Genomic DNA, 144179 nt, shown 5'->3' with positions numbered 1-144179 from the left:
GGACAGCCAGGGCTATAGAGAGAAACCCTGTCTCAAAAAAAAAAACAAGAAAAAAAAGATTTTGCAAAATAATTCTGCCAGACACTCATGTAACAAAATAAGAGCTTATGTACGCTCTGCATTAGGGCTACAGAAACTTAACAATTCAAGACTTAAGAGTTTTACAAGTGATGATGGATGGATGGATGGATGGATGGATGGATGGACGGACGGATACATACATACATACATACATACATAACTTCACATACAAAGAAAGGAAAACAGAAACTTACCCTGCAGAGATGAACACTCAGTAGTGCCGGCAAACCTCACTAAGGATGTACCACCATTTCCCTAACTAGATTTTCAGGCTGCAATGATTCTCAGTTAGGCAGCCACAGAAATGCGTGTGTTACCAGAGGAGCCTGCTATAACGCCAGTGAATTATGGTAAACCTACCACCTGGCAACCCAAAGGAAGCACAAATCAACTGTTTTGTGTAAAGAATTAATAAGCAAGTATCTATTAACCAGCATGAAGGACGCATCTGTTTGGATTCATGGCATTTGTTTATAACAATGAGTACATCTTTTAACCAAGACCAATACTTTCTCAACTTTCCTGTCAATTAGGACACAAGCAGTGACCCGTGTAGCAGGCTTTCTTTGGGCCCATCAACCAGCTCACAAATCATGACATGGAGATTTCTTACTAGTTATGAATGCTCGGCCTTAGCTTATGCTTATCCCACTAGCTCTTATAACTTATTTTAACCTGTTTCCCTTCATCTACGTTTTGCCTCAGGGCTTTTCACCTTTCTTGCACTCTGTATGTCCTACTCGGTATCTGGTTGGCTGGCGCCTGTCCAAGTCATCTCCCTCTCCTTCTCCCTCCTTCTCTTCCTCTCCTCTCTTCTCTCCTCCTATTTATTCTCTCTGCCCGCCAGCCCCACCTAACTATTGGCGGTTCAGCTTTTTATTAGACAAATCAGGTGCCTTAGGCAGGCAAAGCAACACATCTTTACAAAGTTAAACAAACGCAGCATAAACAAGTGTAACACATCTTGGCCTAGTTAAAGTAATATTCCATAACAGGCCTGAGCATAGCTGATCTAACAAAGTGAACAGATCGCCAACAATAATTATTTTCCCAGCCAGCAGCAGCAGGGTCTCTTGTCTGCGGTGCTAGTGAAATGTGCAGCAGAATCCATTTACTACGGAGCCAAAGAAGCAGCCCTGCCCAGACTCTGGCCCAACCACTGCTGTGCAGCTGACTTGGTACCTGCCAATCTGCAGGTCTCTTCCAGCCTTCAAGCAGTGCTGAGAACTCCCCAACAGCATTTCAAGAAACTCCTTTTTGTCACTGAATCACCAGGGTTCTCGAAAGAAAAACGGTCAAAGTAATGATGTAATATGGTAAACCAAGAGGCACGGCTGCCCATAAAAGGCTCATGCACGCCGGGCGGTGGTGGCGCATGCCTTTAATCCCAGCACTCGGGAGGCAGAGCCAGGCGGATCTCTGTGAGTTCGAGGCCAGCCTGGACTATCAAATGAGTTCCAGAAAAGGCGCAAAGCTACACAGAGAAACCCTGTCTCAAAAAAATAAATAAATAAATAAATAAAAAATAAAAAAATAAATAAAAAATAAAAGGCTCATGCACTTCCTTCTGGAAAATGGGCAGTCCCTTGTCGCTTACGACTCAAGACCAGCTCTGAGAACAATGATATGTGTTGTACAAAAATGTCAGAATGGAATCCAATATTTCGTACAATAGGAAAAGTCAATAAACTTAAAATTTTAAAAAAGAACAACTCTTGGGCTGGAGAGATCTCAGAGGCTAAGAGCACTGGCCACTCTTCCAGAGGACCCAGGTTCAATTCCCAGCACCCACGTGGCAGCTGACCTCTGTCTGTAACTCCAGTTCCAGGGGGTCCAACACCCTCACATAGACAAATATGCAAGCAAAACACAAATTCACATAGAATTTTTAAAAATTAAAAAAAAAAATCTCAGGTTGAAGAGATGGCTCAGTGGTTAAGAGCACCGACTGCTCTTCCAGAGGACCCAGGGTCAATTCCCAGCACCCACTTGCAGCTCACAACTGTCTGTAACTCCAGTTCCAGGAGATATGACACCTGCACACAGACATACATGCATGCAAAACAGTAATGCACATAAAATAAAAACAATAAGCCATTGAAAATTTTAAAAAGACCATCTCTGATGATATGATGATGATGATGATGATAATAATAATAATAATGGACCAACTCCATTATTAATTTGTCATTGTTTCTGATCAAAATGTTCTGTTCCACCCACTGGAGAACACAGCAGTCAGTGTCCACGAGGAGGCCTACACTGTCCTCACGACTTGATGGTACAGGACTTAGGCGGTAAGCCCTCTGCTATGGAGTGCGGTACACCCACACTCTGAACTCACTCCAAAGTGCAGCATAATGAAGGGTCTGTGAGAAGAGGTGTGTGACGTTTGAGTCCAAGGAATGAATTGCTTTGACTACACTAACTTCAAGCTGCTCTCTCCTCAACAAATCAAAGTGTGTGTGTTTGTGTGTGTGTGTGTGTGTGTGTGTGTGTGTGTGTGTGTGGTGTGTGTATGAATGTCATTGCTATCATTACCAGAAAACAACAAATAAGATTATTATCTGCTAACTTTAAAACTCAAACCAAAGTCTTCAACTGTAAACCAAACAAGAACATTGTGGAAGTCGGATAGTGATGGCCATTGCCTTTGGGAAGTCGAGACAGATAGCCAGGCTGGTCCGCAGAGCGAGTACAAGGGCAGCCAGGACTACACAGAGAGACCATGGGGGGGGGGGGGGGGGGAATGTGGAATGAATGGAGAAGCTAGATTACTCCCCCATCTCTACCCACCCCAACCACAGACTGATGGGTCTGGAGTCAAGTACAAAATCAACCTACCTATCTCAGAGTCCTTACCCCCAGTGCATGGTGGGAATCCGGTTTGTGTTGACGGAATACAAATCCTATGAATACGCATGTATGTTATACAATTCTATACATAGTAAATCACCTTACATTGATACTGTGCTTCCAGACTTCCAAAACACTCACATAAACTGTTGCATCTACACATAAGTCGTGAATTACATTTATCCGCGCAACCACTACATGGAGAAGCACACCGTGAATCCTCCTCCGTATCTTACGCTGCTAAGAGTACATTGTTTGCATCTGTATTCTGCTCTCTTGTTACACTGTAATTCTCATTTGATCGGCTCTTTAAGGATGTCTTTCTTACTCATCTTCCTATGCCTAAGCCACACAAAACCCGGACCATCGAAGTGCACCAAAAACAGCAGGGCTTCTCCCTCCTTCCGCAAGACTGGTCAGGTGGGGCCTCAGTTCTGAACCTGACGTACACACCCCTGCTCCTTCCGACACCCACCCACCCACCCTTGCCACTTCTGATTTCCACAACCGATGAAGCTCGTTGCACAAGGTATGGATGTTTTGTTCCCTAGCAAAATTATCTACTGCCCGATGCTTCTCCTTCATCTCCACCACTGGCTCCCCCAAATCCTGCTGCAGCCCGGGGTGCTGCAGGCACCCCACAGAGCCGACCCCAAGAGGTCCATAGCCACCCGCAGAGCCACGCACCCCAGGTTCGGGCTCGGTACGTACCCCAGGAGACAGCGATCGCAGACTACGCCACGACTCCCCTTGCACACAGTGTACGCCAAAGGGTCAGAGCGGAAGAGCAGCTCCCCGGGGCGTAGGGAGACCACAGCACGCAGCCCATTTCCCCGGTCGGCGGTCTTGAACTTTTCCACCTTCAGTGGCTCCATCGTTCCACAGATCTGCACCTCAGACCCGCACAGCGTCCCTCAGCTCGAGTCTCGTGTTTTCTGACTGCGCGCCTGCGTCCTGCGCTTGCGTACACCAGGGGGCGGGGACGAACGCCTGCAGGTCCTGTGAGCATGCGCAGAAGGGCCTAATACAACCTGAGTTGGAGAGCTGTCTTCTCGTATTTTATAGTGCGATTTCTTTTTTCTTTTCTTTCTTTTTTCTTTTGAGACAGAGTCTCAATGTGTGTAGCATATGCTGTTCTGGAACTCCCCATATTGACCAAGGACCCTCTCTCTTTAGAACTCACAGGGCTCTGCCTGCCTCAGCCTCCTCAGTTCTGGAATTCAAGATGCACTCCACCACGCCCTACTTATTATGCTAATTTTAATGCATAGAGAAAAGTTGATAGGATCATGGTCGTGACCTGCATATTACCACCTAGATGAAAATTTCTTAGCATTTGATGTTTCAAATCACACCATCTGTATGTGTGTGTGCCCATATTATTGATGAATCATTTCAAAGAAATGTTTGTCAAACCGTTTGAAAGTATGTTGCAGTCAGGTCTTGAACTCAGGAGGGCTTTATTCTCCACCTCTTGAGTACCGGGATTATGGGTGTAAAATCTCCCAGCAATAGAGCAAGCACCGGGCCTGCCTGAAAGAGTCAGCGTTTTCGAGGAGGTCTGATGCATGAACAGCTATTACCTACACCACACCATAGAATTTTTTTTAAGACAGGGTCTCTCTTTTATGTAGCTCTGACTGTCCTGGAACTCTGTGTAGACCAGGCAGGCCCTGAACTCACAGAGATCCACCTGCCACTGCCTTGAGGATTGAGATTAACAGTGTGCCCTGTCACACCTGCCCACCAAAGGATCCTTTACACACTTCTCCAGGCCTCCTGGCAAGCCTGGAGCCCCACAAGTTGAAGACTAGCCTCAGTAACAGAGAAATCCTGTTCAAACTACTTTTTTCTATTAGTGATTTCTTACTTTAATTCGAAAACTCTGTTGATTTGTTTATGGCCACATCTCCCGATGTCGCCCTGGCTGACCTGCAACTGTGTGTAAAGCAGGCCAGCTTGGGATTCACAGAGATCTGCCTCCTGCCTCTGCCCTGCCCCTGCCTGATCAAAGGCATGGGCCACCATTCCCAGCAATACTCACTTTTTTAGGAAGTAAATTTTAACTTTATTATTGAGTTAGTGTGTGTCTGTGACATGTGTCCATCAGTGTGAGTGAATGCATGCCTAGGTGTGTGTGTGTGTAGAAGTTGGAAGACAATGCTGTGGAGAGGGTCTCTCCTTCCACTGTTACCCCCCCCCCCTCCGAGCCATATCACCAGCCCGTCACTTTTTCATTTACCTATGTATCCACTGTTTTGTGATCTGGCTTGTGATTTGGATTGCTTCATCGCATTGGGCTTGGTGCTGGGAATAGAACCCAGGACTTTGTATGTCCTGAGTTTGATTTGTGATAAGTAGTTCACTACAAATTCTTTAATGTTACTGTGTGACTTTTCTTAATACAATGTTGGGGGGAGGGGTCATCTCACCTTTAAAATCTCTACATGTCTGCCTCTTAGAAATGGCAGGGAAGCCCCCCATAATTCCTCAGTAATAGGTAAATAAGACCTGACCACATACAACAGACATGATAACATGGTTTATCCTACACACTTTTTAATGTTTGATGTGATTTCTATTCTTAATCCAAACATTCACTTTTATACTTGAACTTGTATTGTTCTGTGGCCTTTTTATGCCGAGGATTGAACTCAGGGCTTTGTACATGCCAGGCACAATTGCTCTATGGGTTAGAGGAATGCCACCTCCAACCCATGTACCATTTTACTGAGCCACAGTCTCGTTATACCAAATAAATGAAAGCAAAGACTCAGATGGTTACATTTCCATCAGTGTCCACAGCACAGCAGTACTATTCACAGTAGCAAAAGTAGAGCAAACCAAATGTCCATCGGCAGAGGTATGGAGAGAGAAAATGTGGTACATGAACATGCAAGAATATTATGCTGTCTTTAAAAGGGATGAAATTCTGAGCCGGCTAGATAACTCAGCAGGTAAAGTGCTTACAGCCAATTCTGACTGCCTACGTGCTGTCCCTGAGACCCACAGAGTAGAGAGAACCAACTTGCCATAAGAGGGTTCTGTGGCCCCCATACACAAAAATAAATGTAATGAAATTGTAAGTGATGAAATCCCAACATATGTGGCATGAAAGAGAAGCCTTGAAAACATGATGTGAGGTAAAATACATCGGATGCAAAGGACAAGTGTGACAAAGCAGGCCAGACAAATGCAGAGACCTAGTACAATGGCACTTGGGGTGGGAGCTGGGACGGAGGGAGGAGGGTCACGAAAGCAGCAAATGGGGGTGGAGTTTCTGTTCAAAACAATGAAAGAGTTAGGGAAATGCACAGTGGGACTGGACAGACAATGAAGTGTGTGTACTTAATTGTTGGGGACACAAAGGTCCTTGTGCCCACAGATCAGTAGGGAAACCAGGAATGTTAAACAAAGAGGGGGCTTCTTCTCAGTAGAGGAGATAAAATACCTGTTTTCCCACCCAGAAGGCTGGGAGTGGATTATTGTTTGGTTTTTTTGTTTGTTTGTGTGTTTGTTTTTTGTTTTTTTTTTGTTTTTTTTTTTGGAGACAGGGTTTCTCTGTGTAGCCTTGACTATCCTGGAACTCGCTCTGTAGACCAGGCTGCCCTCGAACTCACAGAGATCCACCTGCCTCTGCCTCCCTAGTGCTGGGATTAAAGGCGTGCACCACCTTTATGTTATGGGTCTGCTGGCATCTTGTTGCTCCTTCGGCAGTGGTGGCTGGCGTCTCTCCCAATTCTGCCTTTCTTCTCTCTGTATCTCTGCTTGGATTTCCCACCTGGCTGTAAGCTTTCTTGCCATTGGCCAAAACAGCTTTATCTATTACCCAATGGGAGCCACACATATTCACAGCAAGACATTCCACAGCACCCCATAAACCCTAATTGTAAGTTTAATTCACTATTTTATTAGCAAGAGGTAAATTAAATAGTAGCTATAAATGTTTAATATAGAATCAGCCAGCAATGTGAGTAATAAACTGAGTGAACAGTTAACCAAGAATTGCTGAATTGTTTTAAAACTTTTTGATATACCTTCTCAGGAAGCTAAAATATTTTCTTTAAATTTTACAATGATGTATCGTTTATTAACTTCACATGAAACACCAGATTCTTCATTTTCTAATAATCTTAAGGTTCAGTTTTGTAGTTTAAAAGTCATCAGTAATGCTAATTTTAGTAATTATTATCTTTTTTACTCTCTTTTTAAAACTTTTTGAACATTTAATTTACTATATATATATATATGTGCATGTGTGTGTGTGTGTGTGTGTGTGTGTGTGTGTGTGTGTGTGCCATGTGTGTGGCAGCGTCTTCTGAGGTAGGAAGAGGGCACTGGATCCTGTGGGACTGGAGTTACAGAGCTGCCATGTGGGTGCCGGGAACTGAACCTGGCTTCTCTGAAAGAGCAGCCTGGGCTCTTCATCGAGCCGTTTCTCTAGTCCCAATTACTCTCTTCTTACAGTGATTTAAAATGTAAACCTGGGGCTGGAGAGATGGCTCAGCGGCCAAGAGCACTGGCTGCTCTTCCAGAGGTCCTGAGTTCAATTCCCAGCAACCACGTGGTGGCTCACAACCATCTGTAGTGAGATCTGGTGCCCTCTTCTGGCCTGCAAGCATGCATGTACATGCAGAACACTGTATACATAATAAATAAATAAATCTTTTAAAAAAATGTAAACCTGTGCTAGGCTCATATGTTTGCAGGCTTGGGCCCCAGTTAGTGGAACTGTTTGGGAAGGATTGGGAAGAGTGGCCTTGTTGTAGTGGATGTGGTCGTGTTGGAGGAGGTGTGTCACTGGGGGTGGGCTCTGAGGTTTCAAAAGCCTATGCCGTGCTCAGTCTCTCTCTCTCTCTCTCTCTCTCTCTCTCTCTCTCTCTCTCTCTCTCTCTCTCTCTTTCTCTCTCTCTCTCTCTTTACTTTTCTGTATCAGCTTCCCCTATGTTAACTTTCATTCTCCAGCTTTTCCTTAGACAGAGAGCCAAGGAAAAACTTTCTTGTCTGGAAGCTTTAGAATTTCACAAATAAACTGGGCATGACATCACACACTTGTAATCCCTGCACTTAGGAGGCAAAGTCCTCACTTCATAGCAGCCAGGTGAAAGAGAACAAGAGAATGGACCAGAATCCCAACATCCACTTTGAGGGCACACTTCCAATGACTTAACTTCCTTCTATGAGGACCCACCTTCCAAAGGCTGCCAACACTAACAGACAGCTAGGAGAAAGTCAGAGCAACCTGTTGCTTTGTTTGGAGAGGTGTGCATGTGCACAGCAATGTAAGTAGGTCTCTCTAGCTGCTAAGAGCATTTTTGGGAAAAGTGCATGTGTGTAGCTCTAGCCAAGCAGGAACCCAGGTTGCCAAACTATTCCTAGGCTTACCTACTATGCTGGCTAGTTTTATGTCAACTTGGCACAAGCTAGAGTCATCTGAAAGGAGGGAGCCTCAATGAAGAAAAATGCCCCCATAAAATCTGTCTGGCTGGGCAGTGGTGGCACACACCTTTAATCCCAGCACTCAGGAGGCAGAGGCAGGCAGATCTTTGTGAGTTCGAGGCCAGCCTGGGCTACAGAGTGAGTTCCAGGAAAGGCACAAAGCTACACAGAGAAACCCTGTCTCAAAAAAAAAATCTGTCTGTAAGGCATTTTTCTTAATTAGTGATTTATGGGGGAGGGCACACGCTATTGTGGATGGTGCCATCCCTGGACTGGTGGTCCTGGGTTCTATAAGAAAGCAGGCTAAGCAAACCATGAGGAACAAGCCAGTAAGCAGCACCCCTCCATGGCCTCTGCATCAGCTCCTGTCTCCAGGTTCCTGCCCTGCTTGAGTTCCTGTCCTAACTTACTTCAATGATGGACTATGATGTGGAAATGTAAGCCAAATGAACCCTTTCTTCCCCAACTTGCTTTTGGTTATGGTGTTTCATTGCAGCAATATTAACCCTAACTAAAGCACCTACCTTGTTGAGAGATTACAGACATGAGCCACCACTCCTGGCTGCATCGTTTATTTTATGAGTGCACAATTATGGGTCTTTCCCAAGCAAACCAAAGTATCATTAAATACAACTGAAGGAGTCTCCTCCTGGAATGATGCGAGCCTTTAGTTCTCTTAACGACTTTCAGCACCTTGATCCTATCTAAGAAAAAAAAATGTGTGAACAGCTATTTCATTTTCCTAGGTTGCTGTGGGATGTCTTTCTGTATGCTGTGAATGTGTTGCTCTGATTGGTTGATAAATAAAGCTGCATTAGCCTATGGAAAGGCAGGATGGAACAAGGAAGGAAAATCAAAGGGAGATAGTGAAAGGAAAAAGGAGAGGCAGGAGAGATGTCATCCTGCCATCCAGGGAACAGCATGTATGTCACACAGGTAAAGCCATGGAACATGTGGCGACATATAGGTCAATAGAAATGGGCTGAGTTTAGTTATAAGAGCTGGCTAGCAAGAAGCTTGAGCCATAGGCCATGGCCATGCAATTTGTAGTAATATAAGCCTCTGTGTGTTTACTTGGGTCTGAGCAGCTGAGGGACCAAGCTGAACACAGAAAAACTTCCAACTACACTAGGAAGAACATTTTTCTTTTGAGCTGGGCAGTGGTGGCACACACCTTTACTCTCAGAGCCAGTTCCAGGGCAATCACAAAGAGAAACCTTGTTTCAGGAGAGAGAGAGAGAGAGAGAGAGAGAGAGATAAAAAAACAAAACAAATATTTTTTTCCTTTCAATCTCTGTGTGTGTGCATGCATGCCTGCATGGTTGATGCATGCTTACTCAGGGATATGTACCAGAAAGGCATGTATGTGGAGGTCAGAAGACAATCTGGGATGTCAGTCCTGTGCCTTCCACCTTGTTTGAGACAGAGTCTCCTGTGAAGCGCTGCGGATGCCAGGCTAGCCACCCTGTGAGTTCCTAGGGATTAACTCACTGATCTATCTCTCCAGCATGGAAAAACATGAGATACCAGCCAGCTTCTCCACTTGACCTCAGAAAAAAGGTCAAGAAGTGACACCTTAGATACTTATTTGAACGATATACTAATTTCATCAGATCTGAGGGAGCCAAATGAACAGGCTAGTCAGACATTATCATCTTGAAAAAATTTTTCAGCCAGGTGGTGGTGACACATGCCTTTAACCCCAGCATTCGGGAGGCAGAGGCAGGCAGGTCTCTGTGTTGGAGGCCAGCCTGATCTATAGAGTGAGTTCCAGCACAGCCAAGGCTGTTACACAGAGAAACCCTGTCCCCAAAAAACCAAATAGAAAAAAAATTCAGCATCCCAGCACTGGGAAGAGAGAGGCATGCAGATCTCTGTGAGAGAGATCCAGGACAGCCAGGGCTACACAGAGAAATCCTGTCTCAAGACACAAAAAATTAATTTCTGAGAGTGTCTCAACATAGCCCAAGTTGGCATTAACTTGTTCTGCTTCTCTGTCTTCCAACACTGGAATTACCATGAGGTTATGACCACAGCTTGTTCCTTCGGGAAAGTTCTCCCCACTTCCAGATTTATTTATGTGTATGAGTGTTTTTCCTACACGATATGTATATTTATGCTATATATATGATATACATGCCTGGTGCCTACAGAGGTCAGAAGTGGACATCTGACCCCCTAGAATTGGAACTAAAGTAGTTATTAGGCACCGTGTGAGTGCTGGGAACCAAACCCAAGACCCCTGTAAGAGCAATAATGACCTTAACCACTGAGCAATCTCTCCAGCCCCAATTCTATGGTTTTTGATGATTTCTTCTAGTTCTGTTCCTAGAACACAGAGACTCTGCGTGCTGGGCAAGTGCTCTGCAACTGAGCTACATCCCCAGAGCCGGCGAATTATATTGCAAGTTTTAAATACTCAGTTACAGCTGATGCGGCTCAGCCCAGTGCACAGACCTAGAGATGTCCCCTTTGTCACCTTCCTGTTGATGTTCTCCTCTGTTTCCCACACTGCTCACACCTGCTGTGCAAAGCCTCACTGCAGTACAGTCATTCACAGCTTTGGTCTCATGATTCCAAGCCGGGACCTCTGCTCTCCTCCATCCTCTCTCTCCTGCGGTTGTTCACAATAGTTACTACAGATATTGTCCTCAGGTCCTTCCTGCCACTCTACCTGAACTGATACTGAGGTTTCTTAGTGAATACAGCCCCTGCAAGGCATGAATTCGTCATCCTTTGCCTATGTTTACAACAGCACTCAGACTCCACTTTCTTTATCTAAGCAAAGAACAAAATGGGTTCCCCTCCCTTCACCATGCTTGGCCGCACGTGCCTTCGCCTGCTAAGCTGTCCTGCCAGCCTTTTGTTCCCTTTTCTTAAAGCTTTGCTTACATTTTTAAAATTTATTCTTGTGTAAGTGTATGGTGTGTGTGTGTGTGTGTGTGTGTGTGTGTGTGTGTGTGTGTAGAACTGGGATTACAGACATGTGCCACCATGCATGACTATTGCGTGAGTCCTGGGGCTGTAAATTCAGGTTGTAGGGTTTCTGCAGCAAGTACTTTATCCCACTGAACCATCTGCCCAATCCTTAAAAGTCTGCTTAGCTGACTCCATCCTGATAACCAATAGTGTAGGGTTTTTGGCTTGGGGGGTTTTGTTTTGTTTTGTTATTGTTTTTCAAGACAGGGTCCTACACTAGCCTAGATGGGCTGGAACTCACCATGAAGCCCAAGTTTGTCTCAAATCCATAGCAATCCTCCTGTGCCAGCCTTTCAAGTAAGAAGTTATAAGTGTGTGTCACCATGCTCAGCCTTTTTTGGGGGGACAAGTCTCACTACACTGTACATTGCCCAGACAGTTCTCAGACTCCAGGGCACATGTGAATTCTAGCTTCCTGAACTATAAGCCTGTGCCATCAATGAATGTTTGTTTGTTTGTTGTTTTGTTTTGCTTTGAGACAGAGTTTCTCTGTGTAGCCCTGGCTGTCCTGGAACTTGCTCTGTAGTAGACCAGGCTGGCCTTGAACTCAGAGATTCACCTGCCTCTGCCTCCAGAGTGCTGGGATTAAAGGCATGTACCAACACCACCCAGCTGATATTTGCCAGCCTGGTCTAAGTAGCAAGTCCCAAGCCAGCCAGAGCTACACAGTGAGACTCTGCCTCAAAAAACAAACAAATAAACAAAAACCCACAGAAACAAAACAAAAAGTATTGGTGAAGGGATAGTGATGGCACAGTGGTTCAATTCTTGCTGCTCTTCTAGAGGACCTGAGTTCAGTCCCCAACACCAATGCTAGGCAACTCCAGACCTCTAGGGAATCTGCACACACACAAACTTACACAGACATATACACAGAGATAAAAATAAAATTTTTTTTGAGACAGTTTCTTTGTGTAGCTTTGGAGCCTGTTCTGGAACTCACTCTGTAGACCAGGCTGGCCCCTAACTCACAGAGATCCACCTGTCCCTACCTCCCAAGTGCTGGGATTAAAGGTGTGCACCACCATTGTCCAGCCAAAAAATAAAATTTTAAAGAATTTATGATATGTGGTGGTTTGAATAAGAATGGCCTCCATAGACTCATATGATTGAATACTTAGTTATCAGGGAATGGCATTACTTGAGAAGGATTAGGAGGTGTGGCTGTATTGGAAGAAGTGTGTCACTGGAGGCAGGCTTTGAGGTTTCAAAAGTGCAAGCCAGATCCAGTGTCACTCTCTTTCTGCTGCCTGTGGATCTGGATGTAAAACTCTCAGCTACTTCTCCAGCACCATGTCTGCCTACATGCTGCCATGATTCCTACTATGATGAGAATGAACTAAACCTCTAAAACTGTGAGCAGGCCCCACTGAAATGCTTTCTTTTATAAGAGTTGCCATGGTCATGGTGTCTCTTCACAGCAATAGGACACTGATTAAAACAGGGTAGAATATGGTTCCCAAAGCTTAGCAAGGGTGTTGATCAAGAATTGATGGTTGCTGGGTGGTGATGGCGCACACCTTTAATCCCAGCACTGGAGAGGCAGAGCCAGGTGGATCTCTGTGAATTAGAGGCCAGCCTGGTCTACAGAGTGAGATCCAGGACAGGCACCAAAACTACACAGAGAACCCCTGTCTTGAAAAACCAAAAAAAAAAAAAAAAAAAAAAAAAAAAAAAAAATTGATGGTTGCTATATAGACTGTATATAGATCAGGTTGGCCTAGAACTCATAGAGATCCTCCTGCCTCTGCCTTATGGTGCTGAATTAAAGGAGTGTGCCACCTTGCATTTTAAGGTCTTCATCAGCAATTCTTGATCAACACCAGTGCTAAGGTTTGGGAGACCATAATTTTCCTTATTAGTTAGTGATGTCATAAGTTATTATCACAAGGTGTAACAGTTAAGCAATCTCAGGCAAGCCTGGTGTTGATAAAGAATTGATTAAAAAAAAAAGAATTTGTAGAAGAAACAAATTAAAGAAAGAGATACTAGAAAGATCAATATGAAAATGATAAAATAGTGTAAATTATATAGGTAAACTGTGGAATTCTGGGCTGGGCTTGATGGTACATCCTTTTAATCCCAGCATTTGAAAGCATGAGGCAGGTGGGTCTCTAAGTTTTAGGACAAGTTGGTTTTAGGCCAGCCAGGACTGCCATAGTAAGATCGGACTCAAAAACAGAAAACATAAGTGAAAGTGGTTGGGAATAAAGACCCCAGGATGTCGGGGTCATATCATGTTCTCAAGACTCCCTGTCCTGGGTCAGGCTGGGCCCCTGGCTCTGTTACAAGTATAAAGAAGAAGAGCAAGCAGCCAAGGGTATTAAAACATTGCACTCTTGGGAACAGCTAGAGGACAAAGAATTTCCAAAAGAGGTAATTGTTGTTTATCATGATCTAAAAATGCCAGCACTGGGCAGCAGACACCAGAAAGCTTATCTGTGTAGAAAACCCTCTGCCTGGAAATCTCTCAACCATGAAAACTCTAACTATGACTATCCCAGCATGGCATCCCTGATCATTTATGATGGATATTGTAAGTGCCTGATCTGATTCTGTTACTTTTGCTTGCTCTTCTGATCAGGATACTCTGATGTGAAGATGTTTTACTAACCGCTATTTGATATTTGTTCTTTTTTTTTTTTCCAGACAGGATTTCTCTGTGTAGCCCTGGCTATTCTGGAGCTTGCTCTGTAGTAGACCAGGCTGGCCTCAAACTCAGAGATCCACCTGCCTCTGCCTCCCCAGTGCTGGGATTAAAGGCATACACTGCCACTGCCTGGTTGCTGGGGTTTTTTTTGTTTTGTTTTGTTTTGTTTTTTGCTTACTATATATTCAATCAACTCAGTCACTCAAAATCAAGTGTACAGCTATTGTAGATCATTCCCTGTACAAAATGGATGGATAAAAACAGAGTTAAGATGTTTGAAAAGAAATCCAGGTTTAAGGCATGTGGCTGGGGAGAAGACTATGACATGAAGAATGGACAGACTATGTAATAGAGGTGAATTGTATGCGGACAGAGAGCACTTAGCATTTCCAACGACATTCGACTGTAAAACAATGGCAGAAGGAAATCCAGGGGAGAGTGGTTTCACCAAATGCTGATAAAGCTTATGTATAGATTATTTAGGTACCATAAATGTATGGTTCTACCATTAAAGACTAGGGAGTCAAGATGCTTGGGTGAAAACCTGCTAGCTCAGAGAGATGCAGGAACAAGCAGCTAAACTTTCTCCTTATCTAGCATCTCAGAAAAAGAGCTTCCCTTCCGCTGTCCCAAACCAAAAAGGCCACTCCAGACTAAAGTCCCTCCTTGCTATTTCCTGTGTGTCTCTCTATCCATCTTCCTGACTTCCTCCCACTCTCCATGGCTTTTTTCTGTCAACTGGTTGCTGGCTCCACATCTTAACCTAAGATTGATTTTATTTAATTATCACAATCTCAGGGTTCACAGTGTGATCAAATATCCCACAACATTTCCCCTTTTTTGTCCAAATAAAAAGGAAAGGTTTGAACTCTAACACAGTAAAACTATATACAATAAGAACAATTATAAAGTAAAAATTACATTCATAATGTCTAGTCCGTTTGTATTTGGTCACTTTGGAGAAAGTACTCTATTATCTATCCTATCTTGGTGAGTCTATCTATACCTTAAGGAAAGTTTAAAGAGTCAAAAACCAAAGGAATATGAGATTAATAGCAATAGAACAGTTCTTTAATTTTGGTTTCTCCTCTGTGCCATACCAGGTGGCTCTTCTGACATGAGGAAGAGATTTTGGATTTTCTTTTAACAAGCATGCTTGAGTTTAGAGAAGGAGAGAGCTATGATCCAACTCAAATAAGCATTAATTTTCAGTTAAACTGGGACCACAAAAAGACCATTTGCCTTATATGTCTGTGAGAATAGCAGAAACAAACATTTGGAAAGATATATGAAATTTTATCTGTTGGAAATATGTTGTATTATTAGGCCAATTTACTCCTTTTCTTGGGACATTTTCTCTGGATGATTCATCCTTTTTCTCCAGATGTCTTATTTGGTTGAAAGATTCTGAAGTCTGAAAGATTCCTCAGTTGGATGCTTTCATTCTCCTGGAAAGACAAAAGCAAAACCCTGCCCCAATCCTAACTTTAGGGAGTTTCCCTCTTTAACAAGTTGTATGTGATCAGATGAAAGGCATTTATTAACCTTATATGTTAGTTTAGATTGAACAGCCATGCTACTTGACGAACTAATACCTCGTCTAAGCAAGAGGTCTCTTCTGTTTGAATATAATCTTTATCAATTTTTATAATATAGCTTTTCTTCTCCTGTGGAAGCAAAAGCAAAACCTCTTCCCTTACATAACACAGATTCTGGTTTCTGTTCTGAAGTCAACACATCTCTAAAGCATACAGGTTGATTTAATTCAGCAGTTTTTTTCTGTTACCCAATGTCTCTCTGAGGCTGTCGTTCCTTTCTCATTAGCATTTAAAAAATTACAGTTAATAAAGCATTATGCAATCTATCTCTGGGGGTCTTTATTATCCCTTTCTGTTTATTAAACATATCTTTTTAAGTGTGATTAGATCTTCCTATAACTGCTTGCCCTGTAGGTTTGTGTGGCATACCTATAATATGCTTTATGCTGTAATATGCAAAAAATTGTTTGATTTTATTGGAGACATATGCTGGAGTCTTAGTTTGTACTGGTATCCCCATAATGGCCATAAATTCTAATAAATGTGTAATTATAGAATCAGCATTTTCAAAACTTAAAGAAGTTGCCCATTAGAATCCCGAATATGAGCCAGGTGGCAGTGGCTCACACTTTTAATCCCAGCACTCGAGAGGCAAAGAGAGGTGGATCTCTGTCAGTTCGAGGCCAGTCTGGTCTACAGAGTGAGATCCAGGACAAGCACCAAAACTACACAGACAAACCTTGCCTTGGAAAAAGAAAGAAAGAAAAAGAAAGAATCCTGAATATGTATCTGTGATATGGTATACATATTTTACTTTTCCAAACTCTGCAAAATGAAATACATCCATTTGCCAAATTTCATTTCTTTGGGTAGTACTTTTTGGGTTACTTCTTGTAGGTAGTGGAGTTTGGTATACAAAGAACAAGTAGGATATTTCTTTATAATTTCCTTGGCTTGTTGCCAAGTGGTAGAAAAATCTTTCTTCAAATCCTTGCTATTAACATGGTGTTCCTTAAGAAATTCTGAGGCTTCTAGCACATTTCCTACCAATACATGATTAATTTCATCATTACCTTCTGCTAGAGGTCCTGGTGATCTGATATGTGTTATATATATATATATATAAAATGATTTCAATTTCTGGTTATTTCTTGTAATTGAATAAACAACTAAGTCATTTCAGAATCAACTGTTCATCAGTTTCAATATGTAAAAGAACTCTTTCTGCATATTGAGAGTCAGTAGCTATATTAAGAGGTTCTGGAAAATCTAATAATACCATGAGAACAGTATACAGTTCTGACTTTTTAACAGAATCACAAGGGCTTTGAGCCACTTTAGTTAAATTTCCTGACTTATAACCTGCCTTTCCTGACTTATTTGCATCAGTATAGCATATAAGGGTTCGAGAAATTGGTGTTCCATGTACAATGTGAGGAAGGATCCAATTAGTTCTCTTTATAAACTGAAGTCTCTTTCTTTTTGGATATTTGTTGCTAATCTCTCCCGAAAATTACTGCAAGCTCTTTGCCAATGTTCATTTTCTGCCAATTCAGAGGAAATTTCAGCATTAGTAAAAGGTATCACAATTTCTGCTGGGTCTATTCCTGCTAAATGATGAAGTCTCAATTTTCCTTTCAGAATCAATTCAGAAATCTTTTCTGCATAATTCTTTAATTTGTTACTTTGTTTGTGTGATAAAAATATCCATTCTAAGATATATTCTCTCCACATAAGAATTTCTGTAGGAGAAATGGATAGAATGTAAAATAACCAGAATATGATCAAGCTCTGGATCCAAATGATCCACATGTGTATCCTATAATTTCTTTTCTACCAAAGCCAATTCTCTCTCAGCCTCAACTGATAATTTTCTTGGACTATTAATGTCTTTATCACCTTGTAAGGTTTGAAATAAATTACTTAGTTCTTGAATTGTCAATCCAGTTCTGGACCATAGCCAGTTAATATCTCCCAGCAATTTTTGAAAACCATTAAGAGTTCATAATTGATCTCTCCTGATTTGTATTTTCTGTGTTGAATTTTTTGTAAACCTATCTTATATCATAGGCAATTAATAGAATCTCCTCTTTGTATTTTTTCAGGAGCAATTTGTAATCCCCAACAAGGCAACAATTTTTCTTTACTTCTTCAAACATTTTCTCTAAGGTATTCCATTTGAATCAGCTAGTAAGATATCATCCATACTGTCTTATTACTTGGACCTGGGCAAGGTTTCCTTTACCTTTGACTTCACTTGCTTTGTTTAAAATTAAGGACTTAGGCAAAGTCAAGGTAATAATCTATCCTCTTGACTACCCTGGCTTGAATATGTCAATAGTATTGTTCAGCATTATTAGATAAATGCTTGTATTGGCTATTTTAAAAGAAAAAAATATCATCTGTATAATAGCACCTTAAAGACTGAGGAAAGTGTTTATGAATTATTTCCAATAGTGTTTTAGAAAATATTGACACAAGGTAGGGCTATTTAACATCCCTTGTGGAAGAATTTTCCATTGCTATCTTTTAACAGTCTGGGAATTATTATAAGTAGGCTCTCTGAAGGCAATTTTTTCTTTATATTGTTCTTGTAAAGGTATAGTAAAAAAGCAGACTTTCTAAATCAATTACTATAATAGACCATCCTTTAGGTAATAAAGAAGGCAAGGGAATTCCAGGCTGTAAAGAGCCCATTGACTGAATCACCTTAGATCTGTTACCTTCTCCGTTTTCCAGATTTCTTTTTAATGACAAATTAGGAGAATTTCAAGGACTGGTTGATTCTTCAATATATTGAGCATTTAGCTGCTCCTATACCAGCTGTTCTAAGGCCTGTAATTTTTCTGATGTCAAAGGCCATTGTTCCACCCACACAGGTTTGTCAGTCACTCATTTTAAAGGTCGGGCTGTTGGTACAATTGAAATATCTGTGCCCTGCTTTTGTACAACCTGAACAGTTGTTGATTGTACTTGATAATACCTTTTAACATTTTTCCCAGAAACATATGTTACTTCATGGTTTATTTCTGAGATGGGAAGAATGTTAATCTGGGTTTTCCATTGCTGTAACAAATCCTGTTACAAATTCATTGCCATATTAGACACATGTGGCTTTAATATTCCTATTTGTCTTTCTGGCCCTATACACTCAATCCAACTTGCACTTTGTTTTACCTAAAATAAAGTTCCAATCCCTTAAAGCTGAACATTTACCCCCTGAAGAGATCAATTTGGATGCCAAGATTTTGATGTAATTATTGTTACATCTGCCCTTGTGTCCACCAACCCCTCAATTTTAATGCCATTTATTTGTGTTTTTAATTTTGGTCTTTGATCATTTATAGAAGTTGCCTGTGGTTGGGGATTTAGCTCAGTGGTAGAGTGCTTGCCTAGCAAGCGCAAGGCCCTGGGTTCGGTCCTCAGCTCTGAAAAAAAAAAAAAAGAAGTTTGCCAAAATATTTGTTTTATGGTCTCTCCTGAAAATTTTGTTTTATCAAATGAAGCTGCTATGTCATCCAGAGCAGTATGGTTTTCCACAATAGGCAGGGCGTCTAGAGAAGCCTGAAACCCATGGGGGAGGGAACTAGCTGACCAAAAGCAGACATGGGGACATTCAGAAGAAGTGTGCATTGTGGGAAGTGAGGGCACAGGGCCACCTAAAGGACAGAGCTTGCCAGCATTGGGCCTCTAACTCCAGTGGTGTTTGGAGCCTGGCCGCCTGTAGATTTTGGTGTCTATGCAGTTTGGGGCTAGGAATGGGCAGCAGCTGGAAGCTAGAGGCTATAACAGGAAAACTCCAGACTCATTTAGAGGGCCTGGGGGGAGGGAGGAAAAACCAGCTGTGGTGGTGATTCCAGCAGCTGCAAAGCCAGGGGTAAGTGGCTCCCTCGTGATCTCATGCCCCAAGTTGGACATCAGGTGAAGCATTTATCTCATAATTCTTTATCAATAATAACTTGGGAGTCCGATATGAGGGTAAGAACCAGAATCAGAGAAGTGGTGGAGAAGTGACCAGTGACCTCTCTCTTGTTCTTCAATCCAAAAAAGGGCCAAGAACCTCTCTAAGCCCCTCCCTACTACTTCCTGTGTCTCTCTATCTGTCTTCAGTCCTCCAAAACCTCTATGGTTAATTTTGCTCAACTAGTAGCTAGCTCTTCCCTCTGATTCAAAGCAAACTTTATTGGCAGTCTTGGGAATGTCTGAATGTGATCAAAATATCATACAACAGACAGGAGAGCAAGATCTCATCTTGGCAACAACAAAAACTCCTGTAGGCTAGGGAGGTGGCTCAATAGAGATCACTGCACAATCATGAGGACCTGAGTTTGAATTCCCAGTACACATATGAAGCTGTGCACAGTGGTAGGAGTACAAAAGTATGAAACATGGAGAGAAACTCCCTAGCCAGACAATCTAACCAAGTTAGGAGCTCTAGGTTCAGTGGAGAAGGTTCTAAAGATCTTATATCTGAAAATAAGCAATAGCTGGGCAGTGGTGATAGACACCTTTAATCCCAGCACTCATGAGGCCAGCCTAGTCTACAAATCAAGTGTCAGGACAGCCAGAGCTGTTACATGGAGAAACCCTGTCTTGACAAAACAAAACAAAACAAAATAAAAAAACCAAACCAAACCAAACAAAACAAAAAACCGTAATAAAGGTCGTTTGCCCACCACACACATGCTTAGGCACATATACCACACACACACACACACACACACACACACACACACACACACACACACAAATACACACACAAAAGGATTTCTGGAATGGGGATACATCTCAATGATAGAGTGTTTGCCTATCATGTGTGAAGCCCTAGGATCAATCCACAATACTCAGAAAAAGGGGGGGCACACCTTGCATTTTTGTCTCGTGAATAAAGTTCATCCAAGTCTAGGAGGGGTGGTAGAGCATTTTGCCTGGATTTGATCTTCAGCACACTAAAAAATAAAAGTTCAGGCTGGGAGATGGTGGTCCAGACATTTAATCTCAATAGTTGCCAGGGGGATTGAGTTTGAGAACAGCCTAGTCTTCAGAGGGAGTTCCAGAACAGTCAGGGCTACACAGAGAAATCCTGTCTCTAAAAAAAGCAATAAATAAATAAATAAACAGATAGATAGATAGATAGATAGATAGATAGATAGATAGATAGATAGATAAAGTGCAGATTGGAGATGTGTTTCAGTTTTAAAATAATTGCCTCAAATATGTGAGGCCCTAGAGGAAAAAAAATCAAAAAACAAAAAACAAAAAAAAGAAACAAAAACTGAAATGAGATGGTCCATGACCTAAACGTGTGGGATTTAAAGACACTTTCTTAGAGGCAGTCCCTGAGCATCCCAGCTGCTGTGTGCCTTTTGTGCCTCACCTGCCCCGCACATCAAGCTTCAGTTCCTGGATTTACCTTTGTCTATGGGCTATATGGCGCTTAGCTTCAATTGTCGACTTGATACATTGCAGAATCATCTGGGAAGAGAGGCTCAATGAAGGACTGTCTACATCTGGTCGGCCCGTGGGTGGGCATGCCTATGGGGGACTGGCAGACCCAAGGCACTGTGGGCAGCACCATTCCCTGGGGAAGAGGTCCTGAGCTGTGGAACAGTGGAGGACTCAGACACGAGTGAGCATGTGTGATGTAAGTGGTGTTTGAGGTCCCTGCCTGGATTTCTCCACAATGATGGGCTGGAGCCTGATATTTTAAACGGAAATAACCCCTTCTACTCTAACTTGCGTTTTGTTGGTGGATTTTATCACAGTGACAGAAATGAAATTAGCGCGTCTGTTTTTTCTGGTTTAGAACTAGGGCATAACAAACAAATTTAAAGAAATTTGAGGACGTTTAAAAAAAAAGACTCAGAGGAGAGATGGATGGTTCAATGGCTATAAGCACTGGCTGCTCTTCCAGAGGTTCTGAGTTCAATTCCCAGCAACCACATGGTGACACACAGCCATCTGTGGTGGGATCTGGTGCCCTCTTCTGGCATGCAGGTATACATGCAGAGCACTCACACACAAAATATAAATTTAAAAAAAAATTAGAAATCAAAATTCCCCCTAGTTCCCAAAGCCCACTCCAGGACCCCAAAGCCTTAATTGTTCCCCCTAGTTTCAGCAGTTTCCTTTAGGAGAGCCTGCATGCAGCCTCAGAGCCAGAATGTGTTAAGAACTACCCTCTGTCCCCAGCACCCCCTCCCCATGCCTTGCAACTTTGGGGGGATTTTCATACTTGAGCTATGGTGTTAGATCAGGAGAGGCAGCCTGAGGTAGACAGTTGCTCTCCTGTTCTGTGGAGTTCTACCTTTTGTCAGAAGAAATGAGTTTTATTTCATCAGAGTAGAGTAATGCTGACTTCACAGTTTTAACAATTATAATAGATGTTTGATAGACATTTGTTACCACAGTGTGTTTCAAAGTAATTAAAGAAACAGTAAGAAAGATGTTAGGTCATTATATTAGGCACAACTGCCTTACTGGCATGAAAGGAAAAATGGGTTTTCTTAAACCACAGTGTCTTAATTCCATGTTAGACTGTTAGACTGTAGATTGCCATGTGACTCACGCCATCTTGGACATCAGCTTTTGAGTTCTCTTCTTAAATAAAAAGGATATTTTTGTTGTTTGGTATTAAAAACTCAGTTAAGAAATTTAAAATGTTTTAAGTAAATTCAAAGGGTTACTACAGTTCAAGCTTGTTTTCTAAATATCTAAGAGGATGATTTGGAGTCGAGATAAAATATTTGAGCAGGGCAATGATAGCCCATGCCTTAAATACCAGCAGAAACAGATGGATCTCCGTAAGTTAGTTGTTTTCTAAATTCTAGAGTTACAGTAAATACGGTGGTGGTGGTGCACACCTTTGATGCCTCAACCCGGAGACAAAATTCATACACGACTCCTAATTTGTATGTTTGCATACTAGAAAAATGACATACCATATTTACAGATTATTATAAAACCCTTCTACAGGGACACTAGAAGGTCAGGCTAAAATCAAAAATAAACATCCTTTGTGATCTAAAAATAAGTACTCTTTAACCTTAATTTATTTCTAAAGAGAAAGGGGAATATAGGTATATTTATCCACACATACCAAAGTATATTTAGTTTCAAATTTTCAAATTTTTTAAAATTAAAAGATAATACTTTGTCTGTTGCCAAAAAAACGTTTTGCCTTAACAAAGATATAACCTGCCAAAAAAGGAACTCCCCAAAGTCAAGGCTGGGGAAGGGTATTGTTTTTGTCTTTCCAGGAGAATAAAAGCATCCAACTAAGGAATCTGGAGACCACTGGACAAATGAAACATCTGAAGAAGAAGGAAGAATCATGAAGAGAAAATGTCCCAAGAAAAAGAGTAAATTGGCCTAATGGTATAGCCCACCTCCAATAGGGTAGAATTTCACAAATCTTCCCAAATGCTTGTTTTTTCTGCTGCTGTCTACAGACACAAAATGTAAATGGTCTTCTTGTGGTCCCAATTCAATTAAAAATTAAAGTTGCCTTTGGAGCTGGGGTGTGGCTTTCCTCTAAACCCACACATACTTATTAAAGGAAAATCCAAAATCTTTGTCTCATATCAGAAGAGTCATCTGGTTTGGGACAGAAGAAACCTAAAATAAGGAAGTAGTCTATTGACACTCATCTCCTAATCCTTTGGTTTTCATTTGATTCTTTAAATTTTTTCTTTTTTAAAAAATTTATTTAGGCCCGGTGGTGGTGGCTTTAATCCCAGCACTCGGGAGGCAGAGGCAGGCGGATCTCTGTGAGTTCAAGGCCAGCCTGGTCTCCAAAGCGAGTTCTAGGAAAGGCGCAAAGCTACACAGAAAAACCCTGTCTCGAAAAAACAACAACAACAAAAAATTTATTTTTACTTTATGGGAATTGGTGTTTGCCATGGATGTCAGGTCCTCTGGAATTACAGACAGTTATGAGCTGCCTCATGGGTCCTATGGAAGAGCAGTCAGTGCTCTTAACCACTGAGCCATCTCTTCAGTCCCCAAATTTTTCTTAAGGTATAATTATCTCAAAATAAAATTATGTATATATAAACTTTCTGTCATATTAGTGATCATATGGAGTACTAACTAAATCTAGAAATAAGCTTCATATAGCTTTCTGTATGTGTTTTCAGGTTTGAGTCTGAAGCATTTAACTAGGAACTAAGTTTGTACCCCGGATATATTTGATGGATTATGGTCCTCTTAACTTTTTGGAGATCTGCTTGTAAACGGAGATGGAGCCTTTTGTTCTAACTGCCAGGTCCCAAATAAACACATAAAAGCTTATATTAATTACAGAATGCTTGACCTATAGCTCAGGCTTGTTACTAACTCGCTATTACATTCAAATTAACCCATTTCTATTAATCTATATCTTGCCACGTAATCTGTGGCTTTACCAGTCCTCTGGCATCTTGCTTCTTGGGCAGCTGGCTCCTGTCTCCCTTGACTCCGCCCTTCTTCATTCCAGTCCTCAGATCAATTGTCCCACCTAACTTCCTGCCTGGCTACTGGCCAATTAGCATTTCATTAGGAAATGAGAGTAATACATATTTATAATATATAAAAGGATCATCCCACAGCATCTGCTGAATATGGCATTTAAAATGTTTGTCTTCTGCAGTGAACCATGACCATTCCTGGCAGTGAGTGACCTTTGAGGTCTTCAAGAAGACGATGGGGCCCTACAATGACAAATCCACCTGGGTTGTGGTAACACCACTAAGCTGACAAACATCACCCAAAGATCAGCTTCACACTAGACTGCTCAGGACAATTTCTAGCTGGCTAGCTGAGGCGGTCCAGCCTGGGACTTCAGTTAAGCCCAGCACTTTCCCATCACACAGACTGGACAACAAATGACACATTTAGCTTTCCCAGGACTCGGCCATTATCCCAATTTTGTCAGGGGCCCCTAAAGATGCTGTCACCCCCCCAGAAAATAGGAAGTAATTTTCATTCTGGAGGGGTGGCGTGGGTGGATTTTGGTTGTTCTGTGAGTATGGATGTTTGTCATTGTTCAGGGGCTGGTTGCAAGTTGTTATTGGTCATGGTCAGGGAGGACACTAATCAAAGGTTAGATTAAGAGATTTCTTTCTTTTCCTTTCCTCTATCCTTCTTTCCTTCCTATCTAGTGTTGAAAAAGGGGGGGGGGGTTTAGGAGATTAAAAAGAAAAAAAAGGGGGGATATAGGAATAATAAGATAAAAGGGTAGATTATTGAATCTACTTTTAAACTGGAAAGTAACCACTAGTCTCAAATATTTTACATTGATATGGATTTTTGTATATTGATACAAATTTTAGGTAATTTTTGTTAAAATATATTGTATATATGTTTCTACTCCTGTTTAAGGTACTGTACCTGTGCAGTTCATTTAAAAATGTAATGCTGCTGGGCGGCAGTGGCGCACACCTTTAATCCCAGCACTTGGGAGGCAGAGGCAGATGGATCTCTGTGAGTTTGAGGCCAGCCTGGTCTATAAAGAGAGTTCCAGGACAGGCACCAAAGCTACAGAAAGAAACCCTGTCTCAAAACAAACACACACACACACACACACACACACACACACACACAACCCCCAAACTTTGGGTTGGGGATTTAGCTCAGTGGTAGAGCACTTGCCTAGCAAGCATAAGGCCCTGGGTTCAATCCTCAGCTCCAAAAACAACAAAAAATGTAATGTAAAATTCTAGACCTTGAAAGCTATATTACAAACTGTTTAGGGTAATTAAGAAATGTAGATTAGTAGTTAGTCACCTATTAACAATCAAACTTGTGATCATGTTAGGTATGTTTTCAAAGTTAAACACAGATATATTTTAGATAGACAGTCTTCAAACACTTCTGAGATCTACAGAATATGGCATTTAAGATGTTTTAACAATGTAAGGCTTTTCATGACAATGAGACGCGTCTGTTCCTGGAAGTGCCAATCTACTTCAGAGAAGATGATGGGCATTGAAGAACCTCCATATGGAGTTTGCTTTAAATGTGACAAAGCTAGCCACTGGGCAAGAAACTGCCCTTGCCTCGAGTGCTGACAGTATGCTGTCCAAATTGAACAAGCAGGACACAAAGGAACTCGACTGCCAAACTTTGCCAAGACAAGGCAGGCCAGTCCTTTAAAATTCCTGCTTCACAGAGAAGTTTGTCAATTCTGGGCCTGTAGGCTGAAGATGGATGCCCCAACATTATAGAGGAACCTTGGGTGACTGTCCAGGCAGTCAGCTGTTTCTGTCATTTCTATAGTTTTGGAAGTTGTATGCTCTGCACTTTCTGTTTAATCAGGTAATTTTATATCCTTCTTGGGTCTTTGATGAAGTTGAAGATTAGATAGTTACAGTTACAGTTTTCCTTGTTAACAAATTCAGAAAAGAAACTCACAAAAGAGATGTAAAGTATATAAGGTTGAGAGACATAAAAGCTCAAATTGTTGATCTAAGAAAATGTTTTGAGGTATAAAAAAAATAGTTTTGGGTTGGTAATACAAATTAGGATTGAAAATGGATTAGGTACCAAACTTTCAACTCACCAAGACAGAATAGATAATGGAGTATTTTCTCTGAATTTGCCAAATGCAAATGAACTGGACAGTGTGAATGTAATTCTTACCTGATAATTGTTTTTATTGTATATAGTTTTTTCTGTATCAGAGTTAAAAACCTTCCCTTTTTATTTAGACAAAAAGAGGGAAATGTTGTGATATTTTGATTGCTTTCTGACGTTCCTGAGAGTGGCAATAAAGTTTGCTTTGACTCAGAGGGTGTAGCTAGCTATTAGCTGATCAAAATTAACCATAGAGGTTTTGGAGTACTGAAGACAGACAAAGAGACAAAGGAAGTAGTAGGGCAGGGCTTAGAGAAGATCTTGGTCCTTTTCAGATTGAGGAATGAGAAAAAAAGGTCATTGGCCACTTCTCTGATCATTCAGGTTCTTACCGTGATATCTGACCCGTGTTTTTATTGATAAAGATTAGATATAAATGCTTCACCCGTCCCTGACCCCATCACCACTCAGGCTAGTCTCCAACTCTTGTCGGCTCAACCCTCCCACCTCAGTCACCGCTGCACTTTGCTCCTCAAATTTCAGTTACAGACAGAACTACTCCCTGAAAGCACTGACTACATATGATAGAACTAAGGTAAATAAGGTACATAATATTTCATTTATGTATTTAAAAGCAAAAAATCATAAAATATTATGTAAAAATTTTATTTCTTAAAATGTTTAAAACCATACTAAAATTTAAACATTTACATTGTATAGTACCTGATAATCCATTTCAACATACTGAAAGATAAACTAATCCCTTTCTGAAATAAGTTTAATTGTTTTGTTTGACAAAGGCTCTTACTAGCCCAAACTGGCCTCATACTCACTATAGTTTTTTTTTTTTGTTTTTGTTTTTTTGGGTTTTTTTGGTTTTTCGAGACAGGGTTTCTCTGTGTAGCTTTGCACCTTTCCTGGGACTTACTTGGTAGCCCAGGCTGGCCTCGAACTCACAGAGATCCGCCTGTCTCTGCCTCTCGAGTGCTGGGATTAAAGGCGTGCGCCACCACCGCCCAGCTTCACTATACGGTTTAATTGGCATTGAACTGATGGGCTCTCTACTTTCCAGGTCCCAGGACTTGTACCACCCTGCCTGGGAAATCTGTTTTCTCAGGTTAACAGTGCAGAGACTGGAGGAAGATGGAAGCAGGTGGCAATGGAGAAAGCTGTGGGATTTACAGGTGTTTGGCCAAATGGCTTTTAAGAAAGTAAACAAAACTACAACTGAGAATACTCAATACCTACGGATCTTTACAGTAAATACAGTTTGTTTTTTTTTTAATTTCCTGTGCTGGGGAGCACATACTAGGTATGTGTTCTAACACTGATCTACAGCAGACAGTAATTTAAAACAAAACAAATTTGATCTGATCAAACCAACAACTTTCCATTTTATTCAATTTTGAATAAAAAAGTGTATCAAAGGCATCAACTTCAGAAGAAATTATTTGCCTCATTTGTGCCAAACAAGGACAGTTTCTTGTCTGTTGAAAGTGCATGAACTTCTTGAAATTCAGTTTTCATTTGTCTCCTAATTTCCAAATAAATAGATAAACAGCTCCAGTTCATGGCTTGTAGATTGTTTTCCTAGACCAGAACATCCTCCAAGCTGTCATCATAGACCCATTTGAAGACAGACTCTTCAGAACTCTCTATAGTTTCAAAAAGTCTTTTGAAGTCTTGAGGATACAGTTTAAGTATTGTCCATCCAGGTCTTATTCTCACCTGCCTCAGTATTTCAATGGGCTCAACCGTACTCAGTGAACTGCAAAGGAAAAGCAAGTAAACATGTTTAACTCCCTTCCACAACAACTGTCAGTTAAATCTAAGAGAGCTGTCTCCTAAATTCAATTAAAATGTAAACTCTCTATACAGAGATGACTTTGAACTTCTACGTTACCCACCAAGTACTGGGATTATAGGTATGTACTACCATACTGGGTATGGATAAGAAATATTTACATAAAATAAATGTTAAGCCTATAATCTCAGCAATCAGGAGACTGGGAAGTCATTCCTAAAATTTTAGAGCTAACCACCAATAAGTGGTTTAAAGCGGTGCAATCAATTCTCACAAACATTCTAGGTTTTTTTTTTTTTTTTAATCTTTTTAAATTCTTGATAGCGTCTCACCACATAGCCCTGACTGGTCTGGAACTCACGATGTAGACCAGACTAGCCTCAAATTCAGAGTTCCACCTGCCTCTGTCTCCCAAGTACTGGGATTAAAGGCATGTACCACCATGTGTGTGAGGTTTTTTTAAAAGATAGTTTCACTCTGTATCTCAGTCTGGTCTGGAACTTACAATAAAGGCCTTGAGCTCATGTGACTGATTCTCCTGTCCCAAGGTCCTGTGAGTTGAGATTATGGGCTTACCGTTTACATGTAAATAGTGTGGCAGTGCTATAATCCTGTTACTTGGAAAGTAAAGGCCAGAGGGTCAAAAGTTCAGTCAACCTGACTATACAGAAAGTTAAGCTAGCCTGGGCTACATAAAACCAATCTCTAAACAAATAAATTAACTAAAAATAAGTATTTCTAGTCAACAGTCCCATTAAGGTTCTATGGCAAATGCCGATTCATTAAAATGACTATTTTAACACTTTTTCCATCTTCTGACAATACTCAGGGCTGCCAGTTACAACGCTGAATGGAGAACAGGTCACACTGGCTGTGGTAAGAGCTCTTGCTGCTCTGCTTGGGGCCTTGAGCTCAGTTCTCAGAGCCCATGTCAAGCAGTTCTATACCTCCAGCTCCAGGGGATGATGTAAATATTGTCTGGCCTCCACAGGAACCCAAGAACAACACACATAAAAACAAAATAAATACAAACTGAACAGAGCTAAAACAGCCTTCGAGTAGCCTAGGTGCACAGCAGGGGTGTTGGGGCCCCCGGGACCGGAATGACAGGCATTTGTGAACTGCTTCTCAACCCTCTCTCCAGGCAAGAAGGAGGTATTTTTAACAGGTAAAGTATTTTTAACATGGGCACACCTTACTTTAAATCAAGATGTGAAACACCACCTTGTCACACAGGAGACAGTCACATTAAATCACTCCTTTTATCATTTGACCTCACTGAATTTCTACTTACCGTAAATGTTGTATTATTGGGGCACTGCGCTTCCCAAAGCAGTGCTTCACCATGTGGAAAAAAATATCGTAATTCAAGGGACTTAAGTTTTCTGTAAATAAACTTCTACGAGGAGTCATTTGAATAAAATATAGGTTTTGTTTCATTGAGTTCAGTGAGTCCTAGACAGAAGAGAAAGTAATTTTTGTCAGTCATACCCATTACCAGGGAGAAGAACTGACCTCGACCCTGACTCCTTCAAGCCACTTGCTGCACACCCCCACACGTCCCTGGTTTTCTTACTGAAGGCTCCACACTGTACCGTGGGCCACGTCAGAGTTCTGACAGAAAGTAACCTAGAAGGAGGAGGTTTTCATTCTGTATGAGAGAGAGCAATGTTGCTGACGTTTGCCACGAAAGAGGCGATGGGAGGGTCCTGGGAGGGTCCTAGTCCATTCCTCAGCTGGGGGGAAACCCAATGTGTGCCTGAAAACCACTTACCACCACTGGGCTGGAAGCTCAGACAGTCCTTTATCTAACCCAGAAAGCTAGTGTATTGATGGCCTCGTGACTACAGTGAAATCAGAGCTCAGACACATCAACGTGAAACAAGTTCCTGCTGTGTTCAAGGACACCACAAGCAGACCCAAGAACACAAAAGGATTACTGACTAGCCTTTTCCTTATCTTTTTCTTTTTTTGGTTTTTCGAGACAGGGTTTCCCCGTGTAGTTTTGGTGCCTGTCCTGGATCTCGCTCTGTAGACCAGGCTGGCCTCGAACTCACAGAGATCCACCTGCCTCTGTCTCTGGAGTGCTGGAATTAAAGGCGTGCACCACTGCTGCCTGGCTTCCTTATTTTTTTTTTCTAAATATGCATTTATTTACTGTGTGTGCACACATACATATGTATAATTTTATTACTGAAAAGGTTAATTCAGAAAAGATAATCTTTTTTTTTTCTTCCATCTCTACAGCCTCTTAAAGAAAATAAATGTGATGAACGGGAATGGCAGCATCATTTGTTCTTACCGGAAGCTTTGACTTCTCTGAGTGCCCATTTTCAGTATGCACACTAAATGAGGACCAAGGTTCCTGGAGGAGGAAAAACAGACAAGACAGTTCTTTCTTTCTGAAGTTCTATGTGGGACATGTGCACACGGACGTGTGTGAAGGTTGGAGGCTGTTTTCAGATGTTTCACTCTATCATTCTTACTGAACCTGGATCTTATGGACTCTAGCTGGCAAGCAAGTCCCAAAGATCCTCCTGTCTCTGCCTCCCCAAGCCCTGGGATTAGAGGCGTGGGCTCTTTTTCACATGGCTGCTGGGAACTGAACTCAGGCCCTTGTGCTAACACTGTAAGCACTTTACCAACTGAGACATCTCTTCAACCCCAGGACATTCTTTAGTTTACATATATCTCAAGTGAGGCCTAAGGCTCCTCAATTCTGTTAGTTCTCTTTAATCAAAATGCTTCAATTTATTATTACCATAAAACAAACAAACGAAAACCTACCTATGCGAATCTCAGTGTGGTAGTGTACAATTATAATCCTAGTACTTGGGAGGTAGAGGTAGCCTGGGCTATATGAGACCCAGTCTACCCCCACCCAGCAAACAAAACCAAACCAAAGACCAAACCATACCCAGGGGCTAGGGCTATAGCTCTTTATCTGAGCACTGTTTCTGTGTTCAAATCCAAAAAACCACACACAAATAAAAGGATAAACACTTCAAATCATATCTAGCATTGCTAACTAAGTGTTAACAATGACTAAGTATTTGAACTACAGTATTCAAATGGTATATTTTGTGTAACAGGTAAGAGGATGTGTCAAGCTACATATGGTGGTACACATATATAATCCTAGCACTCAAGGTGGCTGAGACAGGAGGATAAAGTGAGCCTGGGTTACATAATGAAATCCTGTCTCACAAAACAAAGCAATGTAATATTCACTATATTTAAAAAAGCAAAGCATAGGAAAACAGAAAACAGAAGCGTATCATCTCTGCCACTGGTGATGTCTGGGCTATAGAACTACAGCACTGTTTCATAAAATTTCCCTTTTGGAGAGCATGTCTCAAATAAACCACATTTCCTAGTTTTTTGTTGGTTTGTTTGTTTTTCAGGACAGGGCTTCTTCGTGTAGGCTTGGCTATCCCAGAATTAGCTCGGTAAATCAGGCTGGTCTTGAACTCACAGAGATCCACCTGCCTCCGCTTCCCCAGTGCTGGAATTAAAGTCATGCACCACCACCACTCAGCAAGTTTCCTAGTTTTATCACGAGCTCTTTGAGCACTGTCTCAAATATTACTTTTGTGACTAGAGAAAAAGGTGCTGCAGAGACTCACAGAGGTTTCCTAGTGAGAACTTACTTACTCAGGGTCTGAGAATCTGGGCTTGCTTTATCTAGCAGAGCTACATAAGGGAATGATTTGACCACCGGCGTGGTTACTAGGTATTTGGCAGGGTCTACATTTGGCGGTGCAGTGTGCTTTGATCTAGCAAGGGGGAGGTCTTTTGGCCTGCCCCTTGGCATTGTTATAAAAAGCCCTTTTGAATAAATGGAAGAGGCTGTTGGGTATTGATCCAGGCCCTCCTGAAGCTATCCCGTGTTTCTGTCTTTTTTCTCATCAACTAGATCTCTCGATCTAATATCTTCTTACCCATCTCTCATAAAAACCCTTCAAAAGGTGGGAGCTGGCCTCCCACAAGGCGCCAAACAAGTGTCAACATTAATCTCCCTCCAAGAACTGGCAACAGCAAACGCCTTTAATCCCAGAACTCAGGATGCAGAGGTAGGAGGATCTCTGCGATTCAAGGCCATCCTGATCTACATAAGGAGTTCCAGACCAGGCAGGGCTACATAGTGACACCCTATGTCAAATAAAACAAAAGCAAACAAGGTGAAAAATAATGAAATTAAATCTTTTAATAAATTAATCTTTTAAATTAACCTTTAGTGCATGGTCTGTGCTTACAAGCCTCTGAGACTTTACTCACCATTTGAATAAACTTAATATCACAAGCCACTTGCCAAAGCACACTCAACACATGATACAAGTCTGGCCTTTTAGGAGTTGCTATTAGTCTCTAGTGAAAAAAAGAAACAGAGAAAATTATGTTACATAGATTCATAATCAATATCATATATTGGATCTTAACTTTAACATCTTAATAGCATCTAGAAATTTAAATTAAAAATGAGAATTGGCCAGGTGTGGTGGCACATGCCTTTAAACTCAGTTCTCAGTAGGCAGAGGCAGGTGGATCTCTGTGAGTTCCATGACAGACAGGACTACATAACAGAGTCCCCATCTCCAGCTACAAACTACAAAGATGAAAACTAAGTACAAAACATTAGCCATAAGTATTTCCACATAGAGTTTTCCTTTTTGAAAACATATAATATCAACATATAAAACTGATTGTATGGGCTGGGGTGGTTAAGAACACTTGCTGCTCTTCCTGACTGGAATTTGGTTCCTAGCACAGACAAAAGGAGGCTCAGAGCGCACAACTGTGAAGTATTTAAATTATGCATCAGGAATTGTTAAGCCTGTAACTCTAGCTCCAACACCTTCTAGCCTCTGTCAAGTACATGCACACACATGGCATGCACACACATGGCATAAATATATACATCTAATTAAAAATATGAATGAAACAAAACCGCAGGCCAGAAAGATGGCTCAGCAGTTAAGAGCACTGGATGCTCCTCCAGATGACCCAGGTTCAGTTCTCAGCAACCTCGTGACATGTCACAACCACTGTCTATAACTCCAGACCCAGAGGATCCGATGCCCTTGTTTGACCTCCTCAGGCACTACATGCACATGGTACACAGACCTATCACTTTTAATAAGGTGGCATTTCAGGGGGAAATCTTACTTAAGAAAAACTAAAATAAAAAATGTATAATGACCAGACATGGTAGCAAACACCTTGTAACCTCAGCACTAGGGAGACTAAGACAGGATTCCTCTGAGTTCAAGGCTGGCCTGGGCTACACAGTGAGTTCCACACCCAGCCCAGGTTACAGAGCAAGACTGTTTCAAAAACTAAAACCAAACACAAATAGGAAAAACTCATCATTTGGCCACAGGCACAATTAAGACAGAAACAATTCCTACACTATGCATCCAACAACAACAGAACAGCATGGACTATGGAAAAAGAGACCTATGCTAGAATTCCGTTATTAGGTGAGCTACGAAGTTGTGTATCAAGAGTTGTTATGGCTGAGGATGATAAGATGGTGCTGGTCACCAAGCCGACGACCTGAGTCCAATCCCTGGGACCAACATAGTGGAAGGAGGAAACAACACCTCCAAGTTGTTCCCTGTCTCCCACATGGCTAACAACGGTGTGTGAGCATGAGTGAATGCAAGTGCACACACACACACACACACACACACACACACACACACACACACACTCTCTCTAAATGTTTTTTTTAATAAAAAAAATAATTGTTAATCTTTTTTATTTTTTTGAGACAGAGTGTCTCTGTGTGGCCCTGGCTGTCCTCGAACTCAGAGATCTGCCTGCCTCTGCCTCCACAGTGCTGGTAAAGGGGTGCTCCACCACTGCCCAGCAAGGCAGACTCTTGCTGGACATTAAGGATGATACCATCAGTGAATGGAAGTTATCACTGAGAAAGGATCTCATGGAAAAGTCCATGTTAAAGAAGCTGTAAGCAAGACAAAATTTTTGTTCTCATGTAGCCCAGGCTGGTCTGCAACTATATATTGGAGGATGACCTTGAATTCTGATCCTTCTTCCTCTACCCACTAAGTGCCTCCCAAAGAGTTGGATCACAGGTTTGGCCACTGTGGCCAACTTACAACCTGATGAGCATTCTTCCGTACCTTGTTCTCATCTCTTGTTTATTTATAGTAAATATGTATGTAGGTATATGGATCGGGATTCTCTACTCTCATTCTACATGGCTAGCCAATATTTACTATCTGGGAGAGGACACATTCCCTCATTTCCTGCACCATTATTCCTACCTAGGGTTCCTTTATGTATAAATGGGCACTGCTAATACTGGAGCAAAGCTCACGCACAGGAAGCGCTGTGGTCCGTAGCCGATTCTAACAGCACTGTTCATGGCTGCAGGGTGCCTTCTCACTAAAAAGGAAAAAAGCAGAGGCTGCTGTCCCTGCACCAGACTCCCAAAGAGCAGACTAAAAGTCCAACTGGAGCCACTCAGACTTGAGTTCCAAGCCACTAAGGTGAACCAATGTTGTTTATTTGCTTTTCCCAGAAATCAGGAACAGCCAAGGTTCCCAAACAAGCCAGGCACAACTTGCCAAGATAATGACAGTCCATCTGCACTAATCCTTATACAACAAAGGTCATCTGAAGGAAGCTGGGGGTTTTTCTATTGTTCAGTATCCCTGCTTCTTCTTTAGGAATGATTGTGAAATGATCAAGCAGCTATTGAGTTTGGGTTAGCTTTCTTCAGTGTCCACTGTCTAGAAAACGAACCTCCTTTGCTGTTTCTGTCGGGACATGTATTCCATTGTCAATGGAAAGAAGCATTGATGTGCCCTTCTATCATAGAGAAAGTAGTCAGCGTGGTGAGAAACCACAAAGGACACAAGATTTTGATGGACTGATGATACACCAATGACTGGTAAGAAAACAAAGACGTTCAGCATAACTAGCCATTAGGAAAACACTAACACACTGAAACACTACTTCATCCAACTATGAGATGGTATCAAAAACACAAAGAAAGGGGCCGTGAGGTGATGCAGCTGGCCAAGCTTGCTGACTTGGGTCCGATCCCTGGAACACACCTTTGACCTCCACACATACACTAACTAGAAACACAAATTAGCTGGATGTGGTGGCACACGCCTTTAATCCCATCACCTGAGAAGCAGAAGCAGGCAGATTTCTGTGAGTTGGAGCAAAGCGAGTCCAGGGCAGTCAGGGCTGTTACACAGAAAACCCTGTCTCGAAAAATAAGCAAGCAAACAAACAACAACAAATCAAAACAAACAAAAAGAACCTCACAAAATAAAATAAAAAGAAACACAAGTATGATGGGGAAAAACTCTGAATTCTTGTGCACTATTGTTGGGAAAGTAAATAGTGTGTCTAGCAAGAAAAGCAGTATGGCACTTCCTTAAAGCATTAACTAGAATCACTACACGATCTAGCAACGCTAATTCTACTTATATGAACCCAAACCACGGAAAGCAGGGGCTGGGGAGGCAGCTCAGTGTAAAGTGCTCGCCACAAAAACAGGAGGAACTGAGCAAGGTCCTCAGCACCCATGGAAAGGCCAGCACAGCAGCTCAGGCCTGTAACTCACGGAGAGAGGCGGAGACAGGCGGATCCCTGGGGCTTACTGGCCAACTAGTCTAGACAAACAGCAAACTACAAGTCCTAGTGAGGGACCCTTCTCAAAAAAGTAGATCAATGAAGAAGTAAAATAGAGGTAAAGAAAGAAAAAAAGTTAAAAAAAAAAAATCAAAGAAGTAGCTGGCTCCCATGCAATGACATCAGGGGCTGACTACAAATCCATTACAAATCCACCTGCACACCGCCCCTGCCACAACCTGAGAGCGAGAACTTGTGTATGTGGCAGCTTTATTCATAATATTTGAGAAGTGGAAGCAGCTAAGTGTTTTCACAGATGAACAGATAAATTTTAGTGAGTACATATAGCAGAATAATATTCAGTTAAAAAAGAAAAAAAACGAAGGAAATTTCAACACACGGTAACACAGAGAAACTTGAAGATACTATGCTAAGTTCAGTAAGCCAGCCACAAAAGGACAAAGGTCATTCCAGCCCCCAAAGGACAAAGGTCGAATGACTCAAAGCCAAGCTCAGAGAGGGTGCAGGACAATGGTCAGTAAAGCCTGAGGAAATGGGAGCACGGGGGTTAAGTGCTCAGTGGAATATCTAAAAAATGTTGGAGCTAGACCACAAGTACTGGACGTAGAATATAAACATATTTAATACCACTGAACTGTACATTGTAAAATAATTAAAACTCTCAAATGTCAGGGGCCCCAAATTAAAAATTCAGCTGAAGTTCCTCAGAAGACTACAGCATTCTCTCCAGCACTCTCTCTCAGTAGCAACACCAGTCACTGTTGACAACCCACCTGGAAGTGTTTTTCAGTAACAAACAGATTCAGCTCTACTCGTCCGTATCTGTATATAGACTCACAGGAATACAGATCGAACAGAATTTTCCAAAGCAGTCGTCTTTCGTCTTTATTTGGTAGGATTCCAAATATTTTTACAGGAACACCTGTTAGGGATACAAGCATAAACTTGCATAAGGTTCTTAAAACTTTTTCCTATGATCACATTTTATTGATGCAAAGTAAGTTAACAATGGTAACTCTTTCAATTAAGGATCCAAGATGGTGGGTGACATGCAGGTATGGTGTGCTAGAATCACCAAGGAAGTAACTAAGGACAGCTGGGTGACATTATCAGAAGAGGTGGGTAAATACCCATAAAGTGTCCAGTCTAGTAATGAAGTAAATGAGAAACTGTTGGGAGCTAGGGAGAGGGCTCACTCAGAGAAGAGTTTACTGTGCAGGCGTCAGAACCTGATTCCAGACCCCCAGGCTTTACTGTCCAGTCTACCTAACTAGGTTCCAGGTTCAGCGACAGACATGGGGTGATTGAGGAGGACACTCAACATCAAACTTTGGCCTCCACAGGCATACACGTGTACATGCGCACACACGAATGTGTACACATAAAGAGGAAAAAAAGGAAGAACACAAAAGTTGCTGTGCTGGCTAGTTTTAAGTTAACTTGACACAAGCTAGAGTCATCCGAGAGGAGGGAGCCTCAACTGAGAAAATGCCTCCATAAGATCAGGCTGTAGGCAAGCCTGTAGGGAATTTTCTTAATTACTGATTTACGGAGGAGGGCCCAGCTCATTGTGGGTGGTGCTATGTGGTGATATATTGTGTACCCTAATAAAATTTGCCTGATGATCAGAGAACAGAACAAGCCACTAGATTAAACATAGAGGCCAGGCAGTGGTGGCACACCTTTAATCCAATCGGGATTAATTGGGAGGCAGAGATCTGTCTGGGTCTCTGTGAGTTCAAAGCCACCCTGGACTACATGAGATTGATTCAGTCTAGGAGAGAAACAGCCAGACAGTGGTGGCACACACCTTTAATCCCAGCACTTGAGATCTCATACCAGTATCTGGGAAGCACACACACCATTAATCCCAGCAGTAGGACGGAAGTGAAATGGCTGGGTGGGAAAGGCGTATAAGGTGTGAGGAGACAGGAACTAGAGCCTTTCAGCTGAGGACACCGAGGCATTCACTCAGAGGATTCGTGGAGACAGGATCTCGCCTTCCATTCGGCCTGAGGATTCGGTAGTGGTGAGAAGTTTCTCTAGTGGCTTGTTCCTTTGTCTCTCTGATCTTTCAGCATTGACCCCAATATCTGGTACTGGGTTTTTTATTAAAAGACCATTAGAAATTCAAGCAACAGTGCCACCCCTGGGCTGGTAGTCCTGGGTTCTATAAGAAAGCAGGCTGAGCAAGTCAAGAGGAGCAAGCCACTAAGCAGAACTTCTCCGTGGCCTCTGCATCAGCTCCTGCCTCCAGGTTCCTGCCCTAATTTCCTTCTATAATGAACAGGGATGTGTAAATGTAAGCAAAATAAACCCTGTCCTCCCCAAGTTGCTTTGATCGTAGCGTTCATCACAGCAATAGTAACACTAACTAAGACAGGTGCCTATGGCAATGGCAGGGGGAGGGAGACACTAGGGGAAACACCCTTTCCTCTTGGCACTCATGACAGCAGCTGCAGAACACCATTTTAAAAAGATTCTTGGAGCTGGAGAGATGGCTCAGCAGTTAAGAGCACTTGGTGCTTTTCCAGAGGACTCAAATTTGGTTGCCAGCACCCACCTTGGGTGGATCACAATGACCTGTAATTCCAGCTCCAGGAGATCTGATGCCTTCTTCTGGCTTTTGAGGGTACCAGTATGTACATGTATATACTTACATACAAGCACATGAAAAGAGCGAACAACAAAACCCTCTGCTGAGTCAGCAGCTTAGTCCTGGCCCCCATTTCCTCCCCAAAAGTGTCATGGGACTAGATTGGAAAAAATCTGAATTAGATAGAGCCATGCAATATTCAGTGAGACGGACACCTGGTTGAGGGAGCCTATAGGAGAACACACACTTGTGTGGGGTGGCACACCCTAGACATCCGGAAGTGCAGCCGAGGAGCAGGATAAGCATTCGAAACCACACTTCTGAAGGCCTACTGCAGGTGCGACTCTTATGTATGAGCAGACCCGTGAAGGATGCCCCCGACAGACTGGGCATCTGTGACCTGACGGACAGGCATCCAGGTGCAAGGCTGCAGCCAGCAATCAGGCGAGACTGCATGCAGTTTCTCTATCCCCAACCAGCTCTTTCCCCTCATGCTCACCTCTGTTCAATACTCAAGTCAGCAGACTAACTTTGTCCTCTATCCTGCTCTCCCCTCTTCTTTAGTTCCACAGGCTTGTCCAAAGCACATGGGCTATACCGACAGGCTTGTGGGGTCTCTGGTCTCAGCCTCCTAACAGCTGGGACTCGTTTAATCTTTTAGGTTGTTTGATAATGTGTCTTTCTATTTTTAAGATTGATTTTCATGATTTTAAAATTATGCACAGATGTGTGTTTCTGCATGTAGGCACACATGTTGAGTGCAGGTGCACAAGGATGCCAGAGGCATCGAATCTCCTAGAGCCGTTGGTACACACGGCTGTGAGCTGCCCGCATGAATGCTGGGCTATCCTTAGCTAAAACTGCTTCACAGACATCCTGTAGTTCCTACTGTTACCCTTTTGTTATTCTTTCCTCCTCTCCTGTTCTCCCCAACTCAATACTCCCCACTAACCTTACTCTACCTTTCTCCTTTCCATGCAGACACAGTGACTAAGAGCCTAAGACACATCACACTACCAGTGTTCCTGTACTGACTACAAAGATTGGCACTTAAAGGGAATTGCGTAGTTGACTGCTATTTTATGTTCATAGTGGGCCTACCCTTCGATAGTGATTGTTCCTGCAGACACTCTTCTACTTTTAGGGCTGTACTAGGGATTGTAAGTATATCCAAAAAAATCAAAGAGGATACCAATAAATTCCTGAACAAATTCCAAGAGAACACAAACAGCTTAATGAAATAAGGTTAAGTACAGATATAAATTGAAATTCAAGAAGTAGATAGAAATACTTGAAAAATACTTGAAATATTAAACTCAGGAAGTCAAGTAAAAATCTCTGTGGAAAGCATCACTGGTAAAACAGATCAAAGCGAAGGTGCACTATCTGGGCTTAAGACAAAGACGAGAAACTGGAAGATTCAGAAAATGATAATAAACTAATGAAAAGGTATCAACAGAACATTTGAGATCTGTGGGATACCATAAGAAAAGACCAAATCTACAAATCATGAACATAAAAGAATGATTCATGCTAAAGGCATAGAAAATATTCTAATTAAAATCATAGGAGAAAGTTCTGAATCTAGGTAAAGACATGCCCATTCAAGTCATAATGCATTTAGAGCACCAAACAGACGCAAGCAGACAAGAACCTTCCCACTTCGTTGATGGTCGAAACACTCAGCGGGGTGCTGGTGGCACACGCCTTTAATCAGGAAGCAAAGGCAGGCTGAGTTTGAGGCCAGCCTGGTCTACATAGTGAGAGTTCTAGGACAGCCAAGGACACACAGAGAATCCCTGTCTTGAAAAATCAAAATCAAAACCAAACCTAACAAACAAAAATGCACTCAATATACAGAACAAAGACAGCTTTTGAAAGCTGGGAGGGAGAAGTGGCAAGCTGCATGTAAACGAAGGCCAGCAGAGTAACAGCAGATGTCTCAACAGAAACTAAGACAGGAGGGCTTGGGACGATGCATTCCAGGCTCTGAAAGATGACAACTGTGAACCCAGAATATTGCAACCAACAAAGCTTTGTCACAATCAAAGAGAAGGAAAAACATTCCATGATAAGGGCACACTAAAGAATTCATAACCATTCAACCAGTCAGCCCCACAGAGGATGCTTGAAAGAATTCTTCAAACTGAAGAGAAAGATAAAAACATCCAGGAGGCTAGAGGAAAGAAGAAATACACTAGTAACAGTAGTTAAGCAAAGGAGAGAAAAACACCAAATACTACAAGATCAATAAAATAGCAGGAATTAATAGATACTTTTCAATAATAATGCTAAATGTTAGTAGCCTAAATTCCCCAATCAAAAGGTACAAATGAGCAAACTGAATTTAAAAACTGGACCTAAGTCAGGTGTGGGGGGCACCAAGGCAAAGGCAAATGGAGCTCTATGAGTTTGAAGCTAGGCTGCAACACAGTAAGTTCCAGGCCAGTCAAGCTACACAGTGAGACCTTTCCAAACAAACAAACTAAAACACCACTCTCCCCACCACAACCCCCCCAAAAAACAAAAGCAACAACAAAAACAGGATCTCATTATTTGTTACTTCCAAGAACCAGACCTCAGGTCAAAGACAGGAGCGACCCTAGGGTGAAAGAATGAAAAAAGGTGTTCCAAGCAAACGGGGCTGGGAGATAAGCAGGTGTCCCCATTCTAATAGACAAAACAGACTCCAAACACAAACAAGTTGGAAGACATAAAGGTCACTTTGTACTTATTAATGGAACAACCCATCAAGATGGCATTATAGTTTATTATTAATGCATTCAAACTGACCACAATACACAATGCCATTTTTTTCAGTTGTAAAAAGCAAAGTTATGTCATTTGCAGGGAAGAAACTGGAGATTATCATATTAAGCAAATTAAGCCAGCCTCAGAAGACAAATATCTTGTTTTCTTCATATGTAGTTATTAGATTTTCCACAGATACATAAAGTCATGTGTAGAAGCAAAGCTGTAAGAGAACAGAGGAGGGTAGCAGACCAGGTGAAAGGCAGAGTATGGAGGGGCTGCAGAGACGCCTCAGTGGTTAAGAGTACTAGCTGCTCTTGTAGGACACTGGTCAGTTCCTTGCACCCACATGGTGGCTGACAACCATCTAAAATTCCAGTTCAGGGATCAAAGCCCTCTTCTGGCTTCCATAGGCACTGCAACAACATGGTGTATAGACAAACACATAGGCAGAACATGCACACGCACAAAATAAATAAGTCTTTAAAAAGAATTATAAATAAATTCCTGTTTCTTTTGAATCTACATGCAGAATCTCCAAAATCATGTCTGCCTGCACACCGCCATATATCCAGCTACCATAGTTTCTGCCCTGATGATAATGGACTAAATCTCTGAAACTGTTAGCCATCACCTCAATTAAATATTTTCTTTTATAAAAGCTGCCATGGTCATGGTGTCTCTTCACAGCAAAAGAAACCCTAAGACAAGGTGATATGAAAGGAAATTCATATGAACAACACATATTTAAACATACATTTATATGAAAATTCTTATGTAATACAGTCCCATGTACAATGAATATATACAATTAAAATTCAATAACTAAGCCCCCGCACTTAAAATATAACTTGTCCTGTATGAAAATAAAATGGTTATTTATATGCAGGAAAAAGGAATGGCATGTTTAGTATAAGAGCAGTTGCTTATTAACTGAACAATCTAAATCTCTCTCTATATTGCATATACGTCTAGTAAACAAATGAGTCATACTGGTAAAGAAAATGCTGTTTATAAAGAATTAACTTTAATGAAAGACAAAAATTACCTGCTGACCAAGGAACTGCTTTTATTCCCAAATTCTGAAAAACGATACGTGAATCATATTCTGGTTTTATTATTTCCTGATGTCTGGGATCCATTTTAAAGAAGTCACCGTGAACCACCTGCATCTCTCCACCCATACTATTTCTTAAGGCCTGAAGAGACGAGAAGGTGACATCAGAAATTTCATCATGTACACCACGCTACAATTCAAAGATGTACCTCAAAAATTAAGAAAAAAAAAATAGCTGAGCACATGGGGGCATGTCTGCAATCTCATCACTCAGGAAACTGAGACAGGAGAATTACAAATTCTAGGAGGGCCTGGGTTACATAGTAAGTTTAAGACCAGTCTATCTCTATAATACAGTGAAATCTGGTCTGAACAATTCAAGAGCTGGGAATATATACGGCTTAATGATAGGACATCTGCCAAACATGCACAAGGCCCAGGGAGGCACTATAGCACCTCAAATAAAAAAGTTCAAAGTAGCCGGGTGGTGGTGGCACACGCCTTTAATCCCAGCACTCGGGAGGCAGAGGCAGGCGGATCTCTCTGAGTTCAAGGCCAGCCTGGGCTACCAAGTGAGTCCCAGGAAAGGTGCAAAGCTATACAGAGAAACCCTGTCTCGAAAAACAAAAAACAAAAAACAAACAAACAAAAAAAGTTCAAAGCTCTCATGTGAAGGTACAAGTATTCTTAATATGCCTCAAATTTAACATAGGAACTAAAAATCAACCACTGCAGGAAAAAACGGTCCAAGTGCAACAGTTTTCTAAGAGGTCTGATACAGAAGTAATCTTCCCTAGGAGCCTGTGGAGCTCAGTAGTACAGTACTCATGTAGCATGTACAAGGCCCTGAAGTCAACCACCAGCACCACATTAAAAACAAAACCAAGCCAGGCATGGTGATGGTGCATGCCTTTAACCCCAGTACTCGAAAGACAGAGGCAGGTAGGTGAAGCCAGCCTGGTCTACAGAGGGAGTTCCTAGACAGCTAGGACACAGAGAAACCTTGTCTCAAAAAACTGAAATAAAAAACAAACAAACAAATCACCAACAAATTTTCCTTTCTTTTTGTTGATTGCTTTCGCTGTTTATAAAGCTGCCTCCTTTGGAGGTGTGGGGAATGTTAAACCAGGGTCTCACTAGGTAGCACTGGAACTCACTACGTAGATGAAGCTGACTTCTTTGGGTGATTCTTCTGCCTCTGCCTCCCACATGTTAGGATTACAGGCACTTGGGAGGCAGAAGCAGTTCTATGAAGCTGAAACCAACCTGATATACCATAGCTCTTTTTCGTTTTTTAAAAAATTAAATCTTTAGATGTCATAGCTATTTCTACAATGTTTTGTTGCCACACAGTGTGGTGATATTTTGTTTGTGCTTTAACAAATAAAGCTTGCCTGAAGATCAGAGTGCAGAGGTAGCACTAGAGGCCAGGCACTGGTGGCACATACCTTTAACCCCAGCTTGGGATCATGCCTTTGATCCCAGAACCTGGGAGAAGGAAACAGGAAGTGGTATGGCTGGGCAGAGAGAAGAAGTGATAAGGCAGAGTGGAGACAGTCTGAGGATGGCTAGAGGTAAGAAGCCTTTCTACCGGCTGGCTGCTCTGCTTCTCTCATCTTTCAGCTTTCACCCTGACATCTGACTCTGGGTTTTTATTACTAAGACCAATTCAGTTTCGAGCTCCAGCACAGCACTTTAAAGTCAAGTCATCCATTCTCCATGCTTTCAGAAAACTGGCATAGATATATAGGTATAAGTTTTCTGAACTAATTTCCTCTCAAGTGGTCAGCTGTCAGTTAAAGACTCAGAAACACTGAAACAACCATTTGGAGGAAAATCCAGCACTCTGCAACTGCATTTGACCATACCGAACCTGTTTTTGCTTCATTTTAAGTCCTCACTAAACTCAGAGTTTACACAGGTCCACTTAGCATTCACTCTTGAATTTTAAGCTCACAAAAAGGCAAGGTCACAAGCTTAGTGACCAATTATATATCACTCAGCTAGACTTTTTAGGAAGGGGAAGATGTGACATGCTCCCTCCTGATCTTAGGGGAACAAACCACACTCATTTAACCAAAGGTAGGTTACCAATTGAAAAGTGTAACAAGCTAATTAACTGAGCTTTATGTAACAAGTGGTCCTACCTAGATTTAGAGGAAAGCACCCGATTTTATTAAGCTTAGTCAATGGAGAACGGGCAGCTACATGGGGATGAGCTTGCATAAATGGAGTGTGATCTACTATAACCAACCAAAGGTGGGACAGACCCCAGGCCTGTCTGTCCAGATTCTTAGCCTCTTTCATGTTTGTGCCGTTCCTTCCTCATGGACAGAGGGTGAGGGCTTCTGGGAGGAAAAGGACTTATGATCTACTATGAAACAAAGGAGGTCAGAGACGCAGCTCTCACACAGAAAGCTAACAATAATCACAGGCCACGGTTTGCTTTGCAGTGAGGTGGTCCTGGTTTCTATGACTGCCCTTTGGAAATAGGAGTTCTGGTCTCTGGCTCCATTTGAAGGAGAAAGAAGTAAAGAGATAGGAAGGCAGAAATACCTTATTTCTGAGGCTACACCTCCAACTGTCTTTTATTTCAAAATACTCAGCATGTCAACGTGTCACACTTTGAGGTACCATCTTCTGGGCCCCAATAGGAATTAGAAAACAGCCCAGAACTCCCAAGCTTTAAGTTACTGAACAAGCACTAAAGACTCAATGGGTCCTAGTCTTTAGTGATATTAGACATAGTCCCTAAAAAGATCTATAAGAAGAAATTGTGTTAACTTCTTTAGCCCACTCAAAGTTAGTGGATAGAACAACAAATGACTTTAGGAACATAAAAATATACCTTTAAATGTGGAATAAAAGACTTTTCACTTTCAAAGGCAACCACTCTGGTACCAGCTTTAAGTAATGCCTCAGTCAGGATTCCAGGACCTGGTATATTAACAGAAAAACTTTATTTGCAAAATAAACAACATAGTTTCTCCCACTTACTATGTAGACCAGGCTAGCCTCAAACTAACAGAGATCAGCCTGGCTCTGCCTTCCGAGTGCTGGGATTAATGGTGTGCGCCAATATTCTTTTTCTTTTTTGTTTGTTTTTTGAGACAGGGTCTCTCTTTGTAGCTCTGACTGCCCTGGAACTAGCTATGTAGACCAGGCTGGCTTTGAACTCAGAGATCAGCTTGCCTCTGCGAGGATTAAAATGCCATAGTTTCTTTCAAAGCTGACTTTTACACATTTTAAATATCACAACATTCCTAGATATGATTCTTTTTATGTAAAAAGATGAGCTGGGCGTTAGTGGTGCACACCTTTAATCAGCCTGGTCTACAGAGCGAGATCCAGGACAGCTAGAGCTACACAGAGAAACCCTGTCTTGAAAAAAACAAAAAAAACAAAAAAAAACAAAACAAAACAAAAAAAAGATGATTAGACAGTTAACTTGAACCCACAACATCCCAACAGGTAACTGGAGAGCATTCCAGCATGTCAGTGACAGCAAAATTTACACTCCTCAACAAAATCTCACTATTTCTTAGAAAAAATATTATTTAAGATTGCAGCTTACCTCTGACTCATGGACTATCTGAATGTTTCGTCATAAAAACTATTGTCAAGTCTAAACGGAACCGACTTTCTGTAAGAAGTGGTGCTTAAAAAAGAAAAAAGACAGTTCAGGACCAATGAGAATGCTCAGAGGGCAAAAGCACTTGGCGTCTACCCTGACAACCTCATTTCAAGAGGCTGTCATCATCGAGATCCATGCGGTGTAAGGATAGAAGTGACTCTCCCTAAGTTGTTTTCTGAACTAAACACGCGCACACACAATAAATAAACCTAATTTAGAAAATTAGGGATGTAAAGGTTAAGAGCAAACCTGTTACCTCACCTGGATTGCACTCTAGTACAAGTTGACGGGACGGTTTTTGGAACCTCAGGATGTTTCGTACCAGGTTCCTGGCCAATTTCTTACACGCTACGTAACGCGTAGGCTCGGATCGACCCTTGGGTGCATAAAAGGGTGATTCATCGAAATCATGATCAAATAACGGCTGCAGGTAAAAGTCAGAGAAGCCACGACGGTTCCTCGCTTGCCAGTCCTTCCGCGTCGCAGCTCCAGACCCCAGAATACAAGAGCGACCGGGACCGGCCAACGCTGACAGCGCCAGCCGCGGAGGCAGCCCCATCGCCGGGCCCCACATCCTCCTCTAACATCCACCACAACCACCAGCTTGGGTAGTTTCTGCGAAGAACGAGAAGCACCACATCCCCACGTGCAACAGCAACACACCGACGCACTAGGCCGGGCGGAAACAAACACTACAAAGGGCGCATGCGGACGCCGGAGCCTCAGCCTTTTCTGCACTCGCTTCCGCTTCCGCCCAGGCTCCGCCCCCAGACGCCTGTGAGTGGACTATCCGGGTGTGTCCGGGGTTGGAACTCTATGGTCGCCCGCCCTCGGCGCTTCCTCTCTAGCCTCTCGCACTCTATGCTCCTGGGTCCGGCGGCCAGCCGGGAGGGCGCGCGGAGGGAGGCGGGGCGGGAAGGCTGGAGGTGTCCGATCCTCCAGAGCCGCGGGAGACCGGAGCCAGCTGTGTGACAGCTCGTCGGCCGCCATGTCAGCAAGCGGGGCTGGAAACAGACCCGGCGCCCGGCGGTAGCCCTTGCGTTGCCTCGGATGCCCAGGTAAGAAGAGCAGCCGGGCTGCAGGGGATCTGCCGGCTCGGCGGCCGCGGAGCTGCGGACGCTCGCTCGCTCCTCCCCGGGCGCTGTCCTCCCGGGAGTTGCAGTGGGTCCCTTTGCATCCGCCCCCTCTCGGTTTCCCCCGCTTTTCTGCGGGTATGCTGTTGTCGCGCATCGCGCCAATTTCTCCGCGCGCGCGCGCCTCCCCGGGGATCCTGCGGCTTCTACTCCGCGTTGGTGTCTCTCTGCTCGGTGGCCCGTCGCCTGTGCTCGCTCGCTTTCCTGCGGGTGGTTTTTATTTGCCCCCATACCTTGTTTCCCCTCCACCGTCACCTCTTTGGTTGTCTGGAAATCGCCTAGTTGTCTCCCTGCTTGTCCTGCCTCTGGGCCAAGATTTACCTTTTCTTTTTAATATGCATATTTGCAAGACTTAAATTTAAGGCTGAACAGAAAATAAGATTTGAAAGATTAAAATTCTTTCCTATCTTTAAAAGGATTAAAGCCTTAGGAAGCGTCTTTATTCTTCTGTGTAAACTTAGTTAAGCACATTGTATTGTAGAATGCAATTTAAAAGGCCGATCGCAAAGACTAAAAATAGAATGTTCTAATGGGAATTTTGGCAGTCTTTGGGGCAATGTTAGAAGATCCGATTCTTTGAGAGTGGTTTCAGTGTTTGAGGGATCGGACTCAAAGCTTTACCCATTATCCTTTCCATCAAGGCAGGAAGCTGCGGCCAATCAACTCCCTAGTTTAAAATATGTACAATCCTTTCTGCTTACTCTGCTGGCAGCATAATTGAGCTTGGCATTTAAATGCACAAGGAAAAGAGTTTCTGAGGAATGTGTCACCTGCCAAGTAGCCCGACGATTATCCTTAGCTGATGAAACTCAAGGACATAAAGACTTGACACCTGAAGATGGCCCTTTTTGAATAAGTTAGTACAGTGTAGGAGTTATTAACTATTGTGGAAATCCCGAGGATTTCATTCACTGATCTTAAATTTGTTTGTTTAGTATTCTTTCCTCACTGAAAATTTTGTAGCCAGGCAGTGGTACAAGTCTCTAATCCTAGCATTCAGGAAGTTGAGGCTCCATGAGTTTGAGGACAGCCTGGGATGCGTTATGAGTTCAAGGCTAGCTTAGGATATACTCAAACTATGTCTCAGGAAAGGAGAAAAGGAAGATGATCATCCCTCAAAATGAGCATTTTGATAAACTCAGAAGTAGTCTAGATTTAACCCCCCAGAGCAATATTTTAACAATTGAATATAACAAAATGATTTTTTATATGAGAGCAATGACAAAATACACTTACCAAGTTTATCCTTGAGGTTTTTTTTTTTTTGTTTTTTTGTTTTTTTTGTTTTTTTTTTTTTTTTTTTTGTTTTTGCTTTTAAAATAAGCCTCTTAAGGCAAGGGTATATAATGTAGCTCTTTGGTAGACCACTTGCTTAGCATGTATTAGGCCCTGCATTCTGTACCGGGTACCACAAAAGGTAAATATACTTAGCACTGTGGGAAAAGTACATTTTTAAGAATTTCATAGTGCCTGTGGACCACAGCCTAATCAGTCCTTGAGAACTTAGGGCAGTGTTTATTTCGCTTTTGAGCAGTTGGTGGAAGAGAAGTTGTATTTATTTACCTTATCCCCCCTCTCCCCTTCTTTGTTAGAGGCCAAACTGTGGGCCTTGCACAAGCTAGGTAAATGACCTGCCTCCAAGCTACTCCCTACTACCCTGCTTTTGTTTGTGTATGTGGTATACATGTGTGTACATGTTTGTGTGTGCATGCATGTATGTGCCCTGTGTGGTGTGATGTCAGATGACTTCCCCAGTCACTGTCCACTTTACTTTTCTGAGACATGTTCTGTCCCTGAACCTATCCCTAACAGATTCTGTTAGGCTGGCTGGCCAGAGAGTTTCAGCGATCTACCCGCCTCTATCCCTTAAACATTGGGGTTATAGATTTGTATCTTTGGGGATCAGGAGGCAGATCTGAATGCTTGCGAATACTAAGCCCTCCCCCTTAACTGTAGTTTAAACTGGTCTGAAATTCCTCCTCTTCCTGCCTTAACTGGGATTTGCAGGTTTGTGTCATGTGTTCAGTTGTTTCCATTTTTATAGTGTTAAGTGTTTACTTGTTTGTGTTTGCAAGCACTTGAGTAATACAGAAACCACCCCACCCCTGGGGCCCTGGATGCTAAAAAGGAAACAGTCATTTCACTTTTAAAATTATTTTGGTTTTTGGTTTTTGGTTTTTTCGAAACAGGGTTTCTCTGTGTAGCCCTGGCGGTCCTGGAACTCGCTCTGTAGACCAGGCTGGCCTCAGACCCAGAGATCTGCCCGTGAGTACTCAGATTAAAGGTGCTCACCACCATCACCCAGCTTAAAATGCATATTATAATCAGCATTTAGACCTACATTTTTAGAAAAACTTAGTTAAGGTATTTGTGATCACATTCTCTTAACAGTTGCGGTTTTTTGTATCCTGTGCTATTTTCACCCCCTTGAAGTGAGTTTTCTTTCTAATATGCTTGCTGGTTACTTTATGGCTGGCTTTAAATTATTTTTCTTATTAAGTTATCATAATCAAATTGCTTGAGAAAGGAAAATACTGGTTTTTTTTTTCTTGTAGATTTTAAATGAGAACTGAAATTGGGAAATACTGAATGTTGTGCTTTGTGTCAGAGTCAAGGCTGGAGCAGTACCATTCAGAAGAAATATAAGCTAATTCTAAAACTTTTCTAGCAGACCCATTTACCAAGTATAAATAGCCTTAATGGCTTTAATCCTCCGTATATCATAGTTGCCACAATATTTTCCAAGATTTTCTGCTAAATCTGCAGTTCTGATGTGGTTCACACTCGGCACATCTCGATTAAGACTGACCCCGTTGCCAATGTTCAAGAGTCACCTGTAGCCGATGCCTCCCTCCCTCATTGGCTGGCATGGAGCCAGAAGACTGGTGTTTGAGCTTAAAATGCCTTTCTCCCCTGGGAGTTGGATTCTCTCGGGATACATAAAAAGGCCCTTTCTTATTTCTTTCTTTCTTTTTCTTTTTCTCTCTGTTTCCATTCTCATATTGAGAAGATTCTGTGCAGGAAGAGGGTTCTGTGCGGAAGTCTCTTCCTGCTCCATGTTGACACTGATGAGCACTGATGCCCAGTACTTGTTTAGAGACTATCCTAGGATGACTAGAATGCTCAGTCATTTCCTGGGGTGTCATTGTGACAGTTCTTTCCATCCGTGTGTCAGCAGTGTGTCAGGGCTGCGAGTCTGTGTCTAGTAAGTCTGGTGGCATTGAGTAGGGAGGACTTGGGGCCCTATGAGACGCTTGAACTTGGTTGCAAGAGACAGGTAGGGTACCTGCTGTTGTACTATTTCCTGAACCAGTTTCAAGTATGACTAATGGTCTGGGAGATGTGGTCCTCTGTAGCTTGGTGTTTCTTATCAAGGGCAAGGCAATTTTTCAGGCAAAATTTAGAATGAAAGAGGGTATGGTATTTTGGCTTTGAAACTGTGGGAACCCGAGTTTATGTTTGTTAAAGGGAAATGTGGCAGCTCTGTATAAAGCTGCTGGCACATCATCCGGGTACCTGCCAGGAGCTGCTTGGCAGCAGATGTGCTAATTCAAGTGAAACCATCCATGGTTTAGAGCTGAAGTAACCAGGTTTAGAGCTGACCTCTGTGGGGATTCTGTCTTGGTCCTGTCTTGACTCCTGCATTCTAATAAATTTTCTAATTAATATTCCTGATAGTTTAATACAAGAAGCATATCTGCTTCCTTGATCAGTAAACAGACTTTCTGTCTAAATGCCAGTCTTTATAGACTGGCCCACTGTAAGGCAGCCTCTGGAGTGTTTGCAGAAGCAAATCGAGAATTGGAAAAGGTGGACAGACTTATTTTTGTGAAAGAGGAGTGTACATTCTGGTAGTGTTTTCATTTGCATTTAAAACTAGACATTGGTGGCAGTTGGTTTGATAAAAAGAATAAATTCAGGACCACAAAGAGAAAATTGAAGATACAGGCAAAAGGATACAAAGTATCGAATCTGCAGACTACCAGGTAGACTGAGCTAGCGTTAGGAATAGTGTAAGTTTTTGGCTAAGTGAGTACATTGTAGCCATGACTGGGGGGATGGGGGATAACTGACATGATGATTGTATTCATTAGTTTCATTTTAATAACGATTCTAATACCCATGTAGCTTATGTAATACATATGTATCTTATACAATGGAGCTATCTAGCTTAAATACACAGTGTAGTAAAACTTGTTTTTTAGAGGCAGGAGGATGGTGAGTTGGAGATCTGCCTGAGCAACTTAGGGAACATAAGGAGAACCTGTCTCTAAAATCTAACCAAAAACTAAAGAAGAAAATTGAAAACAACAATTTTTTTTTCTTAAAGAAAAATAAGCTGGGTAAAGTTGTGTATTCCTGTGGTCCCAGCTATGACAGAGGCTGAGAAAGGGGGCTCCCAAGCCTAGGGGCCTGGGGGGTCAACCTGGACAATGTAGCTAGATCCCTTCTGAAAAAGAAAAAAAAATTTCATTTAGTTATTTGAGGAAGAAAACTGATAGCCTGGCAATTTTTCAGTTTCTTTAAAAGAAAAGAAAAGAAAAAAAAAAAAAAACCCTTTTATGCTTGAAGAGCTTCCAAAAAGAGATGTTCTGGATGAAAAGGTCTGATGTCTTTAAACTATTACGCTGCTTTCTCTTCCGTTTTGAGCCTTTAAGACTTACATTAATACAGACTTTACCTTGTGATCATCCCCATGGGGAAAATAGATTTATTTTCAACAAGGGACTACTTTCGTTTTTTAAGCAATTGGAATAATTCATATGGGGTATTTAAAATATATAGTATATTTAGAAATTCTTTTTTTTTTTTTTGTTTTTGTTTTTTTGTTTTTTGAGACAGGGTTTCTCTGTGTAGCTTTGCGCCTTTCCTGGGACTCACTTGGTAGCCCAGGCTGGCCTCGAACTCACAGAGATCCGCCTGGCTCTGCCTCCCGAGTGCTGGGATTAAAGGCGTGCGCCACCACCGCCCGGCTATATTTAGAAATTCTTAAGGTTTATGATAGTTGGAGATTTCTGAAAGTGTTTTAGGCATGATTTTGCAATGACCATATTTGGAGGTTGAAACTTTGTGTCTCGTCCCCACTCTACCATGCTATCTTAGGACTTCCGGGTTCTTGTCATCACCAGCCATTTGGAATGGAAAGATAGTGTGTGCCTATCAAAATAATGACAAATCTGCATTTTTCCTATTGCACTGTCTAGTAAGAATTATGAAACAGTAACAGCAAATTAGCAACCTTAATTGACATTTGGGCATTGACATTTTGACAGTATCTATGATTGTAAGAATTTACATCAGAGTCCCTAAGGTGATACACACCTTTAATTCCAGCTCTTAAGAAAGGAGTAGAGGCAGTGGATTTCTGTGAGCCCAAGGCTAGCCTGGTCTACATAGTAAGACTTTGTCTCAATGTAAATAAATAAAAGTAATTAATTGTATCTTGTGATCATATTTGTTAAATCTTCTTATGAGAATGTCTACCTTGTTCTCCCTGTAAAACAACCAGCTGAGAGGTCATTATACCTTTTTCTGTATTAGCTGTGTTTTGAAAACTCAGTGTTATGAGGTGGTGGCGTTCTAGTTTCAATGAAAGCATAATAACCTCTTCGGATACTTGTAGATTTTAGGTTAATGATTCCCTTAAAATATGTGCACCTTGTGCTGCAACAGAATGTTGTTTTCCTGGGTTTTTTAAGAGTACTGGGTCTATGTTTTCCCGAGTGTTTGAGAATCCTTAAGTGTACTGTACTCGAAGGCAGTTTGGTGCCTGCTGTTTCTTGTATTAAATGCATGCATAGGCCTTCCTTCGTCCGTCCGTGTCTGTCTTTTGCAGGTCCAGTTCTTAGCACTGTAAACTCAATAGAATTACTGGGTGAACCAGAAGTCATTGCTAAAGATTTCTCAATGAGGACTTATTTTTTTAAAAATGGGTTTTATTTACTAAAGCTTAGTGTAATTATTTATTTTTAACTTACGAAGGTACAAAGATTTTAAGGTTTGTTCACACACACACACACACACACACACACACTCGTAGAATATGGAAAGGGTTTATTTAATCCAAGTATAAGGTACATAAGTTATAAGGATTCAAGAAAGAAATCCCTTGCGGTGGTGGCACACACCTTTAATCCCAGCATTCGGGAGGCAGAGGCAGGCAGATCTCTGTGAGTTCGAGGCCAGCCTGGTCTACAGTGCAAGTTCCAGGACAGGCTCCAAAGCTACACAGAGAAACCCTGTCTCGGAAAAAAAAAAAAAAAAAGAAAAAGAAAAGAAAGAAATCCACATTATTTCTTCCCTCGTACTCAGCATAGATAAAAGGAGGAAGTGCCCAGGCTTATTGGGAGGATGAAGAAGGAAAATTGTCAGTATTTTGTATTGTTCTGTTTGTTTTGGGTGCTGGGACTTGAACCCTGGGGGGAAAAATAAAACTTAAAAAATTACATTTATTTGTGTGTGTGTGTGTGTGTGTGTGTGTGTGTGTGTGTGTGTGTGCGCGAGCGCGCTCCAGGGGACACACGTGCAGCACAGGTACATGTGGAGGTCAAAGAACAACTTGTGAGAATTACTTCTTTGCTCCCACCATGTGGGTTCAGGGCCTTGAACCCAGGTTGTCAGGGCTGGCGACAGGTGCCTTTATCCCCTGAGCTTTTACCCTCTGACCTTCTCACTGGCCTAACCCAGGAATTTATATAGTCCAGGCAAGAGCTCTACCACTGAGTTATGTCCCTAGTGTCCTAGATGTTTTACTCCAACTATTTTTAGATTTGTTGTGGATTTTTTTGTTTTTTGTTTTTTTTTTCTGTCTCAGTTAGAGATTATCCCTAAAACATTAGGTACACACTATCACAAATAGAAACAGCGTCATGTGTCTTCCCTAGTTTAGTCATATACTAAACATTTGGATTAGAAGAGGATGAAAGGTTTTTCTTCTTAGTATTACGTGTGAACTCCAGTTTCAAGGCATTTAATCGGTCATGGAAGCCCGTCTTTTCTTAGCAAGGACAATCTATTACAGAGGAACCTCTAAGTTAGAAAAGCATTTACTTCATAAGGCCAGCTGCTGTTCCTCCAGGTGCCCTCTTAGCTGATAGGGGTTTGTGTATTTCGATTCTCACAGCCAGCCCCCAGCCACGATGTGGAGAGCTTTGTTTTTATGCAAGGTCCGAGCTCCCCGACAGCCTCAGAGGGTGTGCCTAGGTACAGAGCCCAAGTCCTGCTTCCAGAGCCCTCGACTAGGCTGAGGCAGCAACTGTTCTAAGAAGGTCTGCTTTAGAACTAAGGGCTCTGAGCTGCATGTGCGATGCACCCATAAGGCTCAGTGCTAAGGGAAGCCTTTGCCGGGGAGTTCCTGCTGGACCTTTGCCTCAGGAGCGTGTGAGAAGAGATCTTGAAAAGAGAGCCCCCATAGCATGTTCCCTCCCCTGACTGGTGCCTCTGGTGCCTGCTTTGGAAAGCAAAGGTCAGAGCACCCAGGCGTACGTAAGCCTTAAAACCCTTATTTACCTCCTTCCTCTTCTCATTTATAAAAAAGTAATTCTCCAAAGAGGAAAAAGGTAACTGAATTTTAACTCGGAGAATTTTAACCTGATTATTGAAATGAGACCAACTCTTTTTCTTGTCTAAGAAAGTTAAACCAAAGCTTACTTAGCAGTGAGGGTCCATTGATGTCTCCCGTCTGTGTTGATGGTGTGATGAATTGGCCAGGAAGAGGGACTCCTCACTCCAGGGGGACATGAGGACATTTCTAGCCCACCTATGCCAACGACACATCTTTTCCAAGGGGAAAATGAAAAGGGGTAATTGACCAGCAAACCTGGGGGGAAAAAAGCACTGGAAAATGTCTTCTAGTAACATTTTTATTCTTGGTTGTCCCTTTTCTTAGAATGTATAGTTGAGGATAACCTGTCTTTATTATTTTTTTTCCCCAAAGCTCCTATCCAAATACACTATTTGTGATAACTCGTCTTTAAAAAGCACATTAGGTGGGCTTTTTGTTGTTTTGTTTTATTTTGAGACAGGGTTCACTGAGTAGCCCTGGCTGGCCTGGAACCAGTTATGTAGGCCAGGCTGGCCTGTCTCAGGCCTCCTGAGCGCTGGATTAAAGGGAGCTCCCCACACTTGGCCTCTCCTTATATCCTTTATACCTTCAGAAGTCATTCGTTGGACCTCTCTCTAGAATGTTCAGGATTTTTCTGTTTGTTTTAAACATTAGTTTTTGACTTCTCTGTGTTTTATAGTAAAGAGTCATTCCTGTGGATGAGTTTTCGTGGAAAGTTCAAAGTTATTCATTGATTTAGGAGTAGGGTCAAGGAGATCTGCTTCCCGGTGTGCAGAATGGAGCTGGGAACAGGCTTCCTTACAGGCATGCTCCGTAATGAAATAAAGGAGTACAAAAGTGGGGACAGGCAGAAAGATTATTCGAGAATAGCAGATGTAGAGGCATTCCTCTGAGACGAGAGGAAAGTACTGGTTGCCATGTCACTTTCAGTAGTTTCTGTTGTGGTCCAGTTGAGGCTAACTGTGAGTAGGGGTAGGTGGGCCGGGAGGTGAGGGTTCAGAGTAGCTTTGCAGTGGCATTTGGTCCTGGATGCTGTGTTAGAGAGGCTACCCAACCAACCCTGGGGCCGCAGCTGATGCTGGGTAGATGCTGTGCTGATCCACACAATTGTTATTTTCCTCAGCAGTGCGTAGACTGGCTGTAAGAGATACCGAGATATTGGTCGTGGGATGTTGCAGATATTGAGATTTATTTGAGTGTGTCAGAGAGTATTTTGATGCTCAGTAAAAATATAAGATGGGATGACATGAACCAAATTGAGCATCAGACAGTAACATGTCATTATGGATTTTTGAGACAGGAAGAATTGTTTGTTCCCCAAGTATATGGAGCCACTGTTTCTTATGTGAGATAGAAAGGTAGTGTTTTCTGAATATTAATCTGCCTCTGGTATGCGGGAGAGATTGAAAGGGATATGTGAGACGCTGAGAGCCTTTAATTAAAAGTAAGAATTATCCTGGACACTGTAATTTCTTAACTCCCAAAATGATAACACTAAGTTTCTACTCCTTATTTGGAAGACTCAGAGATAAGCTGACGAGCTCTCCACTTAGGTTGTATAATACAGTTAAAATTGTGTTTGCCATATGAAGTATTATACTTTACCCTAGATGAATTAAAGAAATGAATTTTAAGTAACCCTAATCCATGCAAGAGAACATATTATGATATACATATATAAGAAAATCCGCCACTTTGGTGACTAACTTTGAAATTCGTAGGCTCGTGAGTGATTCTGGACCAGGTGGTACTGCTTGTGAACTTGATAGTGATGTTAGGGCTGTAGGTAGGCAGAATGTCACTAAGTATGGTGGGATTATTGTGCAGATACTCACATGGAGCACTTTGTGTAAGTCTCTACCAAAACATTTGAGGAAAAATCAAGTCCCTCAAATATAAACATGGACCAGTGACAAGGCTCAGCAGGTAAAGTGGCTTGAGTTCAATCCTGGGGACCAATATGGAAGGAGCGAACTGACTCCCAAGGTTGTCCTCTGTATGTCCTTGTACATACACATACACACATATATACACACACACATACACACATACAAATAAATAAATGTAATTTTTAAAAAATAATTTGTTTCTCTTAAAACAATGAATGATTTTATGTGAATTTAACTTTTTTTTTTTTTTTTTTTTTTTTTTTGGTTTTTCAAGACAGCCCTAGCTATTCTGAAACTTGCTTTGTAGACCAGGCTGGCCTTGAACTCAGAGAGATCCACCCACTTCTGCCTCCTGAGTGCTGGGATTAAAGGTGTACACTCGGTTTAACTTAATTTTTTAAAGAAAGGAAATGCATATGGAACCTTTTTGACTATTGTAATGTATAATACAATAAGTAATATATAGAATTCAACTTCTTTTAGCAAATTGTTATTATTATAGACTATGTCTCATTATGTAGCCTGCTTGGCCTGGAGCTCACTATTTAGAACAGGCTGGTCTTGAACTCACAAAATTCCTCCTGCCTCTGCCTCCTGCGGGCCAGTTTAGCAAAAACTAGATGCTACTCTGTGTGTTTGTGTGTGTGTGTGTGTGTGTGTATGTGGTGTGTGTGTGTGTGTGTGTGTATGTGGTGTGTGTGTGTGTGTGTGTGTGTGTGTGTGTGTGTGTAAAAGAGAGAGGAGCAGAGGAGCTTTGTGAGTACCATGTGTGCATATGAAGTTAAGGTCAGAGGACTAGTTTGTAGAGTCCATTCTGTCCCTTTTGACCTTTATGTGGGTTCTAGGGTGGAACTCAAGGTGTCAGCCTTGTGCCCCATATTTCCACCTGCTGAGCCACCACTAGGCGGATCCTTAAATGCTACCTTTTAAATTTAGACTCCTGAAAACACAGAGGGAAAAGTTCTGAAACAATTCAGTTGTCTTTGTGTCTATGATCAGTTCAGCTCTACTGTGGAGGTCTCCTTTTAGGCTGGTGAGAACTGGTATTGTAGAATTTCCCAATTCTGTAGGTTACAGCAATTATATTGTGAATCTTTAAAACAGGGTCCTAAAGCCAGGCGTAGGTGGCGCACGCCTTTAATCCCGGCACTCGGGAGGCAGAGGCAGGCGGATCTCTGTGAGTTCGAGGCCAGCCTGGTCTACAGAGCGAGATCCAGGACAGGCACCAAAACTACACAGAGAAACCCTGTCTCGAAAAAACTAACTAACTAACTAACTAACTAAGTAAGTAAGTAAGTAAGTAAATAAATAGGGCCCTAGGGCCTAGAGGAGGGGCTGCTAAGCCAGGCGTGGTGGCACATGCCTCTAATCCCAGGACTCAGGTTGAAAGTATGGACTGCTCTTGCAGAGGACCCACGTTTAGTTCCTAGCACCCACATCAGACAGCTCACACTTGTAGTTCACACAGATAGCTCACACTCCAGTCAGAGGTTCCCACACCTCTGGCCTATATGGGCACCTGCACTCACGTGCACACAAAGTCATATAGATGATTAATATTAATAATAATAATAATAATAATAAGTCCTTTTGGGTTTGAGAGGCAGATGAACTGACTATTAATTGGAAGGAGGGTTTACAGAATTAGTAGGAAATAGGAAGATGGTTCCAAGAGGTTGTGGACAGGGTGAAGGGAGTGCGGTGAGTGATGTGTTCCTCGTTTCTCTGGGGGCCTGAATAGGATGGAGGAGGCATGCAGTGAGAGACAAGACTGGGCTTCCCGTGTTTTTCCGTCTAGCCAAGCTGATGACTGCCCAGTTCCTCTGACAGTTCATCGTCTCTCTGTACTGGGCAACTGTGGCATTCCAAACCTCCTACCTGAGCCTTCATTTTTAATGTGGTCCAGTGTCTCTTTTAAGGATGCAGGAGACAGACCTCCTGGAACAGCAGAACAGTATACTCTCTGCAGACAGACACATGGCAGGGCAAAGGTGGATGGAGTCTTTTTTTTTTTTTTTTTAAGCTTATTTGTTTGTGGAACTAAGGACTGATCCTCTAGCCTTTTGAATGCTTGGCAAGTATTCTATCCCTGAACTACTACTATCTCCAGCCAAAATTATTGCTAAATTTACCATTCCGATGTCATTCTGCCTTCCCCGAGTGGGGTAAGTAAAGAACTGTCAGGAACAGGGGCAGTTTCTGTTAAGAGAGTATTAGCAAATGTCCACATCCGGTGCTTTTGGGGGGAAGCCCAGGGGTCTTGCATGTGCTAGACTGGTGCACTACTGCTGAACTCTGACTGTAGCCCTGGCCAGTGCTGCTCAACATAGCCTTGACTCATGACAAACTCCTGCCTTGGCCTCCCAGTACTGGCATCACAGGCATGTACTACCTACCACACCTGGCTGTCCAATGTGTCTTTGAGACAGTGTCTCACTCTGTAGCCCAGGCTAGCCTGGAGCTCCTTATGTAGCCCAAGCTGGCTCAAACTGACAGTAGTCCTGAGAGGGAGAAGAAAAAGGAAGTTGAAGCCATAGACTTCATACTGGGGTTACAGAAATCCAAATCTTTCTCTATCACTGATGGGGGTGTCACACGTTTGTTGACCCCAGTGGAAAACTGTGTGGCGGCTTCGTACTCCGTTAAACAGAAGTAGCATTCAGCCTTGCTGTTTTACTCCTGGATTATACTGAAAAGAGCTGAAAACAAATCCGCCTGGGGACACACCCACCTATAATGCCGCAGTTTCTAGCTAGAGGCAAGGGGGGCAGGAGTTTGAGGTCATCTTTGGCTACATAGCAAGTTCAAGGCCAACCACAAAAGACTCTGTATTCCATGATTCCATTTATTTATCTACTTACTGATTTATTATTTATTTATTTTTGGTGTTTTGAGACAAGGTCTCTTTTATGTAGCCCTGGCTGTCGTGGAGCTCCCCATGTAGACCAGGCTGGTGTTGAACTCACCAGTATCCACCTGCCACCTGCCCTTATTTCATTCATAGGAAATGTCTGGAATAGGTAAGTCTGTGGGGACAGGCTGATTAGTGGAGTTTCGTTCTTTTAGGCAGGATCTCACACTGTAGCCCTGCTTTGGCCTGGAACACACTACAGCTTGGGCTGCCCTCGAACCCTGTCTGTCCTTTTGTCTCACCATGGAGATTAGTGGTTCGAGTGGGTACAGAAGGCTGTGGGGGACACTGGGGAGTAGGAAGTGGTCACAAGCTGGATGTGAAGTGAGGGGGTTGTTTTCAGGGTGATGAAAATGTGCTAGAATGGATTGTTACGGTTGTACCATTTCAGGTGGATGAGTTGTATGTTGAGAATTATATCTTAATGACACTATCATTGAGACAGTCAATTGGAAAAAATACATTTATTATAGAGAATGGTAAAATCTAGAAAAGTACAAAAAGAAAAAAAAGTGAGATTAAAAAAAAAAATCATCGGGCTGGAGAGATGGCTCAGCGGTTAAGAGCACTGACTGCTCTTCTAGAGGACCCAGGTTCAATTCCCAGCACCCACATGGCAGCTCACAACTGTCTGTAACTCCAGTTCCAGGGCATCCGACACCCTCACACAGACATACATACACTAATGCACATAAAATAAAAATAAATAAATTCTTTTTAAAAATCATCTAGGGGATGGAGAGATGGCTCAGTGGTTAAGAGCGCTGGCTGTTCAGAGGTCCTGAGTTCAATTCCCAGCATCCACATGGTGGCTCACAACCATCTGTAATGAGGCCTGGCATCCTCTTTTGGTCTGTAAGCATACACACAGACAGAACACTGTATACAAAATAAATAAATCTTTTTTAAAAATCCTCTATTTTTATTTCAGTGAAAAGCTGAAAGAAAATAACCTAAGATAATTCAGGTTTAAGATTCACAAAACCGTATTCCAGTGTGACATTTCAGTGCTGAAGTCTACACATCTGTTTATAAATGTGGAATAAAATTAATAAATCATGCCTTTTGCACAGCACCACAGTTCTTTTAGGAACAAAGATTTCTCCACAGTCAGCGGAAGAGAAGGTGGAAGAAGAGTTAGGACCCTGTGTGCCCTTGTCCTGCACCCTGGAGCTGAAAGGGAGCTGGCTGCACAGTGATCCAGGCTCAGTCTGTGAACAGTACCGACTCTCTGCAGACTGCCCCCAGTTGACTTGATTTCATTGGTGTGTTTCTTGTTGCTTTATTTGTCAATTTGTTGTGGCTTAATAGTAGTATTAAGAGTCATATGCACAAATAAAGAGTTGTTCTTTTTTTTTAATTTCACATCTTTTAAGTGAAATTATAGGTAATGTTGGTGTTTACAGGAGCATGGCAAGCATTTTTCAGTAGAGCTGTAAGAGAGAAAAAACTCTTCAAGAGCGACCCCTGAGATTTTACTGCTGGAGGAGTTAAAGTTCACAGGGAACCAGCAGCCTGCCTAAGCTGTTCAAAGCAGTTATTAACAGAGTGTGAAGTACAATACCGTCCTCAGTATTTGGAGGCCAGCATTCTGTCCTTACCTGGCGAGGTGTTGCAGGCCCATAATCCAGCACTGTGAAGGCATGTGCCGGAGAATTGAGTTGAGAGCCAGCCCAGGCGACATTTGTTGGCCTGTTGTTCGTAGGCTTTCCCCACACTTATTCCCTGCTTATTCCCAGCCCTTACAAAGCTTGTCCTTTGCTGATGGTGTTTGTACCAGTGTGTTTGTGTCTTAAACTAGGATATCCCAGAACACCAACTTCATGTCTCAACTCATTTTACCCTATTAACTTTCTTTTCTGCCCCACCCTACAGTGGACCTGGTAAAGAATACTCAGTATTTGATAAAGGACATTAATTGAGGTGGAATATTATTCTACATTGTGTTATATTTGTTTATGCTGTGGAACATTTGCTTAATGATGCAAAGATGTGTTGCATTCTTTTGTGCTGCATTTGTTTAACTCTGTGAAGCTGTGTTACTGTGCCTGTCTAAAACACCTGATTGGTCTAATAAAGAGCTGAATGGCCAATTGCAAGGCAGGAGAAAGGACAGGCAGGGCTGGCAGGTAGAGAGAGTAAATAGAAGGAGAAAAAGAAAGAAGAAAGATCGAGGAGCAAGAAAAGGAGAGGAGGACATCAGGGGCCAGCCACCTAGCTACACAGCAGGCCATGGAGTAAGAAGTAAAGAAAGGTATACAGAAATAGAGAAAGATAAAAGGCCAGAGTCAAAAGATAGACAGGATAATTTAAGAAAAGCTGGCTAGAAACAAGCCAAGCTAAGGCTTGACATTTATAAGTAAGAATATGCCTCTGTGTGATTTACTTGGGAGCTGGGTGGTGGGCCCCCAAAAGAATAAAAAGAGTAAAGAATAAAAACAACCAACAACAATTAATTTTGCCTTTAGCAGCAGTCCATGGAAACTTGGCCTTTAAAATTCATGGGAGCGCCAATGTGGAAACATTTGGCAGTCTTGTTCCAACATGCTTTACTTGGAAAAGTTTCAATGATTGAATTGGGTTTTTCTGTTTTTAGGATTCATTTTGCTCTCCCTGCTTTTTATTTCAAGGGAACACTGCCAAGTTATATAGCTTTTAGGAAGATTTTAAAAAAATTTTATTTATTCATATATTGTGTATATGGATACTTTGTGTACATGTACATATATACACCAGAAGAAAGCATCAGACAGTTGTGAACTGCCATGTGGGTGCTAGGAATTGAACTCAGGACCCTCAGAAGAGCAATGAGTGCTCTTAACCACTGAGCCATCTCTCCAACCCCTTAGGAAGATTTTTTTTAAGGTAGATATTTTCAACCATGATAAGGAAAAGAACATGCCAGGAAATCATTCAGGAGAAAATGTTTTTGTGGCTCAAGATCTTCAGAATGGGTTCTTTCTCTTTTCCTGGTTTGTGTGTGTTACTGGGGATAGAACCTGGGGCTCTGTACGTGATAGGCCAAGGTATCTACAATTGATATATTAGCTCCCAGTTTTTTTTCTTCTTAAACAGGGGCTTGCTATGTATAAAGCTCACCCTTACTTTGAACTCCTGACTCTTTAGAGAACTAGAACTACAGGCATGTACCACAATACCTACCAACTCTTCAGAATTAATCATGTTTTCCTCTTTCTATTTCATTCCTTCCCCTCCCTCCCCCTGCCTCCCTTCCTCCTTTTCCCTCTCTGCCTCGCTCAATTTATACTTTTGGTTAATTTGTTTGTTTTGAGACTAGGATTCACTCTTGGAACTCTCTGTGTAGCCCAGACTGACCTGGAACTCGGGGTCGTCCCCCTGCCTCTGCCTCCCAAGGGCTGAGATTATAGGCTGCACCATCACAGCCTGGTTTTGAGCTAATTTTAGATTAAAAAATTCTTCAGAAATCAGTAATAATGATACTGTTGCTTTCCTGGTCCACTATTTCATGCCTTATGTTCAAATTCTCCAAGAATGGCTCCATTTTTCCTTGGTGTCCCAATTATCACTTTATTCTAGTTGTTTACCTTTACAATGTCAGGGGCGTCCTGTTAGTAACGTTTGTGTTACTAATTGTATTTAATTTCACGAGGTGGTCGTTCTTGTGTGGAGCCGGCTCTCCACCACGTGTTTCACAGGCTCACACTGTGCTGCTTCTGTCACAGTGTGGAGATACCGAGTTTGCTTTTCTATGGAGCATAAAAAGTCAAGAATGGGACAAGGAGAATGTTTCAAGTCCTTAAACTGGAGAAGAAACAAATAAAAGCTAAGGTTAAAGTTGACCCTGGCCTGATTGCATTTGTCTTTACTTTAGAATATAACTTAGAGCAGGTCCTTTGTGTTTTCTGTGCATTCATGAGCTTAGTCCTTCAATATGCATAGCACAGATGTTTGTAATTACAAACTCAGAATTTTCCCACATTATGGTGTCAGAAAGCAGAATGAGTCCACTAATTTAATTCATTTTAAAAGCAACTAATTCATAGGTTCTTTTGGGAATTTGCTGCCTCGTCCAGATCATATTTAATCTTTCAGAGACAGAAGTACCCTGTTCTCAAGCTTCCCTTGTCTCTCTGTTTCCCACCAGATAATATTTGTGGGTTTGTTAAGTAAGTTTAAAATATCATCTTATGTAATGTTTTTGTTTTTTGCATCTGTGTCCTTAGGTAAGAGGCAGTGAAAGTGAAATTTTAGTGTTATAGCTCAATTGGACAAGCATATATTTAGCACCTTTTATGTGCCCTGGGCTGTGTTGTGGTGAGGATTGCAAAAGACATGTTTCTGTTGCCATAAAAGCTTCAGTTCCAGTTGGGCAATAATAGCATCACATGCATGAAATAACTTGAAAGAAACCCTACAGCAAGAAAGAAGCAAAGTAAGATAGTTCATCCTGGATCCTACAACATACTGCTTATTCCATTTAAAAATAGGTCTCTGGAGATGCTTCCATGTAGACTATGTATTAGCCATGCCTCACGTTATGGCTAGGCTTTACTAGGGTTTGTATTGTCAGTTTCCCTTCCTGCTTCCCCTAACTTCCCCATACTCTTCAACGTATGGCTCACAGTCTACCTTGGTCATGGAGTCTTGGCATTCAGAGATAGAATTACAGGCTGCGGAGCTCTCTGTTATGTTGAAGTCCCGGTTCTGAGAACAACGTGGTCATGAATGAGTAGCCTAACCTGTTACTGCTTCAGTTTCCTTAGCTAGGGCATGGCCTTGTTCATAACAGTTACCTAGTAGGATTGCTGTGAAAGTAAATGATTTGTGATGAGCATGGTACTGAGTAAGCATCATAAAATTTTTGGTGTTTTTCTCCCACTCTGATGTTATGGTTACCCTTCACTGTAGAGTTAAATAATCACTTGTTTTCATAGACTCATTCATTCAAACCTAAGTTATTGGGTGTTTTATGGTGTGCTGTTAGTAATACATCCATTTCAGCATGGATTTAGGATCTTGATTTCGTAAGAAAATGTACATTTATCCTGTGGCTTTGAGATCCCTGCTCAACTTCTACTCTTTCTTCCTTCCCTTCCTGTCAAAGATTTCTTTATTCTCCGTGGTCAGTTCTTGATTCTGCCTGTGTGTTCTTCACTAGCTTGTCTCAAAGAGGAATCCTATTTTAAATTTAAATAGCAATGTATAATGTATCTTGAAAATGCCAAACATCTTGCTATCACTAGAAAAGTAACAATTTCACAAATGATCAATCAGATATTTTAATACTGTAATGCAGTATAAAACATAACTGAGACTTCCATCTAACATTTCTGCTTGTTTAAAAAAAAAAATCTGCTGGGGAGTCTGGGAAGATGGCTCAGTGGTAAAAAACTTGTCACACAAGTGCACAGACCTGAGTTGTGATCCCAAGAACCCACATGAGGCCAGACATGGTAGCGCACATCTGCAATCCTAGGACTCCTACCGTGAAATGGGAGGAAACAGGAAGAAATCCTGAAAGCTCATGGGCCAAGTAGTCTGTCAATTGCAGTAGAGAACAAGAGGCCCTGTCTTAAGATGGAAGGTAAAGACTGACACCCAAGGTTGTCCTCTGACCACCCATACACATACCATGGTATCATGCATGTGTACACTCACATACACACTCACACTCCCCCCAGCCCCCAATAAAGTGATTGGTCTCAGGGTTTCTCACTGGAAGAGAAAGTGTGTTCATACTGCAACCATTCCATGTTTCTGTGATAGATGGAGCACGAGAACTCTGAAGGAGTGGCAGTTTACAGGGATTAATGCTCACGTCTGGGTTCAATCCCAGGTCTGAGGCTTACTTGCTTGCTTGCTAGATAAGCCTGAGCTGCTTTTTTTTTTTTTTTTTTTTTGTCTGTTTCCTTATCCATAAGATGGGAAAGATAATAGAGTTTCTATGCAAATGGAATAAAACATGCACAGAATGTTAGCATATACCAAGCACTCATTAAATGTTCAACAAATGTTACATGTTTCAACAGCTATTTTAGAGAACAGAATGGAGGTATTTATCCAATGGGCTTGAGTTTTAACTGCCCTGTGGGAACTAAAAAGGAGTCCTTGTATCTGAAGCAGAGAACCCAAATAGAGCATTGGAACCGGATATGTCACACAGCACTGGGGCTCTTAAACATCACTCTTCTTGAAAGTGGTGGGATGGGGTGCAATGTAGGAACATAGCCTGTGTTGAGCATCCTCTTGAAGACAGTCTTCCCTTAGCCTTTAGAACTGTGGCTCCATGCTGAGCAGTATAAAAAAGCAGTCTTGGCTAGTAACACAAGCACTCGTGAAGGAGTGATCCTTACTCAGCCTGTGCAAGGTCCCCACAGATGAAGTATGTGCTATCGAGGGGCTCACACTATGAAAATACAGAGCAAGAGCTGGCAAAGGCAACGTAAAAGTGAGCATACGGGGAAATAGCATTCAGGGTGGTGGGAGAGAGCTCAGTAGTGAAGAGCATTTCATGTTCTTCCAGAGGACTTGGGTTCAATTCCCAGCACCCACATGGTGGCTCACAACTGTCTGCAACTCCAGTTTTTGGGTATTTGATGCCTTCTTCTGGCTTCCTTGGGCAAGATGAACACCCATGGTGCACAGAAACACATGGCAGCAAAATACCTATACACATAATCTTTCTTAATAAAGATGTGAGCACAGACTATAAGGAGAGATTACAGAAGACATGTCAAGTGATGGAGATCTTAGGATAAGAGAATCTAAGGGGATGACAAAGGAAAGAATGAGGATGGGCAGGGACTCACAGAGATCCTTGATGTTCTAGGATTGATAGAATGTCAGTGCCTGAGAGCACATGGAGTCCTAAGCTGAGTAAACACAAGTGAATGGCTGCATGGAATGCACAGCAGGAACTGTCTCTGGTCAGGCATTGGACCGTTCCAGTAAAGCAGAATTTTATGAATGCCCTGACAGCCAGGACTGCGTACAATGGTGTGATTAATGTTTTGTCTTTATGGGCTGCCTTATCCATTGCCCATGTGTTACCTGATTCCATTCTTACAACAAAGAAACAGAGACTCAGAGAGCTGAGCTAATGTGACTTCAGATTTCAGAGCCGGCAGGCCAGGGAGCCTGGCTGTGACTGAAGGGAATGATTCCAAAAGCAGAGCTTTGCCTCCTCTACTGACCCATCCTCTCTCGAGTCCTGCTTTCTTGTTTTGAGATGTCACTTCTGGTGTCTGTGAACTATGGAGTGAGTGTGTCTGTCTCCCCTCCCCTTGTTTTTGAGCTACTAGACCCTCCCTCTGTAGCTAGCCCTGACTGGCCTGGAACTTGCTATGTAGACTAGGTGCCTGGCATCCTGCCTCTGCCTCCCAAGTGCTGGGATTAAAGATGTCCACCACCATGTCTGGCTTCTGACTTACGTTTTTATTTATTTATTTATTTGGGGGGGGTGTTGAGACAGGGTTTCCCTGTGTAGCTGGCTGCCCTTGAACTCACTTTGTAGACGACGCTGGCATCAAACTCAAAGATTTACCTGCCTTTGCCTCCTGAGTGCTGGGATTAAAGATGTGTGTCACTATGTGTAGCTAGGACTTAACATTCTTGAGAATATTATAAACTGTACCAAATTTCTAAACTTAAGTGAGATATAACATTACCAATTCCCTGTTTTTATTGATGCTTCCCTTTAATATTTAAAAATAACCTATTGCTATTTTTGAGGTCTATATGAAGATTTCATTCTTTTTTTTTTTTTTTTTTTTTTCCGAGACAGGGTTTCTCTGTATAGCTTTGCGCCTTTCCTGGAACTCACTTGGTAGCCCAGGCCGGCCTCGAACTCACAGAGATCCGCCTGACTCTGCCTCCCAAGTGCTGGGATTAAAGGCGTGCGCCACCACCGCCCGGCCATTCTTTTTTTAATAGTATATTTGCATGTATAATCATTATGATGAATCATAGGTTTCTGATTATGATTTTTTTAGTGATTACCATGTACTATGATATTTATCAAAGACAACTGCCACAATATAACCTCCCTTTTAAAAGTTATACCTCAGTACAATATATAACAAGAATAGTCTATAAATTAAGAAACCATGACAATAAGTCATGAACATCTATTTTCAATTGTAAATCATTCTTTGCATAGATTTACCACTGGTAAAGCAAATTAAACCAAATAATTTGGTTCACTGCTACTAATACAAAATTTCTATTTCAGAATAATTCAAAAATGTGTAATTTTTTTTTGAAATTATATCATGCCCCCCCCTTCCCTTTGCTTCTGCCAGCTCCTCTCATGTACCCACACTCCTTGTTCTTTCTCAAACTCATGGCCTCTTTCTCTTTAGTTGTTGTGTGCATGCACACACACACACACACACACACACACACACACACACACACATCAATACAACCTGCTTGGTCCATATACTATTACCTGTCTGTATACGTTATGATCTCAGAGCCCACCACTTGGTATAGGTTAACCAATCGTGAGCGTCTTCAGACCGTTTCTCCTGCTCTCAGCGTTCCCAGGTTGCCGTAGCTCCTTGTCTAGTGTTGAAGTCCTGTGAGCTTTTCCCCTTCCATGTCAGCATGTCCATTGGTATGGTTCAGGTCTTGTTCAGTCAGGGGTGCTGAAGAGACTTCATGGGTGCAGCCTCTCTCAGGTTTCTAGGAGACAGTCTTAGAGCAGACATACGTCCTTCTGGATCTCCCCGTCTTCCCACCCCCCTTCTGCGATGTTCTCCAAGCCTTCGATGCAGAAGTGTCTAGTACATGCGTCCATTGGGACCAGGACTCCATAACCTTTTGTCCTGGCATTCTAACTGGCTTTGGCTCTCTGTAATAGTCTGTTGCAAAGAGAAAATGTCTTTGATGGGGGTGAGAGCTACATTTATCCATGGGTATAAGGATAAATGTTTAGAGAGATAAATATTTAGTAGTTAGGGATTATGCTGGTTTAATAACATGGTGGTTGTAGGTTCTCTTCCAAGATCCAGGACTTCACTGGCCCCAGGTACTGGCTAGGTTTCCAGTACTAAACATGGTTTCCCTCTTGTGGAGCAGGCCTTAAGACTGACTAAATAGCTGTTGGTTACCAACAAGGTATGCATGCCACTAGTGACCCTTAGGGTTGTCATGCCATGCTGGGCATCGTTGTGGTTCATAGGCACCACAGCTGGGTAGGACTGTTGGCTGTTTCTTTCCCTTGGAAGCTTGCATGGGGCCTTCTGGTACCATGCAAATTAGTCCTCAGGGAGGAGGCTTTCAGGTTAGATTCAGCGCAGGTCCTCTGGGGTAGGTTTCATTCTTGGCATATGTGTTGGTTACTTTCCTTGCTGCCGTGATAAAATACCTAAAAGAAGTAACTTAGTAAAAATTATGTGCTATTACCATCTGTGTGTATATGATGCATATATGTGAAAGTGGGACCATCCCTTTCTGCTGCTGTGATAAAATACACTGACAAAAGCAACTAAGAGGACAGAGAGTTTATTTGGCTTCTAATTCCAGGTTACAGTCCATCACTGAAGGGAAGTCAAGATGGGAACTGAAGCCGATAGTCACAGTCACAGCCACAGTCAAGAGAGAGAGCCGGCATGGTGGCCCACGCCTTTAATCCCAGCACGTGGGAGGCAGAGGCAGGTCTCTGTGAGTTATAGGACAGCCTAGTCTACAGAGTGAGTTCCAGGACAGCCAGAGCTACACAGAGAAACCCTGTCTCAGGAGGAAAATAAAAAGTAGAGAATAATTGCAAACACGCTCAGTTCTCCTCTTATATGGTCCAGGGCCCCATTCATGAAGTGATGCCCCCCGCATTCAGAATGGGTCTTTCCACATCAATTACAGCAGTCAAGACAATCTCCGACAGACATGCCTACAGGTCCCCTGATTCAACAATCTTTCATTGAGACTGTCTTCATTGTATCAAAATGACAACTCAAACTAACCATTACAACTGCTGACCCAATGTCTGTGAGGCCCTAGGCTCCACCCCCAGCTATGGAAAAAAGAAAAGAAAGAAAGAAAGGAAGAAAGAAAGGAAGAAAGAGGTGAGGTATTCAGAAAGTTCCATAGTATCTTAATATACATTTTATATGAATGAAACTTTAGGAATTGGGTTTGTGCTGAGAATGGGGAGCACACCTGAGATCCCTGCACCTTCGGGGGACTGTCTCAGTGGTTAAGAACACTCCTGCTCTTCAGAGGATATGAGTTTGGCTCCCAGTGCCCACAGAGGGTGACTCATAACCACCTATAATTCCTGCTCCAGGAGCTATGACACCCTTTTCTGATCTCCTCGGGTACCTGCACACGTGTAGCACACTTTCTCATAGAAGCACGTATAAATAAAACCAATATCAATGAATTCATTCTGGCGATGCAGGCCTGCATCAGTTTATAGTTCTCGCAGCTTCCTGCTTCCCCTCAGCATCCTTACTCCACAGTGCAGCCAGCGGTTAGCGCCATGCACTCCGTCTGCTCACCCTTGTAGTCTGCTGGCTGGTTCCTCTCTTGCCACTTCTTCTCCTCAGGGCATTGGTACCAGTACTGTGAGAGGAACACTCTCTTCAGTCGCAGGTGATACAAGTTCATACCTTGTCTCCTGTCTCTGCCATGCTAGCGTTCTCCGGCCAGAGCTGGGGAGGGACAAGAAGGAAGGGTCAGGATCCTCGTGGCCATATTAGAGAGGCAGGTGCAGGTACATCTGGCTGGTGCTGTTTCTTGCCAGGTGGTGTGGTGAGCAGATGGCATTTCATCTGTTCCTTAGGCAGAGGGCACGGAGGTCCAGAAGTGGATGTCACACTGGGAGGCTGACTCCTCATGAATTTCCATCCCTTCATTAACAATTGATGTCTCCCCTGTGATGTCGTGAATAGTCTGTGGCTCCTGGAGCTTACATTCATCCTCGGCTGCTCTTTGGCATTATGCTCTGTTTGGGTCTTCCCTCTGAAGTCTTTCTTGCTGTTGGCTTCTATACATACTTTCCCTCCCTGCCTGAGGCCCAGGCTGGCTTTGAATTCTTCCTGAATGTGTCACTCCTGGCTCCTGTTTCTTTTACTTTGTGTGACAAAATCAGATATTCAGGTAAAGGCATGTGCCACTAAGTCTGGCCATCTGAGTCCCTCCTAGGGACTCACATGGTGAAAGGAGAAAACTGAACTGACAACTCACAAGTTGTCCTCTGACCTCCACAAGCTGCTGACTGCCCCCCCCACTAAATGTAATAAAAATAAATAAAATTTAAAAAGATTTAAAAATCCAATAATCTTAAAATATTTGCATGTTACCACTGTCTCTCACAAGTAGCCTCCTCTGGCACCTAGGGAACTTGCCTGCTCTTAATCACATTGCTCTTTGTAGCAAAGAGTTGTAGGGAGAAGGAAGGTTACGGTCCAGCTTATAGATACAGCTTATAATTTATTTCGTATTGAAGTAGAAACCTCATTCAGTTTTAGAGTGCAGTGTGAACTGTTCAGGGTTGACATGCTTCATCCCTCATTAAGTAAATACATCTCGTTCATAAGAGAAATTACAGTTGAGTGCATTATCATCTGGGAACTCAGTCAAAGCACTCAGCTTCCGGGGTCAGAGTTCAGCTGCCATGTGGAGACTTTCTTTGTTTTGTTTGTGTCCTCATAGTAAGTCTTTACAGCTGGCCAGATGTGAGCTTTTGGTTACAAAGAGCACGAAGTGTAACCCCTGGATCACGTTCACAGTTCAAAGCAGGCAGCCTCCTGGATTTGGGGCTGGACCGACATGTTCCCATTCCAAGGCCAACAGTGTGTCATTGTTTTTCAAGATAAGGCAGACAATAGGATGCCAGAAGGAAATGTGCAAACTTGCCTGTGAGTTTTTTTAAAGTAGATAACCCAGATTGTAACTCTGAGAACGAGTGTCGGCTAGAAAGTGACACTTGTTCCAGACTGGAGTCAGAGAAACGGCAGGGATGTTGTGAACTAAATTAGAACAAAGTGCTCAAGTTAGGGATCAAAGACCTGAAGGAGTGAGATAACATCCGAGCTCGGTAGAGCCGTGTTTCTGAAGTCTCTAAGTCACCTGATCTTTCATAGGTTCAGTGTTGTCTCTGTTTGGAAAACTCCAAATGCCTAAGAAGATGAAGTTTGGAACTGTTATCAACAATGAAGGAAAATGAAGACATGACTTTTCCTAGGTGTGGTTGAGAAGATTTTATTTATTTATTTATTTATGTATTTAATTTTATTTATTTATTTATTTATTTATTTATTTATTTATTTATTTATTTATTTATTTATTTATTTTCGAAACAGGGTTTCCCTTGTGTAGCTTTGCGCCTTTCCTGGATCTCGCTCTGTAGACCAGGCTGGCCTCGAACTCACAAAGATCCGCCTGCCTCTGCCTCCGTCTGCCTCCTGAGTGCTGGGATTAAAGACGTGTGCCACCACCGCCCCGGCGAGGAGAAGATTTATTGTGGATATGAGGGAGAATTTAGCCAGAGGCATCTGGAAGGGTTCAGACTGAACCTGGCCAGCAGGCAGAACAGGGCCATGAGAGAGGAGGGGCAGGGGAGAGCTCGAGAGAAAGAGGAGAGAGGGGAGAGAAGGTCCAGAGGATCAAGAGAGTGCATGGGAAAGAAGAGGGCCAGCTAGGAACCAAGAGAAGAACCCAGAGAGCAAGTAGCCAAAATGGCTGAGCTTTATAGGAATGAGAAGCGGGGGTGGGGTGGGGGAGGCCAGCCTGTGAGGGAGGGAGAGGTTTAGTGTAGGGGATGGGATTGTGAGGAGAGCTGGGAGGGGCCACAGGTACTGAGTGAGACTTGTCCTGGGTTTCTCTGGGATCTGACAAACAAAAAGTGGCATGTTAGAATACAAGTGTCTCTAAACAGTACCAAGTCCTAGAAGACTGGTGGTGACATTTGTGAGACCCCTACAGAGTAAAAAGAAATATAGTCATCTTTTGGGGGAAGGATGTCGGAGAGCAAACGAACCCAAGGCCCTAGGCAGATAAGCATGTGCTTTAACAGTGAACCGTGTCCACCCCACCCTCCTGAGTCAGGATTTTAGAAAGGTCATTCAGTTGTCCACATAAAGAAGCAGGAAAAAGCTGGGTGGTGGAGGCACACGCCTTTAATCCCAGCACTGGGGGGGGGGGGGGGGGGGGGGCGGGGGGGGCAGAGCCAGGCGGATTTCTGTGAGTTCGAGGTCAGAATGAGATCCAGGACAGGCACCAAAGCTACACAGAATACAGTACAAATGAAAGTTGCTGTCAAGATAGACTGAAGACAACTTTTTCTATTAACCTCGAACATTCTTGCATTCCTGTTAATAGTGTCTCCTGTAGAAGGTTAGGGTGTAGATCTCTGTTCAGCTACTACTTTGTAATTCAATTGGACTGTGATTTGACTTAATTGATTTGAAGACAGTGTATATACCACCGAGTAAAATGTACACTGGAATCATGGTAGAATTTATCTCTAGACAGTGTGTGTATATGGAGCAGAATGAACACTATGGATTTATGGTAGATTCATCTCTAGACAGTGTGTGTATATGGAGCAGAATGGACATTATGGATTTATGGTGGTATTCATCTCTAGACAATGTGTGTATGTGTGGAGCAGAATGGACACTGTGGATTTAAGGTAGTATTCATCTAAGAAGACTGTGGCAATAGCCCCTACTTTTCCAGTTTCCCACGTTGGCTGCTTTATACTTTCCAGTAATTCCCAAGGCCCTCTCCCAACAGACCACCCCATTTCTTCAGTATATGCACCTTCCGTGAGTCTGTTTCTGTTTTTTATTTTCCTCCTGTTTTTGTTTTTGATACACAACTTTTATGATATGCCCAGAATGATTTGGCTTTTGGATATGAGGAAGTAACAAAAAGGAAGACAGCATAATTCTGAGGTTGACATTCTCAAAATAAATAAACAAGTAGTAGAAATTAGTTTTAAAGACATATAGCATCTATTTCTGTCAGTAAGTATTTACATTGTCATGTTACACTAATTATAATTGTCTATGCCAGGAATTGCCTGTAGCATAACTTGTATGCTACCGAATGAATTGACATGGAATGAGTCACCATGAACCATGACTGTGACATTGTCAAGGCAGTGTCACAGAGCAGTGTGGGCCAATAGAACTACAGCACAAGCAATATATGTAATATTGTTCCTAGAAACTACGATGTGAAAAGCCCCTCCCCTTTTTGGTATGTGTTGGTGCAAAACACCGAGTCTTGTAGCCCAGGTTAGTCTCAGACTCATAGCAGTCCTTGTGCCTCAGCCTCTAAGTGCTGGGTTTACAGCTGTACACCACAGTGGTGGTTTGAAAGAAAATGGCCCCCAAGGGGAGTGGCACTATTAGGAGGTGTGGCCTAGTTGAAGGAAGTGTGTCACTGTGGGCGGGCTTTGAGATCTCTCTTGCTCGAACTTCCCTCAGTGCGACAGTGAGTTGACTTGCTGTTGCCTGCAGGATATAGGACCCTGCACCACATCTGCCTGCATGCTGCCATGCTCCCCGCTATGATGATAATGGACTGAACCTCTGAAACTGTAAGCCAGCCACCTCAATTAAATATTTTCTTTATAAGAGTTGCCATGGTCATGGTGTCTCCTCACAGCAATAGAAACCCAAACTAAGACACCCACCAAGCTCAACTACTAAGCCTTTTGTAAAAGTTCTGTGTATTTAGTGTGTGGGTGCATGCTTGCGAGCTGGGCAGCAAGTGCCCTGGCCCACTGGGCCTCCTCACTGTGTTATCTCCTTGGCTCACTGTCTCGAACTTTTGACCTGCCTGTAAATTGACATATTCAAACTTAGAAGTCAACCTTTGTTCTTTTTTCACTTTTTCCAGACAGGGTTTCTCTGTGTAGCCCTGGCTGTCCTGAAACTCGCTCTGTAGACCAGGCCATCCTGGAACTCACAGAGATCCGCCTACCTCTACCTCCCAAGTGCTGGGATTCAAGTCGTGCACCACCACTGCTGGGCCAACTTTTATTCTTTTTTGGTTTTTCGAGAGTTTCTCTGTGTAGCTTTGGAGCCTGTCCTGGATCTCACTTTATAGACTAGGCTGGACTGGAACTCACAGAGATCCACCTGGCTCTGCCTCCCGAGTGCTGGGATTAAAGGCATGTGCCACCACCGCTTCAACCTTTATTCTTATGATAAAACTTGGTGTATAAAAGTTAAGAGTATTTCAGTCTGATTTGAAGGAATTAAAGAAATATGGCATTTGCGATCTCCTTAAGTGTTTCTATAAGGGAGTCACCAGTATCTACCTATTCCTATACATTGTTTCTCACTTTCATAACACCTTGTGTTTAATATCACCACATCTATTAAAATGAATTAAAATTTTATATGTGATTAAGTTTGTGCTTTTAACAAAGATTTCCTTCTTGGACTGTTAATTTAGAATGTTTGTTTGTTTGATATTTCTTCCTTAAGGTTTTCTGGCTTTCATGCTTTGTATAGGCCTTCCTTGAATATATTTGCTTGAAATTCTTCAGCTGGAGAGTCAACGTGTCAGACGACTTACGCCTTGTACATATTTGGAATGCTATTTTGCCACAAGAGTCTGGAATCGGGCAGGCTTACTGTCGTGCTTTTAAAAGGCAAACTATGTTAGTGTCTGTGTTGTAGCCGTGATTCAGCGTTACTGCCGCTTTGGAGAGAATTGGTCTAGACATAGGGTCCCTAACAGAGTAGCCGTATTGTGTGGATAAAGTAAGTTTTAACACAGACTCACATGTGCTGATGGCCCCCACATCAGTCACAGTGCTAGCACGGGTTTTGAACCCACTGCTGTTTGCCTGGACCTCCTCAGTCCTTTCTCCACTGCTGGCAGAAAAAGAGAAATCTGACATTTTACTTTTAACCTCAAAGCTGGCAGAGTTTGCTAATGATTAGAATTCCACTAGCAGTTTATCCCGTTGTTCAAATTAAAGCATTCTAATTGCAGCGCAATAAGAATTCAGACAGATGCCAAGGACTGTGCATCAGGTCCCTTTACCTTTTAGAACAGGGTCAGGCTGCAGGTGGCCATCAGCATCTGACTTATTCCATGTGTCTGATAGTCATAGGAGCCAGACACTGACAAACCGGGCTTGGGAGTAGTAGACTGTGGACATTCAAAAAACTTACATGTAAAAACACATGCAGAAATAGTGCAGAGCGATATTCGGGGAGGATTCTGGTGCAGAGTGATACTCAGGGAGAACTCTGGGCAAACCAATACTGGGGGAGGATTCTGGTGCAAAGCAATACTTTGGGAGGACTCTGGGCAGACCAATACTTGGGGAGGATTCTGGTGCAGAGCAATACTTGGGGAGGACTCTGGGCAGACCGATTACTCGGGAAGGATTCTGGTGCAGAGCGATACTCAGGGAGGACTGGCAGGCAGAGTGCTGGAGAGGAGTGCATTGTATGGGAGTCTTTGAGGACAGAGAAATCAGACAGGCAAACTGGGGTAAGTGACTTTGGAGCCAGGCCTTGATGCGTTGTTAGGCGTCTCACAAAAATAAAATTAAAAAAATAAAATCTTAGAAAGATCAAGAGACACAGTGTTAGAAAACAGTTTGAAGGCTTTCCTTTTGAAAGTTAAGCTAATTGTGTGGTCACAAATGAGTAGGAGGCAAGTTGTTGTGAGGCCCAAAGAGGAACTCTGATGTTCCTGGGAGTAGACCTACCCCAAGACCACCCAGAAAGGCTCTCAACAGAAGGAAGAGGGCTCCTGGGAAACCATCTATTCAGTGACATAGCATTTTCCAGGGAGGAGAAAAGTACCTCAAGAGAAACCTGAACTTGGTCGTTGGAGGCATGTCTTAGGGTGGGTGACGGGGAGGGACACTGGAGTGAATTTTTTTTCAGTTCTCTTTCCACAGAACACTGGTTAAGAGTCTGGCTTTGCCCATGCTCAGTCCAAATACCATTTCTAAAGTGGCTGATGAGAGTCTTCGCTTCCAACTGTGTAAAGGACTAGAAGTAACCATCTGCTGGGTGATTGTGAGAATTGAGTCTGTTGTATGGATGCGCTTAACTTGGGGCCTGGTGTGGAGCAAAGCTTCAAATGAGTATAAATCCGCACTTCCCAAGGAGTCCTTTGCTCTTGAAACAGGGTCTCATGTAGCTGGGCTGTCCCTCAAGGGCTGAACCAACCTCTGTCTTGCTCATGTTGGGATTACCAGTGTGTACATCATGCCCAGCTCTCGGGAATCCTGTGTGTATGTGTTTGTGTGCTCGTGTGTGCATGTGGAGGCCAGACCTCAGAGCTGTGTACCTTTACATATATACATATATGTACACGCCGAAAGGGCTAGGTTAGCGGGCCAGTGAGCCTGAGTGATCTGCCTGCTTCTGCCTCTCAGCCTCTCAGCAGTGGGAATTACAAATGCGTGCAACCACATGGGGCTTTTTTGTTGTTGTTATTGTTTTGAAATAAGGTCTCACTATGTAGCCCAGGCTGGCCTTACACTCAGATATCTGCCAGCCTCTGCCTCCCAAGTGCTGGGATTAAAGGTGTATGCCACCACACCCAGCAGTATTCCTGGCTTTTAAAACGTGGGTTCTGGGGATCAAATCATGCCCTCATGATTGAATGGCGAGCATTTTCCCCACTGAGCTATCTCCCGGCCCTTACCAAGTAGTTCCAACCACTAATCTCTAAATATCTTCCTCATCTGAAACAGGACACTCAGAAGAAACATGTGAATACTACAGGGACTGAATGAGAATCCGCCATTGTAAATTGATACCTCAGTGTTCTATAATGAAGCTGGTTAGCATTGTTTATCATCCAGCACCTGGTCATTTCTAGAATGTTTGGGAAAGCTGTTTCTGAATATACGGTAAGGTTGACTGTCCCTTGAGTCAACCACCAGTGTGTAATGCATTGTGAGTCTGTTTGGGAAGGAACGTTTATTAAGCATTTGCTGTGTGGACCAAGTACTCTCTGAAGTGCCTTACCTGTCCTGTTACCCAAGCATCACAAATGACCTTTTGCCAGGTATAGTAAGTAGCATACCAGAAGGCTGAGCATTAGATCATGAATTCAAGGCCAGCCAGGGCTACACAGTAGATTTGGGGTTGGCCTGGGCAACTTGGCAATAGCATGTCTCAGATGAAAATTCAAGAAAGTTAGGAGCAGAGTGATGAGTGGATAAAAGTGCTTGCAGCCAAGCCTAATGACCTGAGTTCAATACCCAGAACCCACATGATAGGAGAGAGCCAACTCCTACAAGTTATTCTCTGACCTTCATATGTTATGTGTTGTGGCACACACAAGCCCATACAGAGAAACAGGCAGGCAGGTGTGCATGCATGTGTACACACAGAGACACTAAATGTTTAAAGTGAAAAGTCATTGGGAGCTTGTAGCTTAATAGTGGTACATTCACCTATGAAAGTCCTGGGTTTAATCCCTGGTATCACCAAAAACAGAAGAAAACTCAGCCGTTTGAGACTCTACAGTTCTACAGTCATACAGATGAGGAAAATGAGGTGCGTGGTTGCTAGGTAACTCACCTAATGTTTCCTATACCGCTTGTAAAATGGCAAGGACACAATTTGAACCTAGGTGTGCCTCTGTCCTCAGCCATTGTATTGAACCAGGAAGACAGAGTTTCAGGTCCAGCTCTGTTTCTGTTCTAGGATTATGGCCTTAGTATTTTATTCCTTCATTTCAAACACAATGTGAATACTTGTAGTGTAGCCTTGTTTTGAAGACCAGAGGTCGGACATGTGAAGTGGCTGCCACAGTAAGGGTGTGGGAACAAGACTCATCAGTGTTGGGCTCCCTCAGCTGCTCTGTTTCTTCTGTCTCAGGTTCCCTTAGTGTGTGGTTTCTGAGTCTCTACAGTTAGCAGATCAAAGCCTGTACTCAGACTGTAAACACGCTGCAGTCCCTGCTGATGGTCTAAATTAGAAAGCAGCTGGGGCTGTTTAAAGTAGAAATAGAAGTCCATGCCTCTAATCCCAACACTCAGGAGGCAGAGGCAGGAGGATCTCTGTGAGTTCTAGGTCAGCCTGGTCTACAGAGTGAGTTCCAGGACAGCCAGGGGTATGTAGAGAGACCCTGTCTCAAAAACAAACAAACAAACAAACAAAAAACCAGTAGAACTAGATCCAGTAGAGATATGCTGTGCATGTTTTAAGGAACGTGGTACCAGCCAAATTTAGACATTTTTATGTTTTCTAAGAATGCCCTTATGCATGAAATAAGGCATCTCAGTTGCAAAATATGTTGCAAATATGTAATACATTTATGTAGGATTAGTATTATAGACATTTGTTTACATATATGTGATTTATATGTTTATGTATATGATATATTTGTGTATATATATATATATTTTGAGGCAGAGTTTCATGTATCCAGTCTGGCTTCTGACTTGCTGCATAGCTGAGAATAGTAAATTCCTGAGTTGCCTCCTTCTGCCTCCCAAGTACCGGGTTAGCTGGTCTGGGCTACTGTGTCCAGTCTGTGTGGTGCTGGGGATCCAAGCCAGGGCTTCCTGCATTCTAGACAAACACTCTATCAACAGCTGCAGCCTCGGCCCTTGTTTGTGTTTTTATAAACAACATTTCTCTGTGTAGTCTTGTTGGTCCTGGAGCTGCTCTGTACACTAGGCTGGCCTCAAATTCAGATCCACCTGCCTCTGCCGCCCGAGTGCTGGGACTAAAGGTGTGCACCACCACTGCCTGGCTTTGCTTATGTATTTTAAAGAGAATTGTACTTTATTTGCATACTTTTTGTTATATTTTAGATTTTATTTTTATGATTTTTATCTTATGTGTATGTGATGCCTTCATGGCTGTGCCTGGTGCCTGCAGAGGCTAGGAGAGAACGCTGGGTCTCCTAGAACTGGAGATACAGGTATTTGTGAGCTGCTGTGTGGGTACCAGGAATTTTACCTGGGTCCTCTGCAAGAGCAGCCAGTGCTCTTAACCCCAGAAGTATCTCTCCAGCCCCTATTTATGTATTTTTTTTAAAGAATAAGAATTTCTACTTACCCATTTGAAGATTTTTTTTTTAAGTACTATCACCTAAGTAGGGGGAGATATTTTTTCAGAATTATTGGAATAGTTGATTCAGACCCAGAAATAATGCTAAGCAAGCATAAATAATCTGGCTGGCACACTTCTTCTTAAAATGTACCTTTGAATGATAAGATAAAAAATGGCTGATAACTAACTGGCTTGTGTGTTTTGAGGCCTGTTCTCTTGTTCAGGCTGACCCCAGATCCCTAGGTTCAAATCATTCTCCTGCCTCAACCACCCAAGTACTTGGGACCTACAGGCACTTTTTAGGTATTTAAAATGTTAAGCGTGTCCCTAAAGCTCCAGAGTTAATTATTACCACCCTCTCTTTTAAAAAGGGGATTGTTTAAAATGGTTTTGCTGGAAATGGTAAGGTTCACCTCGGCAATGCTCAGTGCTTGCTTTCAGAAAGTAAAAGGTGTTGTGAACAGCAGAGTAAATGTATGTGGTTTGACTCTTCCCCATGTGCCTTTCTAGAAAAAAAGTATATAATACGGCTTCCATTGTTCTCGTTTGTAAATGTTGCTGCTGTTTAGTCAAAGAAGAAGTATTTGTGCAGCTGGCTCTTACTGGCACATGTCCAGGATATCGTGAGTGATGCTTTTAGAGATAACCTGCGCAGCCAGGAATGTCTTCCCTCCAGTCAGCTGCCCCAGCGTGAGGCACATTCAGAAGCACCGAGAGCACTGGGAAGCGCAGGATGCAGGCAGGCAGCCTTCCCACTCTGGTTTAGTGGGACATCCTCTGTGTGACAGTGACTGGGAGAGCCTCTGCACTGGCATGCGGAGCGGGATGAGAGTTGGATGAGGTTGCAGGTGAAGAAGGAGGGAAGAATGGAGTTCATTCCTTTCCTAATATCAGTGAAATGAAAAGAAGTGGGAACCTGTAAACCACGCATGTCCCCGGAGGTTACAGGATGAAGTAGCCTTTATTCTTTTGTCTTTGTAGGCATGGAAGGACTTTGATGAAACTTTAAACAGTTCCACAGAAGATGCGCTAATGGATGACAGCAACCCTCCTACATACAGTCTTCAGATAGAACCACAAGATGGATGTCACCCGGGTGACGGCGTGGAAAGGAGAGTAACACCCTTGCCTTCTGTCTCAGATGAGAATGAAAATCAGCTTGACGGGGACGGGCCTGCGGGTCTGACGGGCGGTGACGGTGCAATGGGGAGAGCCACAGTGTCTGAACAGGACAGTCTCAACAATAATGAAAGCTGCCTGTCCGGCTGCGAGGTAGCCCCCGGTGACACGGCAGAACACATGCCATGTGACGGTCCCAAAGATGACCAGCCTTCCCTGGGCCAGGACAAAAAACTCCCTGGAAATAAAAGTCCAAGAGCCAAAAGAGGCACTCCTAAGAACGTACCTCCAGGTAAGGCCTTCAGATCTTACTATCCTTTGACAAAAATCGGCATTTCAACTTGCTTCTCTTCTTTCAGTCTTGTTCTGCAGCAGTATCCATAGGTCCCACTGTGTGGTTCTTTACAGCGTCACAGTCTATAGATGAATCATGACGTAGTTAGTCTACATCCCTTATAAAGCACACAGTTGTCTGCTGCCCTTAGGATTTCCTTCTCCATCACCGTGGCCTTGGTGTCTGACCTGTGATGGTCTGTGCTAGTACAGCTGTGGATAGGATCTTCCTGCCTCACTCTGTAGGTGAGCAGTATACATGAACTTACTTAAGTCAATGCATGTCTTGTAGCAGGGCTGAGTAAGGCATCTGGTTTTGATATCTGCATATCTTTGGTTACGGAGGAATTCAGATTTCTTTCCAGATTGTAGTTTGGCAGGTGAGATTGCGGCTGTGCAGCTCTGTGTCTGCCTCACCAGGCACTCATGGGGAAAAGCCCCCACTGGTGATTTTTGTGCCTGCTTTTGTTTGGTTGGTTGGTTGTGGTTGTTGTTTTGTTTCGTGAGAAACATGACAGTGCTGGCATGCTATGGGCCGGCAGTCCTTCCTGGAATGCACTTTATCCAGGCCGCGGTGTTTGCAAGAGGCCTGGTGAGTAAGCAGTGTCTCCTCCCTCCTGCTCTCCTGTGCTTTGGCCGATAAGAACTACAGTTATTCCATACCCTGGGTTTCGTTTGTAGTTTTAAAATTTAGAGTAAAATATGAAACTGTGGGGCTGAGGAGGTGGCTCAGTGGATGAAGTCCTTGCTGAACAAACACAAGAACCAGAATTCAGATTCTTTTTTTTTTTTCATTAATTTTCTTTTTTTTAATTTGTAAAAAATTTATTTATTTTTATTTTGTGTGCATTGGTGTTTTGCCTGTATGCATGTCTGTGTGAGGGTGTGGGACCCCCTGGAACTGGAGTTACAGACAGTTGTGAGCTGCCATGTGGGTGCTGGGAATTGAACCCAGGTCCTCTGGAAGAGCAGCAAGTGTTTTTAATCACTGACCATCTCCCCGGCCTGCAGAGTTCAGATTATTGGCACCCACATAATATTGGGCATGTCTGGAGGCCTGCATATACCCGAGTGTTATTAGGTAGAGAAAGGATTCTTGGGGCAAGCTGGTTACATAGACCAGCTAGCTGATTGGCAAGCTCTGGGTTAGGTAAGGAAGGTGATCATTCTGATGGTGCTGCCTTTAAGAACTCTCTTTCTTTTTATGGCTAAGTAATGCTCCATTGCATGGATAGATGTAGCACAGTTCTCAAATATTTATGTGTACACCAATGAGCATGTTGGTTATTATACTTTTTGTCTACTGTGATGTCTCTCTGAACATGTTTTTATTTCTCTCATTTGTCAGTGGGAGGTAGTTCTACATGATAGGTAGCATTGTGTCTAACTGGTGAACTATTTTCCAGTGTGGCTCCACCAGTTTGTAGCCCCACTAAAATATGGGAGAGATACAGTTTCTGTCTCTTTGCCAACATTTGTTAATGTCTGGTTTCTTTATAACAGCAAGTTGTTCAAACGGAAACATAATTAACGAACCACAAAGTTTGCTTTTTAAAGTATATGGCCCGGTGGTTTAATTATAGCCACGGAACTGTGCACCATCATCAGCATTGGATCCTGCAAAAGAAACCAGAAACCCATTAGCAGTCACTCTCCATGTCCCCTGTTCCTCAGCCCCTGGCAATCATTGGCTCATAAATTTTGTATGACTTGACAGACAAGTTCAGATTAAGTGTCTAAAGATTGCCATAACAACATTTGGTGTTTACTCATCCCTAGTCACCATGGTATCTACACGTTAGACAAAACAGTGCAGGAAATAGCCAGAACCAGAGGTAGATGATAGCACGTGAGACTGAGGAAGGAAGGCTCTCCCAAATAGAGTTGCCACATTCAGCACATCACCTTGCTTTACTCTTGCCCTTCACAATGTATCCAGCTGGTCCAAGACCAGGAGAGCAGGAATCTGGAGGACGACAAAACCTGGAACTGGATCTGCAGCCTGGAGTCAGGCCGATATAGTTAGTAGAGCTCTGGGCTGGAGGCTCTGCTCTGCCTGGTGCTACCTTTGTGATCTGAGATCAGGAACTCAGTGCCTTCCTTGTCTCCTGCTTATCTCCGAGGAAACTGACTGATACTGCATATCCTGCAGAGGCTTTGTTCTCGGGACAACAGTCCTGTGCATCAGGCAGCCAGAAGACAAGAGCTCTTGAGCGCTTGTGATTGCTGTGTCACAGAACGTTCTTTTGGGGGACATGGCTCAGAGAGTTCAGAACTAAGAACTAACCCTGTGAGTCTGCCTTAGCTGCCTAGCTCTTTTGTCTGAGCTTCTCTTAAGTCCTGGGGCTTTTCTTTCTTTTCATGGTAGGACTGAGAATTGAACCTATGTTTAGTGTTAGGTAGAGGTGCACACTGGCACATTACTGATGTCTGAAATAACAACTGGTGATGCCATAAGACATGGGCTCCCAGTTGCATCTTATCTATCTGACTTTGAGCCTAGAAGAACTTTCCTAACTGGCCTCCAAATCATGAGTCACTCGTGGATTCTGGCGTTCTAAACTCTGGTCCTCATGCTTGTGTGACAGCCACTTTATCCATCAGCCTTGACTCCAGCCCCAAACATACTCATTAAAAAAGAAAGAAAGAGTCCCCCTAGTCCCCTAACCAATGTCCCCAACTTTAGAGGCTGAAAACAGCACACGCTGTCTGTCATACAGTTCTGTAGGTCGGGAGTCTGCCCTTGCTCTGTGGACTAGAGGGAGGCTGCCAGCCAACTCCGTTCCTCCTTAGCCTCTAAGGAGGAGTCGGTTTCTCTGCCTTTCCATCCAGCAATGGCTTGTAGAGTCCTGCACACGCTGCTGTGACTCTGCTGCCCCCCATGATCACACAGGTCCCACAAGGTGATCCAGAGTAACCTCCCCATTCAAAGACACCTGATGAGCAGCCTTACATCCATCTGCTGCTGCAGTTCTCTTCGTAACATGAGGGAATGTATAGATTCATGGAATTGGGACATAATCATTTTGGGGAGCCTTTATTCTGCAAACCCTGAAAGTGTTTTAACTAAGGCACAATGATAATGCTTTACATAATAACCAAGTCTTATGCATTATAAACATTGTCATTACGTTAATTTATAGAACCGTACAGGACTGCTTAGTCAGCAGGTGTTTATGGAGTTTTGTATATCATGTGCTCTTCAACTGCTGGTGAACCTGCCTTTCCATTTCCTGTGTTCAGGTGAGGGAAGTAAGTAACAGCAGGGGCAGTCTAGTAGAGGAGGAAGTCCTGACAGCGTCAAGCAGGCCTGTAGCAGTGGAGTGCAATGTCCAGGGAGAGCTGTGAAAGCTTCCAGGAGGAGCTGATGTCTAGGCTGAGCTAGGACAAGTGCAGGTCAAGAGGGAAGGTGAGGATGAAGATGAAGGATGTCAGAGTAGCCCAGAGCACAAGGAAAGGGTGTCCTGTGTTTTGGCCGGTCTCCATCTTCTTTGGCTGAGGACAGTGAGAGGAAAGGAATTAGCAGAGTAGGGTACCCAAGATTTGGGAGATTAGCAAGGCCCAGATTATAAATATTCTAATAACCAGGTTGGACCTTCCCAACAGGCTTGAGCAAGGCAGTAACACAATGGGAGCCACAGCGAATGTGCCCAACGAGCTGGGCCGGTGAAGAGTAAAAGTGAGGGAAACGGGTAAGGACTTTGGCAGGGTCTGTGTGAGGGATGCTGGCAATCTCCACCGAGGGGGATCGGAGAGGTACCCCTTCTCTAGTCACTGGGTCGTGATTTCAGGCATGCTTTGAAAATACAGAGTCTGAAGCTGGGTGGTGGTGGCACACACCTTTAATCCCAGCACTCAGGAGGCAGAAGCAGGCAGATCTCTGAGAGTTTGGGGCCAGCCTGGTCTACAGAGGGAGTTCTAGGACAGCCAGAGCTGTTACACAGAGAAACCCTGTCTCGAAAACAGTCCCCCTCCTGAAAAAAATACAGTGCCAGAGTTGTCTGCGGCTTTCCAGATTCTGTCCCCAAACTACATTCAGTCCTGGTAAATTGATATTTATTTAAGTAAAGGGATACATGATGAAGATGAGGAAAATTATACCTCCAAATTCATATATTTTTGCAGTTATATGTAAGCACAGACGGATATAGACGAACACTTAAAGATAAGGGGATATTTTAGGGGCTTTATTTAAGAATATTTAGTTACTGATTTTAGAGAATTCAGTTATTGCCAGCTTAATGAAAAGGTCCGTCCACCCAGGGTATTTGTAGCTTTGGCTTCTCTGTTGTTTGGTTGGTTTTTTCTTGCATTTCTTTATTTACTTGGGGTTGGGGGGGGCAAGGATCAGAGGGGGAGTTGTCACGTTTGACTGCAAGTGCCTTTGCCTGTGGAACTATCTTGCCTTCTTGTTTTTGTTGTTGTTTGGTTGGTTTTTGGTTTTTCGAAACCAGGTTTCTCTGTGTAGCTCTGGCTGTCCTAGAACTCACTCTGTAGACCAGGCTGGCCTCAAATTCACAGAGATCGACCTGCCTCTGCCTCCCAAGTGCTGGGATTAAAGGCATGCACCACCACTGCCCAGCTCCTGTTTGGTTTTTCTTGAGACAGTATCCCAAACTATCCTGTGTCTCAGATTGGTCTCAAACTCCCGGGAGTCCTCCTGACTCCCCTTCCCAGCTACTGGGATTGGTTATGGGCGTGGACCACGTGTCTGCTCTCTTCTCAGTCCTTCAGTGCTTTAGCTAACTTTGTTAAAATGTGCAACCTTACCTGTGTTCTAAGCAGTCTACTTGTGTTTTTCTCTTTCTTTATGCCAGGTTTTTATTGGATCATGATCCCTACAGAGAGGTAGTCTTATTTTCATTTGTTTAAGATAACTGCTTCTAGGTATCAACCATAGGTCCAAACTGTGTTTGATTATCCTTGTCTCTGTTGTTTTTTAAAATTGTTATTCTGTAGACTTAACTCTAATTAAAGAAAAGAAAGAAAGAACACAAGTGAACACTGGAAAGAGCCACACCAATCAAAGTACACACATACAACAGAATATTACTTGGCAATAAGAAATGAAGTACTGATACAAGCCACAGGATGAATCTTGAAAGCATTAATTTTGCTTAATGAGAGAATCCACAAATATGGGCTCTGCATAGTACATAACACTAGCTAGATAGTGAAGCTGTTGAATCTATACGTGAAGAGGTGAATTGTAAGCCATGTAAATTACATCTCAGTAAAGCTGTTTTTGAAAAGAATATGGAGGTAGTGTGGGGGTTAGTGGGGGTTAGTGGTGTGAGGAAACAGGATATAGTCCACAGCTCCACAGTGTGAGGATTCCTGCTAGAGGACAGTTCAGTGTAACACTGCTCTGTACAGGTGCTTGGATGTTCTTCAGACTTAACTCCCGACTTTCTGACTCTTCCTTTCTCATTTGATTTTGTTATTCCAAAGAGAATCCATTGTCGGGGGTTTTCAGAGAATTATAGACCAGAATGGAGAATCATTTCTAGAAAATTCTCAGTTCCTTTCCTATGGGAATTAGTCTCTTTCTCTTCTTCCACAAAGAATTACTCATCTAGGAAGATTATATACCCTTTAAGATTCACTTATTACAAGTGCAGACGGTGAACACGTGGAGGTCAGGTGCAGACGGTGCACACGTGGAGGTCAGGTGCGGACAGACAGTGCACACGTGGAGGTCAGGTGCAGACAGACGGCGCACACGTGGAGGTCAGGTGCGGACAGACGGTGCACACGTGGAGGTCAGGTGCGGACAGACGGTGCACACGTGGAGGTCAGGTGCAGACAGACAGTGCACACGTGGAGGTCAGGTGCAGACAGACGGTGCACACGTGGAGGTCAGGTGCAGACAGACGGTGCACACGTGGAGGTCAGGTGCAGACAGACAGTGCACACGTGGAGGTCAGGTGTGGACAGTGCACACGTGGAGGTCAGGTGTGGACAGTGCACACGTGGAGGTCAGATGTGGATGGTGCACACGTGGAGGTCAGGTGCACACAGTGCACACGTGGAGGTCAGGTGCACACAGACGGTGCACACGTGGAGGTCAGGTGCAGACAGACGGTGCACACGTGGAGGTCAGGTGCAGACAGACGGTGCACACGTGGAGGTCAGGTGCAGACAGACAGTGCACACGTGGAGGTCAGGTGCAGACAGACAGTGCACACGTGGAGGTCAGGTGCGGACAGACAGTGCACACGTGGAGGTCAGGTGCGGACAGACGGTGCACACGTGGAGGTCAGGTGCACACAGTGCACACGTGGAGGTCAGGTGCACACAGTGCACACGTGGAGGTCAGGTGAGGACAGACAGTGCACACGTGGAGGTCAGGTGCGGACAGACGGTGCACACGTGGAGGTCAGGTGCACACAGTGCACACGTGGAGGTCAGGTGCGGACAGACGGTGCACACGTGGAGGTCAGGTGCGGACAGACGGTGCACACGTGGAGGTCAGGTGCGGACAGACGGTGCACACGTGGAGGTCAGGTGCGGACAGACGGTGCACACGTGGAGGTCAGGTGCGGACAGACGGTGCACACGTGGAGGTCAGGTGCAGACAGACGGTGCACACGTGGAGGTCAGGTGCAGACAGACAGTGCACACGTGGAGGTCAGGTGCGGACAGACGGTGCACACGTGGAGGTCAGGTGCAGACAGACGGTGCACACGTGGAGGTCAGGTGCACACAGTGCACACGTGGAGGTCAGGTGCGGACAGACAGTGCACACGTGGAGGTCAGGTGCGGACAGACAGTGCACACGTGGAGGTCAGGTGCGGACAGACGGTGCACACGTGGAGGTCAGGTGCGGACAGACAGTGCACACGTGGAGGTCAGGTGCAGACGGTGCACATGTGGAGGTCAGGTGCAGACAGACAGACAGTGCACACGTGGAGGTCAGGTGCAGACAGACAGTGCACATGTGGAGGTCAGGTGTGGATGGTGCACACGTGGAGGTCAGGTGTGGACAGTGCACACGTGGAGGTCAGGTGCAGACAGACGGCGCACACGTGGAGGTCAGGGGACTTTGTAGCAACAGTTCTCCTTCCACCTTTATGTGGGGTCTGGGGATTGAACTCAGGTCTCCAGGCTTGCTCATGAGTGCCTTTACTTACATCCTTTCCTGATTATATACTTCTGTATAAGGTCATTAAAATTTAAGAATTGTTCACCTTTATGTATCCTAGAGAACCTCAAAACATTTTGTCCTTGATAGCTGATGAATTTGGTTTTCTTGGAATGAACTTGATAACAGGGTGGAACTTAGCCATTTTGATATTCTCCAAGTCAGTGCCAGAGTTGAAAAGCTCTGTATTAATTTCACATGAAATTTTGGCACTTGAATTGTTTGTTTGTGGACAAGAAGTTTAAGAACTTATTAATTTAAGGTTTAGGAATTTGCATAACTAGTTGCATGCTTGGGCAAACCCCGTGCATATTTTTAGTTTTTAATAAGACCTGTTGGAGTGTAGAAGAGCTAATCAACCGTCTAAGAGGAAAATTAGTGATTCCCCACATTGGCGCTAATTGGCACGTTCTCCATAATTCCGACTCTAATTCCGGCAGTATGTGTGTGCTGATTGTGCAGTGAGTACGAACTGGAAAAGCCTGCAGCAAGCTCCAGGGAGTGACAGAACTGTAGAGGAGAGTGGGGGGCCCTGGGCGGAATGGGCACAGCTGTGTGGGGTCACCTGGGCGGAATGGGCACAGCTGTGTGGGGTCACCTGCTGTGGCTTCGAGACTGGCCCATGAGTGCTCACTGGACGTTCATTTTGTGAAATGCTTCCTCAAATCCGCTAACCACTGAGTTTAGGATAATGTGTCTGATGTAATGAGCCCTGTATTTGAAAGGAAAAAATAACTAAGATCTTCAAGTTCAAGGTAAGTGTAGCTGAAGGCAGATCTAGACTGCGGCTCAGTATGACTTAGGGAAGATTTTAGTTAGAGCCCACCCTCCATAAATGCTCAACCAAGCAAACAAGCCATAAAAAGGCTTGCAACTTTTGCTCAAGAAAAGTGCCCTCTGTGACATCCTCCTGCCAAGAATGAGAGGAATCTTTTAGAGGTGTATGTGTAGCTGTCGGAGTCTGATGGGACGGCGGTTTATAAGCAGAGAGTTTAGCAGATGAGAGGTGTGTCCTTCAAAACAGCCCTAGTGTTAACAGTCATGTTTAAATTGCCACCTAAAGCTGGCATGGTGGTTCATGTCTGTGATCCCAGCACTTAGGAGAAGCAGGCAAGAGGATCACCCATGAGTGTGAGGCCTTCCTCGATTACATAGTGAGTCCTAGACCAGCTATGGCTGCATGGCGAGATCCTGTTTCAAAACCAACAATAACAAAGTACCTAAGGTACAGCCTGGTGATAGTCCCAGTGCCTAGGAATATCACATGTGTCATCTTCTTTATTCTTTGTCGTTAATTACTTTATTACCGTGTTAATAGGATAGCATGACCCCAGCCCAACCTCTTCCTTCACCACAGCCAGGCTTGTGCCTGGTTCCCTCTGAAGACAGAGGCTGTGGCCTGAGGACATGGGAAGAGACCCAGCCAAGGAGCAAGTAGTAATTATGCTATAATTACATAATACATCCCTTTGACCCCAGGTCAGGCCCGAAGACTGTTTCAGATTTATCTTCCTCATAATACAAACCCTCGTGCTGAGACTACTGCAGTGTGTTTAGACAATGACTATAATATTTCAATGGAGAGTGTCTCCTGTCTGTTAGAAGTTAGACCTCATGTTTGTTTCCACCTGATCTGTCTGCAAGATTCTGGCCGAGATGGAGAGGGACAGCATTTTTGAGTGCAGTAGTGTGAATAAGTTCCACAGTGGCTTAGAGAATCATAGCAAAATCATAGAACTGGAAGTACTTTTTTTTTTTTTAACTATTTTTATTGCTGTAAACATAGATTTGCCCCGCTAACCACTCATTGCCCAGAATGTTCTGTTCATTCAGTGGCAGTAATTATATCCATAATATACATAGTCTTCACTCCAGCCTATTTCTAAACTCCAGTCACCCCACAGAATGTCTGTGTGCATAGACACTAATTCCACTGTCTAGTCTGTCTCTTTCAGTCTCCCTTGAGTTCTTCCTTGTTTTCCCTCATGCTTTGTTCGTGGCTTTCTTAAATCTTTGAGCATTTTTGAGACTGTTAACTTCCATTCTTTGGTAGGTCTGACATTTAGTCTTCCTCGGGGATGTTTTCTGCCCCTGATGTCTTTCCTTACACAGGCCATTCTACGCTGTTTCTTTGTACACTTCGAGACTTCTGTTATGGAATACTGGGCATAGTGAGCCCGTGATGGTAGAGATTCTGGGAAGCAGAGGGTGGCACTTGGTGATTGGGTTAGCTGGGGTTCCTCTTCCGAGCTTTACAGCATGGCTCTAGCTCTCAGAACCAAAAGCTGTTTGTGGTTTCACTCCCTGCTCCATGCAGAGCTTAGGTTCATCCAGGCGAAAGCCCAGGCCTCCTCAGGCTTTCCCCAAGCATTTATCTTTCCCAACGCTGGGGGTGGCTTTGTTCTTTGCCAGTTACACAATCACTCTCGAATGCCCTGCTTTCCTGAGGGTAACTGTCTTCCTGGCTTTTCCTCTCTGGCTTCAGATGTCATTTTGTTACTCCGCCGGTTGTCATTTGACGTTCTGATCGCCTGACCACGTTTTTCAGCAATGCCTGCCACTTTCCTGCTCTGGAGGGGTTCCTAATTAGATAACATAAGACAGCCCTTCAGGTAGCAAGGACAGGTTAGATAAAAGGGACATGGGAGAGTGGGGCTGCCTCTTCTGCCATTTTGCTCTGAAACCCTAATTCTAGGGCTTCCTTCACCACTACATTTACCTTAGCATTGCTAGCTTCTAGACAGCATCCTTTGGGTCTCTTCTGTGACAATGTTTCATACTCACGGTTTTTGCCATTAAATGATCCTGTCACACTATTCCCCCAGCCTGGAGCCAAACAGTGGCTTCTCAGCTGTGTTCACAGATGGCAGATTACTGGAGGGGCATGCGTACCAGGGTGCAATCCTAGCATTTCAAGACAAAAGCTGTTAAAGGATATCACAGGGTTCTGCAGGGTGCCTCTTGACAACTTGACAGCTGAGGCTCTAAGCTGAATGGATCAGTTACATGCCAAGGAAACAGAACCTAAACTATCTGAGTCAAGATAAGATGACAATCTCTGCCCCAAAGCTGTTATAAATAATTTTTTTTTAATCAACTAAAATAGTTTCTCAGACTTTTGCTAGAATCAAGTGTAAAAGCTAAATAAAACATTAACAGACAAATGTTGAACTGTGGTCTCTATTTTGGAGCTTAATAAAGTTAACAGGTGTTAAGTTAAATTAGAGCTTATGAATCTGCTTGTTATCTGCAAAATGTATAAATAGCATCACCAAGTTGCTTGGTGGATATTTTAACTATAACTCACGTGGCTTTGCAAAGGAAGGTAAATAGAGTTTCTTGTTTCTCTCCAACCATCTGGATTCATGCACAGCAACAGAGAGCTTTATTTATATTGATGAGACTTTACAGTGAAGGGGAAATTACATGTGACAGTCGTGTTTTGATTTTCTTGCTTAACTATAAATGTGTTTTTACCAGAGAACTTTGTATGTACCACAAAGAAATTTAGTGATAATTCACGAAGCATAATTAATCTCCTCAAAGCAAAACATTTATAAGACTCAGGGGGCATCATTAAAAGTAACAATATCGCCAGGCAGTGGTGGCGCACGCCTTTAATCCCAGCACTCGGGAGGCAGAGCCAGGCGGATCTCTGTGAGTTCGAGGCCAGCCTAGGCTACCAAGTGAGTTCCAGGAAAGGCGCAAAGCTACACGGAGAAACCCTGTCTCGAAAAACCAAAAATAAATAAAAATAAATAAATAAATAAATAAATAAATAACAATATCAAATTTACCGTGAAAGACACGTGGAGAACCGTGAGCTTCCGTTTACAGTGTGGAAGCCCGAGGGCTGTTACACAGTCACTAGTGCAGTGGAGCTGTGCAGGCTCACGTCAGGTAGCCTGTAAGTCTCCGATTTTGCCAGTGTTTCTCTGCTTAATTGTTTCCCTGCCAAACAAGCCCATGAGAAGAAATGAGATCTGAAGCTACGGGAGGACGTGAGGAAACTTGAGTCCTGGCTAAGCAAAAGAAGCCAAGCTGAAAGGCAGCTGCACGTTACTCTGTGGGGAGTCCATTTGTGTTCAAACTAACGGTGTTGGTGAACGCGGAACTAAGTGTCTAACTCTTCTGCATGGCTCTTTATGTGTTTGTTTTTGTTTGTGATTCTTGTATTTTGTTTTTGGGGGAACAGTCTCTCATGTAGCCCAGGCTGGCTTTAAATTTCCTATGTAGCGAAGGATGACCATGAACTGTTCCTCCTGCTTCCTCAGAATGCTGAGGCCACTGGAGAGTGCCACCATGTCTGACTTCCATGCATAGTTGTGACCATTTCTGTTATTCCCTGCAACATTGGGGGTGTTCTGTTAACCTTTATTAGCCTTTGCCTCCAAAGAGCCTGTCTCAGAGGTAAACCTGTCTTAGCGATCTTTTAAATATCAGTGCGAGTGGGGAGCACACCTCACTTTGTCCAGCTGTCTCTAGGTCTCATTATTGCTCAAGTGACCTTAGCAGGTAGATGCTATCTCCCCTGTGCTGCATCGAAATCAAGACAAAGCTAGGCTAGGCAATCTAAGTGAGCAGGCAGAAGAACAGGAAAGAAGTGTTGGGGGTAGGCTGCCTGGCTTCCAGAGCGTCCGTTCTCTGATTCCTTGGCACTTGGACAACAGATAGTTTTTCTTTTCTTTCTTTCTTTCCTTCTTTTCCTTCTTTCTTTTTTCTCTTTTTTTTCTCTCTCTCTGTCTCTCTGTCTCTCCCTTTCTCCCTCTTTACCTTCCTTCCTTCTTTTTTGGTTTTTTGAGACAGGGTTTTTCTGTATAATAATCCTGGCTGTCCTGGAACTCACAGAGATCCCCCTGCCTCTGCCTCCTCCTCTGCTGATATTAAAAGCATAGCCACCACACCTGGCCAATAGTTTTCTAATAGGAATTCTTTGTCCTGTTAATGGCATGAAACCAGTAAGGCCATATTTTAAATATAACTCCACATAGTTAGAATATCAATGTCTACTTTATATGTCCCTAAGATAAAGTATGTCCTTATTCAGTAGCGTGATTATATAAGCCATGGTAGAACTCTGTTGTAAACTTTTGGCAGAACTAGAAACAAAAACTCACTCTGGAAATGCTGTGGAACTCTCCCTGCAAGAGTTTATTTCCCTGCCTGAAAACCTAACCTGTTTTATGTCAGGAAACTGGAGAAACACTTCTCTTAGGGTTGGGGAGGGACAGCCTTACTTTTAGGTCTTTAAAACAATTGTTCACACTTGTTCACAAAAATGGCCTTTATATTCCTCCTCCTCTTCCTTTTTTTTTTTTTTTTTTTTTTTTTTGCTGTGCAAGGAATGGAGTCCTAGGCCTTACACCATTAAGTAACACCCACTGCCTCATATATTTCTTCTTAAAAAAAAATGTTATTGTTTATTTTGTGTGTGTATTGTGGAGGTCACTCCTCTATGTCTCTGTCAGGTGTCTTCCTCAGTTGCTGTCCACCTTAGTTTATATTATAGATAGGTAGAGAGAGAGATATGAGACTGGGTTTCTGTGCAGGTTAGTTTTATGCCAACTTGATACAAGTTGGAGTCATCAGAGACAAGGGAGCCCCAATTGAGAAAATGCCTCCATAAGGTCAGGCCATAGGCAAGACTGTGGGACCTTTTCTAGATTAGTGATTGATGTGGGAGTGTCTAGTCCATTGTGGGTGGTGCCATCCATGGGCTGGTGGCCCTGGTTCTATAAGAAAGCAGGCTGGGCAAGCCATGGAGAGTAAGCTAGTAAGCAGTACCCCTCCATGGCCTCCTGCCCTGTTTGAGTTCATGTCCTGATTTTCTTCTATGACGAGCAGCAATGTGGAAGCATAAGCCAAATAAACCCTTTCCTCTTCAACTTGCTTTTGGTCATGGTGTTTCATCACAGCAAAGGTGACCCTAACCTGTCTCCTCAGCCCCTTATTACTGACACTCAGTTATAGTTCTGCAGAAATCGCCAACTGAAGGAGGACAGTAATTTGGGACTTCTGGGTTTTATCATCAATGGGAGTGGTAGTTTAAAAGCATTCCTCCATGACGGGGTCTAGCCTGATGTAGTCATTTCCTCGTGTTCTGTAGGAGATGCCAGACCTTTAGTGCAGACACTGACTGCAGAGTTGCAGGCTGTTGGGGAAGAGGCTGCCGGAGTGAATGCAAATGACCCCCCAAAAGCTCCAGCACCAGCATTGCAGCCGCTGTTCTCGCTGCTCCGAGGGGAGGTGGAGCAGATGGACTCAAGAGCACTCCCCCTCTTCTTCCATCAGGTAAGACCACACCCTTTGCTCTCAGCCTCACTGGCTGCTGCCAGTGTTTAGAGTCATCTAAAATCCGGTTCTCCATGATCGATCCCTCCCACCCACTGTTGACCCTAAACGTGAGTAGACTCACTGCGCCCTGGATGATCTGTCATTTGGACAGTAGCCAACGCCTTTATTCAGTGATTCAGTCAAGCATAAAGAAGAATCAATATGGCAAGAGTTTGGTAAGCTCCAACTGGATGCCAAGAGGCCTGCTAGCCACTGAAGGAACAAAGACTCCTAAGGCATGTTCTAAAGAGAGCTGTGGTGAAATGCGAGAAATAAGTATGTCGATACAAGTGTGGGATTTTGTGCTGTCAGAGTGGAAAAGTCTAAGGCTCAGCAGTTAACTCTGCCCAGTCAGCAACAGAAAAGAAGGCAGCTCTTGAGATGGGTGGTCCAGGGTGAGTAGGTGCTGGAGCAGTGAAAAGCACTGGCTGCTCTCCCAGAGGACTTAGTTCAGTTCCCAGCATCCGCAGGGCAGTTCACAACTGTCTGGAACTCCAGTTCCGGGGAATCTCGACACCCTCTTCTGGCCCCTGCAGACATCAGATACACAGAGGTGTGCAGACATACACCATGCAGGCAACACCCATATACGTAAATTTTTAAAATGTTTAAAAGAAAAGTGAGCTATCACAGCAGAGCAACTGGGCTGTGAAGGTATGGCTGGGATATCACAGTTGAAGAAGGAAAGAGGCAGGAAAGAGATGCGGGCTAGAAGCCTTTATCAGTGAGAAGGCCTTTGTGTGTGTGTATGGTGAGGGGGGATGCTATTGTTATTGTTGTTTGGAGCTGGGGTGGAGGGGTGCTGTTATTGTTTTGTGATGCTGGGGATAACTTTGGGCACTCAGGTACTTAGTGACACCTCAAATACCCAGAATGCAGTTTTACTTTTGGAAACAGAATCTTCTGAAGATTGGGAGGTGGGGTGTGTTGAAAGGTGGAGAACATGGAGAGAAGTGGGAAGCCTTCTAACGATGAGATCATGTGGGAAAAATTCAAGTATTTGTAATTTGTATTTTATTTGCAGTTAAAATGAAAATAATTGGTACTTGGGACTAGAGAAAAGTTTTTGTTTGTTTCTTTTCCTTTCTCTCCTTTTTTGAGATGAGAGTTTCATGTCTCCTGGCTGTGTAACTCAAGATGCCTTGAATTTCTGATCCTCCTGCCTCCTCCCCTCAAGTGATGTGATTGCAGTCATGAACCAGCATCCCCAAGTCCAGGGCTGAGCAAGCAGTCTGCCACACCAAGCTACACCCCTAGCCCTTAACTTTTCATCTACTTTTGTTTCAACTTCTGCAGTAAACAATCCGAGTATTTTTTAAGGAAAATAGTTTGGTTCCAGGGCACTAAGATGTGCATTTTTACAGATTTGTGCTATCTGCCGTGTGACTGTCGAGGAAGCACGGCCTCTGCCTGGCCTCCAGCACATGACTGACTTGTCATCGTTGAGGACCACTCACCAAGGCAGCCCTCCCTTGGCTTCTGGCCTTTGTTGCATTTGCACAGTGGGCTGAGCTTGCAAAAAGTGTTCACAGCTGCTTCATCGTCCTTATTACCATTTTCACACATTGAGTTCCTCAACACTAGTACTAAAATTTGCTTTTTTTAAAGTTTTTAAAAAGATTTTGTGTATGTTTCTGTGTGCGTGTGCGTGCGTGTGTGTGTGTGTGTGTGTGTGTGTGTGTGTGTGTGTGTGTGTGTGTGTACACCCTTGGAGACGAGAAGGTGTTGGATCCCCTGGAGCTGGAGTTGCAGAACATTTCGAGCTGCCTGTCATATGTAAACTCTGGCCCTCCTGAAGAGCATACCTGAGCCCACTCTCAAGCCCCAAGCACCATTTTTTCTTGGCTGATGAAGTTATGGGTTATATAGGAGAGTGTCCTTGTTCCTGGGTGATAGAAGTACAAGTATCAGAGATACTTGAAGTGAACCCTGAAGCTCTTGAAGTTGTTGATTGGGAGAGAAGATGTTGGGGGAGAAGGCACAGAGAGAAAGCAAATTTAACAAAATGACACTCATTGCCAAATCAAGGGCAAAAGTATGTGGCTGTTCATTTTCCTATGGTTTGAACTCCACTGCAGAATTTCAATGAAATGTTGGGGAAAGGATATTTAAGATAAAGATGGAAATAACAAGGCAGACAGATCTTTTCATGGAGTTTCGGAAAAGTGTGATCCTAATTAGTCTTAATAAAAACCTGGAGTCGGATATGGAGGGTGAAAACTGAAAGATCAGAGAAGCAGAACAATAGCTCTCACCCTTCCAGTCCTCTGACTGAACAGGGGGCTGAGATCCTGTCTCCGACACCTTTTGTCTCCACCTCCCTAGTGCTGGGACTAAGGGCGTGCACCACCACAGCCCAGCTCTCTTACTCTTTTAGACTGGTTCAATCTCTTGTAGCCCAAGGTGGCCTTGAACTCCTGATCTTCCTGTTTCCTCCCAAGTGCTGGGATTAAAGGTGTGTGCCACCACTGCCTGGCCTCTGTGGTTGACTAGTGGCTAGCTCTGCCCTCTGATCTCTAGGCAAGCTGTGTTGTCAGAACACAAACAGAATATGAGCCATGGTTGCATTAGAATTAAGAAAGTTCTTTTCTATGGCAGGTGATCCTTGGTCAGGGGCAAATCAAGAGGGAAAGAAAAGGCCCATTTTAGCCAGGAAGACAGTAGTAATCTTGACTGGGCCTAAAGGTTATCTGTTCTTACTTCACAGAAACTCTGCCCCATTTCTCCAGAAACACAGAGAGTCCTAGCCCCCTAACTGCAGTTCCTCCCCTTCTCGGCAGTCTGCATTTGTCCTTGGGAAGGGAGCTCAGTGAGCAGAGTGGCATTTTGCTGAGCTATGTGGCTTTTGGTTTCTTTATCATTATAAAGTTGGTAGTAGATGGGCTGAGTTAATGAACATGAGCATGTAGTACAGTGTTTGGTACACAGTAAAAGCCTTACAAATGCTATGCAACCAGTTCAGAGGCTGCTTGTCAAGACCATGCCTAGTAGCTGCAAAGGAATCAGCCATCACCTCTGTGTAGAATACAGAATACCCTGTCACTTCCCAAGGGACATACACCCAGAGATGGGTGGAAGTGTGTTTCAATCATTTTAGTAATTCCCAGTACATCACCTTGTGCTTTTCATCTACATTCATCAGTTGTTAACATTTTCATAAATTTTTGTAGTTTTCACATTATGATTTGTACATGTACAAATCCTTTTTCCATTCAAGTGTTTTAAATTTATTGTAGCATATAGCATGAAGTACATGCCACCATATACATATGGAGGTCTGAGGACAACCCATGGACAGCCTGTCACCTACATGGGTTCCGGGATCAAACTCAGGCTGTCAGGCTTGCACAGCAGGCCCTCTGAACTGCAGAGCCATCCCGAGGGCCCTCTGTAATATGCAAGTGTGGTGTCGCTTCATTAAACCCCATCTGAACTTCCTCACTGTAAAAACCTCTAGTGTTAGGTTTCTCCCCTTCTACCTGGAAGTCACGGTGACTTAGATGAAACACAACTTAGAACATGTCACTTAACTGCCCAAGGTCTTCCAGTGGTATCTCTTCTCATTCGTAGTAAAAGCCAAACCCCCTACCATGGCTTCCTGTGATCTGTGCCTGTTTCCTCTCAACCCTCGATTCCTACCAGTCTCTCAGTGTCTACCAAGAGCTCTGGCCTCCTAGCAGCCCCTCAAACTGAGAATATTACTGCTTTAGGGCCTTTGGTATCTCTTCTCTCTCAAGGAGCCACACAACATATGAACCAGGTGACAGAAGATAGGAGATGCAGGAAACTAGAGATCACGCCGGAATGTTGGAAGGAGCGTCTTGGTCCGCAGTGCTCAACCTTCCTAATGCTGCAACCCTTTAATACAGTTCCGCATGTTGTGGTGACCCCCAACCATAAGATTATTTCATTGCTACTTCATAACTGTAGTTTTGCTACTTTTATGAATCGTAATGTGAACATCTGATATGTAGGCTGTCTGACATCTGCTGTCTCTACCACTGGTCTAGGTGAAGGGAAATTTGCAGGTGGCAGCCACACCCCAGGAGGGCAGTTGGTACTGCTACCAGCAGGTCAGATCTTGGGGCAGGGTCTCCTGTCACTGCTTGGTTTCTGAATACTGCTGAACCTGGGCGTACTGAAAGGAGATTTAAATCTTTTTAGACTCTGAGTATTTGAAGTTATTTAAATGAGAAATACATAGAAAAATTGCACATTAAAAAGGAAAAGATGAATTTGGATGACAATTGTATAGTTTATATCTTTATCTGTCAGTTCAAGAGTAATTGAAATCAAGCCATCAAGCTGGCTCACCAAGCCTGATGACCTGGAACCCACACAGTAAAAGGAGAGAGTCCACCCTCAAAAGTGGACAGTGCACTCACTACACACACACCACACACACACACACACACACACACACACACACACACACGAGGGGGGAGGTGCACAGATAAAGGTATAAAACATTTTTTTTTTTGAGACAGCATTTCTCTGTGTAGTTTTGGTGCCTGTCTTGGAACTCACTCTGTAGACCAGGCTGGCCTTGAACTCACAGAGATCCGCCTGCCTCTGCCTCACGAGTGCTGGGATTAAAGACATGTGCCACCACCACCCAGCTTGTGTAAAACCTTTGAAAAGTTTTACCTGTGTTTATTTTGAGTGTGTGTTTGTACCCACCCACATACCACAACACCTGTGGAGGTGAGAAAACAGCGTGTGGGAATCATTTCTTTCCTCCTTCAGTGTGAGTTCCAGGGCTTGAACTTGGGGCATCGTGACAGCAGGCCCCTTACCCCTCAAGCCATCTCCCTGTAGATTAGGATCTCACCATCTAACTCCAGAACTCAGAACTTGCTGTGTAGGCCACCAGGCTGGCCTCAAAATTCACAGAGATATGTTTACTCGTATGTGCTGGGATTAAAGGGAGGTACAACCACATCCAGCCCCCCACCCCCAGTTGGATTGTTTTGTTAATTAACATAACTATTTTGAGAATATAGCTCAGGGGTAGAATGTGTGCTGAACATTTTCAGTCCCCAGCACTGGGGAGTAGGGATGGCATGAACAAGGGACAACTCCAAAGAAAACAAAGCTCTTTTCCTGCCAAGAAAATAGTTTACTATATGAGGGGGCTTTTAATAAGGTATACATGAGATGTTTACCCAGGATCTCAGTATGTTAACATGGGATAGATGAATGTGTGAGAAAACAACTATGCGTGTCTGAAAGGTTGGGATGGTCACAAGCAAAGAACTCAGCAACTCATCCTTTATTGAAGAGTGAGAAATCAAGAAATGGTGCATGTAAGCTGGGGTGGTGGTATACACCTGCAATCCCAATACCTGGGAGGTGGTGAGGAAAATGAAGAACCCAAGGTCATCTTCTGGTATATAGCTAATTGGAGGACAGCCTGGGATACTTGAGACCCTGTCTCAAAAAGCAAGTTAAAACAAAAGAAAAATAGTAAATGTGTATAAATTATTGATACAGAACTTTAAAAAAATAAAATACAGGTTAAAAAATCTAATTGCTTGGTTAGAAATGTGTTTTCTCCCATCCAGGTACTAACCAGGCTGGACCCTGCTTAGCTTCTGAGATCAGATGAGATTCAAGGTGGTATGGCCATACACTAGAAATATTTTCTCTGCCAGCCCTTAGAGCAGCTCTGGGTGTGTGTGTGTGTGTGTGTGTGTGTGTGTGTGTGTGTGTGTGTGTGTACAAGATTTCTTTTGGGGGTGTCAGGATCATATACTAAAAGGGGCTTTGGGGAGATGGAGTCACTGGAAAGCCTGTGTGCCCTGGGATGGGAGGTGGGTTAGGCATACCCTGGGAGTCCCCTGCTGCCCTGTGAGGCTCTGGGGAAAATGTCCTTGCTTATCTCAGGACAAACTCGAGAACTCTGACATGTGCTCTGCTCCTCAGCCTCTAGTCCTGTGTGTTCCCAAGGTCTGAACTTGAAGAAGACGCTACTCCCTCAGACCCCTCAGGAGGAGGAAGGGTTATCCCATTTCCCAGGGTTGTCCCAGTGGTAATGTCTGGAAGGAAACATAATTACACCAAGGACTTTCAGAGTAGAGATGTTGGTAGGAGGTGTGTTCAAAAGTAAATGAAGCCAGAAGTCTCCGTCCGGCAGGGGATCTGGGACTTACAGAGGACACCTTGGTCACCTTGTCAAAGGCCGGGCTGTGGTGGGATGCCTAAGAGAACCTCAGTGTCTTTCCTGCCGACCCCTCTCAGACATTGGGATGAAGGCAGTCATTTTCAGTTTGCTGATTGCACTCACTAGGTGCGGCTGTCCAGAACCCTGGGATTGCAAAGAGAGAAAGAAGATATTGGATGGGAGTTTGAGCCCCAAAGAGGGAAAGAAGATATTGGATGGGAGTTTGAGCCCATCCGGTCTTCCTCAGGATGCCTTCATCTGATGGAACCTAAGCACCCAACAAAGCAGAGTTACAAAGTGATGAATTGGGGGCGGAGTGTTCAAAGCTGAGACAGTTGGATCTAGGGAAGGTCAGCCTGGGCTACAGTATGAGATGATGTCTCAAAGTTTATCATGAGCGCAGTGCATGTTGGTGCACTCCAAACACTAGGAAAGCTTAGGTAGAAGGCTTGACTTTCTTATAGATGTGGGTGCTTCTGACCATTTTTAAGATGAAAGTGACACATTCAAGGTCCATGGCTGATAAGTGTCAGGACTTGGACTAGAACAATTGGGTCGTTCACCCAAGAAGGCCATGAACCACCTGCTCTGCCAGGCTGCTTTTCAGGTTTAGATAAATGGGGCAGTGAGGCTTGCCTCATTGTTCTGCTCAACATACGTTTAGGGGCTTTTTACAGAGTAAATATTCTGCATATTTATGTTGAAGTTTCCCTTTTTGCCGAGAAACACATTTACTTTGAAGCATGGGTTTTGTTGCCCTCGTGGTTCCAGAGCTCACAGATGGGGCTGTGGACACCTACAGTCTCAGCACTGGAGAGGTTGACTCAGGAGGGTTGCTGTAAGGTTGAGGCCAGCCTGGTCTGCATAGTGAGTTCAAGGTCAACTTGGGATATAGTTACCCTATATCAACCCTGACTCAAACAGCAACAACAGCTGCCACAGAAACCTAAAAACTGACTGAAAATTATATTTCTGCACCCCCAATCTGATTATATATGAATGAAACCCATCAAAACTTCTCACATGAGAGCAGTTACCATGTGCCAATTACAAAAGGCAAGGCGGTGGCGTTAAAGGACTGGGCATTGTATTTTCATGTCTAAGACAAGAACTCTGTGTAGCACTGTTTAATTTTCTTTGCAAGGCCATAGATGAAAGGTTTCTAGAAGTTTCTATTAGGCATAACCCAGTGATACCCTGGAACCTGCTTTTTCTAGCTTATGGTGATCACATTGAGCAGCTTCCCAGCTGTTGGCAGCTCCATGTTGGATATGACAGGAATGCACACACCACACGCCAGGGCCCCTAACATACCAGAACTGACACTGAAAGGCTTCTCAGCATACTACTGGTAGCACCATTGTTGTGGAATATTCCATTACATTCCATTACACAGTGTGAAGATATGTTACTCTGACTGGCTTAGTGAAAAGCTAAATGGCCAAAAGCTAGGGAGGATTTTGGGGGCAGAGAGAATGTTGGGAAGAAGAAGGTGGAGTTGCCAGCCAGGTGCAGAGGAAGCATGACATGTAGGAGATGAGGTAACAAGCCATGAACCACATGGCAGCACATAAATTAATAGAAATTTGTTAATTTAGTGATAAGAGCTAGTTAGAAAGAAAATTAAGCTATTGGCTGAGCTTGTATAATTAATAAGAAGTCTCCCTATTGTTTATTTGGGAGCTGGCTGGTGGGACAGAAAAAGAATCCCTATGAATGGCACCCAATGTGGGGCAATGATTCTTCAGTATTCTGCCTTGACCACAGTTTGGGCCAGGTCCTGGTGAGAGGTGCTGCATTTGGCAGTCTTTCTGAGTGGTTAGCATTACCATAATTCAGATGAAGACATCTAGGTCACTGTTAGGATCTAGGAATCTCTGTCTGTCATAGTAAGCTTTTTCTGTTAAATATTTTAAATGCCATATTCATCAGATATCTGACAAGTTTGAGGGCCGTTATCTATTAAGTATATCTGAGCTAAACAAACCTAGCCTTAACCTTGAAAACATACCTAACATGACTACAAGTTTATTATAGATGACAAACTACTAACCTGTGTTTCTTAATTATATATATAAATTATATATTACATTTTCAGGTGAGTTTCATAGGTACAATACCTTAAATGAGTAGAAACATATATGCAGTATAACAAAAATAACCTTAAACTTGTATCAATATACAAAAATCCATACTAATGTGAAATATTTGAGACTAATAGAGTTTTTTTTAAGCTTAAAAGTAGATTCAATAATCTGCTTTTTTATCCTATCATTTTTATGTTAAAAGTAGAGTCAGTTCTTTCCTATATCTCCCCCATTTCATTTATTTATTTTGGAAAAAGATCCTTTGCTTAGTTTCCTCTCTGACCACAAATAACAACTTGCAACCAACCCTCCTAAACAATGATAAACATCTACTGAATGACAAGAAACCATCCATCCCACCTCTTGGGAATGTGGGCGTTGTGTTCTCTAGACTGCCTCCTGCTCTCTGTGGGGTGACAGCATCTCTAGGGAAACCCTAGAAAATTGGGATAATGGTCAAGTCCTGGAAGAACTAGCTGTATGATTTTCTGGTTAGTCTCTGTGTGATGGGAAAGTGTAGAGCTTATCTGAAGTCTTGGCTGGAGTAGTCTGTGAGGCTGGGCCATCTCAGCTAGCAGCTTTGAAGCTGTTCTGGGTGTAGATCTTTGAGGAAACTGTAACAGGCATTCTGAGAAGCTGTATCATTTGGGCTACTTGTCTTGTCTTTATTCATGTCCGGTCCTTTTGTTCTAAAAACATGTAAACTTTTAAAGGTAACATACCACCTATCTGTATTAACATAAATATGGAATGTACAGTATGCACAAGTCAGCTAAAGATGATTTGTTTTATATTTGAGCAGGTAAAAGACATCTATCAACTTTATAAGTCCATTTGGAAACTGTTAGGAGGACTCTGTAGCCAGCGAGATTTATCATGTCTCATCCAGTCTGAGCTGTTCCCATGTAGAGGGATCAGCATACATATTCCCTGCCTGTAGTCTTTTCTGGCTTTCTCCCTCACATCTGCATCCAAGATCTTTATTAATTTTGAAGGAATCTATAGCTTTCCATTTCCTATGGAAACAAAAGCAATGTTTTTTGAGTTCCATTTTAAAGTTAAGGCTTTTTTTTTTTTTTTTTTTTTTTTTTTTGGTTTTTCGAGACAGGGTTTCTCTGTGTAGCTTGCGCCTTTTCCTGGAACTCACTTGGTAGCCCAGGCTGGCCTCAAATTCACAGAGATCCACCTGGCTCTGCCTCCCGAGTGCTGGGATTAAAGGCATGCACCACCACCGCCCAGCACAAGTTAAGGCATTCTTAAAGTTTCTAGGCTGGTTTATTTCAGGAGACCCTTTCACAATCTCATGTCTCCCAGCAACTGTCATTTGCTTATCAGCATTCAAAAAATTAAAAAAAAAACAACACAATAAAATACAGGATCCAGCCTCCTTGTATATTTCCCATCTCTATGTGACTTTTTTTTTATTGTTATTACTTTTTTTTGTTTGTTTGTTTCTTGAAGCAGAATTTCTCTGTGTAACCACTGTGACTGTCCTAGAACTCAACTTTGTAGACCAGGATAGCCTAGAACTCATGGAGATCTGCCTGTCTCTGCCTCCTGAGAGCTGGGATTAAAGGTGTGCACCACCACTGCCTGGTACTTTACTCTTTCTTTAAAGACTCTATTGTTTTTTATTTACTTATTTATTTATTCATTCATCCATTCATTTATTCATTTATTTATTTTATGCCAGAAGAAGGCATCAGACCCCACTATAGATGGTTGTGAGCCACCATGTGGTTGCTGGGAATTGAACTCAGGACCTTTAGAAAGAGCAGCCAGGGCTCTCAACTCTGAGCCATCTCTCTAAATCATACTCTATTATTTTTAAACTATTTATGTATTTATTGTATGACTGTCTATATCCTTTTTCTTTTCTTTTTTTTCTTAAGCCTACGCACATTGTTGAACACACTGTAACCTGTTTAGAGGTTTTTTTCCTGTCTGAACCTGCTGTACTTACATATCTATAACCATTTTTGTGTGCATAAGCCAAACCTTAAACAGCCATGCAGCTTAGACTTTCTCAATCCATGGGGATTTCAAAATGGTCGAATATTAGCAGTTTCCTGTAGCTCATATTAATAGATCTGTAACATAGTAGAATGGCTTGATTAAAAAACAGACTCTTAAAAAAAATCACTTTAAAAATTTTCAAAGTAAAATAAATATAGAATCTAAGTTTAGACTGAAAATTTACAACAAGTATTTAATTATCTTCATTATTTGTATAAAAATGGTTTTGTTTTTTGTTTGTTTTTATCTTAAACTAATATATAAAGTGCTTAAATTTGTCTCTACACATACTATCTCTACACATACTATTTCTTGTGGGAAATCTGGCCAAAGTTCTTCCTTTTTTTATTGCTTTTATGAATTTAACAACTACTTTATTGTTCTTTGTACTAGAAAATAGAGATAGGGATCTACAAATGAAATCCTTTATTTATTTATTTTTACCAGAAACCTAGAGGAATCAGTAGAACGTGTTCTGAAGTGTAAAGTGGTCTGTCTCGATGGCTCAGCACACACAGGTGCTTGTGAGCAAGCCTGAGCCAGTCCCCAGAACGCTGATGGAGGAAGAGGAAACCAGTTCCTGCCAAGTGTCCTCTGACCTCCACATGTAGCAGACATACACCCACTCACATACACATACAAAAGAATTAAATAATGTAAAACAATGTAGTGTAATGTAAAAAAATGCTTATGTGGAATATTTTAAGTATCACAAGTTATGCTAAATGTTATCAATATTTTAATTTACTGGTCTGGTCATAAACCCTTTATCTTATCAAGGTCCTAAAAAAAAATCTCTTAAGTTTTTTTTTTTCCAAATATAAAAAGAGAATTTATGTGTGGGCACACAGACTATGAGATGGATCTACTTACTACATAAAAATTCTGCTTCTCAACCAAAAAGTTCAGTATACAGTATAAACAATGGTGAGAACTCCTAAGACGTGATTGTCCTTATGGCACTCTAGTTCACGGACTGAGATGATCTCCACAGAATATATTATCTTTGTATTGACTTCTTTCCTGTGCTGTGTATTGATGCCAGGGAGGGCCTTGAACCGTGCCCGGCAAGTACTCCACCACAAGCTCCCTTCCTGGCCCAGACAGCTGTCTGAACACAGAGCATGAATGTATTTCTTTAAGAAGTGCTCGCCGCACTTCTCTGCAGCGTCGGATCCCCGTCACTGTTCCACGAGGCACTTCTGAAATCTATGGCAGAGGTTGCTGCTTATTAGAGGAAAGACAGACTTAACTCTATGCTAACGCAATTACTTAAAGTGCCAGCATCAAACGAAACTATTTAAAATGGTTATTCAGTGGGAAGACAGGTAATTGATGCATTTCACTTCTCATCTGCAAGTGAGTTAGCTGCAGAGTGTAAGCCTGGGGACCGCCTAACTCAAAGCTCAGCACTCCAAGACAAAGAGTGTGTCAACACATGCGGCTTCCCAGCAGAGAACAGAGAGCATGTGTCCTGTCACTGCCCTGATTTCTGTTTTAAGGTTACTAGCAGCATAGGAAAGATGGGGGAAGTTGGATATGAGGAATTAGGTGTTGCTTTTAAAGTTTGAAATAATACTTTACTCACTTTTGTACATTCTTGAGTCTAGAATAAAGACACTTGCTAGATGGTATACTATTGGATTCTAGAGCATTTAGTGGAAAATTAAGGCCCCAACACATGTGTGGTTGTAAGACCAGGCCAGATGTAGGAAGGAAACAAGTGTGATACTGAGGATAAAAATATAGTGGAGACTTTTTAGGAGTTCAGAGTTTTTTAATCAAAGAAATTCTTAATTAATTAACTGTGTTTGTTTGTGACAGGACACTTTTTGTCTAGGCTAGCCTTGAACTTGTGGGCTTAAGCTGTTTTGCCTTATCCTCAGTAAATGGGATTAAGGTGCATGCCTGATTCAGTTTTGTTTTGTTTTCATTTAAAGTTCCTTTAGAAGGAAACGGGTGAGTGGGAAGTCTTTCCTGGCATCACCTCCTAACACTGGACTCTAGTGTTTGGTGTATGTGTGGCCCTGCACAACCTCGTTCTCTTTCCCTTTTGTTGGTGTGCTGGGGATTGATCCCAGGTCCCCACACATGCTAGGCAAGCACACTGCCACCGAGCTACATCCTCAAGCTGTGTTTATGGTGCTCGGGACTGGATTAAGAGCCTGGAGCATGCTGAACAAACATCATCACCTCGCTAGCCTGGCCTTTTTAAAAATAGCAATACAACACCAGGCCTATAATTAGCACTCAGAAAGTAGAAGCCAAAAATCAGCAGTTCAGAGTCATCCTTGGCTACATAATGAATTCTAGGCTAGCCTGTGCTACAAGGTATCTTGTCTCAATAAATAAATAGGTCTAGGCATGGGACTGAAGAAATGGTTTAGCAGTTAAGAGCATGTAATGAATGCTCTTCCAGAGAACCTGAGTTCAATTACCAACACCTACACTAGGTGAATCACAGTTGCCTGTAACTCCAGCTCCAGGGATCAGCTGCCTTTGGCTTCTGCAGGCACCTGCACTCACATGCACATACCCATACACAGTCACACACATGATTAAAATGAAATAAAGACAGGACTGAAATGATAGGGAAAGTGCCTGCTGTGCAAGCGTGAGAACCTACTCTGGACCCCCAGAATCTGTGTGATAACCCAAGGCAGGTCCCCAGAGCTAACTGGCCAGTCAGCCTAGCTGATCGGTGCGCTCCAAGTTCAATGACACCTTGAGTCAAAAAATAAGGGGTCTGGCCAGGCATGGTGGCACACGCCTTTAATCCCAGCACTTGGGAGGCAGAGGCAGGTGGATCTCCATGAGGTTGAGGCCAGCCTGGGCTACACAGTGAAACCCAGTCTCAGAAATAATACCAATAATAAAGGTGGAGAGCAACATGGCAGCATGCAGGCAGACACGGTGCTGGAGAAGGAGCTGAGAGTTCTTACATCTAGACCTGCAGGCAACAGGAAGTGGTCTTAGACACTGGGTGTGGCTTGAGCATATATGCCAGAGTGACACACTTTATACAACAAGGCCGCACCTCCTAATACTGCCACTCCCTATGAGCTTATGGGGGCGAATTACATTCAAACCACCACAATACCCCATGCCAAACTCAGTACATGCACCTGCATGTACACACACACAAACATACTCAAAGAAAAAACAATAAAAACATCACAACATAACCTTGTCTGTTATGGTGGTGCTACTTACAACCCAACCACCTGAGAGGCAGGAGCAAGAGGATCAGAAGTTATGGTCATCTTCAGCTGCATATGGTGTTCAAGGCCTGCCTGGGCTATGTGAGACCTAGTCTCAAACATACACAGACACCAAAACCAGTGTCCCATGAGGTTCTGAGCTGGTAGTTTTTAAACTAGAAATGAATTGTGTAAGGTCCCATGTAATGTGACATTTTGGCCCTTATCTATTTGTGTGTATGTTCCATGGTGTTCATGTGGGGGTCAGAGGGAAACTTGGGGAAACTTGTTCTCTCCTTGTACCATGTGGGTCACATGGAATGAACTCAAGTTGTCAGCCTGGGTGGGCACATCTTTCCCTGCTGAGCCATCTCACCCCGTCTCTGACTTTCAATTTATAATGAACAGAATAGTCCTTTTAACCTTTTCACCCTGTTGTACCTTCGTAAAGCTATAGCCTTCCCCTCGTCCTTAAGTTAGACTGTAGAGACCAGGTGATGCTGGTCACTGCCTGAGCTAGACTAGAACACGGTGGCCTGGAGGCTGGAGAGTGCTTGACAGAGACATAAGGATCGTGTCCTGCGCTTACAGAGTCCTCTGAACTTTGAATGTGGTGAAAGTGTTTCTGTTAGTAATTTATCAAAGCAACCTTTCGAGATCTTGCTGGCTCCCAAGCTTGTCCTTTCACTCAAATAATCATTTCTTCTTTTGTCTTTACAGGTAGCTGAGACCTATTTTCAGGAAGAGGACTGTATCCTTTTCTTGACTATAGACAGAAATTCATAGAACACTTGAAGAACCATCTTTTCTTTTTTTTTTAAGTTAAGGTCTATGCAACAAGATGTGTAGACCATATGGTTTGGGTGGGTTTTGGCAGTGGTGTGTACCCTTATAACCGCCTCAAAGAGCAAGGTGTAGGAAATAGGTCACTCCAGAAATCCCCTAGAGCCACCTAAATTTGGCTTTCATCAAGGAGACCTAACTTTACCAATATTAAACATTTATGTTGAAGAGAATGGGGAAAACACATGCTGCTGAGAAAGAAGACTTTAAGTCCGTTAGATTCTCTCACTCTTAAGCACAGGAGTCAAACATGCACATAATGGAGCATGTCGGACAACGCATGGTAACTAACTCCTCTGACTGCTCGCTGCAGCGGTGGTCCTGCAGGGCTGTGTCCAGAGAAGGGCATCATTTGGGGGTTTTGTTGTTTGCAGAACATCATGTTAAGACACTACAGCATCATTGGGCAATTTAAATTTATCTTTTAACGCTTCCTCACTGACAGAAATGTTTTATGACGCACGGCCGTATGTAGCTGCCAAGGAAAAATTGGGTTTCACTAGTAACCAACAAAATACTGTTTTCAAGTAGATCCCATGTCAGCTTTTGAATAGGAAGCATTTAGTCCTGGGCAGAGGGAGCAGAGGAGTTGTTCGGTTTCTCCTGGTCCCTAGAATCGTTAAGGTGACAGAGACGGGGAGCCGAACCTCTTGGTGTTCATGGGAAGGACACAAAGCTAAACCTTCCAATCATCTCTTCCTTTTTTCTGGGTCAACATTTAGAACATTGCCCAGAGGAAGCTGGGCATTTGGACAGTGTTTCTCAAACCTCCTAAGATGCAAGTTAGTGTGGTACAGATGGGAAGCCAAAAGGTCATAAGAAGATCAACCAAAGGGGGGGGGGGGGGATTACGTGATACTTAGGAAAGTCACTGGGGTGAGTTATTTTTATAACAGACCCATGCCATGTTTTCATTATTTAGCATTTGCTGCTTTTGACTCACGAGAGAAAAAGGTCCAATGAAAAGTAAGTAGAGGATCATGAGGGCAGAAAGAAACACTTACCTGAAGGGTCTCCTAGTCAGGGAGTCGTCAGGGAAACACACCGACTCCAGGATGCCCTGTGGGTCCTCTTTCCAGTATACTGCTTTAATGACTGCTAGCAGTGCACTGCCAGGTAGGCAGTCCTGAGTGAAACCTTGCCTTTCTGTCGGCTTGCGGAACCCAAGTACCTCTCCATCATGTGTTACGATAAAATGTGCTTACTCCAAAGCCAGGAAAGCTCACGTCAGATGTGCTTAAGTTTAAAAATAATTAGAGCCTTCTTATTTTTTGTTTGGTCAGAGGTACACATTCCTTGTCCTCTATAGGACATTCCTTTGCAGATGTGGGGTTTAGTGTCGATAGTCTTGATTTCTATTTTCCTCAGTGTTTCTATTCAGATGAGAGAGCAATGAAATTCATTCAGCTTGAACGATTGTATCATGAGCAACTGCTCGCAAATCTTTCTGCCATTCAGGAACAGTGGGGTAAGTACAGACTGACCTGGAACCCGGGGAATCAGCAGGAATGTAACAACTCGCTATCTAGAGAGTGAGCGTATTGTCCTGATTTTGCATGTGGAAAGAATAGAAGTTACACAGTCAAGTTACTGTTGCAAAGCACAGGCCGGGGATGTAGCTCAGTGTGGGAGCTTGCCCAGCTAGCGAGGAGGTGAGTTCCCCCAGCATCATGAGAGAGAGGGAAGGCAGAGGGTGCTTTCTTCGTGTCTTGCTCCTCATAGCTGTTTTCATTTCTTCTGCATGTGTTCCTGGCTAATTTTGTTTGTAGAATGATCTTTGCATGTACTGTGAATAATCATTTAGTTCTTTCTAACTGTGTTAACTTTTGGGTTGCTTGAGAAGGTAGCTGCATATTAATTATTACCGAGGAGCCTAAATACATTTTGTAAGAGCCAGTGATTAACAAATACTTTAAATTTAGAAACAAAATGGAAAGCTGTCCAGCCACATACAGTGACGCCTCTGAGGAATTCAGAAAAGGGATTTAATGGTGAAGATTTTGAACAGCTTGCTAAAATTTGCACAACTCATAAAGAGTAAGTATGTTATAATTTATTTAAAGTAAGTTGGAGGATATTGAAGATATATATATTATATTGAGTATTAAAATGTATAATCCATTTATTTGTTTCTTGCTGTTTTCAACTTAAGAAACTGAACTGAATCTAATGAAATTTTAAGGTTTCTCAGCTTTTTTTCTCTTTCATACTGACCTCACTAGGTGAGGCTCAGAGGATCCTTCTAACTGACACGTTGATAATTTTGATACTTTTTGATTAAGAGATCAGCAAGCCAAATGATCTAAATTGCACATTAGGACTTTTTATTCTGTTTGGTTTTTAACCATTATTTATTACTTTAATTTTATTAAATATATGTATTTCTGTATATTGATTTTTAATATTTTGGCTGTTTTCCAGTATTTGTGTGTAATAAGAAAAGTTGTAACCTTCTTTAGAACAGTCTAAAAAGCACAGTATGTAGTATTTAACCTAAATGAAGGAAAACTTCATTTACTGGGTACATTCCAAACGCTTGACTCATGTCAAGGAGATAGATTTTTAAAACTAAATTATCCTAATAATAAAGCTTGTTATTTTTTGTTCTGCATATCTTTGTTCTGAATTCTTCAATGGACCACTCAGCGCTCTGAAGCGTGATAGTGTCTAAGTAGTGCCCACTTCCGGGCTTAGGTCCTGAGTCCTCTGCACAAAGGATAAAGGACTCTATTTTGCTGGTAACTTTGTCTTCTCTTCAGAATAATGGGCAGTAAACTAAATCTCTGTGTGTTGATAATGAAACAGTCCCAAGTAATTGCTGCCTAGCCATGCAGAAGAGAGGGCATTTGCTTAGGAATCTGGCTATCCTGGAGACAACCTTGGAAAAGTAATAGAGGCTTGGACAGAAACGTCCGTTCAGCTCTCTGAAGATGGCTTCCCTGTACTAGGCAGTTTGAACCTTTGCTGCAGTCTTTTCAGGGATTCTGAATTGTAACCTATATTCTTAGGAAGTTCCTATGTTAGCTTTCTATTTTCATCTTTATAACATATTTAAAAGAGTAGGCTTTAAAGGAAATACAATTTATTTACTTTCAATATACTCAATGAAGATACCTCCCACTGCCCTCCTGAAGGAACTCAGCTTGTTAGTGTGTCCCACATGTTGGAAGTATTTACTTGAACATGCTATGAGCATGGTATCTTTAGATCATTTTACCCCAAATTCTGTCTCATTATTTATAGTTCAGTGTATGAGCCTGGTAAATTTTTCCCTCTCATAGTCTATGACTACCACTCCTAACAGGATCCAAGACACGGACATTCTAATCTCTCAGAAGTCCATGTTTCCCTCTCCCCTCTCCTGTGATCATAACTGAGTTCTTTAACTGTGGGTGTACATGGCCTGTAAGTTCATACAAATGGATCATGCAGAATACAGTTATTGTTTCTGGGTTACATTTTATCACATGCAGTGACAGTTTGATGTTTTGCTGTTGTACCAATCTACTGTATGACCGTGTGGCAATTTACATACGCATTTCATTTATTTGTAGACATTTGAGCTGTTTCTTGATTCCAAGTATTATGATAATAATAAAGCGAGAATTTATTTCATCCATGCCTTTATTGGCATACTGTTTTAAGAATGGTATTCTTTAAAACCTAACAGTTGAAAGTTACTTGTCTGTCCATGGGTAATTCCAACATAATTATCTTCTGCCATAATCTGTTTCAAACTGACATTGTAAAACATTTATGGGTGCCCGCAGCACGTGTGACTTGTTTGGGGGTTTTCAGTAGTAACTGACTGTCCGAGGAGACACGTGCTGTAGCTGTCTGAACCACGTGAGCTGGTGGCAGGGTTTCAGCCCTGGGAACCTTCTGCGCTAATATTAGAATGTAGAGGGACTCCATTTTTTATCATCATTTCAGTGACATTTGTTTGGAAGCATGCTGTACTTTTAAAACTATGTTTTTCTTCTTTTCTACAGCCCTCTCTCGTCCAAGCATAAGGTAAGAGGTGTTCTGTAAGCATTTGCGGGGAGTATGTCAGCATCTTACGCCTGGGGCTGGACTGTTCTAGAAAACCTTGTCTCAGAACACTTGTTACTTTCTAATGTAATGTAACAGTGTAACAGTTTCTCAAAAAAGTTGTGACTATTTTTTTTTCCTTTTAAAAAATGTTTTAGATAGCACCTGTGGAAAAGTCACTGGGAAGAAAATGCTTAACCCGGGTGACAGAGTCTGAAGAGCCAAAGGGAAGAGGAGCGTCAGCCAAAGAGGCAGGTCCGTGCGATTATACTGGAGAGCAATAGACAAGAGTCCTGTTACCTGTGGCATTTTAAAGTATTAGTGAGGCGTTAAGCTAATTAATACTTATCAATAAAAAAATCAGGATTCAGATATGGGGGTATGAGGGGAAAGAACCTGAAAGATCAGAGAAGCAGGGAGCAGCCACCAGTGGCCTCCTACCTCTTCCGTTCCACCTTCCAAAAGGGCCGAGATTTTCTCTCAGCCCCGCCTTACTACTTCCTGTGTCCTCTCTGTCTACCTCCAAACCTCTATGGTTAATTTTGGTCAGCTAGTGGCTAGCTCCGTCCTCTGACTTGAAACAATCTTTGTCAGAACACAATCAAAATATCACACAACATATTAGATCTGAATTGTTGTGTTGGAATTTTTTTGCATTTAGATTTTTGTACAAATACTTATAAAAAATATAAAACCCACATTTTTATATGTATTTCCATTTTTAGATAACTAGAAGTAAGAGAATATAAATTGTTTTAAAAAACAAAATAATTTCTGTGTTGTCAGTAAGGAAAACAGAATATAAAAAGATTATACATAAATGATCTGAAATAACTTTGGTATGTTTAGACATCCTTTCTTGCTTAAAAAGGGAAAAAAAAAAAACAACCATTACTAAATGGACTAACCAGGTACTGACCTTTTCTATAAATCTAGATAATGAGAAGTTCTATCTGGATAATTTATAGCACTAACATACACTCTGTGTGTGTGGTATGGGTGTGTGTTTCTTTTTTTTTTTTTTTTTTTTTTTTTTTTTTTTGGTTTTTCGAGACAGGGTTTCTCTGTGTAGCTTTGCGCCTTTCCTGGAACTCACTTGGTAGTCCAGGCTGGCCTCGAACTCACAGAGATCCGCCTGGCTCTGCCTCCCGAGTGCTGGGATTAAAGGCGTGCGCTACCACCGCCCGGCGGGTGTGTGTTTCTTAACCATTTAAGATGTTTTATACCACTTTGTACCTCAGTCAAAAAGACTTGGGAAACTTCTTTTCTAAATGCATTTACAAAATTTTAGAAATAAATACATTTTCCCGGGTATTTTTTTTATCCTGATGACTGATTTTATTATCAATTTATATTGTGAGCCTTCTGATCCTGGCCTGAGAGCCCAGATTTAAACAGAGGTGATAGGAGTTTTGAGTGAGCGTCCCTGAGAATGTGGATGTTGCTGCGGCCATCCACTGGCCCTTTCCTCTGTAGATACTTTAAAATCATTTTGAGATCTCCCTCCCCTTTTCTGTCATGACACAAATTGGGGATATTGCCTTGTGTCAGTCCCGCATACTCTCTTCTTGGTGTCTCTTTTCTAGTCATTTTAATACCAGAAACCGGGTAAAATAAGCTTGTTACAACTTAATGGACGTGGTGGTGTACACCTATAACCCCAGAACTGAGAGGTGCAAGCAGGAAGGGCAGGAGTTCAGAGGCACCCTTCTTGGTTGCCTGGTGAGTCCCAGCCTGGGCTGGGCTGTGTAAGAGCCTGTACACACTGCCACCCAGCCTGGTTTGCCGGTGCCCCTGGCTTGGCCTCTGCTGTGATCTGTGTGGTGTAGATAGGGAGGCTGAGGCACCATATTTATAGCCATTTGTCTGGTGCCCTGATTCTTAGGTAGAACCTGGATCTTCTGTCTTCTAACTGAATACCTCATGCTTTGGTTGAGTAAACTGTAGGGATTATCACTGGCTTCAACAAGCCAAACCCTGCTAATGCCTATCCTATGAAGGGGTGTGGACTGAATCCTGGACAAGGAAGGAAATGATCAACCTGTGGTGACCCTCCGACCTTGTGGTTTACCAGGACCTAGGGAATGTGCTCCCTAGTCTCATTTAGCCTCTGAATCCTACAGATGTTTTGTTTTGGGGCTATCTCTGAACCTTTGGGTATGGGAATTTGTGACTGAGCTTGACCCTTTGCCCCCTGGCTGTGTCCTTCCTTGTTCTGACCTTCGCCTTCCACCTGCCTGTCTGAGGAGGGTGCCAGTGAGCTCAGGGGCCGTCTGATAGCGATTGCCAGTAAGCTCGGGCACAGCACAGAACCCACGGAACCAGCTGCCCACCTGTTTTCTTGCAGTCAAACCTTGAGAGTGGAGAGAGCAGGGATGCAGGACTCTCCAGAGATGGCCAGTTCTTCTCAGTCCTCGCTGATATTTGAAGCTGGGGGTGGGGAGAACCCCAAACTCCTAGTGCCACCTCTGCATTTAGAGCTGAGGCCACCAGCTCCTGGCTTCTCTGGCATCTGAGATGGTCCTTAAAAAAATGCCTGGCCTGTGATAGGGATTCAGCTTGGACTGTCAGTTGGTAATTGAAGTTCCAATAAATTAAAATTAAATCATAAAATTATTAATTTATCTTGTACTTCTGACCCTTATTTGTGGGGATTATATGCCTTCATGAAACATTTAACAAGGCAAGAAGGTTTCTCTGTTAACCAATGGGCAATATCCACTTGTTATTTACATAAAGGATTTTAACTGTCTTAAGTTTTTTTTTTGGTTTTGGTTTTTGGTTTTTTTTTTTCCGAGACAAGGTTTCTCTGTATAGCTTTAGTGCCTGTTCTGGATCTCACTCTGTAGACCAGGCTGGCCTCGAACTCAAAGAGATCCACCTGGCTCTGCCTCCTGGGTGCTGGGATTAAAGGCATGTCTTAAGGTTTTTTTAAAAAGTGTTTTAAGTTGATTTTATTCTGGTAAACAGATAGAAAGGCTGGAATTCAAACTTGTTTCTCCTTCTTGTCAAAATGTATCCTTTTTCTGTTCCCTTTGTTACCACGTACTAAGACATTATCTTTGAAAGCACATTTTTAAGGGCACTATGTTCAAATTACAAATTTGATCTGAACAAACTCTTGTTCATTCCGATTAGATTTAATTCTACTTACATTTTATGTTGTTACTAAGGTTACCTGAAAGTATTTACTCAGGATGCTATGCCTTAAGTGGAAGGAAAAACTTTTCTAACTTCACTAGACAGACCAGTAAGTGTATTCATTTATATATAAAAATACCAAAAAATAATGAAGACTGAATCATTCATTTATTTTAACATGTTTTTGAAGAATCGTTAGTACTATTTATTAAATACTTAGCATGCAGGTTCTACCTAAGGACATTGCAGTGCAACAGATAGCCTTTCTGTCTGGGAGGGTTAGAGCGATCTGTGTTACACATGTACTCATCTGTCCCTTCTCCACCTGTGTATGCAAAGCATTGTTTGGAATTCACAAGCAGCTCGCTTTTCTTCATCTTCAGAGATTGAAATCTGCCCTGGCATGGAACCGAGTGGAGGCCAGCGTGAAGAGCAGCCCCAAGAGAGCAGCCCCGTCTCTCATCAAATGGACTGGCAGGCAGCTTCCCCCGGCCTTCCGGTGACTGCAGGGAAGGACCACACGGAGGAGGAGGAGGAGGAGGAGGAGGAGGAGGAGGAGGAGGAGGAGGAGGAGGAGGAGGAGGAGCTCTGCGGCTCCCGTGCTGCACTGGAGCTCCACACCCAGTCCTCAGAGACCGCCAGGAGCAGGTCAGGGCCAGCTGCTGCCGAGAGTGTCCGTGAGGATGACAGCTGTGTGCAGGCACCTCCCTCAGAGGACCGCCCCGATGTGGCTGAAGACCCTAAGGTGCCTCCTCCTAGGGAGTCAGTGACAGAGCTGCAGCTCTTCCTGGGCCATGGCAGTATACCTCCTTTGTTGACTTCAGAGGGTAAATATTCCCAGACACACCGAAGAGAACTCTGCCTGCCAGTTCAGGGTGTATTTGAAGCGCTGCCCAGGGATCAGCTTCAGAGCGGTGAATTAGGTGAATCACAGCAGCCTGATGGGAAATCAGCACAGAGTCAGACTGACTTGGAGCCTGGCTCTGAGAATGCACTCTGTGGTGACGGTAAAGCGTCTGACGTAAGTACACTGTGTCCAGAAGTGTGTATGGCCCCAGAAGAAGGGCGGGATAAGGAAGACCAAGTCAGTAAGGAAACCGAAGACTATCTGAACAGCCTGTTGGAAGGATGCTTAAAAGATGCTGAAGAGTCCCTCTCCTATGAAGATATCCAGGACGACGACTCTGACCTCCTCCAAGACCTTTCTCCTGAAGAGGCGTCCTACAGTCTCCAGGAGAACCTGCCTCCTGATGAGAGCTCACTCTCCCTTGATGATCTGGCCAAGAAGATAGAGATTGCAGAGGTAAGGCAGGGAGGAAGTAAAGAGTAAGATGAATTCTCACATGTGCAAAGTGCTGCTTTGTTTTTAGGAATTTTCTCTGGTTCTGAGCTTGAGGGGAATGTTTCCACTAACATAAACGTTTATTGTCAAGTTACTCATACATGTTGAGTCGGATGCTTCAGTCATTGCTGTGTTTGCGATTCAGGAAGCTGCTCTGCCTGCCTCTAGACACAGGCGTGGTTATGAATGCCATTTTCCCTAGTCTGCCTTGTGAGTTCAGTTTAGCATTCTCAGGGGCTCAGGTGAAGACAAGACTGGTCGAACTTGAGTCAGGGAATCTTTCTCCTCATACCCACAGAAAAGGAAACCTGGTGTGTGCTCATTATCCCTTTAGTGTATCAGCATACATTTTAAATGATTAGAAACAGACTTAACAGAGTAAAGTTTGAAAATAATGACACCGGGAGGTACTTGATGAATTTTTGAGCTATTAAATAGAAAAATTAAAGCAAGGAAAGATGACTGTTGTCCTTTGTTTAATAAGAGAATTTTAAAAGTCCTGGGAAGACAAGATAAATACAAAAGTAAGTCTAGAAAAATAAAGATAAAAGCCGTAGCAGGTGTCCTGCTCTCCCGGGAAGGGAGCTGGTGGGAAGAGCGGAATCACGGTGGGTGGATCCGGGGCGGGGCCTCAGGCTCACAGGCCCCTGGGTCTACTCTGTCTCTCTGAGCCTGCTGGGAAAGTGGGGATGCTTTTTCTGTTCTTTTTCTCCTTTGAAGTTGGCCCTTGTCCTCATTCACACCTGTAAACCCTGCCTTGGGCAGGCTGTGACCAGAGGGACTCTGTGAGTTTGAGGCCAGCCTTGGCTACAGAGTGAGACTTTGTCTCCAGCCCCTAAAATTCTCATGTATGCCCACTGTATTCTAACAGCATTATCTTTGAAAAAGGTGAATTCAAGAAGAAAGTAGAAAAACAAAGCAAAAATAGATAACAAATTATATGTTAATTTAACTTAAAGAATGGAACTCCATGGCAAGCTTCCTGAGACCATTGTTCTACTATTTAGTTAACTATGGTTTTGATTTTTTTGACAAAATTAGATTTTTTTAAAGTAAAGCCTTAAGCTCAGTAGTTATTCTTATGTTTACTTTTACCAGGCTATTTGATTGTCAGATAGTTCCCACAAAACTATGATTTTTGTGTCTTAATTTTCCCTTACCAGAATCATTCAGTTGTTGCTCAGTGAATACTAAGTGTCTGTCCAGGTGATGGTGTAGTTAGGTAGCAGGTGGTAGTGATCGGTTACAACATTTGACTATAATACACTGAACTGTGCGTATAAAAAGAGATAAAATGGTACTTTTGTTATATATCTTAGCAGTTTTCAAAAATATTTCTCGAGAAACAACAGACGAGAGATGGGTCTGTCCTGAGGAGATCTCTGTACAGGGGTCACCAGACCAGTGATGTCACAGCCAACCAGGGGTGTTCCTTCCTGGTATCACAGCACAGTGTCTCTTCCCCATGCGTCCGTGGCTAGGAAACTGTAGAGTTGAAAGTTGTCTCTTTGAGAAGTTAGTACACAAGGGTCTCCTTTTTAAAATGTATTGGTCTGTTAAGTTTTGCTGTATAAGAAGAAGCTTCATTCAGTTAACAAATGCAACATACTCTATGGCGGTGCTAAATACATTGTTTAGTGTACTTTCTGAATACTTATTCCAATATCTATTCTAACTGTGTATTTTAATAAAATCTGCCTGTCTGCAAGAGTCTTAAACTAACAGAAATCACTAATACTTTAGTGTTTTCTTAATACCATAAAAGTGCAGCTCTAGGTTAGGTAAAACATACAGGTTAAACATACGTTTCCTTATAAGTGTAATTATTTACACACACACACATATACACACACACACACACACACACATATGCGTTATTGTTCCTCTCTGTTTTGAGACGGGATCTCAACATTTGAGGTAGCCTTGAACTCTTGATCCTCCTGCCCCTCTCTCTCAAGTGCTGGGATTACTGTAAGTAAAAAAATAGCAGCATATTTTTGGTTTATTTATTTGTTTGTGTTGGGGGTAGATCACAGAGTCTTATATGTGCTAGGCAACACTCTATTGCTGAGCATGCCAGCCCCTAATTCTGTTTTTTTTTTTTGTTTGTTTGTTTCTTGGTTTTTCGAGACAGGGTTTATCTGTGTAGCTTTGTGCCTTTCCTGGAACTCACTCTGTAGCCCAGGCTAGCCTCGAACTCACAAAGATCCACCTGGCTCTGCCTCCCGAGTGCTGGGATTAACGCGTGTGCCACCACTGCCGGGCAAATTCTTAATAATTAAATTCTAAAACCTTAGTTTTCACTGAAGTGCATATGTAACTTTAAACCAGTTTTTGCTTTGTGCTTGCAGCAAACCTCTACAGAAAGAATCATGTGCCTGGCACTGTTGGGCACTGTGGCGTCTACTGAGAGTCTTGAGTTGGTAGGGGCTCCCCGCTGTCACTGCTAACAACCTGATTGTATCAGGCCTCCCTGCTCTTGCCATCACAGTTCCAGAGTCTGCTGGCCAACCAGCTTAGCTAAAAATTGGCAAGTGCCAAGTTCAGTGAGAGATCCTGTCTCAAGATGCCCCGATCTGGCCTCTGCATGTGTGCCCGAGTGCACACAGACACATACACACACAATTTTAAAATTAAAATTTTAAAAAAGGTTAGCTGCTGTGGGGTTCCTTTACCAAATAAAGACGGGAGGTCCATGCTAAGCAGCCATGTTGAGGGGAGTCGTGGAGATGGCTGTTCTGTAGGTCAGGAAAAGAAGAGCCTTACAAACAGCAGCCATGGCAGTTTTGCTCAGGGTGGATCTCTCGAGGGAAGCAGGGATATAGCTTGCTCACATTTTGGCTTCCAGGAACACCAGGGGTGGGAATGGTTGACCCCTGATTTATGTAGCTCTCTAACTAGTCCCTGAGGAAAACCCTGGGATCGCCCATTTTTAAATTGTACCAGATGGTGTCATTTTTGCCTCTTGTTTTTAGACTGCTTTTTACATTTCTAGTTAGTTATTGCATCTTGATTGACATGTTTCTTTACCGAGTTCCTTTCCTGTTCTAATTACATTTCGAATTTGCATATTTACTGCTCTTCCTGGACATCTGCATTAGCTGCTTCATAAGTGTCTTCTCCTTGATGTAGCCCTTCTTACTCCCTGTGATCTCACATTAGCACTGTGTAGATCTGGAGTCTCAAACTGACACCCAGAAGGGCCAATCGGGTCATAAAAAGAAATGAAATGACTGTGACTGTAGGGCGATAGAGATGTCCCCATCTTTTTAAAACTCTCTACTCGTGGCTAGAGAGATGGCTCAGTAGTTAAGAGCCCTTGTTCTTCCAGGAACCCAGGTTCGTTTCTAGCACCCACATGGTGGCTTGAAAACATCTATAACTCTAGTTCCAAGGGATTCAGCCCCCTCCTCTGAAGTCAGATTCCAGGTACACACGTGGCGCATATATAATACATGCAGGCAAAACATTTATAAAAATAAACCTAAACACATAAAATATCCAGTAGGCCTGAGCACATATAGTGGCACAGACCTTTAATCCCAACTTGGAGGCAGATCTCTGTGAGTTCAAGGACATTGAAACTACATAGGAGACCCTGCCTCAAAAGAAAGAGAAAGAGAGAGGGAGGGAGGGAGGGAGGGAGGGAGGGAGGGAGGGAGGGAGGGAGGGAGGGAAGGAAGGAAGGAAGGAAGGAAGGAAGGAAGGAAGGAAGGAAGGAAGGAAAAGATACTACTAAGTCAAAGACAGTCCACCTCTCTAACACTTGGCCTGTTGACTTAAACTTCTGCCCTACAGTGTCTTTGTGTCCCCTTCCTGGGGCTCCCTGTAACTTCACAGAGAAGGCTTTCCTGTGTACCTGGCATTCGGAATTCTCGGTAGTCTGGCCCATCCACATTCAGCACCATCTCCTACGGCTGTGTTTGCAGCTGCAGTCCGACTGGCCCCCTTGTTGCCCCCAGACGCCCTTGCACTTTCTGACCTCTGCTCCTTGCTGTCTTTGCTGTGTCTGTTGCTGTGCAGTGATGGGCCACCCTCTTCCCAAGCCTCAGCATCCAGATCTTGCCCCTCAGTACGTAAAGTGCCCAGCACAGTGCCCAACTCCATGACGTTGCTGTTCTCTTGGAATGCTTTCTGAACTTAGGATGATGTGGGGTGGGGCAGCATTCCTCCTATGGTCTTGCCCAGCTGTGGTCTTCCCTACTTACTATAGGACACAGGCATATTTCTTCCATACCAAGCTCCCAGGTCCCGAAAGATAAGGATCCTGTTGGCTACATCTCTCTATCTCTGTCTAGCCTCTAACTGTGTGCTGGGTGTACTCATTTTTTCTCCAGCATGTTTAGTACTTGATAGTACTAAACCTAGTACTTGATAGAGACCAGAGGACCGCAGTAAACAGAGATCAAGTGCTTGTCTCTGTGAGGCTTGCTTTGTAGATGGATTATTGTAACCAAATTCACATAAGAATGAACAGGGTAGTTTCAAATATTAGTAAAGGGGCCAGCGAATGCTCGGCTGCTAAAGGCAGCTGCCGCCAAGCCTGATAACTCGACCTAGCCAACCCACGTAGTGGGAAGGAGGAACTGATTCCGTCCAGCCATGTGTGCTGTGGCTGGCATGCACCCCACACCCACACCCGCAGTGAGTAACGTAAAATACAGTGTGAAAAATCTGCAAAATCACTCCAGCAGGGTGAGGAACGGTTATAGATATGAAAGGGGCAGCTCTTCACCTAGTCTTCTGGAGATGGAAAATGGATGCCGCCTCACACTCCCATTTCCTTCCCATCTCGTGCAAGCAAGAGCTAGTTACAAGAGCAGGAGCCTGCGGCTGCACTGGATCTACATGTTTAGGTAGGACATTACAAAGTCCCTGGTTTTGCTTTTAACAAGACGCTTTTTCCTTCTTAAGCGTTTAGAAATTCAACATGGCGTATTTCCCCCGAGATCTGTTTTCCCACTTGGCATATTCTGCTGCAGTGTTCCTAGATTTAGCCTTGGGAGGCCCGAGGAAGCCACAGGCTCCTCTGTGAAATGGCTTTCCCACATTAACTGTCACCCCCGGGTCTGGCTGTGACAGTAGCCATGACATTAATCTGCTCCTTCCAAAGATCTTCCATCTTCCAGTCGTCCTCCATGACAACAATAGCCGTTAGTTAAGTACCGAAGATCTTCCATCTTCCAGCCGTCCTCCATGACAAGAATAGCCATTAGTTAAGTACCGAAGATCTTCCATGTTCCAGCCATCCTCCATGACAAGAATAGCCATTAGTTAAGTACCGAAGATCTTCCATGTTCCAGCCATCCTCCATGACAAGAATAGCCGTTAGTTAAGTACCTCTAACTAGGGAATACAAAAGATCAGAATTTCGGGTAGAAAATATAAACAACTTCTGGGAAGCCAAAGCCTTGTACATCTTGTTTGAAAATTCCATTTATTTCACTCTAATGGTAACAAATACATACAGCACAGAGTAAAATCCCAACAGTACAGATCAGGTCTCAGTATTTCACCCTGAATTTGTTCTTAACTCTGCCCGTTGCTGGCAGTGTGAACTCAGTCACACTCCTGGGCTCTTTACATGGCTTTTCATCTGATAATGCCTGTGAGGACTGAGCATGGCATAGTGTGGAACTGTCTGTTAAAAGCACACGTTCATCCATAGTGAAATCGCTGGCGTTTAAGATACGCACAATAAAGCCGGGCAGCGGTGGCGCACGCCTTTAATCCCAGCCCTCAGGAGGCAGAGGCAGGAGGATCTCTGTGAGTTCGAGGCCAGACAGAGCTGTTACACAAAGAAATACTGTCTCGAGTTAAAAAACAAAAAAAGATACACACAGTATACTAATGTGGCTTGTGGGGTGTTCATTGTCAAGTTAGTTGGAAGCCAAGCATGTGTTCTTGTTTAAAATTGACAAGCTTTGAATTTCCAGATGAAAATGGTCTAATTTTGGTCCATTTCCTCCATAATCTGGTGAGAAGGTACTGCAGCATGTTCTGCCCTCTTCTCCCTGTCAAGAATTGCAGTTCCGGGTCACAGGACCATTTTGTTTTGTGTACTCTGGTCTACTGTTTAAGGTGGCCATGATTGCTGAGCAGGATGAGCTGTTTATTTGCAGATGGATGTTTTCCAGCCCGGCATCTAGCAGAGTGCCACCAATTACAGTAATTATGGCTCAGACATTCTGAGCGGATAGGCTGGGTATATAGTGTTTGGGTAAGAAAGCAATTTGCTAATTGAAAACAGGAAATTAAATTTACTCTTACAGATAAACCTCTTTTGGAGATTTAAATTTTCTTTATTTTTTTTCTAGCATAGAGAAGGCCCTGGTCCTGATCCCCACACCATGAAGGGAAAGAGGGAGGGAGGGAAGGAGGGGGGGAGGAAGGAAGGAAGGAAGGAAGGAAGGAAGGAAGGAAGGAAGGAAGGAAGGAAGGAAGAAAGAAAGGAATTAGTTAATTAATTCTGGGGTGGGGTAGGTCTGATTTTGGCTGCTATGCTGTGGGAAGTAGGAATTCTGTTTCAGGTAAGTTCAAACTCTTTGTTCCAAACTATTACCAAAAAAAAAAAAAAAAAACAAACAAACAAAAAACAAAAAAAAAAAAAAAACCCAGAGGGCACATCCTAAGGATTAGACTTCCTGCATCCAAGATTTGCCCTCCGTGGCCTGCATCTCTCGTGTTCAGACCCATTGTGCTTTGGTCCTGTGTATGTGCCGTATGCCGTAGGAAACAGAAAATACGCACAAAAGAAAGAAAAACCTAGAAAAAATACCCAAGGAGACTGGGAGAACCTACCATGGAAGAGCACTGTCCTTCACTTCCGACAGTGGGACAGGAAAGGGCCGGAGCGGGTGGGGCAGGCTTGGAAACTAAAGCACTTTGCTGTGAAGAAGGGGAAGCCTGACCCTAGCCCAGAGTCAAAGCAGACTCCACATCCATCCCATGCCACAGTGCTTTCTCAGACTCCGCCTCTGTCCTCCTTCCAAAGTTCCCTTAGTCCTTTGCCACCCAAAGGAAACAAGACGGCCCTCAATAAGGCTTGCCTCCCTTGGCGGCCTTGAGCCAGAGTCTCCTAGAAGTAAGGTAGGGTTGATCGCTGCCACACTGAGACCAGCTGTGCCATTCCAGGGGACTTTTCTCGGTCTGACATACTTCCAACATCGTTTGATTATAGTTTGTTTCTTAAATTTACAAATGCAGAATTAATATTCCAGTGATGCACTTAACCGTGTACCTGGGCTCACCCTTCTCGCTGTCCCTCAGTGTGTACATGCCAGAAGAGGGTGTTAGGTCTCTTCTGTCCCTCTATCAGATGTTGGCTTTATTTTCCTGAAACAGTCTCTCACTGGACCTGGAACTTGCTGTTTTTCAGCAGAACAGGCAGCCAGCAAGCCCCAGTGTCTGCCTGTCTCCACTCCCCACCCCAGTGTTGGGGTTACAGGTGCATAGACACACCCAGCTGTTTACTCAGGGGCTGGGATCCGAACTCAGGTCTTCATGCTTGCTCAGCAGGTTTTAACACTTCTTTTGTTTTGTTTTTGTTTGGTTTGGTTATTGTTGTTGTTTTTCGAGACAGGGTTTCTCTGTGTATATAGCCCTGGCCTTGAACTCAGAGATCTGCCCACCTCTGCAGTGATGCACCTTAACTCCTTAGCTAGAGACGCATCTTGGTGGTAGAATCCTTGCCTGGCATGCAGTAGGCACTCCTGCCGTCCTATTAAGAGGCCAGAGCAGAAAGATCATTTAAGTCCAGGAGTTTTAAGACCAGCCTGAGAAAATAGCAACACTCTCTATGAAAACAAAGATAAAGCTTCCTATGGTAGGTAAATTTACCACTGGCAAACGTATAACAGAGGAATGTTTAATGAAAAAGATAATGAAGATTCCATGAGGCTTCTTCTCTTTCGTTTTACATTTTCTAGAAATACAAAGATTGCTGGTTATATGTCTTTCATTAAAACCAATTTCTATTTCCTGTCCCCTGCTTTTTAAGGTTTTTGAAGTTTATTTACGTATTTTGTACGTGTGTGATACCTGTGTCCGAGTGCAGACACCCACACGCCACAGGCGTGTCCAAGTCAGTGCTCTCCTCCTGGGGCGGGATCTGGGAATCGAACTCGAAGCTTGCACAGCAGATGCTTTACCTCCTTAGCCGTCTGCCGGCTCCATTCCTTGCTCTTTACAAACTTAACCTGTGTCTTTGTTTCTCATTTTAAGTAAGGTGCTTGTAAAATCGTTTTCCATTGTTTTATGAAGGAGTTCTCCAATGTTTTCTAAAGAAAGTTTAAAAATCTATTCCTACACGTTTGTCCTTGTAAAAACATTTATATTTATTTTTATATTGAGAGGGGCATGCTTGTGCCACAGCGTGTGTGTGTGTGTGTGTGTGTGTGTGTGTGTGTGTGTGTGAAGGGAGGCGGTTCTCTGTTTCCACTCTGTGAGTTCCAAGGATCAAACTCAGGCCCATCTTCAGGCTTGGTGGCAAGCTCTCTTACCCACTGAGCCATCTTGCCAGCCCTGTGCTTAGCCTTTTAATGTCAGTCAAGTACTTTAGTTTTCTCAGAATAAGGGTATCGGAAATATGTATTTCCTATAAAAAGAATAAATTGCTGACTTATTGATTTTTTTTAAGATAATGGTTTCTATAGACCCACGTTCAGAGAACCCAGTAGAAGACTATTTGTCTAGAGCTGTTTGCTCCTAAAAGCTCTGAATTATAAAAAGAACTAATGGAATCCGTAATTATCCGAGATTGCTGCCTGGAACTGGAAATCATGTTAAGTACTTTCTGCCATTGATCGGATAAATGACATTACAATCCGTCCTAGCTTACAGCCCCTGACATCCACAGTGCCCACCATCTGTGGCCTGAAGCAAGCAGGCACCTCCTCCCAGTCGGCTGGGGTGTGCAGAAGTGAGCAGCTTCTTCCTTCCTGCCTCTCCACACTGACCCTCTTTCCCCCTCCCCCGCACTTTGGAGGCCTTCGCTCCTGAATAAATGGCAAGCAAGTGCTTTTGGTTTGGGATAAGAGATGGCGTATAGGAAGGAGAGAGGTGTGTGAAAATCAGAAGGCTGACTAAGGGGGGGGGGGGCGAAGGTACCTGATGCAGAGTTTTCCCATGAAGCACCAAACTGTCACAGCTTCCCAGTTCTGCAAAGCTATGCAAAATTTGGGTAGTTTCCAATTAAATTTACAAAAACGAGGGTGAAGTAAGGGTAGGTGCAATAGCACTCAGGAGGCTCAGAGAAGATTGCAAATTCAAGGCCAGCCTGGGCTACAGCAAGTTCCAAGCTATCCTGAGCTATGAGATGAAGGAGACCCTTATCTGAGGGGAAAAAAGAAGAACTAGGGGGTGCTGGCTAAATCGTTTCCTTACCTCTGCATACAAAGTAATGAGTCGTAGAAAATTGAGAGAAATTCTAGAAGAAAAGTCCCCAGAAGGTTATGAATAGAGATCATTTAGTAATGTGTACTTTTCCTGAGGAGCTGAGGTAACTCATTTGATGTTAAGTTTGCCGCCACATATATTTTAAGCCTTGTGTCTTTGTGTCTTAAATACTGTCACTGAGCCAGATGTCATGGCACATACATGTAATCCCAGCATTCATGCTACGGCAGGAAAATTGCCACGGACTCAAGACCAGCCTGGGCAAGACCCTGTCTCAGGGAGGGAGGGAGGGAGGGAGGGAGGGAGGGAGGGAGGGAGGGAGAGAGAGAGAGAGAGAGAGATAGAGAGAGCGCCTATTGTTTTTTTTTTTTTTTTTTTTTTTTTTCTTCGAGACAGGGTTTCTCTGTGTAGCTTTGTGCCTTTCCTGGATCTCCCTCTGTAGTCCAGGCTGGCCTCGAACTCACAGAGATCCACCTGGCTCTGCCTCCCAAGTGCTGGGATTAAAGGCGTGCGCCACCACCGCCCGGCGAGAGCGCCTATTGTTAAGTGAAGAGAGCTGGAGTAGAAATCACTGAAATGGTGTCCTGTGGTTGCATGAGTAACACATCACCCATGAGTCCCACCCACCTTAACGTAACCGGTTCTCCTGATCGATCTCCGACAGGCTGTTCCTGCAGAAGGGCTGGTGTCCATACTAAAGAAGCGGAATGACACAATGGGAGACCATGCTGCCCAAATGCAGCCGAAGCCAGCTAAGCGGAGAGTGCGGTTCCAGGAAATAGATGATAACCTGGATCAAGGTGCGCTCAGCCCCGGGTTCACCAGCTGTGAGTGCTGGACAGTCATGTGATCCGATGTTCGCTAGCAGGCTTTGTGAGGACTGTGTGCACTTGCTCTGTGTCTTCTGGCAGGGACGGAAAGAAATCGAGTTATAGCTTGAATTTTTGAAGCATTTTTTGCTGAAATAAGTGAGTGAGTTGCAAAATTGGCCTTGTGGTCTCCCCAGTCCAGAAGTGGTCCAAGTCTAAAACTCACCTCAGGTGTTTTCCTTAGTATTTTCCTCTTTCCTTTTTTTCCTCGATAGTGAGCTTGTTTTTGATTTTGTTTTCAGTGACAAATTAGTGCCTCTTTTATCACGAGGCAGTCTCTCCTCCGAATGGAAGCTGAGCGCCTCCCAAGGCGTCTGCTCAGCCCAGCTGTTGTTGAGCACCCCGTCCCTGGCCAGCACTGAGGCTGTTCTCACAGCACAGCTGCCTCGGGTGGTTGCAGATAGTTACCTGAGGCAGGGGTGAGTCAGGGAAGTGGAAACCAGCTCAGGGCCGGTGAGTGTGCCTCTCTGTGCACTGAGCAACGGCGTGAACGCTGAACTGTGTTTCTAAGACAGCAGGAAAGCTGCCTAGAGTGTTCAACTGTGAAGCTGAAAGGCCCTGGGAATGCTTTATTTTTATCCAAGCATCTTGTTGTAACCAGCACAGCCTCCACACCGCACCCCTACCCCTGTGGAGTCCTCTATCCTGACCACACACAAGGGCACCAGGGTCTGGAACTCTCAGGCCACCTCATTCTTCACCAAGTTCCTCAGCTTCATCCTCCTCAAAACACAAAATAATAGTCACTGCCCTGCCGCTCAGGACAGTGAAAAGCAGGTGGATACAGTGTGTGAGTCGGTCTCAGCGGTCATGAAACCTTTAGGTAAGGCTTACACGTGTGTAGGTGCGAACCTCACCACCTGCCTGGAGCTCCCTGAAGAGGCCCATCCTTCCACTCATCATACTGTGTCCTAGAAGTGTGATGTGGACGCTCATAGGTGATTTTTTTTTTATGTGCATGGGTGTTTTCTACATGTGTGCCTATGTACCACATGTGTGCAGTACCTGAGGAGGCCAGAGGAGGGCGTCAGATCCCCTGGAACTGGAGTTGCAGAGGGTCGTGAGCCATCACATGATGCCTGGGACTCACACCTGGGTCGTCCGGAAGAACAATCAGTTTTCTTAGACACGAGTCATGTCTCCAGCCCCTCATAGGTGCTTCTACATTTTATGGCAGCCACATAACAAAAGTAAAACTATATGGAGTGTGCTCATTTAACTTAGTGTATCAAAAAGATTGCAGCATGTGATTGATCAGTGTGGGAAAATTGCTGGTGAGATATTTCACATCCTCTTTCCCACACTCAGGCCTCCAAAGCTGGAATCTATTTCACATTCACGTTGCATCTTTTTTGTATCAGTCACAGCCACTCATGGCTTGTTCCCACCACAGCTCATAATGTATATTATTTAAACAAAATAGATACTTTCAAATACCTAAATGGTTTTAAAATGTACTTCCATGTACCACAGGACCCAAGACTCTAGAATAATAAAATCTGTAGACACTCAAGACCCTTATCTGAGATGGCAGTGTTTCCATGGACTGTTCACACCCCCTATGTGCTTGGATGGTGATTACTGTAGTCACACCTGTGCCACAGTGTATGCGTGGAGGTCAGAGGACAACTTTGGGGAGCTGGTTCTCTTCTTCCACATTAATTAATTCCAGGGATTGAACTCTAGCCCTCAGGCTTGTGAGCCAAGTCCTTTACCAGCTAAGCCATCACCCCAGTCCTTCCTGCATACTTGGTTTATTCTTTCTGTTTGTTCCTTTTCTGCCTGTTTTGAGACAGGGTTTCACATGTAACACCCCTGGCTGTCCCGGAACTCTATAGACCAGGCTGGCTGCGAACTCAGAAATCCTCCTGCCTCTGCCTCCTGAGTGCTGGGATTAAAGGCGTGCGCCACCACACCCAGCTATTTATTCTTTGTTAGAGTGTCTTGGGTCAGAGAGTTGGCTCCACAATTGAAATCATCCAGATTGCATATACTATCTCATGAGTCTAAATAATTTGTAAGTCATTGTTGCATGGTATTATGTAAGGGAATACAATGAGAAAAGAGTACATACTTAGTACAGATAAAATTTCTTCAGACTATTTGGCCCACAGATACGGAGGACTGATTGTTCACGGTATGAAGAGGAAGCAGGAAGAGATACATAAACTAGGTTGTTAGCATAGATTAGCAGGCAGAGAGTACTGCGGTTAGAGGAAGAGCAGGTGAAGAGACTCAACTGACTAGGGCTGTGTGACGCTGTTCTCTTGTTTGCAGATGAAGTCAGCAGTGGCTCCTGCATCCTGCTCATCTTGCTGTGCATAGCCACGGTTTTCCTCAGCGTTGGAGGGACTGCGCTCTACTGCACTTTGGGTGACATGGAGTCACCTGTTTGTACAGACTTTGCCGACAACATGGACTTCTATTACACGAAGCTGCTGCAGGGGGTGGCAGGACTCAAACACTGGGTCTACCTCTCCTAGCAGCAGGTGGGACAGGCGTGCTGACAGACAGACAAAGATGCAAACTTCCCAGACAGCTTTTATTTCAGGAGTCACGAAACATTCCCCCTCCCCAGCAGCGAGGACCCCAGGACAGACATTAGAAACAGCAACTTTAAACGCAGCCCAGAGAACTCTGTCAGAATGACGCACAGAGGAAGGCTGATGCTGGTGTGGGCACTGGGGACGGAGGGAAGGCGCCGTGGAGAGCACGCCTCTCCTTGCTGCTTGCCTGTGTAGTGAAGCACACTGAGCAGCGTTGTCGTGCAGGGCTGAAGGACACTCCCGGTTTACAGTCGTTGCTCCATAGGCACTGCTTCCCGCCGCCGCCGCCGCCGCCGCCGCCGCCGCCGCGCAATACGTTTCTTTGTAATCAGAGAGTTACCTTATGGTTCCAATGCCATTTTTTAGTTAATCTGGGAGCTGTATAATTTATGCTTTGGGCATTACTCTAAATTCTCCATTTGTGAAATGGTTGTTTGGGTGCGTGTACGTCTGAAGCAGTTACCACACGTGGATATCCAGCCTAGAGTACCAAGATGACCTTTATTCTTTTAACTTGACTACAGTGTGCAGGCACACACACATCTTTGGAGGAGGCTTACCTGTGAACTAGATACACCGTAGGAATATTGGCCTTGAGTTGAGAAACTGGCGGATCTGTGGCAATGAATTTGACAGGCCCGAAGGCACCATGACAGAACTCCCAGGTCTCAGGTGAGATTCCGCTGTGGCTTCTATGCTGCCTGAAGCAATGTGTCCTGGTTCCACTGCTCAAGAGAGACTAACCGAGCAGTCATTACGTTCTGGAACTAAGACTAGGAATCCAAGTGAAGGGTAGTTCCTAGTGTGTGGGTGTTCATGTAAGGTAAACCCTTACTCAGTTAAATGAAACAGGACACCACATGTAACTGAGTAGTTGCAGGCCATACGCTCGGGTGTGCAGAATGTGTGTTCCTACAATGGACTCATTTTGGTCCCCTGTCATGGGGTCATGAAGCGGAAATTCAATCATACCTTAAATAGACAAGTTTAAATGTCCAGTTCTGTTTAAATCTGTTGTTAGGTGGCCTTTCCTTATTTACGGTACAGTGATCTAATGTTTAGGAAGCCTTGCTTTGACTTTTTGTATTCTAGGCAACATCTTTTTTTAAAAATCATGAATTATAGTTTTTTAGCAAGTGATCTTTATGTTCTGTTTTCATGTTAGAATCATTTGGAAGGGAAGGAGAGAAATTGCTTTGTAGTTACTGGCTGGCACAGTACCTTCCTTTGTGTTTCTGCTTATTTATTTGGACCTTGTGAATTTGAAGGGCTTTTTGTGTGAGTTGAGAGTGTGTGGCTGAGCATGTATTTGGTCTTCCCACCACTACCTATTTAATTAGATACTTAGTGTTTTGATTTCTATTGTTTCAGCTCCGTATATTTTAGCTTATTTTTAAATTGACATTTTATTTTTACTATAATACTGTGTGGCTTATCTCTTATCATGTCACCATAAACTGTAATATTTTCAATGGTTATAGATCAGAGTTATTTATTTAGAAGTATACAGAATACTGAAATTTAGATTCCTTATACCTAAGGCTGATTTTATTAGAAGATTATTTTAATGTCCTATTATTATAAATTTTAAGACTTTGTATTCACATCATGTGTAAAATAGGTCCCATTGTCCTGGTACTGCCATGAGCAACAGTTCTGTGGAAGCCGTTAGTGAGGATTCTGTGCGGGCCTCCTCATGATACACAAACGTGTTTCACCCTCGTGATTTCTAGTTGCAGGGATTTGGTGGCCCTTGTTTCTGACAATTTTATATCAAGTAAAGTTAAAATCTTCCTCCTGTTTGCCTACTTTAGGTCACTCAGAGTCCCGTGTGATCTCTGGTGTTATATTTACCTCTCGGCCACCTTGGCCACCTCTCTAAAACCCAAGGTTTCCCAGGAGCCATCATCAAAAGAAAGGCCCGAAATGACACCTGGCTAACCGGGGACCCCGTTGTGCATCAGAGGAGCTGGGGGTCACCAACTTCAGGGACCACAGAGTGATCGGGAGTAGGCTGACCTACTGACTTAAAGTGGGCATGAAATCTCCCTAGAAACACTAGGGCACCTTTGCAAATGTAATAGTCATTTACTGCATGAACTGGAGCATCCCACCTAGAGAGGAGAGGACGTTATCCCATGCATAAAGAACTCATCTACTGTACTGAGATACCATTTCTCCTCTCGTTTGAAAGTGCTGACAACTATTTATAACTAGCCTTCTTAAGAACTGTGTTTGAGGGTGTCAAATCAAGCTTGTAATTTAAAATCTATACCAACAAAATGTCTCAGAGAATTTATTTGTACTCTTAACATTAAGGGAACCGATTGAAAACAAAATATAATGTTAGAGTTGGTCCAGCCCCTGAAGGAGATGCCATCTATTTTGGGGAAGTCTTTTTTTTCTAAATTACATTTACTTATTTATTCTGGGAGGAGGCCACATGTGTGCCACACTGTACACTTACGGAGTCACTCTCTCCTGCATCGTTAGGGTCCAGAGATTCATACTCAGGCCGTCCACTTGACGGCCAGCACCTCTCCCCACTGAGTCATCTGTGAAGATGTCCTAATAAGTCCCTGAGTAACGGCTTCTCGGCTTCTAAAATACTTCTTGCCTCTGCCTGACGTGGTAAACCAAACCCCGCTCTCAAGTGCATCTTTTTGGACTTGAACATCAAGTCTAAAGTCTTATTTTATCGAGCTGTGAATTGGGATGTGAGATGTGGCGAGGATGCAAAGCCTGAAGGTCAGGCTTATTTTGCAAAGGCAGCTGTGATTTGGGTCTTCTGAATGACAGGACAACATGGCTGAGAGGAGCAGGGATAAAGGACCAGGAGGAGCTGAGCAGGGGACATGGAGGACAAAGACGTCCTCTGGCTGCTGACCTGTTGTCCTGACACTGGCCTTTGTGGCGTGTGCTCCCCACACACAGGCAGCTTTTTACTTTTCTCTATGAGCATGTATTAATTATGCATAATGGGTTTCATGATGACATTTGTATACATGTAGGTGGTGCGTTTTGAGCAGCTTCACTTCCTGGTACACTCTTGTCCCCCACCCCCGTCTCCCCACCCCCACCCTCCGCCGATCCCCTTCAAGAGGCTGGGCTTTCATCCCACTGCTGGCAGTAACCCTCTCATTTCTACGGGCACAGTTGATCTGAACTTGGTCTCATGTGGTACTTTATGTGGTGTTTGTGGTACTTTAACATTCATTCATTCCATACCTGGGTTAGCACACTTATGGCTCTCAACCACAGGTCTCATGATGCCCAAGTCCACCACACTTTGTTCCTGTCACATGACCTGCACCTTCAGAGACAGAAAGAGTGATTCTGGGGCCCATGCACTTTATGCCTTGGCCTTCGAATAGCTACTTAGTAAGCTGGGTATAGCTTTGTGCCTGGTGCGGAGACGCATGCAGAACTTTGCACAGTGGTGTTGGCTGCCCTCTGTACCCTGACACACATCCGATTGCCTGCAGTGTAAGCACTGTGAGCATGGCCCCACCCAGCTCAAAGAACTTGTGTCTGGTCAAGGAATGTAATTTGCCAAGAAGGAACCGAAAAGAAACTAGATAACGGGCTACCTAGAGGATGGGAACTAGAGTTCATTGTTTCCGGTCATGTGTCATGAACTGTTAGGAATAAGGGAGATGCACCCATGGCCACTGATAGGAAAGTCAACAGCAATCTTTCCTGCCAGCCGCCACTGCTTCACACCTGCATGAGCACGTCCGTCCGTCCGTCCGTCCGTCCGTCGGGAGTTCACAGCAGGCGGGTTTCCAGTGAAAACTTTCTGTTCAGAGCCGAAGCTCTGGGGCTGGGTGTAGTTCAGAAGTAGAGTGCTTGCCTCTTGAGCACAAGACCTCAGTACTGGGCTCAATACTCAGTGTCACAAAAGAAAAAAAGAAGTCTTAATGGCCCTGAATTAAAACCACTTCACAAGGAAAACCAGTGCCAGAGGGTGTTGCCAGTCAGTCTATCAATCATTGAAGAAAGAAATACCCATCTCACAAAATGCTCTTTTAAAAACAAAGTGCTGCTGGTCCATTTCAGGAGACCAGTATCACTTTTTCAGAAAATCGCTGATAGGAGAGGGTGGGGGAGGCAGAGAGAGCTCAGCTGGTGAAGTGCCAGCCTGGCAAGCCCAAGGACCTCCATTTGATCTCCAGAACCCACACAAAAAAATGCACTCTCGTAATTCCAGCTCTAGGGGAGGAGCCGGGAGAATCCCTGGGTCTCCTGGCCAGGCAGCCTTATTGGTGATTTCCAAACCAGTCAGAGACTCTGTCTCAAAGAAGGTAGACTGTGTTTGTGAAGGTGACACCCCAGCCTGGGTTACACAGTGAGACCCTACCTGAAGAAACCAAGCCAGCTGAGGATGCAGAGCTCAGTATAGAGGTTTGCCATTGACCAGGTCAAGAGTTCAGGCGCCAGGACTAGCATAGATGTGACAGGCACAATTCAAATCAAAATTGCAGCAGTTTTTAGAAACTGACAGTTTAAAATGCATGAGATGCAAAAGACCTAGAAGACAGCGGAATTGTCGGAACAGAGTTGGAGGACCCTTGCTGCTGTTTCCAAGGCTTCATCCTACAGTTACCGGCTGGTGACCAGGGAGACCTACACCAAGAGCCACGTGTGCATGTTCAAGGGAGCCACAGGGAGCCAGGCCAGCTCCGTCAGGAAAGAGGAACCCGTTCAACAAATAATGCTGGCAAGATTGCACGTGCAATTGGAAAAAATTAACATAAACAACGAAAATCTGAAGTGAAACTGTAGGGTAACTAGAAGAAACCAGATCAGCTTTGCCGCTTTTACATGAAAAGATACTCCTCAGAGCTCAGAGTGTACAGACTATAAAAGGAACACTCGTAACTGGACTTTTAAAAATGTGCTTTTCACATAATGTGGTTAGGAAAATTAGAGACAAGTACTCAAATGGAAGAAAACAGTCACAATATTTTTTTCAGTTTCGTGGGCTGGGCAGTGGGTCCCTGCTGGTGTGTGTGTGGAGACCAGAGGACAGTTTCTGAGAGTCAGTCCTTCCCCTTCCACCATGTGAGTCCTGGGGAACAAACTCAGGTCATCTGGCTTGGCAGCAAGGGCCTCACCATGAACTTGTCAAAGACCTTGTAAATTTAGAGTATGTAAGAAGGCTCACATAATTCAGAATTATGACCACTTTGAAGTGCCTTCATGAGAGAGAATGTGTGAATGGCCAATGAGGACATGAAAATACATGGAGGGTCCTTAGTCACCAAGAAAATGCAAATGACTGAGCTACCTCTGGACACTTAGAGTCTCCAAACTGCCTGGACGGACAGTACAAGGTTGGTTATTTCAACATAAGGAATTCAGGTGTTAGTAGTAGAACAAAGAGAAGGAGGGTGGTCACCTCACTGGGTGTAGAAAAGTATTAAACCGCCTTGTGACTCAACTCAGATTAAACGAAGACTAGAAGAGTAGGAGGGTCCCTGAAGGGTTATGAGGATACGCGAGGCAAGGAAAAGTCCTGTCCTTCAGATGACTCGCTCCATTTCACTGCTGTGGCTTAATTAGAAAAACCAAAACCTCTGGTGACTTCCACATACCTCAAATGTTCAAGACCTAGCCACCCGCTAGCTAACAGTGTGTTTCGATAAACTCATTAATTCCAAATGCCCCACCCCGTCCTAACTCTGTTTACTGTTTGCAGATCCCTCTAGTTCCTTGAATGCTGAGCTACTGACTTAAGACAACACTGGAGCACGGTTGTCTTCTCAGCTCTCAGGAGGCTGAGGCAGGAGGATGACCAGGTCTGGGCCAGCTTGGGTTACAATAGAGACCATGGAGATTTTTTGCTTTTTTAAATGTTTTTTTTTTTTTTAATTCTACATGATGCAGCAGTTCACATTCCAAACCCAATCTAATAATAGTCTGTAAGGACAACACAGTGTCCCTCTGGACGGAAGGTATTGATCAAAAGTGAGGTTTCATAATTTCATTGCTTAATTGATTTGGATCAAAGGTCAGGCAGGAGATGTGCACTTAGGAGCAGAAGTAGCTTACATCATCCCCTCACCCATCAGCATGATGGAGTTCTAAGTGGCTGGCTTTCACTTTCCAAGTGCATGACCTGGGGTTGACAACCTATAAACCAAGCAAGAAAAACACCCTGAGCTTCCAAGGCTAGAAATAGGTCTATAAGTTGCTATGAATGAAGGTAATCTTTTTCCTTTTTTGTAAAAGAATTTCTCTACATTATCTCAGGATGACTTGGAATGCTGCATAGCCCAGACTGGCCTCAAACTCAGAATCCTCCTGCCTCAGACTTCCAGGGAATTGTGTGCTCTGCTCTGCTGTGCTTGCTTGCACCTGCCTTTGTGTTATTGCTTCAGTGAAAATTGGTCTAGGAATAGCAATTTCACCAGCCCCGGAGAAGAGGCTGTCCCCACGTAAGCCAGTTTGGTAGAGCATAAACCCTGAAGAAAAGAAGCAACCTCGGGCTGGAATCCCGATAACAAATGAGGTCCCGTTAACAAGCTGTTTAACCTTCTCCAGCCTCCTGCTTCCTCATCTATAGGATTTCTAACAATTTCAGAGCTAAACCCCTCTGTATTCTTTGGCAGTCCAATGTATTCTGCTTTCCCTCACCGAGAAGAAACAACTTGGGTGGCTGCATTTGCTGGGTGGAGTTGGAGTATTGCATGGGAATTCTCTAAAGCCACACAGAAGTGAGGGGTAGAAGCTGAAGACTGATGCATAGATTTTCAAACCATCTACTGTGCCCATGGGCCACTTCCAAGAGCCTGCCACCAATGGTTCCTTCTCTGGAAAGCTTGATGTGTTGTGTAGTCTAATCCTGCAATCCTAGCTACAACTGGTTAGACTGGAGGGTGCCTTAGGGTGATGCAGTCACTGACGTTTACATGCTAGGGAGGCGGGTGGCCTGGGTGAAGAAGGAAGGGTGTTTGGCAAAGAGACTCTGACAAGCAGGTCCTCTCTGACCACATGAGCCTGACACACAGACTCTGTGTCTAGCTCTGGCAGTGGAAGGAGCAGGCACCTTGCAGTGGCAGGGGAGAGCATGGAGCCAAAGGACCGAGGGACGGCAGAGCTGCCAGGGTAGACATCCTCAAGGTCTTGCCTCAAAGGTCACACAGCCGGTAAAGGCACTTGCTGCACAAGCCTGGTAACCCGAGGACGGTCCTGAAATGTGAGAGGGCAGAACTGACTCCACACAGCTGTCTTCCAACCTCCACATGCAAGTCATGTCTTGTGCACACACACAAATGATAAACACACGTTTTAAAGTTTTTCTTGAGATGTACTTTTTTTTATTTGTATGTTTGGCTTGTATGTATGTATGTACGTGCATCAATGCATGCAGTTCCTACTGCATGTCAGAACAGGCCAGAAGAGGGCGTCAGATCCGTGTGGGTGCTGGGAACTGAACCTGTGTGCTCTAGAAGAACAGCCAGTGCTTTTAACTGCTGAACCATCGTTCCATCTCCAACACACACAAAAAAGTGTAAAGGGTCACCAAGGTGGAAGCAAACAGCAGTCTCGTTCCAGAAGGCTGGAGCGAGGTGACTTTTTCACTACGTGTGCTCCTTACACAAGGTCCCCTGAGAGAGAGTCTGTCGTTCCCTGTAAACTGAAGCCAAACTGCTCGGCAGTTTCCTGTGTAAACATTGCCTGGCTCTTTAAAATCATGTTATTTTACAGATACTGGGCAGTACAAACTCTGTCCAGTTGGCTCTGTTGTGTCCAGAACAAAGCTGTGATCCAAGGGCTGTTGGTGACCTACTTAAGATCAGGAGCAACAGAAGAATGGAAGAGTTTCCACTTCTGTTGAGAAATTGAAAATACCCGCAGGAAGCTGAGATTATAGCACAGTGGGAGGTTGTGTGCCCAGCCACTTAGCTTGCTCAAGGCCAAGGACTCCCTGCCTAATACCAAAAATATAATTGGGCCAAAGAGAGTACAGGTACTCACTACGGAAGCCGACAAGTCAACCCCTGAGGAGTGACCTCTGAGATTGTCCTCTGGCCTACATGTACACACACACACACACACACATACACACATATGGGTACATACAACATGCACACACACACCCCAAAAATGAAAAAGTATGTACCTGAAATAAAAAAAAATCTGGCAAATGTGTCCCCACGTCCTGTTTCTCTGGACACAGGACTGTGTGATCTGTTCTCAGGTTTCAGGCAACATCAGCTAAACACCCGTATGTGAGATACGGCATCGAGACCCATTTTGTTATAGCTCCCGGGTCTTCTGTTGGCATTCTGGCTGCACCTGGGTCCAACACTCAATTAATCGCTGTGGAAAAGGATGACAAGTAGACTAGGGTTTGTTCCCTATCCCACCTGCTGTTCCCCAGCCAGGCACGTTCACGCACTTGCGTTTCCACTGGGGGAAACAGCATCCCTCTTGATGAGAGATTTGCTCCTCCCTGACCTCTTCGTCAGAGACCAATCCCATCTTGTGTTTAAAATCATTACTTGTAAATAGAAGTGCATTAGTGCCAGCCGAGTCCTGCTGGCCTCACCTCTTCTTCAGAGTGATGAATTGATGAAAGAGCGGGAAAGGGCTGGGCAGGAGCAGGCAGTGAGGTCTCTACAGAGCCACAGCCTCTGGTGACACAGGACTCCTAAAACGGAATGAGCTGTGACCTGGGAGATCCCCTTCCTGGAGCTCCTTGGGCACCACGGGAAGTAAAAGCAAGGGCTTGTTGACTTGTTCTCCTCTGCTTTGTTAATCTTATTGCACTTATTTATTTGGTGTGTGTGTGTGTGTGTGTGTGTATGTGTGTGTGTGTGTGTGTGTATGTGTGTGTGTGCAGGTGTGGTTTGTATATGGAGCTCAGAGAACATCTTTCAGAAGTTGGTTCACTCCCTCGGCCGTGTGTGTCTCTGAGGTAGCACTCAGGTCCAGGCTTCAAGGACGTTCACCCGCTGACACATCGCGCTGACTGCTCCTCCCAGCAGATCCGAACCAGGGGTACGGCCCCTATCACAGTTGCCTGCCCCTCCACAAAGCCCCCTGAACTTGTCAAAAGAAGAGCTGAAGGAAGGAGCTGGAGAGATGGCCCAGTGGTTAAGAGCACAGGCTGCTCTTCCAGAGGACCCAGGTTCAATTCCCAGCTCCCATATGGCAGCTCACAACTGTCTGTAACTCCAGTTCCAGGGGATCTGACACCTTTACATAGACATATATGCAAAACATCAATGCACATAAATAATAATAAATTATATACATATTTACACACACACATACATACATACATATATACTTGAAGGAAAAGCCTGAGAGACCACAGGATTTTAGAAACCATGCTTGTGAGTGATCACACACAAGTGGTTTTCTGTCTTTTGCTGGTTATAGTCTGGTAGGGCATAAACATTTAAGCCATCAATAACATAAGTGGAAACAAAAATGGAAAACGTTGAGACTATAAAAACAAAAATTCCAGGTGACTGATAGAGAAGAGAGCTCCCTTTCTGAATAGACCTTGAACAGGCTCTGCCTTCCCCAACTGCCCAGAGGCAGATCTCGTGGAAAACATGCCACCTCAGCCCCTCTGTGACCCCACGAGATGGCCATCTCAGCTTCCAGAGTGTGCCACGCACTGCACATGTGCAGGAGTTTGGGAACCACGTGCCTCTCCTCCTCCACCCCTCCTTGCCTGTCCTAGGTCCTGTCTCTAATGCTATTTCTGTTTTCAATAATATTTTCAGTTCTTCTGTGGAATGCTGTGGTAAAAATGAGAAGAAAAAAAAAAAAGAAGTATTCTTACTTCGACAAGGACAAACAGGCAGGTCAGAATTCAGTCCTTAAGAGTTCCAGAGGGAAATCAGCCATCCATTCTGTGCCTTTTGGAGATGGTGGCTCTTGCCTCATAAGTCCAAAGACTTTCCAATCTGAACCAAGACCCCAGGGAAGCCCACCACTAGATAGAAGGCTCCACCCAAGGCTGGGAGGCGCACAAGAGCCTGTCTCCAACAACTACATTTTCAAAATGACAGTTAAGGCAGTGGAGCCAGGCATGGGGTGGAAGAATAGTTTTGTCTCTCCCAGCAATGCTTCTTAACTCTACAGTTAAATTTTCATAGTCCCTAATAAATTACCACAAGAATCACTGACAAGCCACTTCAGTGCCTGTCATCTTTCCCGAGTTTGTGAGTCGCCGTGGATAGGCCGCCGCTGACCCCTGAGAGCCAATGACTGGGCTCTAAAACTGGGCACAAGTGAGTGTCCTGGAGCTAGCCTTTAGCAAGCCATTGACAAGCCAACTCCAGAGCCCTGTCTACTGAGGAGAGCGGCATTGAAAGTGAGGCTTCAGGGCTGGAGAGATGGTTCAGGGGTTAAGAGCACTGACTGCTCTTCCAGAGGTCCCGAGTTCAATTCCCAGCAACCACATGGTGGCTCACAACCATCTGTAATGAGATCTGGTGCCCTCTTTTGGCCTGCAGTCATACATGCTGTATACATAATAAATAAATAAATCTTTAAAAAAAGAAAGTGAGGCTTCAAGCCGGGCGGTGGTGGCGCACACCTTTAATCCCAGCACTCGGGAGGCAGAGGCAGGCGGATCTCTGTGAGTTCGAGGCCAGCCTGGTCTACAGAGCGAGATCCAGGAAAGGCGCAAAGCTACACAGAGAAACCCTGTCTCGGAAAACCAAAAAAAAAAAGTGAGGCTTCATTTCCAGGCATGGCCTGCCACCTGCACTACATGGACAACGTTTACTAATCCTATTTCATCCGTCCAGCCCTTTGGACTAGTGCTGTTGGGGAGTGTTTGGCTTGACTCCAGTCAAGTTAAAATTCCTGCCTCTTTGGGAATATGGCTTTATACCCATAAAGCCAGATTAATACAGGGCCCATGAGGCAGCTCACTGCTCTGCCAGCCAATAAATATCTCAGATAGAATGGGAATTACCATGAAAACATGATTTCTCTTTTCATCTATGGAGAGATGACAGCATCTTTAGAAGGTGGAATCTTGGGCTGTAGAGATGGCTCAGCAGTGAAGAACACTTGTTGGTATTGCAGAGGACCCAGCTTAGTTCCCACATGGTAGCTCACACCATCTGTAGCTCACCCCCAATTCCAGGGGATCCAGAACCCACCTTGTGCACTGCATACATATGGTGCACATACATACAGGCAAAAGTTTCATACACATAAATGAAAATAATCTGTTTTAAAAGATAATTAAAAATTTTAAAGAGGTTAGAGGCGGCACACACCTTTATTTCCAGCACTTGTGAGGCAGAGACAGGCAGATCTCTGAGATCGAGGCCAGTCTGGTACAGAATGAGTTCCAGGACAGCCAGAGCTACACAAAAAAGGTAGACATTTGTGGGAGGTCTTAAGCCATTAGAGGTATGCCCCTGAAGGAGATGTAAGACCCTACCCCCTGCTCTTCCTCTCTTTTGCTTCCCGGATGCCTTAAGGTAAACAGCATGTCCCCACCTTGATACACCATGCTGCCACTGTCCAGAGCAACATGGGCCACCCCCGAAACTGTGAACCAAAACAAACCTTTCTTTTAAAGTTGATTTGCCGCGGGCATTTATCGTGCTATTGGAAAGCTGACGGAGGCAGACCAGTGAGTCCTCACCGTCCTGACACATATCAGTTCCCACTCCTACTGTGTACCACACCAGACCGTTTGCCCCAGCACTGGCTTACCACATCTCAACACTTGTTAGTGGAATTAATTCGTGACTCAAGAAATAAATATATATTATTGTATTTAATATATATTAATGATTCGATATATATTTAATATATATTTGTATAATTATATATAATTTAATATATAATAATGATTCAATATATAAATATTATATATATAGACTTGGAACACACCGTCTTGGACTGAACTTCGGTTTCTACATCTCAATCTGATTAGAAGTTTCTGGGAGTTCACTAATAATCATGACGGTCCTTCTTGGGGTTGAGTGACTTGGAGGCCTTCCCTGGAGTAGGCTCCAGCTCCATTTCCGAAGGCACACCTTCTGTCTTCCCTCCTCCCACCCCTGACATGGCTATGATCATCTCAGGTGTCTGCTCTGGGTGCTTGGGTTCTCCTGAAGGTCCACCCTACCCCTTCAGGGCCCTCGCTGGCTGGGATGCAGGTGATTATCCTCCCTCACCACTAGAGGGCGAGCTTAACATAAAACACCGATGAACTCCTCCTGACTACCCAAAGCTGGATGCTTTGGTGAGGCAATCGGGACACTCAGTTCCACCCGGAGAGTAGGTGTAACCGGGAGTGCTCAGGTCAGTTCCGTGGCACCAGCTTCCTCCCGCAGTGACGACACACCAGGGCAGCACAGCCTGAACAGGGGAATCCTTTCACCCCAGCGCTGTTTATAGCACACCCCTCTGGGGTCGGGACAAGGCCCCGCAAACAACTGTGCATGACATGCTCAGGAGCGGAGTTCCAGATATTTCTCCGTGAGGCCCCACAGCAGCTCCCCTGCCATTCAGTGAGTCACGTCTGCACAGGTCTAGACCTCAACCCTGGGGTGTGGGTCGGAAGCCTGTGCTCTCTCAGGCCTCGGGTTGGTTTTCACCCCTGCTTTTCTTGTGTTCCTTGGGGTTTTCAGTGTTTTCCCAGCTAATCCTTCCCCTGTCACGTGATTCCTCAAATGAAACTGTATAAATGCATGGTGTCTTTCTCTCGGCGGGTACAGATATGCAAGTCCTGAAAAGAACAACAGATTTGTCTGACTTGTGTCAACACACCAGAGACAGAATGCACTCCTGTTTTGTTTTTGTTTGGTTTGGTTTGGTTTGGTTTTTCGAGACAGGGTTTCTCTGTGTAGTTTTGGTGCCTGTCCTGGAACTCTGTAGACCAGGCTGGCCTCGAACTCACAGAGATCCTCCTAGCTCTGCCTCCTGAGTGCTGGGATTAAAGTCATACACCACCGCCGCCCAGCCAGAATGCACTCTTCATCTCCTTTACACCACCTGGCTATTTAAGGGTCAACTCAGTGGTCTAGATGAGCTCTGGGCAGGGGATGTGAACGTGTAGAGGTGGCCCTTCTTGCCGATCCACTGGATGACAGCAGTTACTGCTCCTCTCACCCCAAGAACCGCCCCTCACACTTCCCACCAGGCAGCTGGTTCAAACGCTGGCAAAGATTCTGCCTGGAGGCACCCAGAACCCATCTCACCCCCGCCCCTAACTAGAGCTGAAGGGATGTGAGATTTGAGAACTAGTCATCGTGACATCTTTGCCAAAGGGTCCTAGATGTGACAAGGGCCAAAATGAGACCAGGCAATGCCATCGCTGAGTCTGTCAGCCAGCTATCCATTATCGTAACAAGTGCCTGCGACAAATAATCTTGGAAAGAAGGAAGGTTTATTTGGCTCATGTGTTTTTTGTTTTGTTTTTTAATATTTGCAGTTTTCCTGACTAGTTTTCCTTCTTTTTACTTTCTTTCTTAGATTTATTTATTTATTATGTGTACAGTGTTCTGCCTGCACATATGCCTGCATACCAGAAGAGGGCACCAGATCTCATTATAGATGGTTGTGAGCCACCATGTGGTTGCTGGGAATTGAACTCAGGACCTCTGGAAGAGCACAGCCAGTGTTCTTAACTTCTGAGCTATCTCTCCAGCCCTTGTGATTTTGAGGTTCAGTTCATGATCAGTTTGCCTGGACATGGACATGGGATGGAACAGTAGATCCTGGTGGGAGCACATTGCACAGAGGCCTCTTTACCTTGTGGCCAGGTATGAAGAAAAATCAAAGAGGAAAGGGTGGGGTCCCACTAGCCATCTTTTCCTTCCTGCCTTGCCTTTCTTTCTAAACATGTGCTTCTGTTTGTGTGTATGTGAGTGTCTCTGTGTGAGTGTGGGCACACCCTCACAAGCCAGATGAAGACAACTTTCAGGAGTCTGTTCATCTCTTTCCACCTTGGGTTCCAGGGTTAAACTCTGGTCACTGGGCTTTTGCGGCAAGTACTTTACCTGCTGACCACCCCTCACCAGCCTTCCCACAATCCCTTGCAAAGACACATGCAGACCTCTCACTAGGTCCCAACTCTCATAGGTTTTGTCATTACCCGGGACCTCAAAACTGGGGACCAATATTTTAACACATAACTTTCTTGGAATATTCGAGATCCACACTATAGCAAAACCTCGAAAAATTTCAGGTCGGTGTAAATCCTTTCTCCCTAGAGAAGCCTGTGAGTGTGCCTCTAACTCCGACTGATGTAGGCTTCCACCTCTAGCAAGTGAAGAGACCTAATGGATGCCACTAAAACCAATGGTTGGTTTGTTTTCATTTTGATTTTTTATTTTATATGAGGTGCATGTAACCCAGGTCAGTTTCAAACTCCCTGTGTAGCAAAGGTGAGCCTCCAACTTCTGATCCCCCTGCTTCTGTCTCCCAAGCACTGGAATTGTAAGCCTGTCACTACCACACCTGGCTTAAACCAGTTCTTGGTGAATTATTACATTCTGGGTAGCTGGAAAGAAACAAAAACATTTTCTTTTTATATTTTTTTCTGTACATGTGTGCATG

At 43.6% G+C, this 144179-nt stretch overlaps 3 protein-coding genes across 4 annotated transcripts in view; 1 reads left to right on the top strand and 2 right to left on the bottom strand.

The window, feature by feature from the left end:
• Positions 1-3885, bottom strand: part of Smyd3 (SET and MYND domain containing 3) — a 550432-nt gene extending 546547 nt beyond the window's left edge. For both annotated transcript variants that reach the window (XM_059281034.1, XM_059281035.1), the window contains exon 1: positions 3649-3885. In XM_059281034.1, coding sequence (XP_059137017.1) covers positions 3649-3812 — 164 coding nt within the window. In that variant the 5' untranslated portion in view covers positions 3813-3885. The remainder of the gene's footprint in view (positions 1-3648) is intronic.
• Positions 3886-27366: 23481 nt separating this feature from the next.
• Positions 27367-46325, bottom strand: Tfb2m (transcription factor B2, mitochondrial). The gene is made up of 8 exons (XM_059280856.1): positions 45836-46325; positions 44789-44877; positions 41932-42082; positions 36310-36458; positions 32180-32269; positions 30204-30266; positions 29196-29356; positions 27367-27865 (listed from the first exon to the last, which is right to left on the bottom strand). The coding sequence occupies exons 1-8, from the start codon at positions 46146-46148 to the stop codon at positions 27688-27690; spliced, it is 1194 nt and encodes a 397-aa protein (XP_059136839.1). The 5' UTR covers positions 46149-46325; the 3' UTR covers positions 27367-27687.
• A 138-nt stretch (positions 46326-46463) lies between these two features.
• Cnst (consortin, connexin sorting protein) lies at positions 46464-129912 on the top strand. Its single transcript, XM_059280443.1, has 11 exons — positions 46464-46632; positions 80041-80470; positions 93762-93946; positions 108175-108205; positions 109679-109765; positions 110220-110334; positions 112290-112311; positions 112488-112584; positions 115854-116773; positions 126873-127008; positions 129355-129912. The coding sequence occupies exons 2-11, from the start codon at positions 80092-80094 to the stop codon at positions 129558-129560; spliced, it is 2178 nt and encodes a 725-aa protein (XP_059136426.1). The 5' UTR covers positions 46464-46632; positions 80041-80091; the 3' UTR covers positions 129561-129912.
• The last annotated feature ends 14267 nt before the right edge of the window (positions 129913-144179 follow it).

The sequence above is a fragment of the Peromyscus eremicus genome, chromosome 15, assembly GCF_949786415.1.
Source record: "Peromyscus eremicus chromosome 15, PerEre_H2_v1, whole genome shotgun sequence".
Taxonomy (NCBI): Eukaryota; Metazoa; Chordata; class Mammalia; order Rodentia; family Cricetidae; genus Peromyscus; species Peromyscus eremicus.
Note: the sequence above shows the minus strand (reverse complement) of the source record. Positions and strands in the feature narration are given on the sequence as shown.

What these genes read in the sequence shown, in the direction of transcription:
- Cnst (XM_059280443.1), top strand. Translation starts at nt 80,092, where the DNA reads ATGGATGACAGCAACCCTCCTACATACAGTCTTCAGATAGAACCACAA. An exon ending in TCCCCCTCTTCTTCCATCAG is followed by an intron (nt 93,947 to 108,174) that starts GTAAGACCACAC and finishes TTGTCTTTACAG; the next exon opens with GTAGCTGAGACCTATTTTCA. An exon ending in AGAAGATAGAGATTGCAGAG is followed by an intron (nt 116,774 to 126,872) that starts GTAAGGCAGGGA and finishes GATCTCCGACAG; the next exon opens with GCTGTTCCTGCAGAAGGGCT.
- Tfb2m (XM_059280856.1), bottom strand. Translation starts at nt 46,148, where the DNA reads ATGTGGGGCCCGGCGATGGGGCTGCCTCCGCGGCTGGCGCTGTCAGCG. An exon ending in ATATTAAGTTTATTCAAATG is followed by an intron (nt 30,267 to 32,179) that starts GTGAGTAAAGTC and finishes TTCCTCCTCCAG; the next exon opens with GAACCTTGGTCCTCATTTAG. An exon ending in CAGAGAAGTCAAAGCTTCCG is followed by an intron (nt 29,357 to 30,203) that starts GTAAGAACAAAT and finishes TCTTCTGTCTAG; the next exon opens with GACTCACTGAACTCAATGAA.